Raw genomic sequence first — 144179 nt, forward strand, 5'->3', positions numbered from 1 at the left:
CAAAACATATAGCAGTTTCTCACAAGGCACTGTCTTTTTCATTGTGCTCATTTTGCAGCTTTCACTGTCCAGGAGAGCTCAACACAGATTCAGATTCTGCCTTGGGGTTAACACAGACATGCTAAAACAGATCCTAAGCAGGTATAAATCAGCATAGATGCCGCTAAAGGGAGTGGAATAGTATTTCATGTCAGAGAAGGGTCTGGTCAAAGGTTTTTCTGTTGTTTCTTTTAGAACTGAACCCAAATGTAAATTTGCTAAAAAACATCCAAACACAAAACAAATCCCAACACTTTTTATTCTGCTAGTCAGGATGGATTCAGAAGGAGGGGCTAACAGAACTGTAGACCCATGAATATGGCCTTGTGTTATGCATACTCCACATCTCCAGATGGCGGGAGAAGATGTGCTTCTGAATTGCCAACAGCAATTTTGTGGCTACGTGCAGTCCTGGTAGTAATAAGAAAATTAAAAAGAGAACGGCAGGAATGGCTGTTTTTCTGAAGTTTTTGCAGTGAGACAAATGTCAGTATTTTTAAATCAAGCTGGCAAAACTAAAATGTCTATAAAGTCAAACTATGGAGCTGGTAAGAAAATTTGTTGGCCTCTTCTTCCATGTGTGACTCAAAAGTTAGCAGTACTGAGTCTAATAATAACTCAATAGCACACTTCTCCCAGAGTAGCAACAAAAATGGTTGTTTATTAAACACAATGTTTGAGCTGTAATGCTGTCTGTAGCACTGAGTGAAAGTAAAGGCAGTATTTGCTAAGATATATTCATACTATTGAAAGTACAGCATTATCAAGTTTTGTGTAATCCATGTGGGATTATCATATTACGGATTTACTTTCCTAATAAAATGCAATCATAAAACTAAGAAAATTGTCAGCCTACAATCTACAAAAAAGTAAGTCAGTTCCTCTAGGTGTTTTTTTGTAGGTGGCAAACATTTTTAATAAATGAGAATAAAGTATTTTACAGCTATCCCTTTTTACCATTTTCATCTTTAGCTGAAAATTTCTGATCAAATATTTTCCAGAATTTCCTTTAGTACCTCCAGGGACCTTTGAATCAGACCCTGAACTAGTCCTTTTCAGACAGTGAGGGAGTACACTGTACACTGACATGCTACAGTGTAGGCAGTAGTTATAATTTTTAGAAGGTGTTTACTGTCCCAAATATTTTTCTTTATGTTGATATAAAAAATTATTCTTGCACAAGCTACTAGAGAAACAGATTACTGTCAGCTGGTAAGTTTTTGCTCTCATTGCATTTAGTTAAAGATGACCGTGCTAAGCTAGTTTCATTTCTTGTTAGAACATTTTATCAGGAGGTGAAATAAATGGGATATGGTTTCTGCACACAAGTTTGGTCAATATTAGCTAGATGGGGATAAATTATTGGAATCTGAGTGCACCTCTGAAAGAAAACAGGAAGGTTTGGCCATCAGATCTTAGTTTCTTTTTCTGAAGGACTTTCAGCCCAGCATTTCCAGCAGTTTCAGGTTAGGATGTAGTCTCAATGGGCCACAAAATTAAATGTCCTACTGTTGGTTTCTCTGTACTCTGCCTTTCATTTTATAGGGTTCTTCCCATCACTGATCCTATTTCCAGATCTAGGTATTGTGCATTGGAGCAGAAAATCCTCTGCCTTTGGTGTTGTTTGAAACTTACAGATCCAGAGACAACATGGTAAAAAAATTGGAATTAGATATTTCTGGAGTTATTTCTCAGATGTCTCAAATGAAACCATTTTTAATACAATTATTAATTTGAAATTATTTATAAGTAAGCAAAGACTACAAAGAAGAAAGAATAATTTTATTAGCAAAATTAGAACATCTTGAAATTGTGTTCTAAGATGCAAAGCCTGTACCTCTGAAAAGTCGTTCCTAAAAGTAACTACAGTAAATAAGTGCTTTGTGCCTTTGTGTTCTTTGCGATACATTGCAAGAAACTAAGGGTACCATAATTAAGTGCCACTTGCCAATATTTTCCAGCACTGTGTAAAGTTAACTGCACATATAAAACATATTGTCTCCTGCTGCTGACTTTTTATTGTCCTCTGCCTGTATTAAATGCTGGACTGGTATGCTTAAGGATATAATTTTGTGCAGGAAACCACAATAAGGTCTGGGAATAATTGCAACACAAGATCAAGATTAAATTTTGCAAAAATCATTTGGCACTTTTATCAAAAGGGTTTCTCTAAATACAGTAATTCTAATGATCAGTTCATGTATAAAGAAAATTTTAGTAAGAGTAGCTGACATTTAATGTTGCCACGCACCAAAACAGTTGTATAAGGCTTGATCAAGCCATGACATTACCTTGTCATCTGCTTCAACACTCAGCTTGAAAACCATTTTGTTATAATATTTTACAATCCTTCTAGCCACGAATAGTTTGGCTTTGAAGAGTATATCTTAGATACGGAGTTTGGCTCAGTCTTCCACTGATGCTGGTAAAGCTGTTCTTGAGCACAGTTGCCAGCCCTGGAGATCTATACAAGACATGGCTGAATATAGTCTGCCTTCCATTATAGTTTGTTCTGATGGAGATTTTCTTTCTGAGGTATGAGGTCAGGAGAAAAAAGTTGTTTTATTCAGGTGGCTTCCTCTTCTTTGTTTTATTCAGAGGGCCTCTTGTCCTTGATACAAAGTGGAAGGTTACCCTAGCCTCCCCGACCCTTGCCATTTTGCACAAAATTCCCTTTGAAATATTTTTTCTTTTCTTTGAGAAGGAGAAGAATTGATTTATGGTTCCAATGTTTCACAGACAATTCAAACCAAGTCCACAGCAACAGAACAAGCAATACTGTAATCCATACAGCATGTGCCATCTGTAGAGGATGTAATTGCAATAGTGTTATAACCTCTTCTCTGTGGGCCAAACATGTGGAACATTCTCTAGACGTTATGTTTGGCTGAAAATGTTTAATGTCGTGGTATTTTGAATTGGGACGAACATCCAGTAACAATGTACTGTTCCTAAGCATTGAACAACTGTATCAAGTACAGCATTTGAAGAAGGGCTTGTAAAACACAAGAGCTTATAAACCCCATACAGACCTCCTTGGGTCAGAATGGAGGAGCTGCACTTTAGAGCTTTGGTATGAGATTCATGAATTACGCTTAACTGTGTTTAGTTAAACTAATCTCATCTTGATCTAAGGACTTAATTCATACCAGTGGTTCCAGTTGGACCAAAGAAATAAAAAATGAGCAGCTACTTTCTTCCTGTGGTGGGCAAAGAGTAGAAAATGTCTATTAGTGCTTTTTGCTATTAAAATGCATTGCTTAAAATAATGGATAAACTTAAAGAAGTCATAATTTTTAATAACAACATCTTAATTGCTATTTGTTGCCACAGAAGATCCTATCAAGATTATGGATGTTTTGTGAAAGTGGTACATAAGAAAGACAGTAATTTTCCTGAAGAGATTAAAGTCTTAAGACTATCTGGTCCGCCTTTAACCTTATGAAAGTTAGTATCTAGTCCAAGCTGGATATCTACGCTTCTCTTGTAGCTAATGGGGAGACAGCTGACTTCTCAGGACACACAGACTGAGAGAATTTTCTGCAGATCTTAGTGTTAACCTGTATAAAGGCAACCTCCTGTGAGTTTATTCTTGGGAGCCCTGAAAACATCCCTGCTGCACATGATTCTGTTTGTGGCAGGAAGAAAAGGCTGCAATGTAAGAAAAACAAGTTAATAGGAAAGACTTAAACTTCTTAGAGCTGTGCCCAAGTGTGCAGTTTTAAGAGAAATCTTCACAATTCAGCATTTGATTCTATAAGAAATGTCTTTTTTTTTGATGTGCAGGGCAATAAAACAAAACAGACTTGAATACAGATTTTCTACTTCCTTGACATATGATCTAAACTGTAGTTTAGTCTAAGCAGTAAGTTAATCACCAAAGGGGCCGTAGGTGGGTGAAGGGCATTATAGGATTTTTATACCAGCCAGGGGCGGCTAAGTACTATGAAGTACCAAAAGCAAACATTTACAAACAGTCGTTACTCTTTTAATTTAACCAGTTAAATTGAAAGTATTTAGTTGTTTCCTTAGTAATTGCAACTGCAATGTGGTGGACCTAGATAGGGTGTTTGTCCCACAAGGGTGGATGAATCACTGAAAAGGTCATACTTACCAAAGTTCCGAGGGATAGATAAGGAAAACACCTCTGCCAGTCACTGTGTTGTGGAAGACAGCAGCCATATTTTTTTGTTAATTTGGTTTTGCTGATGTAAGATAGGCTATCTGAATCCTCCCCCCCGTGAGTACCTCACACAGAAGAAAAACATGCTTACAAGGGGGCTTGTAACTGAGATGGTGGATCACAATAAGCAGTACAACACATATAGTGTAGGGAATCTTGATCAAAAAGAGAAAAGTGCCTATGGAATTTAAGCAGCAACAAACTAAAGGTTGTCAGATCACAAATTTTGATGCAAACACCTATCATCTGCCACAGATGTACTTTTGAATCTTTATTTTAGGCATTTTTGTTTATATCTGGCTCTGCATGGCTTGCCAGAGTCATATATAGCCACTCTGGCAGCTGAGATTTGAGGTCAGAATTCCAGTCCAGTGCCTTACCCACAAGATTATCTTTATGCTTAGACACTAGAGACATCTTTTGAAAAGTTTGGTCTGTGGTTAAGATTGCAAACAGATTTCCTGTCTTCTACAGTAAACATTTCAAAGAGGGATAGCTTTTGGTTTGAGGTGACATGAGGATCTAGCACTCAACAGTTGCCCTTCAGAAGTGGAGCATAAGGCTGTAATAATACGTTTAATATGGGTTTTTGCCTGTTCTCCCCAGCTTAGGCTGGAAAGAGAATTTCATTCTGTCAAAGCCAAATAAAATAAAAGTTTCATATTATTTAACCTGCTTTCCTCATGTGAGGTTCCTTAATGCTTCAGTGCTCATATGACTCTAAGAATACGCTGAAAACCAATTGAAAAACATGGTTGTTTGAGGCCCTAAATTCAGATTAAATAATTTCAAAACTAACTGGTCATTTTGTAATTAAAGACACACATTTAAATCACATCAAGGCACCGGCCTCGACGTCTTAGTTTCAGCATCAAACAGGTTTCAGTAAGGCACTGTTTACATTCAGTAACCTGTTCTTAGCATGCACCATAATATCAGAGCCTCTGTAGATTTCTGCTCTGAAAGATAAGCTAGTCTTCATACTGCTCATGTATCACCCAAACACAATCCAATGTGTTTTCAAGATCTGTCTCACTTCCAGTCTGTCCTGACCCCCTGTATCATGAGTATCTTAACCTTTTGTTTTACTGGAACAGTGGCATAGAAAACATCCCAGATGGTGTGTAGTGGAAATGTTAGCACATATATTTACAACATTTTGTAAAATATGGCTTACAAAATTGGAGGCTGCCTTCTTTTTATCTGTAAATTTCACAAAAAGTTAAAGAGCTTGCAGCTGCTGACTTGCTGCTTTTATTCAATAGGTTAACTGAATCTCCCAAGTATTTTTTTACAGTAAAAAAGAATAATCTACCAGTAAACAAAAGAAAATGAAGAAAAAAAAATTTTGTCAGAAATATTATTTCTTTTTTTTGTGTCTGTGAACAGATAATGATGCCCTGACTCTGCATATGTGGGATTGACACTGCAGGGTGCAGGTGTAGAAGTGTATGGGATCTGAGCTTAAAGAAAAGAAAGCTGAGTAATACATTACTTATAAAACTTACCTAGTAACTACATAGTGACCAGTTCTGGAGAATGGCTAAACAAGGCAGTTTCTTGGTACTTAGCATTGCAAGTAGAGTTCAAAACCTGAATGAAGGATATGAGTTCTCTAAAAATTAAGGGGAAGAATTTGCGGTGCACTGGGATTCTTGATGGCCTGCACTTCAGCATGGTTGAGCCCAAGCTGACTCAAAGAAGAGATGTCCTGGATCCCATTGGTCTCCTGGCCATACATACATCTCCTCTGCTGTCAATGTGTGTGTGAGAGTAGGGTTCGCAGTGCAGAACCAGTCCCTTACAGATAGAGTAAGAGTTTGGCTAAAGGCTTTATACCTCAAATGCCATTGACTTTGTGTCTACTTTTTCTTTTAAAACACACCTAGGGAAGAAAATAGCCCCACCAGTCACCTTTAATATAATAATCTGAGGGCATTTACCATCCTCTGGCTCCTAAGAAAGTGACATAACCATCAGTTTAGAAGGTGTGCAGGAGGTGGCCATTGTCCTACCTCTCACCATGAAGATTGCTACTGCAGAGACAAGGGACCAAATTAGTGTGGCTAGGGAGGAAGGAAGCAAGGGGAAACTTGTATGCATTTCAAGGATGAGGATGTGTTCAGGGACAGAAAGAGTCCTAGGTTCTGCTCCTTGGTTCCAGGACATTCTCTACATTAAAAAGCAGCTTGATGTAGGCATAGTAGCCCCTATAAATTGGCTCAGGTTGGACATATCATCACAGGGAGAATGACAGAATGAAATTAAAACTTCTTGCCAACCGTCAAGTCCCTTTTTGAAGCATAGCAGTGCTTGAGTTACTCAGAGTAAGCTGGCGTAATGTCTTTTACAGACAGCATGTCTGTGAAAATGAGGTATGTTTTTGAACAATATTCTTTTTCACTTCTGACATTTGGCTCCTTGTTTACTATGTCTAACAAAAGGTAATTTGCATTTTGATAAAATAAAATTGCAGAAAAAGGTGTTCTCAAATAAAACTATTGGGTGGCATGCAATGATGAAAACTCTTTGCATTTGTCTCCTCTGTTGAGTTCAAGATAAGTATCCCGCAATGTGACACTAATTTTCTATAAACAGGTGTCAGAATCATAGAACCATTTAGGTTGGAAAAGACCTTTAAGATCATCCAGACCAATCGTAAACCTGACACTGCCAAGTCCACCACTAAATCATGTCCCTAAGCACCATGTCTACATGTTTTTTAAATACCACCAGGGATGGTGCCTCAACCACTTCCCTGAGCAGCCAGTTCCAATGCTTGACAACACTTTTGGTGAATAAATTTTTTCCTAATATCTAATCTAAACCTCCCCTGGTGCAACTTGAAGCCATCTCCTCTTGTCCTATTACTTGTTATTTTGGAGAAGATACCAACCCCGACCTCGCTACAACCTCCTTTCAAGTAGTTGTAGAGAGCAATAAGGTCTCCCCTCAGCCTCTTCTCCTAGGCTAAACAACCCCAGTTCCCTCAGCTGCTCCTCATAAGACTTGTGCTCCAGACCCTTCACCAGCTTCATTGCCCTTCTTTGGACACGCTCCAGCACCTCCATGTCCTTCTTGCAGTGAGGGGCCCAAAACTGAACACAGTACTCGAGGTGCGGCCTCACCAGTGCTGAGTACAGGGGCACTCTCACCTCCCTGGTCCTGCTGGCCACGCTATTCCTGATACAAGCCAGGATGCCATTGGCTTTCTTGGCCACCTGGGCACACTGCTGGCTCATGTTCAGGCGGCTGTCAACCAACACCCCCAGGTCCTTTTCTGCCAGGCAGCTCTCCAGCCACTCCTCCCCCAGCCTGTAGCGTTGCATGGGGTTGTTGTGACCCAAGTAAAGGACTCAGCCTTGTTGAACCTCATACAGTTGGCCTCAGCCCGTGGGTCCAGCCTGTGCAGATCCCTCTGTAGGGCCTTCCTACCCTTCAGCAGATCGACACTTCCACCCAACTTGGTGTCATCTGCAAACTTACTGAGGGTGCACTCCATCCCCTCATCCAGATCATTGATAAAGATATTGAACAGGACCAGCCCCAGTACTGAGCCCTGGGGAACACCACTCGTGACCAGTCGCCAACTGGAGTTAACTCCATTCACCACCACTCTTTGTGCCCAGCCATCCAGCCAGGTTTTTACCCAGCAAAAAGTATGCCTGTCCAATCCATGAGCAGCCAGTTTCTCCATGGTGTCAAAGGCCTTACTAAAGTCCAAGTAGACAACATCCACAGCCTTCCCCTCATCCACTAAGCGGGTCACCTTGTCATAGAAGGAGACCAGGTTAGTCAAGCAGGACCTGCCTTTCATAAACCCATGCTGGCCGGACCTGATCACCTGGTTATCCTGTATGTGACATGTGAAAGAAGAACCATGCAAGGCAAATTGATACAACTATACTGGCAAGTAGGACTAGTAGATACAAAGAAAATACAGTAAGAGTGAAAGAGAACAACATGGATACTGTAGATGGAAAGTTGTACCTTTATGAAAAACCTATGAATAATGTGATTTAATTAATGTTCTGTACCTGTGTGATATGATGTACCTGTGTTTCCAAAAAGAAGGACTTTTTTGGTCTGACCGTGTAGAGGTATTTCTTTGCTCTTGTGTTATTTTATTTCATCATGAAATTTCTGTTTCTTTCATGAGATCAGTATGGAATTATTGCTGGAGTTTTGAGTCCTGTGATTTGTGTTTTCTTATTAAACATAAGAACAACCATGGGCATGCTCACAAGCTGTATAGGGTGCATTTCATGGATGTACTTCATCCTGATCACTCCTGTCCTAAGACAGAGAAGCAAAAACTTAAAAAGCTTTCTAGTGCTGACCCTAATTAATTAGCTGCTCATAACCATGACAAATATTCCTGTTTTTTCTGTTTTATATAATATTGGGGGTAATGTTCAGAAAATGGCCTGTTACTAGAGACAGGCTAACTAGTTATTTCCAGATATTTAAAACACCGATATCTGGGATGTGTAGGATTGCTTTAGATTATTATAGATGTAGTTAGCTGTCTGTTAGACACTCAGGCTTGGTGAGTGTTAGCGTAAAGTAAACATATTACACGTGTTACACATTAGAGTAAACTAACTAAAGTAAACACTTGCCTATATGAAGTTTATGTGAAAACCCAGCCAATTTAGCTTAACTCTCACTTTCTGAATCTCAAGAAACAAACCTGTTAACTAAATTGTTAGATCAGGAGCAGACAGGAGGTAGATAGGAGTCTGTAGAAAGTAAGGTTGGAAGGCAGAGAGAGGAGATTCTTAGTTTATACGAATTTTGACTCTGAATGGGAATTATCTGAGTCTGAGTTAATATTTATCTGCATTGGTTGGATGCTTTCCATGCAATCCTCTGTTCCATGACCAAGCAAGTTAGGGACATATCGTCCCAGTGAAACTAATATAAAGTGAGGTCACAGATGGTCAAAAACTATCTTACCTATTGTTCACTGACTACATGAATAGGAAATGGGCAAGGACTGGCTTGGCAAACTCAGGAACAAGCTGGGGACACAGATGCAAGTGAATGTTCATTTATAAAAGAGGCAAATGTCATTACAGAAAGCTATTAAAAGCATGTCACTTGTTAGATTTAGGATGTTCTTATGTCACGCTACCTGGTATTGGTGAGTACTTTTGGGGGAGGGAACAATTTTTCTGAAAGACACAGAAATTGGAGATAACTCATCATAAATAATATGAATGATAAGAAGTTTAGAAAACATGACCTCCAAAGCAAGTATGAAAGAATTTCATTTGTTTAGTCTGAAAAAAGGAAGAATGAAGAAGGGATATGATAGCAGGCTTCAAATACATAAAAGGTTATTGCAAAGAAGATGGTGATCAAGTGTTTTCAACCCTGCAAAAGATACAACTTGAATTAATTGGGTTAATCTGTACCAAGGACCATTTGTGTTAGATATTAAGAAAAACTTTCACATCAAAAGGCCAGTTCAACACCCAACCTGGCTACTTCATGAAGCAGCAGTATTTCCGTAAATAGATATGTTGAAACTGCTGGATGAACTTCTGTCAGGGATTTTCTAGGTAATGGATTGTACCTTAGACAAAAGGTCTGGAATAGAAAATTATCCATTTTATATCTCTAGCTCACTAATAAAAGTAATAAATACTAGGCAAATAGAAAATTAACTGTAAACTTTCAGAGAGATTCAGTAATTCCTTGCTTGGTTGTTTTACTGGATAAGCTGCCAAATTTTGTATGTGACACATTATTAATGACTCATAAGCAACAAAACTAGCATGGATTTTCTTATTTGTTATGTTCCTACAGCAAGCCATTGTCTTAATGATTAGATGAGTAATTTGCAGATTCAATGGAAATGGAGATGTGAACCTATGTTCAACAAATTAGGCATATTGATGATAGGTTTGTTTTTCTTAATCCTTTGGATTGTTTGGGAACTATCTACACAGAGTACATTCAAAATTATTGAATTAAATCAGGTTCCTTATACATAGCATATAAAATTGTAATTATCATCAGAAAGGCTTGTGGAATAACTCAGGGGTATATAAGCCAGCCAGCATTATATAATGTCTGCCACAAGATTTGTGAACCAGAGAATGAAAGCATAGTAATAGCTAATAGGCCTCAAAGGAAATTTAGACCTTATGAAGTAAATTAGATTTTCTTTAGTAAGATAACAAGTCTGATAGATAAAAGTAACTGTGTAGATATACTATGTTCTATAAACTTTGCATTTAGCATCATATCATATTGCAGTTACAAAAATCAACATTATGAAATAGCAGTACAACACATGTTAAATGATATACCAATTGGCAAAAAGCAGCAGTCAGAGAAAAACTGAACAGAGGGTTTAGACAGGAGTTCCAGAAGTGAGCATATTAGGCCTGATGCTCTTCAGGATTTTAATCAATGACCTGGACAAAAATATAAACTTCTTACATACGTGTACAAACTAAGTTCATAAAAAAGCATTCTGCGGCAAAAGGTGAACTAGTCTCATCCTCAGACTTATAAACAGGGGTGATAAAGCCAGAAAGTTTTGGTTTGCTTCTGCATGGTAGGATACTGTAGACACTATAGATGCTGCCACACAAAAAAGAGTGTTAAACATTATCAAAGGAGGAGTGATGTGCCTTGTGCTGAGCAACTGAAAGAATTCTGTCTGTTCAGAAATGTTGAGAGTGACTTATTTCTCGTCCTTCACAGAGAGTAAAACACTGGCTATTACTGCCTTTTAGCTCCAGTGGAAAAAGGTAGAATTGAAACTAAGATTCACATTAAAGCCAGAAAAACAAATATATTAAATAAAGTGTACATAACTGGGACAAAACTGGACTAACTCTCTTTTCAGATATTCCTGTCAAGATAAGATCATTATCAAGAGGATATGCTTTAGTCAAACACAAATTAGGCTGTAGTTGATTGAGCTAAATGTGGCTACTATAGAGAAATTTGTGAAGATGAAATGATATTCCCTTCTAGTTTCATGTTTTTTGGGTATGTGAGAGAAAGATGAACAAGGTAATTATCATGTTTGCAAGAAAAATTACTGAAAAATTCTATATCCGAATATGTGTATAGAACTATTGGTCAAATAATTACTCATGATCAAAGGCACAACAGTTGTGGGAGTGTGGAGGCAGTGGTTCTTTAAACAGTGTCAAGCGGTTGCAGTGAATGATTAGATCGTTTCTTGTACTGATGGAGTTCTCTTGGTCACTGCAGACAGCATGTTAAATTACAGATAATTGCACCAACCCGGGTCTGCCAGCCCACTGTGCAGCCAGCTTTCTGCATTTTCTACTTCAGTGTTTTCCCTCTTTTGTCTTGACTTTATTTTTTGTGATCTTTTCTCTCCTCTTGCATATATTGGTCTTTGTAGGAAGCAATCTTTAGAGCAGAGTGGAGTCCTTACCTGAACATGTCATATAAAACACTGACTACATCAGCTCTATTTGCCCTTTTTCCACTGTGCAAACTACTTCCATTCTTGCTTTACGTTGCCATTCTTCCAAAGAGTGAAGTCTGATGTTGTATGGCAACTGTGAACAGCTGCCAAAGTGAAGAACTTCTTCCCTAATGGATTGTCTAAAGCATGTTCAATGGTAGAGTTCTGGTTTACCATGCATGCTAAACTATCTCCATGTCCCCTGTAGAAACACCTGGGTTGGCACGGGCTCCGTATCACGTGCCTGGGTAAACACAGACTGCTGTGTAGTCCCACAGTCAATGCTGTGGCTCTGTACAGTACTGGCTATATGCATTTGCAGGGAAGAATAAGAGCAAGAGTGCGTTTGTTCAGTTCTACCTAGGTGGCAAGAAATCTGTTGTGGATTTCATGCTCAATAAAAAAAGACAGGAAACAGCACAAGATTTCTATGTATTGCAATAGTACTGCCAGCTGTCCTCTGTTTAATTAGGGCTGTCCTTGTTACATGGTGCTTGTTTTAAATGTGATCTGGCTCAAGTTAAGAAAATTCTCCATATTTACATAAAACACAATAATGTTACCAATAAAATGTTTACAACATGGACAATCTGAGAGGGACTGAAACAAACAAAAATCACATTTAATTTAATAATCAGAACCAAATAGCAACTTGCTTCTAGGACTGGATTTGAAGAAAATTTGAACTTCTGCCTAAGGCTCAGGCACTGCCCCAAACTTAAATTGAACCTTTTCTCTGAGGTTCTGCAAAGTTAATTTAACTCGTTCTTCCCAATACTCCTTATTTCCACTGCTGTGCTTGCTGGTCTAGCGACATTTAAATTCTTTGGTTGCTTTTGTGATATGATGCCTGTCCTTGCCCAGCAGTTTCTTACAGTTATCCCCTATGCATAAAACTCCTTATATCACCTGGCTGCACTTAGGGCGTACCTTCTAAGTAAACACTAAGGCTCTAATTTTGCTCTACAATGCTGATATGATCCCTTTTATTCTCATGTAATATATCTTTGAGCTAACTATTTGTTTAAATATAGGTAAAACATTTTCAATAAAAGTTTCATATTGGCTCTAGATCTATCCACTCCCCCCTTCCTCCAGCTCTTGGTCAACACAGTTGATCCTGCCACTTCTGAACAACACTCAGCTTTTATGTTTGTCATTACAGTGCATTGGCAAGGTTCATCTTATGTTCCTCTGAAATACATGTAGTATTTTCTTCCAAAGCACAACTGTATTTGCATGATTACTATGGTTTTCTCAGTAACTTTGTTTTCTAAATTAAAATAATGAAGTCCTGTTTAGAGACTATATTATTTCAAACAGGTAAATATCAATTTACTTCTAATTCCGTCCTGAAACTATTAAGTGAGAAAGATGTGCCTTGTTCTGAGAAGACCATTATCTCCTATTACTCTTTGGCTCAGATGCCAGCTGTGCTGAGTCCCCTCATTATAAGTATTAAGGACACAGCTGCTACAATCATTCTTCTATCACAGGGCTTGGGACCCTTTCATTGTGTTTCTATTTTTAACCATACTTAAAGAAGAGGGCTCCATTGAGACTTTCCCTGATATACCTTATATGATTTACTGGTCTCATGATACTAGCTGTGATTTTTGCCTCTGCCTTCAGTATGTCTGCAGGGGTTTTGTTCATGTTCCTTCCATTGGACTGAGGAAAAAAAATCCTCCAAAATGAAAATCTGCATAATTTTTTATTTTCTCATGAATCATTCCTTGAATTCCACCTCTTCAGTGAGGACCGTATCCAATCCTCCCTGATATGGATTAAAGGTATATGATACTTCAATGATAACACTCTCATCTATTTATTGTTCTCTGTCATATTCCACCATATCAGATACGAGAGTTCTAATCATACTGGAGCAGTAACGTGTCTTTTCTTACCTTTTATTGTTTGGCATGTAAAAAAACAATGGAGTTTTGATAACAGCAGTAGCTGTAGCTAACAATTGTATTTTCACTCTGAATAGTAAACTGATAGATGCTACATATACAGAGAAATGAGAACACTTGCCTTAATGACTTTGAGGTACAAGGTTTTGTTATATGGATTTGTAAGAGCTGTGAACTTTAGAGATGGGCATTATCTTTGAAGGATACTGATTAAGCTAACTTCCTACCTAAGTTACAGAAGCCACAGCAGGGGATAACATTCGTGCTCCTATGGGGTGAAAAAAATGAAAACAACATAATGAGTTTGGCAGGAAACTGCCAGTGGTAGAAGTCTGTGTGCATGTGTGTGGCATTTATGACCACTGGGTATAAATATCATTACATGTTATATGCATTAACATAAAATTAATTTAAGAAAGTGGAGTTTAGGATATGTAGCATACTATATATTTTATGATATATCCATATCTTGTTAGTGCTACAATTAACTGGAAGAATAATTTTCCCCTCTTCTCCCTGTATTTTAGTTATGCTGAATACTTGTCACGCTTGCAGAGTCTAAGCAGTAACAGAATAGTCATGAACATTGCATATTTTCCCTCTTCTCTAGAATGGTCCTTCTTTTCAGGGCTTATATAAAATGGTGATACAGAGTGTGAGAAGAAGAAACTGTGAGTGGCTGAGCTGTCTCCCGAATAGAGGGCTCTATATAATGCAGAGTCAGTCTGTCATTTGATCAACTACTGCACTTGCTTTAAAAATGAACAAAAGAAAATAAACATAAAATGAGCACTACAAATTATTAAACTGCCATCAGATCAAAAACTTGCATTAAATAGAACAAACTGATTTACTGGTTAATTTATAGTGCTATTAGTGATAGCAGAAATAAGTAAAGGTTCTTGGATAGTATCCATAAGTCAACCGGTATTAGGACATAGCACATTTTGAGGAGGAGTGGGTTAATGGAGAGGTTTATTCACTGTGGCATTATTCTTGCAAGGACCACTGAAAAATACAGCAATTATCTATGAAAATTATCTGTTGCTTTTTGTGCAAGTTACTAAATGTCAAGAGGAGGTGGATACTGACCTTGGCATATCCTAACTGCCTGGGTCAGTCTCGTTTCCTGCAACCAGTGTGCAATGGAAGCTTGAGTCAGACCCAGATTGCATCTCTCTAAAATGGTTAGTGAAAAGGGACCAGATACCATCTTGCTGACGTTTCCTGGAAGAGTTTGTGGTCTGCTGGAAAAACTTACACTTGGGCTGCTTTTAGTCACTGTGATTTCTTTTAGTTAGAAAGATCTCAGCTACTTATGTTTCTTTCCTGTTCAGCACTGCAACACACTTGTGTAAAGTAATTGGGGCAGAGGGGTGGAACTGGATGGCTCTGGGCATTTTTTATTGGGATTTCTACATGTTACTGGCTTGAGTTTGAGCCTATTTGTAATAATTGAAAGTTATGACTGTAGCTGACTGCCTCATGTTTTGTATAGATTCAGTTGATGGTTCATAGAGTCATAGAAAATATTGCTATAAAGGACCTTGGAAGAGAGCTAGTCCATCCTCCTGTCTGTGGCAGAATCAACAAAGTAAACCATTCCTAATAGCTCTTACATGCTTGAAACTGAGAAAGAAAGTTGTACAATTATCCTAATCAATTTACTTCAGAGGCCTTAGTGTTAAGAAGGTTTTTCCAAATATTTAAACTTCAATTTCCCTTACTTCAGTTTGATAATTTTTTCTTTAAACTATCTGTGATGAAAATATGGATACTTTATTTATCAACATAACAGAATAGCCCAACTGGACATGCATCAAAAATCAACACAACCAGTTTTGACTGGTCTCAACATATTTGAAGAACTAATCTAAACTAATGGTTCTGGAAATAGAACAGCTTCCTCAGTAGTAGTAATTCTACCTCAAAGTCAGATGAGGCTAGACATACAGGGTGATACGGAAATGCTGTCATATGATGGTCACAAGCATTGTAGCTTTTGAGAAGAGCTCAGTCTCTAGGATTATCAATCCAGGATTATTTTGCAGAATTTCTTACTGGATATCTTTCATTGCAGTTTGATTTAGTAAACTAATATAAGCATTTTGGGCAGAAATGTTTAAGTATTTCTTACGTAGTGCCATAGTATCTTGATTTTCTTGGACACAAATATTACATGTAGAGTAGAAACTGAGGGTCTGGCTTTCTGGGATATTTTGCATGTATCGTGTCTATGTTCCACAAATGACTGAGGTACATGCAGTCAGTCTGAATGGAGCTGGGCATGCCCAGCTACTGCAGTGCTGTTTATGTGTTGATCTACATAAGAGCAGTGGCTAGGTGGGCCAACTTTTTGGAACCCTAGAAGCCAAAATGGAATTATTGACGTGCCAAATGAAGTATGAGAACAGCCATATTGTGCCAGACTAAAAACTATCCTCTAAAATTTTCTGCCTCCAACAGTGAGCATAAGAGTGTGGCAAGAGGTATGAGTAGAAGAATGGAGCAGTTTTATAGTATTTCCTTAAGCACATTTCCAAAGTCCTGCACTAAGAAGCTCAAGTACTTCATGGGCCAAAACCTGGTGCCTTATACTAATAGTCCTCAGTGGGCAAGCTGAGACAACTGTCTGAAGCTCACTGAAGTCCTTTATGGCAAAATAAATTACAAGTTTTGGGGAAATCTATGTAAGGCTTAACCCCAAGCAGAATATCTGTCACATAAGTGCTGAGTAGTCTGCTCTTACATCCAGTCCTGTGTGTCACAGGGAGTTTTCAGCAATGGTTGCGTTTGCAAGGTGCGACCTGACAGTTTTCACTTGATTTTTTTCACTAGTGAATTTTCATCCTTAGTACTTGGTATACATAAGACACGGTGTTAGAGACCTCATGCTGTATTGCATTTCAAGTGCAATGAGGGAAAACTGTATTTGTGTCAGGACTCAAATAAGAAGTCCAGGGAAAATGTTACAAGAGTGAAGGGAAAGAAACACGATTGCCGCAGTTGACTTGAACTTTGTTGCTGTCACTTTTTGTCTGAATAGAATTTGCCTCGCATTCTACGCCTGTACACATAATCAGGGTCAAGTTTGTTGTGACTTTAATGTGGAGAATGGTTAAGACACTAGAGCAGTCAGGGGAACAAAGGGTCTACTGTTGCTTCTGGATAACTGAATACCTCATTCTGGAGTCTCAGGCATTCATTTACAACCTGATGGTGGCTTTTAGTATGAATACAGGCTGAACCTTGCTGCAGGATTTTTTATTGAAGTATTTTAACTGTCCTGACACTGCAACTTCCCATTGCACCTCCCAATTACCATAGAAATGTAATAATTATGGCTATCAGCAAGGCTTTTCTCTCACACTAAATTGTTTACCTCAGAGCATTTAAGCAGCAATCAGTTAAATAAATGAATGAATTAAATCTTATCTATCTCTGTCAGGCAAAGGATACGGTACTCATTTAATAGGATAAGCAGAGACATATCTCTTTTTCCAAAGCTGGAATCTTTTAGCTTAATCTATATTTAAGTGAGCATAAACTGTATGCTACATCAGTAGCACTCAGTAAGTCAAATTGGCTGACCATAAGGAAGAGAAAAAGGCCACCCTTCTTTTACAAGATTGCTGATATCTCTATTCTATTTCATCACTTAAATAAGATCCAGTCAAAGACCAGTATATGTCATGTATTGGCTACCAATTAAGAAAAGCAATGAAAACTGTAAATAACAATAATAATATCATATTCTTTCCTGCATATCTTGTGCATGGTGGTTGTTATAATAGCCAAGCTATCCTCACAATGCATATTTAACTTTTGCAAAAATTTGCATGTTTACTAGTAAGTATTTAAGTAATTTCAGGGGAGCCAAGGGTTATCAAAGCACTCCAGTATCACTGGATCTCTGTGTCATGTTCTGCATGGAACCAGAAATGAGAGTCTTATGTTTGTGGCATTACTGACAGCGTACTGCAGACATCAGTCATGCAAGCTCTCTCAGTGAACCATTTATGAATCTTGTTGTTTAGGGGCATCACTGCATGTAAAAGAAGAAAGAAATCATAGGAAATTACCATAACTGGACGAGAAATATACTGCACATAGTTAGCAGTATAAGAGTAAACCGAAAACTATATTTTTCAAAAAGATTAAATGAAGAATGTGCTTTTTGAGCTTACATTTTTTTGGTGCAAATTTTAAAATTTAAAGTACCTCATGTGAATACTTATGCTGTGATTTTTTTATTTACATGCAATACCCTCACTTTTTTATTGTGACTTGTTAGAAATGTTGCCTGAAAGGTCCTAGTCTAGTGACCCTAACGTCTAGAAGGTATTGAGTTTTTTACCAAGATTCTGCTGTTCCTCGACTAGTCTTTCTACAAATGAGTATAACATAGTTTTTTCAAGTAGTTAATTGTATCTGAAGCCTAGTCATAGTCATACAGATACTAGAAGACCAAGCTTAAAACATTTTGATTGTGCTGAATGGATTATTTCAGTACAATTTGGAAAAAATGTACAACATTGAATGTAATCTGCTTTTTCAGCTATTTCTAGCTAGAAAAAAAGTGCAGATTCAGGTGTAGACTACTGTTTGGCCTTTTCCCAGGCTTCTGTGAAGACTGTTAGCAAATGAAAGGGTTAAAAGTTCATTGAGCAATTAGTAAAACAATTTCATAATCAAAAAATCATATAACATAATTTAAACCAAGCCACAGAATAGTTTGGATGGTGAATTAGTACATCTGGAGCTTTGATGAATGGCTACACCAAAGTTACACACACTTTACATTTCAGTAGTAATAAAGAACCTGTAATATCTTGATTCTTCATTTACCACATTATCACAAGATAAATACAGTGTCTGAGCTTTGATGTAAATATAGAATCTGTTTTTTCTGCTGTGGTACCTTACCTATATACTATCAGTGACCTAAATATTTTGCACAGAACTATACAGCGGGGTACTTTCTGTGTTTTTTTTCACATATTGTGATTCTCATAGCCTTATATTTGGACAATGGTCTAATAGGACATGTATTTCTGATGTCACCACCAGCATATCCATTTATTCAATTGTATGAGTTATTAGTATTTTGCATTAATGAAATAGTATACAGTGGCACCACTAAAGGTCCTAGTGAGGAATTGCAGGAGTGCAAATTCTCATTTATACTGCAGTAACTTAGAGATCAGTGCTCCCATATCAGTTACTTGAGGCTTAGTCGTGGTTCCTTTATTTTGCCTTTCACAAGAGCATATTTTCTTTACATTGTTGGGGTGGGCAAAGGACATGCTACAATTTTTTTCTGGGATTAGTGCGTGAAAAGACATCAATCAGGTATCTGAGATTCACCATGCTTCATTAGAAAATCCCAAAACTTATTCCGAGAAAGCTCCCATATAGTTAAACATGAGGTTCAAACATTTTGAGGAGGTAAGCATAACTATAAATCATAATCTGATAGGTCCAAAACCAATTTATTTTTCATATTCTATTTTTTGCTTATAATGTGATGGGAAACAACTTTTTTTTTGCATGTGTTTGTTATTTGCAGTTGCACTGAAATTGTTTCAGTCAATGAGCTTTTTCTGAAAAACACCATCAGTAATCACACACTGACTGGCTGCAGCAGAAAATGTGTTTGTGTTGTGTGTTGTACTTTTCTTTCTCCAATTTAACAGGAAATTAAGAGGATGAATTCTGCCCCACAGTCTAACTTGATAGAGTAAAGAATGATACTTGATACTTCAAAAAAGGGGCTGTCTTCATGCATTAGTTTCAAGATCACTCCTTGAAGCAGTTATGAATGATTGTGTGAATAGAGACAATCAGTTTCAGCAGGGGCATGGATTACCAAGTTGTGCTCATACACTGGTATTCTTATATTACTAAAGCTTACTTACCTTTAGTGAACTTCATAACCTGAAATGTCTTGAATGAAGTCTTATATAAAATGTAACTATTTTTCCGTATCTAAAGTTTCCTTTAAAAATGTGAATACATGTTCTTCTTCCTAAACCCCTTCATTCTTTCACCAAATGTGCTTGCTTTAAATTCATTGCTTTTCCCACTATATAAACTAGGTGGATTTGAATACTTACAGGAAGAATCTAAAGCATTTGGTTGTTATTAATATGGAGATAGCTGACTCACACATGCAAAAAATTAAAGAAACTTACAAATGTTCAAGTGATTTTTGTTTTGTTTTGGGGCTACAAACCCCAAAACCAAAGCACCAAACCACATCCTGTAGTACAATGGATCTTTTCCCTTTTTATTTTTATTGTGCAGTATTATTTCAGATTAATAAAACAGACAAGGACAATACTCTTATTGTCTATCCCCATAGTTTATTATTTTTATTTAAATATAACATAACATACATTGTTGCTCAGTGATTTTTGTTTCCCTTTTTTAAATTCCTCCCCATTTTCCTTTTACCCAGGAGTCTCTTATGCTGAGGGTGACAGAAAACAGAGCTTATGGTTGAGGATCTGAGATACTCTAGATAGAGTGTCTGCAGTTTGCTCCCACTGCAGTGGGTATTACAGTATACCAAACACACAGGAATCATTGATTCCTTCAAGGTTTTTTTTAATTTTGGTTAATTTTCAGAAACCACTATTCATGTCACAAATGGCTCCTGACTCACTTCAGAAAAGTGGTATTTCCCAATTTTAGCCTCTGCGCAGCACTGTATTTTGAGTCCTATGATAATATTTATGCATAATCCCTCCCCAGACCAAGTCATCTAGGTAATTCTGTCAACAGAGAATTTCATTTGTACCCTAAGTTTTCTTTAAGTGGTCATCCAATGGTATATTTGCCCAAGCTCACATTGAATGTTCACTGCAGGTGATCCATTATGTCTTGTCAGTTTAATTATTGGTTACAAATTTTAAACAACAGAAACTCACTTTTATCATTGTAGTTAAGTTTTGTTGTGACCTGCAATTACATTTAAAATCTGAAATTCTTATTTCCCTTTCTAGAAAAATCTCATTTGTGAAGAAGCAAGCTGGAGATAAAGTACCATGAAATACAATGTCAGCTATCAGCTAAAATATTGTCTGTCAATGAGCTCCTGGTTTTAAAAGAGTTGACTTAATTTAAGGACAGGAAATACAATCTGATCAGTTTGTATTTTATGGGAAACCTATTATTTTTTGCTTTTTTTAAAAAAACAGCTAATATTTAAATAACAGATTAAGATTGAAGTGCTGGTTAAACATCGACTTAAATAAGTTATAGAAGATTCCAACAACACCAGCCTTTATAGAGGTTAAACATTCTCAAAAAGACACATTAAGCAAGGCTCTCCTTTGTACCAAAATACAGTTTCCAAACAATAAAAATAAAACAAACTTTTTCACAACAAGAAATATTGAAGATAAAACTGCAGCATCAATATAATCTCATAGTTATCACTTAAAGTATTTAGAACAAAATAATATTATACTACTTTTGTTTCTTACTAAAGACACTGCAAAGGCTTATTTATTTAGTGGAATACAATGTGAAGACAGTGGTACAAATTGTTTGATGTACTGTTTTCTATTTATCTGCTCTAACAAAATGAATCTCAATATGGTTACATTGGTGAGCTATCCAGAGCTCTCTAAAATTACAAAGTAAAGCAAAACATAAAACAAACCTAATGTACCTTTAATTGAACAGACTTCATATTATGCTTAACTTTGTTATGCTGCGGTTGCTCAAGTTAAGCCATGGGACTAGTAACACTTCATAAAAATGTGCTGGATATTATGTATTTTGAGCCTTCAGTTACTATGATGGATATGAAAGGCATGCTAAAGCTGGATACCAGCACAGCTTTTTGGTTGGCTCTCATATATAATATACATGTGAGTAATAATCTCTGATAAATGCATGAGCATGATTTTGGATCTCCTGTCCCTCAGTTCTTAGTTAGGTATCGCTCCCACTATATGTCTGTGATTCTACAAGCTGGTAACAAGCACAAACATACTGAATGGGCGTATTAACTGAATAAGGAGTGCAGGACTGTGTTGCCTTCTTACTTACCTTTCAGAGGCCAAATTTTACACTTGGGAATTACACATTGTTTAATTTTAACATTTGCAATCTTAGTGACTTTAACAGGGCTGTCCACATCTAGGTTCCAGCCTCATGCCTGTTGCAGAATATCGCACTGATTGCAATGCATTAGATCTTAGTTCCAAATTGAAATCAAAGTCAGATGAATATACACACAGATGCATTGACACCCAAGTACAGATGTGGCCCCTTCTCTCAATTTCAAAATAGCAGAAAGACCCTTTGGACAAAGTATTTCTTGAAGTTTGTTCTTGAGTGCTGATAAGTAAAAAAATTTCTCCAACATAAAGACACCCAGTATCATAAATCCAAGCACTGCTTGTTTGGTCTTTTTGCTTAAGTGCAAGACAGTTTAGGAAAAAAATGGTTATACACATTAAATTCTGCCTTTAAAGCCTTGTCTAATACCTATTCTCAGAGTACTTCTGAGGTTTTGACATTTTAACCTATCAACCTCTGTGTGAAGTACTGAGAAAAAGGGAAAATAACGAAGAGGCAAATGAGGAAAACATTTCAAATCAAAAAGATATTTAACATCCTATTAAATAAATAACTTAGAGAGAAATAAAAAGAAATGAAGTTAGAACATACAAGCAAACCATACTATTCGTTTTGTTAGAACAGTTTTACACTACTTCGCTTATATTCCTTAATCCTATCCATTCTTCCACAAGGCTTCTCCAGAAATGTCATTATTTGTGCATATGACCCAAGTGCTTCCAGTAAATGCTTGTGTGTCTAACTGTTCATTGGATCATTAGGCTTGAATGAGCAATTAAGGTCTTTGATATGAGTTAGTATTCCATAAATAACTTTCCCCACGAAGATCACTCAACAGATTGTCTCATGTTGCAGAGATAAAAAAAATTGTTCACACTGGCAATAACTTCCATCCCATTTGATCCAGCTTGTATCTTGATTATAAGATATGACACTGAACTAAATAAAAGTATTTCATGTGCCAGCAATGAGTACAAAACCTTCAAAGGCTTCCCCTGCTCTCTTTTCAAACAAGCAGATGTCTGCACTATTTCTTTGCATTTACTCTTCAAGAGGATTACCAAATATTCTTGACATAAGAGCCTTTGGTTCAACTTCATGAATAAAATTATTCCTTCATCTATGACATTACTACCATTGGAAGAAAGTGAGCTGAAGTGTTTTTCCTTCTTGTTTTCTGTCCTCTCTTTGTGGCTCCTCTTCCATTCAGGGCCACAAACATTTGCCTTCCATTGTGCTTCCAATTTAAGGATGCATATGTGTTATACCCATTTTCTTCTATTCTTTCCTTCAATTTGCAATCACTGTTAAATTCCTTCTGTTAAAAAGAAAACAAATACACAAATTCAGAATAAACATAGTTTTCAGAGTTGCAGCATACTGAAGGTAAATAGTTTTTAAAAATGTTTTGGAAGATTTCAGTGTTCTGTATGTGACGTCTTTTTAGTATTCTAGTGTATTTAAGGAAAAGTTTCACTGTGTCCACAGCATTTAAAGCAATATCAGTTAGACTGCAAAAAGTGCAGATGAAGAAGAAATCAACAAAAGACATAATCAATTATTCAGTGCGTAATTATAGCAGTGGAATTATATAATTCACTCACAGCTGAAATTAAACTTCTCTGTGTTGGAGTATGGCAAAAATATTAAATCAAATTCTCAGTTATAAACTTACTTAAAGTATGAGGTAGCAATCTTGGAATCATTCATCATATTATAGTTCTAATAAATACAACCCTTAAATATCTGAAACCAGATTACTGACACCATATGTTAAACAAATATGCATGTCATAGGCCTACTTCGTATTTAAAGTAAGATCCTTTACACCACACTGCCCATGAAAAAGGGCTTTTTTGGATGGGTACAAATCACTGTTATACTGCTGTTGCAACAGAGGTGAGGCCTGTTTACTTTGCTGACCTGAAGAGGGGCCTAGCCTAAAAAAAATCATGTATGATCCAGTATCTTATTGACTAAATAAACTTGAAAGCAATTTTGTGTATGGTACCAGGGATTAAGGCTTTCTATTTTTAAAGGAGAACCAGTTGTCAGTTTGTTAGAAAGAATAAAAAATAGAAGCATGTGGAAGCATGTAGGGGGAGACTATTTTTTTCTATAATGTTAAATGCACTTTTACTGGGATCTCTTTATAATGAAGACAAGAATGCTTTGTTTTCACACACAAGTAACTCCTACATATGAAAACCCCCTAGTTTTATCAAGATACTTAGATTCCATTTAGAAGGCTTTTGAAAGTGGGACATTTACAACATACTTAAATTGCATCCAAAAATCAGCATTTTGTTGTTTCTGCATTTCAGAAAATAAGATGTTATTTCACAGCTCAGGCAGAAGCATGTCAGAATCTCAGAGTATGACATACTAACTACATGTGGTATTTTTAACATGTCTGTGAACAGGACAAGAAATATGTCTGAATAATAAAACAATTTTCATAGTACAGATAAGAATTTCAGGGATGTTTTATCTTTTATTACAATCAAAATCCTTAGCTAGTAAATTCAGCTAGTAAAGATATAGAAAGTATCTACGTTAATAAAAAAGGACATAAGAATATTAAAAAATGTATTTTCCATTCCTATTACTTTAAGTTTGATTTTTTTAAACTAGTTAATGTTCAGTATTTTGATACAGTAAGAATTTTTGTGTCTATAAATAATGTTTTACTTAGTTGCTGCTAAGACCACAGAACACATGCTTACAGAACTGCACATATTCAAATTCAATTTGGCTCCCAAAATGCTCTTTGACTTTGGGATTAGTAGTTAGTTGAGCAATGACTGTTGGGGAAGACACTACCAAGAGAAGATTCTCTACGAAATGACCCTTGATACTTCCTGTATTCACAAAGCTACATACAGATCATTTAATACTTATTTTCTGTAATGTGCCACCTCTGGCTTAAAGGTATTAAGAAGGCAGGTGACCATCAATGACAGTTCTAAATCACAGTAACTTCTCCTATCTGCCAGCAGCTTACTTTATTAAAGAAACCAAATAGTGAGTCTTCTTTTGTTGCCTTATTCTAAACAAAGTCAGTCAAATGGAAACTTATTTGATAAACATAGAAACAGTCTTACTTGACTTGTTTTCCCAGATGCAGAACTGTACTTGAATCCAAACTTTTATCTCCATTCTTAGATAATACAGAGAGAACAGATGATGTTGTGATGTGGTTAAGAAGTTTTCTTGGAAGAGGTCTGAGTCTTAGCCCAGGACTGCTTTGCTCATTTCAAACAAATTTCTGTATAACCCTGCACCAATGTCTATTGTGCACATGCTTAAGAGTGTTTTCACAATTTTTATTGGTTCTGTTTTTCATATCCATCTGCAAGCTGTCACACTGCAGTAATATGAGTCTAACTGCAAGTCTTGGGAGGATGGGAAAAATAATAACAGAAGCATTCTTGAAATCTCTGAAGTATTATGGAATAGGTTTTGATAAGTCATTAAGTTGTGATTTTATGATGTGAATATTGAAAAATTATCTCAGCTGGAATTAAAAAAAAGGCTTTCCACATTCTTATCCTCCTGTCAACACTATTTCTAATACACTATGAATTACTGAATCTTATGGCAGCAGTTTCCACCTATGGTACATGAAAGCTGCTTTGACTTCTTTTGTGTGTATATAGGGTTGGGATGGACTCTCACCACACCAGATGCGGCTAACAACTTGGGTAGGAAAACTTATCTCATGCTTTGGGAGGGATCATCAAAAATGACTAAATTAAATGCTGTAAACTGAGATGTGTGAATTGAAGATGGTGATTTATGCTAACACCTTCACATATGTACAGAAGCATACCCATGATCCATGAGTGTAGCTTAACTGAGAAATGGTAACTTTGTCAGCAACTCAGTATACCCTTATACCTCTCAATGGTGCACGACGGAGTACTGCTTATCCTGTATTTCAGACCAGTGTAATTCTATAAGTTAAAATCCACATTTACAGGAATTTAAGAAATATTTCTCTGTTCTGGTCTTTCCTTAATGCGATTCTCCAACACTGCCCAGGAGTTTAGAAAGTCAGGAGTAACCGTTTGAACCAGGAGTGACTAGCCACAGTGCAGATGAGCGAGGACAGTTTATATAGTTTGTATGAACTAAACCCACTCTGTAGAAATGCTTCCTTAAAAAACAAGGCCAAATGACTTCAAGCCCCTTCAGTCTCAGTTGAAACTGGCATTACTTCATTATTTTCAGCAGAGGTAGGAAGCTTAGGTACATTGCCTGAGGATAAATGCAGCACCAGTACCTATCTGTGACCTGCTCTCTTTAAAGCCTATGGATGTTCTGAATACTGAGCAATCTGAAGATTGGCTCATAACCTTTGCAGATGACTTGAATATGTTTACATTTATGTGGGCTCAAACTCACTGGAACTGGCAAAAAGGTGCAAAATTAATTACAAACCAAACCAGATGTAAAACCAGAAAAATTTGGTGTTTGTGTAACAACGTGGTTGTGTGAGGGTACACTTGAGTTTAGTACTCAGATTTATAGATCATATTGCTTCCTATTAAAAATATTTGGATAGTTACTGGTTTTTTTTTTTGTGGTTTTTTTTTTTTTGTGTGTGTTTTTTTGTGTTTTGTTTTTTTTGTGTGTGTGTTTTGTTTTTTGTTTTGGTTTTTTTTTGTTTGTTTGGTTGGTTTGGCTTGGTTTGGTTTGGTTATTTTTTTTCCCCTGAAAGTATCAGTAGCCCCAAACTTACACAAATACAAATAGAGTGGATGAATAATTTTCAAATGATACTCAAATTCTGCTCAGTCAAAGCTTGTCTATGTGCTGATATGGGTCTATATCTCTCTGTACTGTCCGTAATCTTGTGTATTAATTAATACAGTCAATTTAAAGCTGGCTACTCTAGAAATCTTCTTGGAAGACATAGTTTGATAACTTGGTGTGTCTGCTCCATCAGTTGAAGTTTCCAAGATTTCAGTTACACTTTATCTTCCCCCAGAATCACTGCTAACTGTGACTGTACTGCAGAAAAATGGAAAAACAGCCCTAAAGATTACATTTTGTAAGACCCTCACCATTGGCCACTACTTAATAAGAAATGCGTCTGAAGCAGTAAGCATGATAAACCTCAGTAGCTGCTTTGGTATGATATGAGCTTAACCATCAACAGAGAGCTTGTGGAGAGGGGGGCTGCTGGTTTGCCAGAGGACGAAATTTTGATGAACACCTCATTGCAGCTCTAATTACTAGTAATACAGACAACTGGGGTTTTCAGTAGGTAAGAGAGGGAACTATTCTGACTACTGCAATCCATTTGGAAGGTAAAAAAATACTTACAGAGCCGTAGACTTTTCCTTTCTTGTTCATGGCTAAATAATAGTTGCTCTTAATGGACTTAACTGCCACAACTCCAATTTCTACAGATGTTATCTCCAATATGCCTAAAAAATAAAAATTGAGCTATTTAATCACTTCATTAGAGGATTTTCTCACTACAGAAATGACAATAAACCTGAAAAATACTAAAATAATATTCAGAACAAACAGACCAACAAACTTTAGCAAAATTCTTCTCTAAACCATTGCAACAATATACACAATCATTGTTTCAATTAATGTTTCCTTTGCTAACGCTGAATTTTAAACCCCATAAATGCTGAAACAGCTCCATTCTTCTTAGCATAGATTCTGCTAAAATTTATCAGAAGAGACATCTGAACCACAGCATTAAATTAAATCTATAGCACATGTCAATAGAATGTTAGATTCACCCTCATCTTCAAAAACAGTGGTAAACTATTTATTCCTTGTAGGACATCTAGATAAACTAAATCTCTTGGCTGCACTGAGCTGATAAATCCACTTTTGGCAAGTGTGTTGACATTTTGGGATATAGTAAGACTAACCCCAATGGCCACATTATCTTTGTCTTTCAGATATCAGAAACATTTTTCTCTGTTTGTAATAAATATGATTAATTTTTTTTTCTTTGAAACCAACTCTTTCTGCGATACTGGATGGCTAAAGGGGCCAATAATGGGAGACAGAGCTTTTGATCTCTATGTTTTCTGCCCAAGAACATACTGATTTGGGAGTAGTAGAAGTTACTACAACTTACACAGTGACTTTAGAGATCCCTTTTCAGCTATTACTAGAGTAACTGGATGGCTATGTTGTTTGCGCATCATGTCTTAATACAGGGTAAATATGGCTCCAACCAAATAACTTCTAAATGGTTTATGTGGGTAGTATGCCTGGCTCCAACATTTCTCGTGATATTAAAGTAGATATTACAGTAGCCAGAACAATAGCCCATCTCACTCAGTGGTCACTAAGGGTCTACCAATGGGGAAATTACAGGAGGGACAAAAGTGTTGAGAAATTGTGAAGAACATCCTAGACCAAGCCAACAAATAATGTGATGAATAGATCAGCTGGAAAAACATTGATGAGCTGCTACCTGCTTAAAAAAAAAGAATCTGGAATCATTTCCTCCTAAATATGTTCTATGTTTTTTGTCTGAGCAGGTTAGTACTGGAAAATCCCTATGTTTTTTCATTTACTTAAAAATTCCTTATGGTAACCACACATCAACTGAAGCCAAGAGTGTAACTTGGTATTCAGTGTGTTTTCTGGAAATGCTGATTTTGTGTCCCTGAAAACTGAACGCAGTCTGTTCAGACTGTGGAACCATGTGGACTTTAGTGTGCAAAGGAGGAGGAAGTCCTTTCACTGTAAATTTTTTTGAAAATGGCTGCTTTATATACAATGCAAAAGCCATTCTGTATGGCCATTCAACTGGTCTATGCAACTCAGGACTGAGAGTGTTACTTGTTCTGTCACTAGAAGTAGAGGCTTTGTTGTTAGCTGGGCAGTGGCTGTGAATCAAGCATGAAAAAATAATAGCGGATTTTCATCAGGAAGTAAACTGATGGCATAGTTTATGCATGTGAAGAAGAGAGAGAACATCAAACTAGGCAATTTAAGATGAAAGACCTCCTTTTATTATCAAGAAAGGAGAAGTGGCCTTTCCTGGATGCATTTTTAAATACATATAAAATTCTATACTTTTATAAACTACATACATTTTGCTATGAAGAGATATAAATTCCAGTGCAATTACCAGACGTTTTGTGTTTACTTAGCAAGAAGCATTACGTTGGCCACAGCTACAAGGTCTATAGTCCTTGCATGTGAGAAAGACTTCAGTGAGAACTGCAAGATAAACAACAGTAGGTCTAGGATCTAGTAAAGCTGTTCAGAAAATGGACCATATTAAACCAGAAATAATAATATTAAAAAAAAGGTGTCTCATCCAAATCTATAAAAAGCTGAAAGTGGAGGATTATTTTGTTTAAATATTGATATCAAAATGCAAATGTAAATGTTGACAGACACAAACAATCATGTATTATTAAAAAAACCCAAACATGATAAAGCCTTCTGCTATAAGATTTTCATCGTAAGATTCTTAAATGCAGTATGAAAAATCAGCAGTGCTAAGAATGGCGTTGCACATATAAACTAAGAAAGCTTCACCCGTGCTGCGAAAGATCTGAATAGCCACTGCGCTTCTTACAGCCGTGTGAGAACAATGCTGCACTAATCGCCTCTCAAGCTTGAAACCCAGATTTGAACAGAATGAATACACAGTTACATATGGCACTGCAAGTCTGCTACCTGTGAGGGGATAAAAGCAACGGTTCCCAAATCAACTCACTCCATCATCATCAGTATCCAGCTCAGTAGCAGCAAAGGCCCCTCTGATATCTGGAGCTGCCTAACTACTGTCAAGCAGAAAAGATATAGCCAGTTATTTAAATGAAAACTCTAAACACAACTTCCATTAGTTACTTATATGTAATGTTAGCTTGAGAATTAGCACAAGGTTCTTAGGTGGAAGTAAGAGGAGCTATAACTTAGGGCAACTCTCTAATCTAGGAAGACTGAGAAAATGTGAGGGAAGAGTCAGTTAAGACCCACAACCTACTTTTAAGGCTATCTTGTCTCCTGTTGCAATGAGCCATATATCATTTTCCTTATGTAAGATGAAGGGAATTATACTCTCTAATCTCAAGAAAAGTTGTGAGAGCTCTTTAATTAGGTCTTGATAGTCAGCTCATATGTATCAGTGTCATGCCATTGATACAAGCAGATTAGTGAGTCCATGCTAGCCAAGGCCTATCATGCTTGTATTACTCTTAAATGCTGCTCATTTTCACAGCAAAGAAAAGCTGAAGATGCTTTCTTGATTTTCTGCAAGAGCATTAATACAGAGCAGCGGTCTTTAGTATTTCTCTCCCATGGGACATCTCCTAAAGTCTTTGTGCTCAAAATGGGAGTTAAGTGGAGTGCCTTAAGTGATGTGGATGACAAACTATTAGAGTAACAATGTGATGCGAACACTGCTACAATGCCCACTTCTTTTTACATGAGTGACATGGGTTTTTGTATTTTTGATGCCAAAAAGTGATGAGAAGAATTTAGTTAAGTCTTTTTACAGAAATTAATTGCTGTAACCCGAACTGTGGCACCAGTAAAACTAGGCTGGGTCCGTTTCTGACACCATCAGCAGGAACTAAAAAAAAAAAAAAAAAAAAAAAAGATACTGGCATAACGTGCCATTATTAATTTTTATGTTGAAATGGATTAAACTGAGTTATATTTTGCCATATTATCCTTGTAACAATAACACCATATTAGACCATTTAAATTGGTTATTACACTTGCAGCTGAAGGAGAACAGTGCTTAACTAAGAAACTTGCACTGAATTAACACATTTTAAATGTTTTGCACTTGAATGATGGAGATACACTGCTCTTCAGTACAATATGTAAGTTAAAGTAACAGAAGTATTCATATAATTAATGAAAATAGAGTCATTTTTTCTGGTAAATATGTTTGCAGTCTCACACTTCATTACATTCCTGGTGGGGCAGCTGAAAGGAGGTCACGAGGAGAAATGTTACTACATTTACATCATACTACAGGTTTATGTATTAAAGTCACAGGCCATGACTGGACTTCTATACTACTGCAATAAAAAATAAAATTTCCATGGGCTCTCAAGATTAACTCTAAAATGTCATATTCTTCAAGTGCTACAGGCTTGGAGGTAGGAGCCTATGTGTAGTCATAGACAATATGGCTGAAAAGATGCCAGACCACTGTGGGTACTCCACTGGCCATAATGAGGAAAGGTATTCTTGACAGATGATTGTTCTCAGACACCTTCAAAAAATGAGATTCTATGGCCTCCTGGGTAACCTAGTCCACTATATACATCAGAAAGTTTTCCTAGTATCCAATTTAAATGGCTTTGTTGTAATTTGAGCCCATTAATTCTTGTTTAAACTGTAAACTTACATGAAAAAGATTTTTTTCTTTGCAGAAACCCTTTACATATTCAGGAATTATTATCACACCTACCTATCTACGTAGCAACTTTTGCTCTTCAAACAAGCCCAGTTTTTCAACGCTTTCCTTAAAGCTTTCAGCTTTTTCTAGTCTTTTGAACACTCTTGTTGCTCATGCCCACAGCATGGCCATAATACTGTTACTAAAATCTTACCAGTGTTGATACATGAAGGAACATTTCGTACTTCCGGCAAAGGATATGTGCATACTCATACATTTATGCATGCTTCCTGTTTTTTTTACAGTAATATGATAATACTGATTCATGTTTGACTTGTGATCCACCACCCTCAGATACAAGGAAGAAATGTAAGCAATCATTCCTCATTCTATAGTTGTGAATTTGTTTACTCCTAATTAAAGGTCATGCTTCATACATGCCTCAGTTAAGTGGCCCCTTGTTTATTTCATAATTTCTCTAATTTGTCAATGTTGTTTTGAGTTCTTATTCAGTCCTCCAGAATACTTGCAACTATTCCAAGTTTCATATTGCCTGTAACTTTTATAAACATTTTTTCAATTCCTTCATTCAAGTTATTTATGAATTTTTGATTAGGAGATACCTTGAAGAGACTCTTGTGGAACTTGATGCCTCTATTCAGATTGTCAGTGAAAAACTGCTGATTCCTGAGTATGGCTTTCCATACTGTAAGACTTCCACTTAGATTTTGCTTGCTCATCTTGGTTAAAAGAATATCATTAGACATATTAGTTTCAAAAATCTTTCCCAAATTTATGGTAACTGCTTCTTCTCTCCTATACATGAAGATTTTTATCTCATCACCGTTGAAAATCAGCTTGGTTTGTTATTACTTCTCTTTGATTAATTCTTTGATTAATTCTTTTTGGTTGATAATTTCTTAGGTGTTTACAAACATATATTTAAAAATTACTTTTCCTATATTTTTTCTCAGGAAATGCTGACTTGTCTCTAGGTCTTTTTTCCCTTTTTAAAGACAGGTATTATATTTACTACTTCCTCAGTCATCTGGGGAGTCGTTTTTCTTCTCAGGTTTTCAGAATGAATCTCTAGAGGCTTGGCCAACCTACTCCATAGAGCAAGTAAATTTTATCAAGTGAAAAACAGACAAATCATCCAACTAATTTTAATTTTGTTCTTTTTCTATTCCAACCAACGTTACCTTCTCTTTGGAGTATGTTTCTTGTATCTGATTTTATACCATTGCTTGGGCTCAGGCATTTCCATGCCTTAAAACTTTTCACTCCAAGAAAATGTGTAAAGTAAATAATTTCCATGATATAATGTGACTTGTAATTAGGCTTCATAATAAGCACTACAAAAAATTAATATTCTTGGGGGGGGGAAAATTCTCATTAGTAGTTACTTATTTCTGGTTTTGTGCTTTTTAGGAACTTGGCAAGGAAAATAGAAGAATTAAAAAAAAACAACAACCAAAACCACTGTGGCCTCCATTATGGTTTTAAAACAGATAGCACACTATTACTTTACAGCCATAACTCTGTAAACTTCAACAATTACAACTAATCCCCTTTGACCACATCCACTGTAAAAGCATAGTTTTCAAGACCCAAACCATTTCCAACTCATTATAATTAGAAACATTTTAAATATCAACTTGAGATGTGCCCTGTAGCTATGCATGTACTCTCTTTACAGGTCCCAAAGGCTAGAAACATATTCCCAATAGAAACCAATAATATTTAACTTAAATAAACTGGTTTTTTATAGTTTATAAAAATGATCATTATATAAATGACAAGGCAACAGAAAGCTGACTGGCTGTCTTACTCTGCACAGAGGGACTGTAAAAAACACAAGTGAAAAATTGCACTTAACATAATTCTGTATGCTAATTCCAAATATCCTATGTTTTTATAAAAACGCCGGTAATATGAAGCAAAAAATTTACAAAATATCCTAGAACTTGAGTGAAAAAATGTCAAGCAATTTGTTAGGAAAGACAACTTGACAGAGTATCAGATGTATTATTAAGGCAATACTGCAATGGATCCAAACATACCCTGCAATGAGAATCACTTGATTCTGGGACCAAATTCAACTTCTTTGCAGTGTGAGGCAGTGACCATTTTTATATAACTGTGTCATTTGTGTAATAAGTTCTTAAAACAGTTTAAATTTCTGCAACTCTAGTTGCAGTCCTCTTAATGTAAAGGAACAGGACCACCTTGCATCTTCCTCCGCCTTTCAGAGATTATCCCATATACGTGGCAATCCACAGGCAGTCCCTCCCTCCCTTGACTTTTCTTCTGTCTGCAGAAATATCACAGATGAAGAGTGAGTTCAGCTGGATGGAATGTGATGATGACTGAGAACTTCCGAAACTTTCCAGTTTCCCAAATGGTGACAAGAAGCTCTTGGGCCTGTGAAGGCAGCTGCTCTTCTTGGTAGGTAACTGAAGAGGGCAGACTTTTCAGAACTTTGGCTTGTGCACCCTCCAGGGAGCTTCTCTGAAAGGGTACCTTTGACTGGCATTTGCCTGGGTCACACAAAGTTGGTGATAAAGCACAATGTGAAAGACTTGGTAGTTCAAAAAGCTGCTCTTAGTAGGCAGCTTGAAAAAGGGTGGTTTGAAGAAACGAGAAGACTGGTTGGATGTAGTCATGAAAGAGTGAAGTGCTAAGAAATATGAGGCCAGTGACTCTGTTTCCACTCTGTTTCACCATTTACATCTGTGCAAAGCAAGTTGAAAACATCCCAAATGAGAAGTTATACTGTTATTCCTTTCTTTTATTTGTTTGGCATAAGAATTATTGACAACAGAAAGAAGAAGATGGTGGAGTAGAAGACAAAACAAATCTAGGAAACTGAAGATTGGCTAAGGAAGACTTGCCTTTGGAAGCTTTTTCAATGGAGCAAAGTAGTTCCACTAAAATGTAATCTTACAGACTTCGCGGTTGTCTTTGGAAGGCAGCTTGAGATACAGATCTCACAACCCAAGATGCCACAGTTATGGGCAGAAATCTCAAATAATAACCAACCTGAACCATAACCTGAGCTTTGACTCAAAACTAAAACTTTATTTGAAGTTAAAATCAGTTTGGTGCTTTTTATTATTATTTAATATTTTCTGAGACCTCCAACCTTCCTGCTCTAAATCAGAAGTGAAAGTACTGAAAGACCACAAAGCAAGCTGCTAATGTGTCATATTTAGATCAATTATAACCAAAATGTGAATGTCCCATGAGCTTTCCAGTCCAATTCCCACATGTGATGCATTTGGATAAGCCTGAGATATGTATCCAAACTTCTGGAAGGCTGTGGGAACCGGACCTCTGAGCCTTCCTGCATTAGCACAATATCAGCATATGATGTGAAATCTCCATGGTGCATAAAGACCATGTAAAAGACTAATTATTAGAGCCCTTTCTCAGACACAGAAGGGGATTAAAGGAAAATAAACTGCTTCTCCTTTCCTTGTCTACTGTTTTTATGGCTTTAATTTCAGAGCAGAGCAAGGCCTACTCAACCAACGGTCCTCTGTAGACCAAGTAAATGGAAGGGTGGCAGCAGTAGGGTACATGGAAAGAGAACCTCATCAGTGATGCAATAGTGAGAGCTGTTGGTTACCAAAGGAGGAGTTTAAATTTAGCTACAAGAATGGCAGGAATCAATTTAGCTAGTATACATCCTGACATGTAACAGAAACAATTAGTTAGTCTACGTTTTTCCCTCTTGTCAGCGAAGGAAGGTAACTCCGAAGAACAGTTCTAAACACCAACATTCCTTCTCCTAAATGTCCAAAGTTAGATGGGTTAAACTTAAGCAAAGGAAATGCAGGAAGTCATTTTGAAGACACATCTATGCTGTCAGTTGAGTTCCGATCTGCCCTCATGGAAAACCTTGTCCATTACTGTCATGCAAGCATGTCATCAGATTTAGCCAAAGCGTTGGAACTATCTTGCAGGAGGGAAGATAAACATATTTGCTTCCTTCACACGGATTTAATTCATGCTGTGGAGATGGGATGGCTTCAGGTAGAGCCAACTGTACCTAGCTCTGTTAATGACAGCTCAGATTTCTTGAGCTCCATGCTTTGATCCAAGATAGGAAGACATATAGCCAGCTACATGAATGTTGATGGAAAATATAAGGATCTGAACATCTCAGTGTGCTTGACCCCAACATTGCAAGATTTGCAAACTTGTAGATTAGATACAGACGGTGTCAGAATTCATTATCTGATCTGTTTCTGGGATGGAGGAGTTATAACTGATGACTAACACTGATGAAGGAATGGTAGCAATTCATATGCCAAGAGAAAAAAAGGAAAACAAAACCCCCCCACCCCCACCTAGTATCTATGGTTAGATGCAGGGCTGTAGTTATTTGATTTGTTAGATGTCTTGACAAAGATGGCTTAAGGAGTTTCAGCCCTTCCTTCCCCCAGATACTCTTTCCTGCCTCTGTGCTGAAGTTCACTAGCCCTTCAAATATAACTGTTTGTGGATCAGCACTATAAACAAAATCATTGGAATGATCTGGCTTGGAAATAACTCTCAATAGAAAAGAAATCAATCTAAAAACCTAAGGACTAAACAATCCAAGTTTTTGCAGTCAATCCTAGTAGTATATGTTTTCTAGACCTCCTGTTGCTCTCTTTCTGGTCTCTTTCCAATTGGCTAATTTTTTTGAAGTGAGGTGCCCAACACTGGACTGATGTTCTAACTAAGCCCTGATGGGTACTGAATTGAGCAGAAAGATTACTTCATGTGTTTATAAGGAAACTTGGATCCCTATCCAAATCCTAATCGAAACCTGGCAGTCCATATATGTTTCCATTTAGTAGACAGGACCAGGCACTCAGGATTTCTGCCAAATCTTAAATTTCTAGGTCTCCACAGAAATACACGGGAGAACGCAAAACTTAAGAGAGACTGGTACAGCTCCATAAATTTTCTCAGAGGTGTGTGGAGCTGCCTATTTCAACCTGAGTGGAATCCTGAGCTATATTTCACATGCATGATCATTGTGTTCACCTCCTGCATTTTACCATTTGCATAAGTTTCAATGGGAGTAATTGCAAATTAGAAGAAACTGGACGGAGTTAAGGCTCTTACATTTATTGCCCATCCAAACACACAAGGAAGGGCATAGGCCCATAGGCCACATAGGCAGTGGCACTGCAGAAGAAACAGTCAAAATGCATGGTGACTGCCAGAAGTAGCTGTCCATCACCTGCAATTGCAGGAAAGGCAGGTCTTCACTGCTCAGGCAGTCAGCTGCTGCTCAGTCAGTAGCTTCCATCAGATACAGCACATATATTTGCAAATGGGGCACAAATTATAATTAAATGGATCCAATTGCTACTTAGGCACTGACAGGTATGAGCAGATGGAAATGAGCCTGGGTGCTGAAGTGGTCAGAGTATGTACAAACAGATGAAACAAGGTATCCCTATGAGACACTGTACAGAAGTTGTGAGACTTATGAAACTCAGTGTGCTGCAGATGGCCTCTGCTACTTGTCTGTCAACAATATTTATCCAAATGACAGGTTTGTCTCCTCCTGCCGAGACTGTCTGACACATACTGTAGCTGTTGTTCTAGCTAAGGCTGCTCAGCTGCACATCAAAATGAGACAACAGTTTCTTTTTACAGTTATGTTTAATTTTGGGCCTCAATTTGTTCTTATGATGGATCTCAAATTTGTGCAAGTTGACTCCCCATTGTGCAAGACAACAGGACTGGAAAAATATGGTCTCTCATTTGCTAGTCTCAAATACTTATCTTCTTGTGGAAGGTAGGAGACAGAAGGAAACTCATTGTACCACAAAGCTTGGCAATGTGCACTGCACTGCCTGTGGCAGGTAGGATCCGCTCCTAAATCTGTATGGGCATAACAACCTAGTAATGGGGTAAAACAGAAAAATCACAAAGTTCTACAGGCTCCTCTTTAAGGTACCATGACTAGGTACAGTTCCCAGCAGTATCCTGGTACTGCTATGTTTCTCTAAAAAAAAAAAAAAAAGGATATTTCAGTGTTTCCTTGCAAATCAGAAAGTTGCCAAACAATCCACCACATCAATTAGTTGTTGGTTCTAATGGTTTATGTCTGTCTTTGCTTCACACAGGAAAAAGGAATCCATGGTATTTCAAAATATGGGATCCACATGTTTATAATGCAAGACTACTCCTGGACGGCTATAACGATCACTCTTTTTCACATAATTATCTTTGGTGGCAGTTACTCATCAACACTTTCAGCAGTTTTCTTCTACAATGCCACAAATATTCCTAATATTGCTTTGTCACAATAATCACTTTTTTTAAGGAAACTTTATAATGACTGTGGGAACAGAATGAACATCTGAGAAGCGTAGATTAGGGCAGCTGTATGGTATGGGTGATTAGTATTAAGAAAATGACTGCAAACAGTATTTCAGTATATCTTAACATTCCCAACTGTTGTTTGTCCCTTGTAGCTTTTTTTCCTCCACAAATTCTTTTCTTAACTGACTTGGATGTGATCAAATAAAAGGCAGGTCATAGACCTTAATACTCATATTTACATAGTTTGGGTCAATCTTGTATATGATTTAAAATGACCAGTCATAGATTCTCAGTAGCTCATAACCCTGTGAGTACTTTGCAAACAAACTACTGTCTAAACTTTTTCAGCCAAAATACTTACCGAAAGACATAATTATTGTAACAATTGTTATTGGACAGTCTTGCAGTAGATAAAGAGAAATTAATTGCAGGTTGTTACTATATCAGAAGATGTTAAGGCCAACAATTTAGCAGCTGAAAAGAACTCAATGACCTCTGATCACCAGTTCATTGCTTTGTCCATTCATTTTTTGTTTTCTCTGACATAAATAATTTTGAGTACTTAATTAATCCTAAATTACAATCAATCAAAAGGACACCATTCAATAACAGTATTATTCTTACTATAATGCTATGTGATCAGCTTCTCATTTTTTAATGCTAGATTTGTACTTTGTCTTACATATTCTGTACAATTCTTTCATCATCAAAGGTATGCTGAAACACTAAAGCAAGTAACAAGGTCTGTACTCTTGCACACAGATGTAAACTATTGCCCGCTATAGTGCAAGCACCTGATATATGTCTTTCACAGTGTTTTCATCTTTAATACGTGACTGTCTCCTAACCTGGCCGGACCTGGTATCTTCGGTCTTCTAGTACAAACAGTTTTTTTTCTAAACTTTGATGAGCAGTGATAAGTGCTGTCTTCTTAAACATTCATTCAACACCTCTTCAAAAAGCAGGATGACAAAATCGTCAATCTTGCACAGAAACTTAAAAGGCTGATCTGCAGAGCACAATCACTTCGCACCCTTCTGCTTTCATTATCTTCAAGTCTCCTTCTATATTGTTTCCCATCTTCCCTGCTGACATCCTCAGATAGCAGCTAACAAGCATGTTTTGCACACAGGATTATGTAATCTAATTGCACGTGCTGCGCCTCATGTCTTGTCCATTTATACAAACTCTGATTCCCTAGCCTGAGTTGCTGAAATCTTTTCGGTTTTCCCTTTCCTTGAACTATGTAAGTAAGTCTCTTGCACAAATACTCACAAAACTATGCTTGGGACACTTAATGGACAATACAATTCAGAAGGTTTGATACATTCTTTCCAGCTTTTCTACTCAACCTTCTGTATTTATATTGGGGTTTCTGCTCACTGGAGTCTAACAGCACAAAACCCCACCCAGCCAACCAATCCCAATCAACCACTCAACTGACAGTGAGTGCGATTTCTGCTGTGATCCCAGCAGAATCCTTGTCAGGAGACATGTAGAGGGCAGGCAAAGACCCTCTCATCTTCTCTACGTACTTTTATGTCAGGCTCAGAGATACCTTTGCTTACACTACTGTCTAACATTGCAAAGAGCACCTGGCCCCTAGGTCATTTGGTGAAAACTGGCTGACAATCATATTTGCACCTTCTAGGGTGGTCTGGTGCACCCCTGAGAGTGCTTGGTTCAATTTTCCTCAGACTATTACCTCTAGAGACTTTACCCATAGCCCTCAGACACATCTGTGTTTTTTTTGTTCTGAGTGTCTGACATGTTGTGAAGACTGTGGCAGCCCACCAGTTTGCTGTTTGTTTGTACAGTCTGATGCCAAGGTCATATAGACATCCTCTTGCAGGGCCTGGCATGAGAGTGTATAAAACCAAAGGAACCAAGCCTGCCTTGGTCTTGTCCATATTCCCTTTTAGGAGTGGTCCCTGCAGTGAACTATCCTGAGAATTTTGTGGAGGTTCATCTCAGGGGGAAATAGTTAATGCCAAAAAAAGCTAAGTGTGAACTAACATGTGCAAAGGGAAGGGTCAGGAGTGCTGGATCCAAAAGCCACCCGGGGACTTAGCTTATTTGACAGTGGAGACCTAGCCTTAGTCAGCTATGGAGATGAGTAGCTGAAGAACAAAGCTGCTGTATTTCTGTCTGGGATTTTGCATGTGGAGACAGACATTTCTGAGCAATATCAGAGCAATGGTGTGTGTGCTGCTTGTACAGCCTGGGCACAGACAATAAATATAAAACTGTCTATGATGTACAATGCCTTAATGCTTGTGCATTAACCGACTCCACATTACATTCCAGGAAGTATCAACTTTTCTACATGCATGTTGTGTAGCTGATGTATAGATAACAATAAATAAATAAGTAATGGGTTAAAAATAGGGAATAAAAGTAATCAGTTTTCTCAGGAAAGTAATCTGCAAAGTCCTAGTGCTGTGCTCAACATATCCATTAATGATCCACAGTAATGCCATGACAAACCCTGTTGATTATACTAAACTATTCAGGGTAGTAAATCTGAAGGAACTGGGAGTAACTGCAGAAGAATCTCAGGATCCAAGCTGACAAGGCAATAAAATACCAGATAAAACTGAATGTAGGTGAATGTTGTAGAAAGTGGTGCACACAGGGAAAGTAATTGTAGGTTTATAAACATGGAATGTGTTACAGAATTGCTTATGGCCCAGCTATCACTTCTTAGTCTTATAACAGCAAAACAAAAATTAAGAATGTACAGAACAGGAGTAGGTAATGTTCAGGAAATGAAAAATACAGCAACAAAGTTTAAATCCATCTGAGCTTGCATTTTGAACATGCACGCTACGCTAGTCTCTCATCTCATAAAAGATGGAGCAGAACTGGAAAAAGCTACAGGAGGGCAACATGCATGGTCAGAAATAAGGATCAACTATTGTTTGAGGAATAACTAAAACCTAGGGCTTTGCGGGGTGCAACAGAAACGGCTTGAGGAGGGGGCAACCTTGAGAAAGTGAAGAAGGAACAACTATGCACTGAATCTCAAATGAAATTATTGGCCAGATGTTTAAAACAAAAGAAGGTATTTTTCACACTTGCTAGACTACAGCAGTCATTGGTGGGATGTCATTTTACATGAACTGAAAAGCAACCAGAACAATTAATTTCAAAAATGTGTTCCTAGGACAAGTAAATAGATACCACCACTAGTCTCTGAATTGCATACTGATGGACACTAGGGAAGTATAACAGGCAGTTACCGCTATATGCTTGTTCTTCTCCTCTTCAGGCTTCTGCTACTGCTACTGTCAGAGACAGGAAACCAGACTGACCTTTAGTCTGAAGCAGTCTAATTGCCCTTTAATTCTTACATATACATCCCCTCATATAGAGAAATGGAAGAAAGCAGAGAAACAGCAAACAAAGACCTGTCAAGAGCAAATTCTGTTAAATCTAATTTCATTTTATGACAACGTAACAGGTCATATAATGAAAAGAGTTACACAGTTAGGCTTTTGACACTATCCTATCACATTACCATAAATACACTAGTTTCATTTATAACTGTATTTTAAGTAGGATGAAAAACAGGCTAGAAAACCGTATTTAGAGAATCATTCTCAATGATTCACAGCGCAAATGGAACAAAGTATTCAGGAAATGAAAATACAGGATGAATAAGAACGAGATATCCATTTTGCAGAAAAGCGTCTGGGTGGCTAGTGGTCCACAACCTGGGCTTGAGTGAAAAACATGAAAAGCAAACATCTTCTTAACATGTCTAAACATCAATATAGTGTGTAAAATACAAAAGAAAATCATTGCACATTATCCAGCACTTGGAAGGCTTCATCTGAGCTCTATGCTCATTTCAAGATATGTCTAAGGAAGGCAACCAGCATGGCCATAGGTCTAGAAAATATGATTTGAAATGGCGAATTAAATAAATACATCCTGTTTATCTTAAGAAGAGGAGATTTAAGAAGAGAAAGCATACAAGTAACTTTCAAATAGTTAAAAAAAATTGGGAAAGAGGAGGGGAATATTCCATTCAAGAAGCAACAGAAATAAGGGGCTCAACAGCACAGAAGAGTAAGAGAGGATATTAAAAATAATAAGATTTTAATAAGGGTGGTAAAAGCTTTCTGTATTCATTAAAGATGCTTCAGAGTGTGTGCAGTCCTTAAGGGCAGGTAATAAAAGTGTCCAGCAGAGCTAACAATAGGTATCATCCATAGGAACATTGTGGGACAAGGGGATGTACCACATGATCTCTCGAGATTTCTTCCAAGCCTGTAAAGCTGTGTTTCCACACACAAGAAGTCAATCAGATATTTCTGAAAATGTTGGACTTAGTATGCTACAGAGCAGTATTCTATACAGTATTTGCATAGGAAGTCAAACACTTCCGGAAATGTACAGACTTACAGCGTGCATCGTGTGCAGCTGATGTCCTGAAATATTCAGGATTTTTGGTTACACAGAAACCAGTCAGAACTACTGTATGATATTTCTGATCAATGCATTGAAATTCCAGAAGAAATGCGAAGAATCGTTAAAGGCCCAGGCAGCAGAAGAGGTCAGTTCAGATATGTGGTAGCTCTCAGTGATAGTAGGAGTGTGATTATTTAGATTTTGCTCACAAAAACTTCGGGACCATAAATTGTTTCACAGTGCATCATCTTTACAGATTATGTATAAACTCTGGAGATCTTGCCTCTAAATTGTAAACTTTATGTCCCTCATCCTCATGTTCTTCATTTGCAAGTTTGTGCTTATTGATCCTAATTGATATCTGATCAAATACAACACTAACCATAATTCCTTTTTGTTTTATTAGAAACCACTCAAACACTGTAGTCAGTGGTGTTTGGAAATGAGACACCTATTTATTTCTGTGATGAAAAGCATAATTACGACAACAGTACTAGGCCTGTTGTACTGAAATTGGAAGGGACTTCTACTTAAAAAAAAAAACAAAAAACAAAAACTTGCATACTGGTACATCCTACAGAACTTGGGATTCAGTATCTGAAAGCTGGACTCCCAACTGTAGTTCCTACAAGACTTACAAATTTGTGGGACTCCTTTCACAAATCAGGCTCATAGACAGTAAGTATTCTACAAAGCAAAGAATGAAGATAACAGAACCTCTTCTGAAAATTTGATTCCTAATGTCCATGTTCCTCTGCCACCTCTAGTGAATGATATTGTTTCTATTCATCATCTTCCTGGTGGCTCTTTTTCCCCTCAAGCCCACACTTTAATCTCCTCCTCTTCCCTTGTGGCAGACACTAACAAAAGAACTTGATAGAAAAAGAGTAAGTTGAAACATATGACTAAGAATCACAGTGGCTGCCTTTAAACTGCCAGTCTATTTATTTAATTTATTTATTTTGCTGTTTTGAAATCTGTGTGCCAAGACCACGCTCTGGGAGCTCCTTGCTGTGTATAAACTAACATAATAATCAACAGTTACAAGACACCTCTAAATCTATTGTTATGCATCTGCACAATCATAATTCACTTCCATGCAACTACAAAGCAATTGGACTGACTTACCCCACTCAGTCCCACCAGTTGCATTGTCAGCTGCCTATGAAAAAATGAAAGCCCTCAGAGAAAGCAGAAGATAATAAACCAGCCTCTGGTAGGGAAGATGGAAGACATTTTTGTGTCAGGATAGAAATTATATTGCAAATATTTCCTTTGTTAGGACAATAGAGTAACATCAACATATTACTGACAGTATTTACAGGTGATTTTTAGTTTCTATATCCCATATGTTTCATGTGCATACTGAGCAACAGCTAGTGCTCTGTAAAATCTTTAATAAGACAGAGATGGTGAAACCCCAGTTGGCAAAATACCTTCTCAGTTCTCTAGTATCAAAGTGGAACCGTTCTGGTGCAAGGAGTTCTAGCATGTTCCCTGAAGGATCCCAAAGCTGTCAGTGCCACTGCTGCAAACCTCAGCTGACGAGACCCAGTGCCCACTGACCTCAGCAATCGCTTCTAATTAATCTTAACTCTTTGAATATCAGTCTCTGATTTCCAATGTAACAATTCCACTGCTGTGGGACACATAAAAGGCAGATCTGTGGTCACATTCCCAAATTGAGGCAGACTACCCACAGTCAGGAAGACTGGAATTTTCCAAAGGCTCACCTAAGTTTATGCCAGATCTATCCCTCCTCCTTAAGGAGGAGATGTCAGACAAATTGATAAGTGACCAGTCTGGCACAGTTTCTAGCTGGTTCACCATTATTTGCTCAAAAACATCTAAAGCTCAGAAATTGAAAGATTTTAATAACCAGTATGCTCTAATTTATGAAGCCTTATCTCTTCTTCTTAGTTAATGTATAACACGTAGAGCCAGTGATCAGTACTGTCCTGAAATATACTGTAATCATCGGCTGATACTTCAACAATTCCTTATTTCTGTGCTGCCTCTGACAAAATATACACAGCTCTGAAAACTAACAAAAAACTTTTGCAAATCTGTGGCCTGTGATTGATTAAATCTACCATTTTTCTTAGCATAGAACTAATAATTTGTCACTTATCTGCTTGCCTATTATTTCATAAGAGCTATATCTTTGCTTACATGAAAACTCTGAGCAAACCTGAACATTAACAAACCTGAATGAAAATTCCGAGCAGATGCAAAGGTTATTAGGAGAGGACAACTAGCATGAATACTTAAACCTTACTTAATCAAGAAACCTGTCTGACCTCTTAGTAACAAGTGGGCTAAGGCAAATCACTGATGGATTTGTTATAGGACCACTCTATAACGTCTTCCCACTCTGCCCTCATAAAATATGTTTTATAATGTACATTAAAAACAGGCTATTACCTGTTTACTGTTAACAGACATGCCCCTGAATGCCATTTCCCCTTTATGTACATATTAGTACATATATTACAATACTCAGAAAGAACTGTGACCCTCATTCCAGGATCATTAGGTATCAGAGCCAGGAAGATCAATTTGAGAAGCCAGTAAACTGTTGATTGAGGAGACTGATAGCTTTGCAGCAGACCTGACAGAATAATAGCAAAGCTTGAAATAGGACTCTGCTATCTGAGTTCTATTTTGGTGTTTTATCCAGTGAGGCTATAATATTTAATAAGAGCAAACTTCCCTAATTATTTTAAATGATTTGGATACCAATCTCTGATTCCCATCTTAACAATTCCAGTGCTGTGGGATACAGAAAAGATTTCTAGATGGCTTTTCAATTCATACAATAATTTATGTTGGAAAAGGCCTTTGGAGGTCATCTGGTACAAACCCCAGGGGCCAAATGCAAATTTTTGTTAAGCTATTCTATTTCTTCTTTTTGGTATCTATGTTATCTCTGATGTGGATGTCCTGGAAAAGAGTTAAGTGACTCCCATGACTGTGGATCTTTAGAATCCATCTCTATCAATGATCTCTTCCAAAACTGGATCTGCCATATGCAAACTGAAACCTCAGTGGAAGTCACTGAGGTAGAACTGGCATCAGATTCAGAATCTGGTCCTCATTCCACTGTAAATGAATTAGAAGCATTAAGCTTGGAGATGATCACTGACTTTTGACAAGAAGGTGGCTAATGGAACACTGTAATACATATGCAAGAAGACAGTGACAGCTGATTCTGATTTCTCTTCCAACATGTGGATTATGTTACATCCACCCAAGCGCTAAGCTTTCATCTCAAACAGTTGTGAAGGTGAAGGCTTCTGTGGGTCTCATTCTCTAATTATGCCTGACTTAGAATTCACTTAACTTAGACTAACACAGATAGGAAGTCAAGTTCTGTTAGTTGTTCCACCTTTCACCTTACCACACATCTGGGAAATATTCAGATCAAGATCATAACCTTGCATTTTGGCATTAGCTACCTAAAAAAACATTAAGATATCACCAACAATTTGCCTTTGACTGGGAAAATCAGAAGCATATTTGAGATGTAAACACTGTTGTGGCATTAATATTGCTGGTAATGATTACAGGCTGCTACTTTAACTATAATGGAATAAACCAAAACTGACAGTTTAATCCATGCCCATTTTCAGTGTAAACAAGATAAGGAAATCCCAGTGGTATATCATATTCTGAATGAGAGGGAGAGCTGGGAATATTTAGAGATGAGTATTTTCAATGAGGTCTACAAATGGAAAGCAGTATGCGTAAAGTACTGTAACAAATCTGTGGTTACAAAGCAGAAGTGGGGATAGGACCCAGCTCTTTCTTCTCTAACAGGCTTCTCTACCACTTGAACTTAGGAAGAATTGTCTTTAATTGTAAACAGGCTAGACCTATACATACCCTAGAGTCGATGCAGTAGAGGGAAGTATTCATTAGCCAATTTACTTCATATTAATTAGCCAATTTATTAGATTATCATCACCATCATTATTGTTTTACTTCAAGGAAAAATATCAGAAATCAGAAGCTGGTAATACAGGAGTTTGAGGGGAAGAGCAGGTGGGGCTATCCACATGCAGGAACGGGGAGATCCAAACTCCCTTTCCCCTACTGTTTCCAACTTAAACTTCAGAACTCAAGTCTGAAATTGGGCCTATGTTAGGAAGGATTTACTGTTACAATCATACTGAAAACCTTGCTCACTTCTAGGATTATTTCTGTCTTGAGGTTTCTGGTCATTTAAAACAAACAAACAATGACTGCGTAATGTAAAATACTCAGCGGCTCAGCAGAGATCAAATGGTAGAAGCTGAAGCCAGGAAAATTCATTAAGAATGAAAGCACAACATTTTGATGAAAAATTGTGATCAGGCTTTGGTACCAGTTATCAAAGAAAAAAATGAAGATTCTCTGTATATTGATGTGTCTAAACCAAGACTAATGCCTGTCTGGGATATATGATTAGTCAAATATTAGTTATGCTCTAATGTGGAAGTTACTATTCTCTTTGCAGTGTTAACTGTAAGAAATGCAATAGGCTGGGATATATAAGCAGTCAGTCTAGATGCTAAGGAACTTCCCATATAATTAAGAACTTTAAGAATTGCTGTATACTAGCAATTTATTATCTATTCATTTATTTTTTCTTTGAAGTTGTATTTTAGAATTGTTTTAAAAAATGAGAGTTCCCTCCAGAAACAAGTGTTTCCTACTGTATCAAATTTTCACATCAATAAGCAGCAAAATAGTAATTCTGTCAAATCATGAAGCTGTATATGCTGCTAAAGATGGTGAAATGAGATACAGCACACGTTAACAAAAGCATCTGTCTCACATGTTTAGTTTCTTAAGCCTTTGATGTGTTTCAAATACCAGCAGAGCCTTTTCCTCATCTTCCCCATTGCAGTGCAAGTTCAAAGAAAATATATTATAAAAAATCTGAATTGTACCAAAAGCTTCCTAGCAGCTTCGAACTGCCCCATACAGTTTCAGCATTTATAAGAAACCCTATAATATCTGAGCTAACATATTTTGTTAGTTGGTGACCATTTATCTATCACAGGAAAATTAAATGAGGGTGGTGGAAATAAAGTATAGATGCTTGGGGACATCAAGAATACACAGGGCGTATACTGGCTACAGGATTTATTGTGAAAAATTCAGTTCTATAAATCAAATGTAACAAACAAGTTTAGCCAGAAGAAAGCAGAAAACCCTAAGCATGCAAAAATTTCATTCAAGATAAAAATAATTCTTTTCCCTGGAACCAGATTTGAATATCATTGATCCTCACAAAAGTGATACGCATAGATCACGTATGAAGGAACTACTAAATGTAGGTAACACTGCAGGAAAGGTAAAAACAGATGCAAAAATTTGAAGCCACTGTCCAATACCACCCCACAAAAGGAGGTGGAGGGGGATAGAGAGGACATAATTTGCAGAATCCAAAAGGCAAGGCATTTTCACAGTCTCCTTCCCCAGGTGTACATATTTTTAAGTTAATTAAGTTAATCAATAACTTATTAGATTTATCTAGTCAGTACATGCTTTAATTTTAATATTAAAAATTAATACATTTGCTCCTTTGATATAAAAAGAAAGTGTGCCTAATTCTGCCATCTTTACTCCTTAAGATTCTCCTCCATTCTCCCTCTGTTTCTTTGCCTGAAACCACAGGATAAATCAGTATTGTAAACAAAGCAGCACATCTACAATTACTTCTAGGTACGCAAGGCTAAAATAGTGAATACTGACTTAACACTTAAACTAAAGTAACTTTGGCATTCATTTCCTTCAAACAAGCATTGGTTTCAAATACCATGTTTTGAACATCTGTAACAATACAATTCTAAGTAATACATATGTAAGATGTGCAGAAACAACATGTATCATTGCATGTGTAGGTGCTGGAGGTAGGAGTTTGTCTGTCAGAGAGAAACGAAAATATCACAGTGTAAACTGAAAACAGCTCTTCTGAAATACTTGGAATTCATTAGTATTTGTGACTAGAGAAACTTGGGTAATGTCACTTACCAGAACAATTAAAAAAAACTACAGAGGTTTTGCAACAGTTCAGGCAGTTCAGAGAATTTTTTAAAAGGAAATGTGATTTGTCTGCTTGTTAAGATATCTCAGCATCTGAGAGCAGCCCTGCCTGTGTGACAAACTCCCATGCAGGCTAGGAGCCTGCACTGATTTATTTAAATAATTTGATTTGAATGTAACGCCTTTAGAGGCCTTACACTGTATCTGATAAAAAAATAAAACCCAAGCAAATAATATATTTAATGCCACCACATTGTTCAGAGGAACTGTCTCCTATTTTGTACTTGTACTGTGTTTAGCGTAACGTGATTAGCGCTGTGGATTTCTAGGTGCTCAGCACGCAATGTGTTAGCTCTGCAGAGTGATTCAGCCCAGTGGTTTGACTGCTGCTGATACTCAGGTCAGCTAGTTTAAAGCTAGTTTGAACAGCTCCGTAATACTATGGTGAAGAAATACATTGTCCCTTCTCCAGAATAAGCCTCACCCTTTCTGTTTGACTCATGCTGATTCTCTGTGCTTAGCCATTCTCCTGCATTAGATACTATCTTTCTGTGGACCATTGGTCCAGTTGACCAGTGATGTTTCCACTTTTGTTCCTATCTTATCATGTCTTCAGACAATATTTGTAAACTGGCATCTGGTTGTAAAGGCTAAGTTGTTGTGAACAGTTTTACATGTCCCTTTACTTAAAAGACACCAGAAAAACAGATGACTTTTAAGTTCAGAAACAAAACTGAACTGATAGAGGTCATATCTTTATCTATGCATGTGCAAGTATCTACAGTCGTTTGCAACATTAAACTGCATGTCAGAAAAGGTTTTTTTCACATGTATATTTTTATTATGTACTAAACATATATATCATTGTATATATATGCACCTCACTATGTCTCTTACGTAAATATATATAGATCCAACCATATGAACATTAGCTACTGAAATACTGTTTATGAAGACTTCTTATACATATATTGAGCATTTCACATATAATTTAAAAATGTACTCCTAAACTCTGAAGTACACCTAACTGGATGTGAAATCTCCGGTGTATTTCCCATCACAAGCCAAATTGCTGCATAGCTATCAAATTGTTCATACTCTGAAATTATATTGAACATGTATAAAGTGCACTAACTAGTAATGAATATTTCTTATAGAGAAAATGATGTAGAAAAAGAAAAGTTACAGGATTCTACATGCAAGCAAAACGATAGTGACCTCTTGTAAATACTTCATGTAATCCAAGGGCACAGGGTGAATTTGCTTCTCTTAAAATTTGATATATTTCAGCACAGGCATGAGACACCATTCATCTTCCCTTCTCATATTTCTACCCACAAGACAGATGTCAATGTTGTCTAATGGATTGATCTCGTCTAAGCTATTTCCCATCTGGAGGCAGGCCAAACAAAGGAAATAACAGCTAGAACCAGAGAAGGATGTCTTTCAGAAAGTATTTCAAGCTTTTCAAGCTAATTATGGGTATCTTTTTGGCTCAGCTGTGTTTAGCCAACTTTTAGCAAACATCTATGAAAAACACAATTTGTTTTTGGTGACATCAGATAACACACATGTTCACACTGATATATCCCTAAAGATAATTATATCTACTACTAATAATCTAGTTGATGAATATTAAGCTCATTAATGCATGTGTTTGCATCTCCACACCACAGAAATTGTCTGCCATTTGTCCCAATGCATGATTTTTCAGTATATTATAAATAAGCAGAAACATCATCAAGTGACATAAAAGAGAATAAATACTGAAAACTGAAATTGATTAACTACATTGTAGTATGCACTTCAGCACAGGGCTGAAGTGTATTCACGCAGTGTGCTCACAGGCTAATCACAAATACATCACAAACGCATCATCAAAAATTTTGTCTGTACAGGGACACTTCATTAATAAAGAAGAGATCGCAATGAAACATTTGGCTGGCTTTGCTGAACAGGAATTGTGAAATGTAATTATGAAATTCAGTGTCTGAAAATGGGTGCACAAAATGGCTGGAGTTTATAGTTTTTCCTCCTGTGAGCCATGAGCAGGGCTGGCAAATACAGTGGTGACAGCAGTTTCAGTAGAGATGTGTCAGCTATAGTTAAATCTCAAGTTTGCTCTCTGACTTCTCCACATAAAATACTTTCACTTTACAGCCTGGAAGTCTTGCCAACACTGGAAAAAATCTACTGCTTGAAAAAAGGCTCAGGTCCCTGGAAACATCATGAATAATAAAAATTAGAGTTTAGTGAATATTGCAGAATTAGATATCATAGTACACAAGAACATTTACAGCTCATCATACAACTTCCAAGGCAATATTATTTTGCCTTTTTAATTGCAGTAATATTTTATTGGTGCCAGTAAAGTGGGCAAATAAGACAAATGTACAGTGACATTTAAGATTGGCCTAAATCGAAAAAGTTCATCCTTGTGCTAAATCAGCTTCCACTAAAATCAATGTTGAATTTCTTTCAACCCTTCATCCCTCTTTCCCTTTATATTATTATGCCTCCTCAGTATCTACTGATTGAGCATTTGGCTCTTAGATACATAAACAGATATTACTTTGATTGCAGTGGAAAGTCTGAATACAATATTGTTTTTTGTACTGGTTTTGGCTGGCATGGAGTTAATTTTCTTCACAGTAGCTGGTATGGGGCTATGTTTTGGATTTGTGCTGGAAACAGTGTTGATAACACAGGGATGTTTTGGTTACTGCTGAGCAGTGCTTACACAGAGTCAAGGCCTTTCCTGCCTCTCACCCCACCCCAGCAGCGAGCAGGCTGGGGGTGCACGAGAAGCTGGGAGGGGACACGGCTGGGACAGCTGACCCCGACTGACCAAAGGGCTGTTCCAGACCATATGACGTCATGCGCAGCATATAAAGCTGGGTTGGGGAGGTTGTTTGGCCAGGCCTGCCACTGCTCAGGGACTGGCTGGGCATCAGTTGGTTGGTGGTGAGCAATTGTTTTGTTTTTTTTTTTTTCCATTACCTGTTTTTCTTGGTTTTGTTTATTTTTCTCTTATTGTTGGGGTTTTTTGTTTGTTTGTTTGTTTTTTTAATTATTAAACGGTCTTTATCTCAACCCATGAGTTTTGTCACTTTTACCCTTCTGATTCTCTCCCCCATCCCACTGGGTGGGGGAGTGAGCAAGCAGCTGTGTGGAGCCTGCTGGGGTTAAACCATGACAATTTTGAACCATGGAAATTATTATTTAATTAAATAATTATTATAGGCAATGTTACAGTACTTCCCAGTATTAAACTGTCCACCATTGCTCACTTTTCTATAATTGGAAAAATACAAACCTGTAGCATTAGATTTGTTTTAATTAAAAAAGAATCAATGTTAATTGTTATTTACTTTTAACATTATATTTACTTTTAACATGATATTTACTTATATGGGTTTTTTCATTTAATAAATATTATTTAATGAGAAAGTTCAGCTGTATGACAACATATTAAGACTGACACTAAAGTCATGATATCAAATGAAGTAGTACACTTGCTAATGAAGTTAGGTGTCAAACACTTGAGTAGTAAAGGGCATGGATGAAACACTTTGCATCAGAGTTTTAGCAGAGAAAACAACTTCTTCATTATGATTTATCCAACTCATTCATGCCAGTAGGTCACCCATTCAAAGTTAAGTGATCGGGATTTTGAGACATAGTGAAACTTGTAACAGGAGAGAAATCAATGATTAAAAATAAGGTGTCAGAAGATGAGTTCTACTACTTTTAAAAACACGAAGGAAACAGCAACCAGAAACAGACAGTTTAGTACACTAACTGCATACACTTCTTTTGCTTAATAAATTAGTTCATACTAAATGCAAAGCATGTTTTGACAAATTACTCTTTATGTTTCCAACATAATGTCATTTAATGTAATTTAACTAACAAAACAATGTTAAATTGTCGGTTTTGAGTTTTTTTAGTTACATACTAATTTCTTTCCAAATGTGGCTTGACAAAAGCCATACGTAAATGATTATCTTGTAAATAACTAACTTATCATTCACCATTTTCTAGCAAAACCAAAAAGGAAAAATTATGAATCTGAATAACTGTTCATTAAGCCATATAACTATGCATATACAAATCTGCAAATACTTTGTGGTTAGCAAAGAGAAGTGTTAAACAGTACCAAGCAGTGAGAACCAACAAAATGACTAAAACCAACAAATGCAAAATGATTATTTTTAAATTGAATATTCCTGTTGGATGCTTTAAATCATGGTAGTATAAAGTGGGCTAGTAAAGCTGAGTTAAGTTACTTGTTATATGAAGCAAACGAATCACATAATCCTTTCATAAACTGCTAAACCTTAATTCCTCCTTAGGTTTTTGTTGAAAGAGCATTTTAAAAATCACCTGTATTATACAGTTAAAAAATGCAAATTCCAGCAAAATTTTTAAAGGGTCAGTTTTTACCCATTTTCTTCTGTATCATTAGTCTCTTTTAGTGTAAGCAGTCATCTTGTCTTTCTTTCCATATCTGTAGGGTTACTTCTTTTTATCTTCCTGCTTAGATATATTAACAGAGAAGTCTTACATCTTCTTTCAGCCTTTCTTTTGCTTGGTTAAACAAATAAGTTTTTTTCAGACTCCCTGGTAAAACTGCACCTCTCCATTGCAGAGCCATCCACAGATTCGTGTCTGCTTCAGCTCCCATTTCCATTTTTTTCTTGACTAGAATCAGGCATTTTATTTTTGATGAGCTCTTAACAGTGCTAGAATGGAACCACAATTACTCCACCTCTACAGGAACTCTCTAATGCAGAACACTAGAGGCTTGTGGTTATATTTTTCATGGCTGCATAACATTAGAAATTCTTTTTCATTCTGTGATGAAGCTGTATGCTGAAATCCTGCTTTCATGTTATCAATAGTTGCCTATAATAATATATTCTTTTTACTAGCCCATAATGGTATGTCTTGCTCTTTAAACTATCAAATTTCCTCCCACCCCTCCACTCACCAATCTCATCAAATACTTCTTATACACTACTACTGCTTTATATTTTTGAGATTTCTCAATGTCACACCACTGAATTTAATTTGCTTTGTTGTCCCAGTTACTACTGAAAACATTGAAAATGTATCAACTCTCCTGAAGTCCAGCCAGGGAGATGAGATCTCATTGACTGTCTTGTCCAGAAAAAACAATCATCAAAGAAAAATATCAGATTACCCTGACATTATGCCCTTTTGGAGAATCCATGTTAAATTTTATCCTGTATTCTATTTATTTCCATTCATGTAAAGTGAGTATTGAAGAAGAGAATAATTATATCCTATGATTTTTAGATTATATGATTTTTAGTTGAGCAGACAAATCAAAAAGGAAAAATTTGAATGGAATGAACAGAAGAATCTAAGAGCAGCCAGAATTGCTACGAGCAGTCTTCCTTCTCCTGAATCAGCAGTAGATCCCAACTTGAAGCTTCTTTACAATGACAAGAAGAGTTTTCCTAACATGGAAAGTTTGGGCTATGTATGTATGTGCAAGCATAAAAACTATTTCCGTTTAGCTGCAATGGTGCTTGGAAATCTCATGCAGGATCTACCACCCTAATTTGCAGACTTTTGTATTCATACTCATTCTTGAAGTGACCCTGGTCTCAAGAGTTTCCACCCTAAAAAAACTATTGACAAGATACAACAAATAGGGTAAGTGAGCACAAGTTAACATTGTGACAGAGTGGCGAGGTCAATTAGCAACAGTTTTCTGTGTGTTGTGGTATATGAATTGGAAGCAGAGACTGGAAAGGATGGTATAACGATTTTTACAGACTTTTTGAAAGTGTGAGAAAGGTGAGAAGGAACAGACAAGAAATAGGAACAGCATTTGCAAAAGCTGGAGTAAATGGTCAATAAAGACTAACATGGCTAGCAGAAGCCAAACAAAGCTTTCTGAGGGTAAGAATTTTCAGAATTTGTACTGGCAGACTTTGTTCAATGAGTCATAGCTTTGTACTGTTACCATTTCTTTGTGCAGATAAAAATACTCCAAAGATGAATTCTGGGCATAATAACCCCTGTGTGAGAAAAATGAGTTCGAAATTGTTTGAGGGAAGATTGGTGGGAGATGAGAGTGATCACAGTGAGATCATCTCCAGATGTCAGAGACCTGAATCTTTGAGGGCAGCCATGTGTCCAGTAGGGCCCTTTGAGACAAAACTGTGTTCAGAATAAGATGCTGTCAAGGATGAGTTCAAAGTCATGTTGAAATTGCTAACCAGGATCATTTTTCAGGAGGATGCACGCTTGTCTCTAAGGCAAAGCAAGAAATTTGATACTTTGTCATCCATCCCAAGCATACAATAATTTTTATGGATCATTAAAGGTTGGAAACATAGAATGGGAATCTTCTGAGGTACTCTGAGAAACAGTGATATAACGATCTCTGGGCTTTTCAACGTTTTTATCTAAGCTAAAACACATTTTAATTCTTAGCTCTACTTAAAACTAACATTCTGTCAAGAGAGCCATGTTAGAAGTTGATTTATCTGGAACTGAATTTAAACCTAATTTTAAAACTCACATTTAAAAGTTAAGGTAAAGAGTAGCTCTTGAAGACAAGAGGCTTAAAAATAAAGCAAAATAAAAGTCAACTGTATTTTTGAAAGATTTTCCTTCTTCTCACCTCACAAAGAAGTACCTGCTTTTTAACACCACATTTTAATGATGTAGGGACCAATCTCTCTCGTATAAAATAATGATTTACACAGGAGATCTGAAATTCTACTGTTGAAACTAATTGTTTTTATCCTCCAGTTGTGAACCAAAAGTGCTAGGCAGTATGTTTGAGTAATCTAAGAAAATAAGGCACCTTTAATTTGACATAAACTAGGGACCAGATTTAAAGGTCACTGGAGCCAGTGGAAACACTTCCATGAACTTCAGTCTGGATCCTTTAATGGCACATATCTCAGTGAAGTCCATTTCCTCACAACTCAAACTCAACTCTCAATCAGAATAAATATTACTTTATCACAATCTGAAAATATACACACAACACAGAAAATGTCTGTAAAATAAAACATACCAAAATTACGTATTAATGTATGCTGATGATCAGCTATGTCTGTGCCAGATACAGTCAACAGTTGTTTTTTATCAATCTACAGTGAAGGACATATTTTTCTTTAAAAAACAATAATTATAATCACTCTAACAACAACTCTCAGCAAACATATGCAAGGGGGCATTTCCTATTTGACCTCTTAAAGGGAAATATTTGAATACCAAAAACAAAATAGCAAAAATACTATTAAGCCTTTCCTACTCACAAAGACAAACAAAAACTTGTGTAACTCAGTAAAATAAAAAGATCAAACCCTCATCTACTTAATACCAAAGCTGCTCCCTGGAACCAATAGAGTATCCTCTTTTACACCTCAATGAGGTCTTACTCTGTTTATTAATATTATTTGGGTAGCATAAAAAGCCTTTTAATTAGTTTCTTGGATATGAGGTTGGTTAGACTTTGTGAGTGGGATGATATGTAAAGGCACTGGTGGTACATAACAGCCTAATGAAGTTCTTGGTTTCTGGAATTTCAGAATTTCTGGATTTAGTGACTTTCAAATGGGGACATCCAGAGCTTTTGTCACCCACTGGACATTGCTACTAGACCACAAAGAACTAATGCCTAGAAAATGTTTTTCTTTATTTCTATCTGTGACACTAAATCAAGAGGCTACTTAAAAACACAAAAAAGACCTCAGCAATTTCAACAGAGGTAAATAAGCCTGGAGCTAAAGCACCCAAGAATCTGTCTCAAATTGTCAGTTTGCACACTGCTATGCTATTACTGCATAAAATAAAATGCCACTGTAAGATAAAAATGTGAAGGTTTTCCTTGCTGCTAATAAAGTGGTCTCTCTACTAAGATTTGCTATGCACCAAGACCACCCTTGGGAATGCCTCTGTTAGTGACTTCTATCTAGGGCAGCATTTTTTCAATGGAGTATTTCCTATGAGATAAAATCTGCATGGCTCTCTTAACACCTGAAGATTGTGAAAGGTAGTTCAAGGGTTGCTTTAGAAGTGCTATTCTTCAGAAAGTGGTTTACACTCTAGTGAAATGTAAGCCAGTCCTACTCCCAATGAAATCAATGGCAAAAATACTGCTGGTTTGAAGGAGAATAACATCAGGTCCTGCAATTTCAGCTGGTACTTTCTTACTATGGTGTAATACAACAAACAGATGCATAAAATCCGCTGAGGACGTGATACTGACTTTGTCTCTGTCAGAAAACTAACTTTTGCCAACTTAGGAAGGAAAATGAAAGCAATACATTTTCTTACTCTATATCTATCACTGATAAGAGATTGCACCACAGTGTCATAGGAAGATAACTTAGATTTACATTATAAAGAAAACATTTGCCTTGGATTTAAGCAGAAGGTCTTTAGTGTTTTCCACCAAAGAAAAAAGAGGGTAAATCAGAACTACGCAAATTGCTTGAAGTAAAAAAAAAAACACTGTTCTCTTTTAAGGTTTATTCTGAGAGTTTTTACTTCTAAAGAAGAGGCACTAACATGCATTAACTGCTGAAATTTCTGTTTCCCTTGTAGTCAAAGTTGTGGTTTGTAATATACTGCCACTAAGTTACTCAAGCAAATGGAGGGGCAAGGGCCATTTCCAGTGCCTTTCAGCGCTCAGTTCCCTTAGTTCTGTCTAATTCTCTGAGTTTGCACCAAGAACCAGTCTCTTATCCTTTTCACCCAACTCAGCACATGTGCCTGGGGCACAGCTTACTCCAGAGCATGTTGCAGTTGTTCTACTCAATCTTCTACACTAAGCTTATAAATAGAGAAGGAAACCTTTTGTTCTTCCTAAACAAGGAGCACATGCCTCATTTTGTAAGGTTAAGGTCCTACAATTATTACAACGAATCCTGAAATCTGCAGTCTGATGACAGTTCCTGACATGTCCTCTTCCTGCCCCTCTTTTCCTTGCTGCTTCCAAAGACACAAGTGAAAGGCTTCACTTGTGCTGAGACTATCCTTGCTTAAGTGCTCGTACAGTACCTCAGAAAGTGGTCCTTGTGGTCCTAGAATCCAACTTCTTCATACAAAGAAAATTCCCCCCACACCACCAAACAACTAGAAATGAAGAAAGAACAGTCTAATATCTTTCAAGTGTACTTTCAAAAATATTCAGTACTTCTTCTTATGAGAAGAGTAAATCAGGATAACGTTACTCTAGAGGAGAATCTATCTGAAGTCTTTAGCTTGCAAACAACATCATACACAATTTAGGGCAATCTTTATTTCAATTGCAGCAGCAGAAAGTCAAATTCTTTTACTGGCTGTTTTGTTAGGAAAAAGGAAGTTGCATTCACTAGGTTCTTACTTACATGTATGCTTGCAATCAGTTTTAACTCACAACTTTGGTTTTCTAATGGTTGGAAATACAGGGATAACTTACTGACATGAACCAAAATGAAATTAATTATGAATTGCAACTGACTTGCTTTGGTGCACTTTATTAATTGTTCCTATTTACTTCCTGGTTTTGCTTAAACAGTATCAATTAGAGACAGCTGAATGGCAACATCTGAATGGCAGTGTTTAGCACTTCCATACAGACTTTAAACTCAGTCAGTCTTTCCTCCTGTTTTGTTTGTACTTCTATGATGCTAGGCAGTAGCACTTACGAAACAACAAAACATGGTGAGATGATGATGATTATGTAATATTAAGCAGTTGAGGAGAAGAATACTTGGAAAGAAATCTTAAAATTAAAAACAAAAATTCAGACTTGAGCCAGATGATACACATTGGCATGCCATTGTGAGGTTTCTTTATGGACACCCACACCTCTAACAGCTTTTACATTTTATATGAGATCATCATATAATATTGTTAAAAACTACTGTTTTAAAAAGAGTTTTGGCCTGTGGGTATGAAACCTCCCATGAGCTCAATGCAATGAAGAAAAACTCGTAACACAGTGATGCCTACGGTCTACTTAGGCCCCACGAGTATGATGGGAGTGGGATAGTGGTACTCCATGCACCTTACAAGAGAAAGTGAGGTGGTTGCCTGCTGTCTCCAGCCACAATGTTTGCCTTTGGACCAGGCTGCAATGAAAGCCCACAGTGTGCATTAAACGCCTCTTGCACCCTAGGTTTCAATGAGGACAGGATATATCAACCATGCCTTATTCTTTCCCTTTTCTCCCCTTTCTCCTTTTCTCCCCCAATATAATAATAGTATTTCCTCAAAGTAAGAGAATAAGCGGTATTTGCCAGAAGGGCATCTTCTAACTGAGCTAAGATCTGTATCTACTGAACTGGAACCGAAAGACTTCTCAGCCCGTTGGAGCATATTAATAACAAAAGACAGGTATACATCTCAAATTCCTGGATTCAACTCACAAGTTAACAGGGCAAGATATGTGACACTCAATCTGGTTCCACACAATCTTTATATAATGGAAAACATTTTCAAACTGGTATTTATCAATTTCAGGGTGACCCTGTTGCTCTTATACTTTTGTGCCATGAATTTCTGGGAAGTGCTAACTTCAGAGCTGACGAAGATGCCAGAAGTTGACTGCTGTCTGCCCCCTGCTCCGTACACAGAGGACTGCAGCACTCTCATCTACAGGAGTCAGCCAGAGGACTCTGCTTTTGTTGGTTCTTCTCTGCTTTCTGCATGGCTGAGGTTTTCAACCCTCAGTGAGTCACCAATTTGCCCCCAGGCTGGAGTTTGTAATGAAAGTCTTGGTGCCAGGATTTTGTACTTTCTATTTTGCCTCTAGTCAGGATGAGGAAATTTTCAAAATAATTATCCAGTTTTAAAGACCAAAAGTAACAAATGGGTATCCAAGGAGCTGTAAGGTTCAATGCAGCCTATTTCCTCATACAGTTAATATTGGCCTACAAACACCAGGCCTAAGTTTAGCAGTGATTAAGATTGAAAACTCTGCAGAGCAGAAGAGAAATAAATCTGTATTGAGGAAAACTGCTGTGGTGGGAAAGCTGCCCTCTACACATTACCACCCACAAAGCCATATGGGGATTCCATGGATAAATATGTGACTGCTAGTGAGAGCTGGGTGGGAAACCATCTCTCTAGCCCAGGAAACATTTCAAGATTTCAAAAGTGTTCCCATTCTGCACCAAGGAGGTTGACCAAGCCACTGCTACCACTGGAATCAGATAGGTGTGTATTTGTGTCCAAAGTAAAATATGTTATAAAGCAAAACAGATAGTGAAAAGACAGGCTTCAAAATTTACAGAGTTGGAAAAAAAATATCAGACAGCAAAATTAGCACAGGAAAAACCTAACTGGAATCCTGGTAGCCTGGCAAAAATAATGTACAGGACGATGGACAAAGCCCAGAAGAGCTACAGCACACTTCCCCTTTCTCTTTTCAAATGTGAATTCTTCAGTGTGATAGCATCTGGTCATTGGCTAGTTTAAGACTGGGGTGAGAAAATCTTGAATATCATAGGGCAGATCCAGAGCACCATAATCAAGTTGGTGGCCTGTGCCCTGCTGCCTTCTTTCTTGATGGCCCTGTAACAGGGGCCACAACAAAACGTGACTGTTCCTGACATATGGTCTCGATCAAATCATAAATGCAATTCCATTCCCAGGTCAAAGGGATGGTGATGTGAAGTCCCTCAGTGCTTCTCTACTTTTCACTAACTCTAACCCAAAGTTTGCATCATGGATTGACAACTACATTAGCAGACTGCCCATGAAGTATTCAATACTACATACTACAAATGTCCTTGACAGACAAATTCCAGTTCGTATTACTTATAAACAATTAAAATATTTCTCTAACATGAAGACAACATTCAGACTGACAAGAGAAATAAAAAATTTCCATAAGATCTTCACAAGGCTACTAGGTGTGAGAAGCAAATTCCCCTGACATCTGTCATAATCCCATGATTTTTCAGTGATATCAGATAGTCCAAGGAAGTCTGGGAGCAGAACAGGACATAAAATGAGAATGATGCAAACAGCAGTGATGATAACAGGTGAATTTTCTGTATTTTAAACAGATATTGATGGCAAAAGCCTGAAATTTGGAAGACTTCATAGAGAAAAATGATGGCTTCACTTACCACACTATTACTCCAGGTAATATTCCAGACTATTCCTCATGCAGACATGTAAGCTGATTATGTTATCCTGCTACATCACAGTCAAAGCACTACAGGACTTTTATTGCTTCCTGTGCTTCCCGAACATTAATTAGCTCATGTCGCTACAGCTTTGAAAATTTGAAGTACAAATGCTAAATATTATTCTGTTCAACAGGTTGATTAGTATTACATTTAATTTCACAGCTTTGATACTTCAAATAATAAATATCTAAAATTCAGGATGAAGAGGCTTTTTTCGTTGGTAGTGTGTGCTTCCTCTGTATTTCTTTGGCACGCCTTGTACAGAAAAGAAAAAAATGCTTTCTCCAGAGCTTCCTGATCTATAAAAAGGAAGAACAGACTGAAGAGCAGTCTTCTCTAAGGGTAAAAGACACCTTGGAATGCTGTGTTTGAAGGCAATGCTGCAACATCATCTCAACTAAATGTTCCTCCTGTATATATAGGAAAGAAGCCATCAAAGCACACTGATGAACTTGAGTGTCTGATGTACACAACGCAAATATTTTAGTAGCAGTGAAACATTGTCCAGCTGTCTCTTCTAAGCTTTCAATCCAGTTTAGCAGGAGCCAAATGGTCCTAGGCTGTTACATAAATTTGGTGACATCTGAAATAAGTGGTGTGCTCAGTCGGACAGACAGGTTTTGCATGGGAATATGTCGTATTAGGAAAGTTATAAAGCAGCTGGAGATTTAATACAGAATCTGTGATGGATAAAATCCAGGGCTACTGGCTGTGCTACTGCCTGCCCTTAGTCACACCATCTCTACTCAACCAACACATGCAACATATTAACAATGCAATAATTAGTACACATTCCTGTTTGCTACTTAAAACTTCACTCCCAGATGCTGCTTTGGTCTGATCTCAATTTTATTACCTTTGATGATTCCCTGCACTTTGTAATACCAGGCTCCATTGCTATTCATTAGACTCAACAGTGGTTAGGCAGACACTAGCTGAAGCCAGGTTTCTAACAGGAATGCCCTTGATTTTATTTCATGTGGCTAACTTCTGTAAATTACTGTAAATCCTTCCTCCAAATCCCCTGCAATATATGTTCACGCATGTGTGTATCTAGGCAAAACAACTGCAGTCATGAGAACAAAATCAGGCAGCTAGATAACGAGGCAAATGATTAATTAATTAAAAAAAACCCAAACAACAAAAAAGCTGTTTTGCAGTGAACCACCTTGAGTAAGACAAGATTTGTTATTTAATCTGTTCTTTGTACATACACACACAGTCACACTACGCATGTGTACTCTTTTCAATTCTCATGGTTTCTCTACACCCAAAACACTACAAGACACCTAATACTCTCCTACAGCTCGGCAGGCAGACCTGGTCATCTTATATAAATATTCCTGCTAAGAAAATGCTCATGAGACATATGTCAATGATGACATTTTTGTTTATAATTTTAAATAACCAGATCTCTCATCTTTTATCTTATTGTTCTGGGCCTTGTCTCACCTTTCTTATCTACTCCTAACTATTATTATCTTGCAATGTATGTGAGCAGAGTGAAATTATTTGGCATATTTTTCTGGACAACAGCTATAAATGCTTGAATGTGCAAAAAAGTATGCACATTTGGACACTATCAGTGGATACTGAAGGGTTTATCTTCCAGCATCAAAGATTCGAAAGTTCTTTTAATTTAAAATAAATATGAAGGGAAAAATTTCATACAAATACAAGCTGTCAAGGTTTGGCTTGAATTGATCCAAACAAAATAATACTTTAAAACATCTTTACCTGCCTCTTTGCTTATTCCTATAGGCAATTATACTAAGTAAAAGGGAAAAATAAAAAACACAATTACCTAGTTTGCAACCACTGGAAATATTCACAGTAAAGCCAGAAATTGTGAAGCTTAGCAGACGTTGACTTTAATGAACATTTTGGGATTGAGTTGTTGCAAGTGTTTATACAAATCATTCAAAAAAGAACAGGGTTAGTATTTTTGCCTATGTGGAAATCTGTCTAGAACTTGAATTTGCTTTTAACATTTTTATTCAATGAAACCCCAACTAGAAAGCTAGTGCTCAGGAGAAATAGTGTACATCTAGACTGACAGTACAAACCCTTTACAACTGCCGTTGCTAATCTTCAGAGAGCTGTATTTCAAAATGGCTTAAATACATTGCATTTTCAAATTTTGACTTACTTTCTTTTTTCCTGGAAAAGCATTTATTGTCATCTTCAAACTTCAGAGATATTCCTAGCTACAGCTTCAGTCTATCCCTCTCTTCTTCTCATGTGTAATTTAGAAGAGTGTCATCTCTCATTGCACAATCAACATGAATTTAAGAATGGTGCAACAGTTTAATGTCTGTTACCCATAATGAGCAATTTTTCAACACAGACATTTCACATCATGTTCTGTTTCAAGATACGTCTTACACTACGTACTGATGGGATGGAATAAACAAACAAAAACAACACACTACCCAAATTCCTCAGATCGGACAATGACTAATTAAGTGTTAGCATCCAGGAAGGGTGTCAAACCAAACAAGGGACGAATGGAGCTTGTTTGCCACACTCTTAATCAAAAAACTACTTATGAAACATAACTGGTCATCTTGATAATGGAAAAATAAACAACAAACATAACTCCTAAAAGCTGGGGTGTGCAGATTTTGTCCAACTGAAAGTGCCTGGGCAACTTGCAAGCAGACGAAGCTGATCCTGCGAACTCCTCCATCCAAGTGATATTTAACCTCAAGAAAATTATCCACGTGACTACAATAGGGGTTTGATATGAAGAATGAGATCCTTCAAATTGTACCTGTACTCTAATTTACAAAAAATGGAAAAGGCTGCACTCATTTTGAGAACCAAGCTCTCATTTGACAGAAGATAATAAAGTGTGCTAATTCCCACGGGCCAGCTTCTACCACTGAATATTTAACTCTCATTTTTTGACTTGCACTATGAGTTGAAAGACCTTTTCCCCAGTACATCGTTCTCCTGGGACCAGCAACATCTCACCTGTCACCTAGCCAAAAGGCTACACAGACTCTTGTTTACAGGGAATAAACGCTCCACTTTAGACTATTCTGTTCTAAAGCAAACTCTTTCCAAGTTGTCTTCTTAGGAAAACCTACCATCACATAGCAGTTAATTGCTGTTTACAGGCATTATTATATCAACAGCTTAGTCTGTTTCAATTAATATGAAATAGAATTCAACTCTCCTTCCACCCACTCTCCCCAAAACCAATATTAAATATAAACTCAATTTAACACCACTCTGCCAAAATTTAATAATTTCATTAACTGGACTACCTAACGCTCTTTTATTACACAACATACCAGATGATATAAACATAATTTTTGGCACATGTGTATTTTCATTCAAAACCTGAGTTGGACAGCACTATACAACATTTGGCAAATCACAATCTTATCTTGGCTTTTGTAGTAATAACATCTAAACAAAAGTAGACATTTACTGGCAGCAGCAAACAGCAGAACTTGTGTCTTTTCCTTTTCACAATTCACAGTATCATGCTGGCATTTGTTATACATTTCTAAGCACATTTTGACAGCTAAAAATGTCTCACATCATATCTCAATGTAATGGCTGTTTTACATTATATTTTTGTATCTATCTAATCCATTAAAAAAAAAAAAAGATGATCCAATTATTTTTGGTACAAAAGAATTCCTTAGAAATTCTGGTAATTAAATCTAGCAACCTGGAGAATTCCTTGAGTGTCCTATGATTTTTTTTGCTGTGATCTCATATAGGCAAATTCAAGACAGCTCCTATGCAAGCAGTGTCCAAGTCGCTTCAAGCATACGAGTCATATCAAACAGATTTAAAAGATTATTGTGCTGCTGCTCTGAAGAAGCAGGAATGAGGTGAGACAGAAGTGAATTGCCACGCTTTAAGCTCACTGGCTGACCTTCCAACCCTTCCCCAACTTGTTCCTGCACACTCCAAAGCATAAAGCTGCCTCTTTTCTTCAAAAAGAGTAAAGAAAATGGTGTTGGAATGTAAGAAAACATCATAACAAGGGATAGCTGGAAGCAGGTACTTGTACTTTCATTTCTTTGTTTTGCATATGAGATAACCAATTTCACCAGAGTTTGGTTTGAAATAAAATAATCTTAAATGAGACATGATTGTCCTGAGGACTGCTTTTTGTTTGAAAACCTTACACTTTCTGCTTTTAACCTAACACCTACAAGGATTTTGTTAAAAAGAGATCAATGATTTATCAGTATGCTTACACTGCACTCTTGACAACACTTCTGTTTAATCAGTTTTACTATTTTCCCAATGAAAGTTAGTTTCTGGCTCAATATGGAATTTTCATGATAAAACAGTGAAAAAATGTTTTTTAAACTAGAAAAAGGTAATCACAGAATCTCAAAAGTTCTTGACAAGCACAATATATGCAGGTGTTCTACCAGAATTACCTCAAGCTATTATTAAAATAAGAAAGATTAGGTACTCTAAATAAAAAGAAAGCTTTTAGAAAGGACTATATTGGTGTTAAATTTTTGAAGGATAGGTAGGAATCTTTCTCCCTGTAGATATGAAAGAAATACCACACACAGGATGTGCAGCTGACCGACAAACTTATTTGAATGCATAAATGACTCATCCAAAATGCACAACCATGTGTGTAGGCTTCGAAATGCAAGCAGATAGTACAGGGGCTGGGCAAGCACAGCTCTCCTGCTTTGCTAATGATAGCTTCTCCCAGGTTGTTTATGTAGTGAGCTGAGAGTGTCAACTGATGTGGATAGTACTGGAAACTTTCAGGCATAAAAGGCTTTCTGTAGCCTCTTAGCGCAGTTTCACCTATAATCCACAGGTCCATATCAGAGAAGAGCAAAGAATTTGTTCAGGCCCAATTGCAACATTTCACAGAGAAGTCACTGATTAAAGCCAGATGTACAGACAGTAAAAGAAAAGGAAAACAGAAAAAAAAAATTGTCATGTGGTGCCCATTATCTCCATATATCAGCTGCAATGGTCCACACTTCTTCTATGACATCTTGAGGCATCGGGGGAGTGCTAAGAATAGCTTTGGTTGATATATCTATCTTAGAATGGCAGGAACAAGTGAAATTATACCTAAAGGCTTCAGGAAATACTATATTGAAAAGATCTGTCACAATCTGAAAAAAAAGTTGTCAACACATTCTTTTCACCCCTCCTCAACACAGAAGCAAGAGACCTGTATGGATTACATCAAATGCAAATACACAACCACATAAAACACTGTTTCCTAAATTGCTTTTCTAAATACAAATGTGTGTTTAGCATAAAAAAGATACAGCTTCATGAAAAAAGTCCTGGTTGCTCAGCTTGCACTGTATCTGAGCAAATGGCAGTTGTCTTGCTACTCCTGGAAAAAGTCAGGGGAAGCAATGCTTTGCTTGGGGAGCAGAAAAAAAAGATATTTCCTAATGTTTACGCCAAACCCATTGATAACACTGCGGAATGAAGCCAAGGAAGTAAAGGCAGAATTCTGCCTGTTCCCTTCTACATGTGGGACAGAGAGATAATGACCCATGGGCAGATTTCCATGGGCAGGTTTCTGCATGGAAAGCAACAGTTCTGTGCGCAGTGTTAAGCCATTATGAGTATTCACCCTAATTCTCTAGTATTTCTAATTCAATAATTCAATACCTCTTAGGTACTGAAGCCACCTAAGGACTAGCTGGAACTGGCTATTCCTCCAGTCGCACAGACGTCTGTGCCTTGAGCCTCAAGTATTAACTTAGACATTTTACAGATGGTCAAACTGCTTGCCTGGACCAAGAACTTGGACACAGGCCTGTGCGAAACACAACATAGTCATTCTCTGTGTTTAGCATCATGTCAGTGAAGAGCCTGGTTATTTTGGCAAAGAGTATTACAACTCTCTTCTGAACATTTATTTGCTCACTCTCCAATTCTTTTCCTATTTTAAAATTAGTAAGCTATATATGGAACTTTTATGACCAAACATTACTTCATTTGAAAATATCACTAAATTATAGAATCATAGAATCATAGAATTGTTAAGGTACGTAAGGACCTCTGAGATCATCGAGTCCAACCTGTTAACCTAACTGCCTGGTCCACCTCTAAACCATGTCTTTAAGCACCACATCCACACATTTTTTGAATACTTCCAGGGACTGTGATTGCACCACTTCCCTGGGCAGTCTGTTCCAATGCCTAACCACTCTCTTCATGAAGAAATTTTTCCTAATATCTAATCTAAATCTCCCCTGGCACAACTGGAGGCCGTTTCCTCTTGTCCTATCACTCGTTACTAGGGAGAAGAGACCGACCCCCACCTCACTACAACCTCCTTTCAGGTAGTTGTAGAGAGCAATAAGGTCTCCCCTCAGCCTCCTCTTCTCCAGGCTAAACAACCCCAGCTCCCTCAGCCGCTCCTCATAAGACTTGTGCTCTAGGCCCTTCATCAGCTTTATTGCCCTTCTTTGGACACGCTCCAGCACCTCCATGTCCTTCTTGTAGTGAGGGGACCAAAAGTGAACACAGCATTTGAGGTGCGGCCTCACCAGTGCTGACTACAGGGGCACTATCACCTCCCTGGTCCTGCTGGCCACACTATTTCTGATACAAGCCAGGATGCTATTGGCCCAACACCCGCAGGTCCTTTTCCGCCAGACATCTCTCCAGCCACTCCTCCCCCAGCCTGTAGCGTTGCATGGGGTTGTTGTGACCCAAGTGCAGGACCCGGCACTTGGCCTTGTTGAACCTCATGCAGTTGGCCTTGGCCCATCGATCCAGCCTGTCCAGGTCCTCCGTAGAGCCTTCCTACCCTCCAGCAGATCGACACTTCCACCCAACTTGGTGTCATCTGCAAACTTACTGAGGGTGCACTCCATCCCCTCATCCAGATCATTGATAAAGATATTGAACAGGACCGGCCCCAGTACTGAGCCCTGGGGAACACCACTCGTGACCGGCCGCCAACTGGATTTGATTCCATTCACCACCACTCTCTGCGCTTGGCCATTCAGCCAGTTTTTAACCCAGCGGAGAGCGCACTTACCCAAGCTGTGAGCAGTCAGTTTTTCCAGGAGAATGCTGTGGGAGACAGTGTCAAAGGCTCTACTAAAGTCCAGGTAGAGAAATTCCACAGCCTTCCCCTCATCCAGCAAGTGGGTCACCTTGTCATAGAGGCAGACCAGGTTAGTGAAGCAGGATCTCCCCTTCATAAACCCATGCTGGCTGGGCCTGATCACCTGGTTGTCCTATATGTGCCACATGATGGCACTCAAAATGATCTGCTCCATGACCTTCCCCGGCACTGAGGTCAGGCTGACAGGCCTGTAGTTCCCCAGATCTTTCTGACCCTTCTTGTAGAGGGGCATCACATATGCTAACTTCCAGTCATCTGGGACCTCCCCGGTTGACCAGGACTGCTGGTAAATGATGGAAAGTGGCTTGGCAAGCTCCTCCACCAGCTCCCTCAGTATCCTTGGGTGGACCCAATCTGGCCCCATAGACTTGTGGGCATCCAAGTGGAGTAGCAGGTTGTTAACTGTTACCTCTTCAATTAGTGGGGCGTCATTCTGCTTCCTATCTCCATCTCCCAGCTCAGGAGCCTGAAAACCCCAAGGATGACCAGTCTGACTATTAAAGACTGAGGCAAAGAAGGCATTAAGTACCTCAGCCTTCTCCTCATCCTTTGTGGCAATGTTAATTAATTTAAAAATTAATTTTAAATTAATTTAATTTCCCACAGAAATAATGGGCTTCAACCAAATTTTCAATTCAACTTTCTAAAAATGATACAATTCATTTTTTATACTTTTAAAAGAAAAAGAGAAACATCTTGTTAAGCTTACTGTAGTAAAAAAAATAGTTCAATTTGGAGATGTTTTCATTATATATTTCTAATTCCCACAAAATGTCATGCTTCATCTAAACTGACGTTATTTTGGACTTCGATTTTGTAGGAAAGTCTGTTTGAATATTTGATATTCACTCTAGTTGGAAAATGCTTTGGCATTTCAACATCTTTAAGAAAGTGCGGAAAATAAGTTCCTTCCTCAAAACACGCATAAACCAATATTCTTTCAAATGTCAAGACAAGTCTTATATGCAAATCAATGAGAATAAACCATTATGTGATAAATTGTTTCAATTCACCTTTGTCCACATCAGCTGTGTTCTGACCGGCACTCTTAACAGAGTACTTCCACCTTTCCAACACTCTGCCCTGTCAAACACACTGTAAACCAGGCCCATTTCTATAGTCCACATTTCTTTTACTAATTGGGCAGAGGGCAGCCTTTGCCAAGTGGCAGATGTGAGGTCTGTTTGGGCGGTTTGTTAGTTTTGGCAGTCTTGGAATTCTTCTTTTAGGTCTGGGACATGGTGCGCAGTTCTGGTTTAAGACCAGACACATAGAAGCACTTCAAGAAAGGCAGGAGAATGAAAGCATTATCATACAGGAAAAGAGAATGTCTACACAGAACAACCAGAAGAACCACAAGAAATACTTCAAATTAAACTGCCCCAGAAAAGCTATTAACCTTGGGTTTGGAAAGCAAGACAGCTACGTTTCCAGGGTGTCACACAGGAATTAAAATGCTCCACCAAGACATATAGCTTATTAGCCTATGTGGATGTAGCTACGTTGCTTCTCATTCAGAACCAGCATGAAGATGGTGGGCTACGTCTCAGCACACTGTTCTCTGTTTAGCAATGAACTTGGCATATTAAGTTTAGCAGATGAAGAAAAAAAAGGAGAGAATATAACTGCCTCCTACGTGTACATTGAGGTGGTGAACTCTAAAGAAGAAAAGCTGTGTAGCAGTGAAGGGTGCTACTGGGGCAAAAGAGTGGGAAGAGTAGCACTGATTATGTAGGTATTTTCACTGAAAATAAGAATTATTTGTAGCCTTTAGAGGAGTGAGATTGTGGAACAGTCTTCAGCTAAGGAGTACAGTGAGCAAACCTACCCGGTGTTAATTGAACTTGATAAGCTTCTGAACAAATTTATACGACAAGCACTGGTGATAACAGAGGCTATATTAGGGTTCCCAGGAGGTTTGCCTTGGTCCTGCTTTTCTGTGACTTGACACATTTTTAATTAATTGGCACACACTGACCAAGTGTAACAAATGCCCATGGCAAGGCTGTGCACTCAGCAGAGCTCCTCAGTCATCATAAGCCACACAGCAATGCTGGCTGCTTCCTGATCCTAGGACACAAGGCCTGTCTGACCACTTTGAATCCACTGAAAGTTGATGTTAAAAGAGGAAGCCAGAGAAAGATGAGTAGAGACTTTTTTTTTTTGGTACGGTAAGTTCACCGGTTACATATTACATGGCTTTGCAGAACTTCCCTGTTCTAGGCCAAGAGCCACAAACCACTCCCCACCTACCTACAGCTCTCAAACTGCTGCAGACAGGATGTCTGTAGGTGGGAGAGGCCATCTGGAAGTGCCCATCTTGTGGATGAGGGAGCGTTCTGGAAGTGCAGTAAAGATGCTATTGATACCGTGCATAGACTGCTGTTCCACAGAAACTGTCTGCTGAAGCTATCCAGTAGGAATGGTTCTAATATTAGCGTTTCACCTTTGAAATTTATGCAGATAAGGAGAAGACAGAGTTTCTAAGGTAGTTGCAGGGCACAAAAGATGAGGAGCTTATGGTGTGAATTCAGAGTGCTCCTGTCTCCCCACTGCAGCTTGTATCACAAAGAATTCCTTTTTAATTTCCTTTTCCTCTTTATCCCACAACTGACCTTTTCCTTTGGCTATTTCAGCCTTCTGTAAAGCTGACATCTGCAACTTTTTCCAGGATTGGTACAACCCATAAAATCAACTGGTATTTTCTCCTGGACTAGGTTCTAAGGTGGTATTATTACTTTTATAAGCTGCTGAAATGGTACTTTTGATAGAAATTGAAATCACAGTGTGAATAAAGTGGCTACTTTATATTGCCAATTTCAGAGAAATATGAAGAATGCATAACTGAGATCCTGGACTGCTGCATTTAGGTACAGGGTCAAAACTCCATCCTCTCTGTTCAAAGTCTAAATGATTTTGGTGATTTTATATCAAATGTCACTCCTTTTAACAATCCCTTTATTTTTTGTCCTTCTAAAACATCCTGCATCCCTGTTATGAATCATGACTAAAGGAAAAAAAAAAATCTATACCAGTCAGTCTTTATGTGATTTCCCCAGATGGAGCTTAGCTGCTCCCCAAACACTCCAGTGTACACTTGCTTTAGATATCAGCCAGGATGGCTGAAGTCTTGTGTTTAAGCTAGTAAAGCTCAGATGTGTGATTTTGCATGGGCGAAATTATGGATGCTAACATGAGTTCGTGAGATTTAGTAACCTGCAGCAGAGGAGTTAGAACAAGTTGCTGGAGGGCTTCTCCTTTACTCACTCACTTCTGGTAGTGATTCCCTGATACCAATAGTCTCTTCATTTTTTCAATGTCAGACCTGTTTCTCCTGCTTTTCTGTAGACAATTTTCTTTTGTTCCCAGGTGAGTACCTTTCCTTCAGTTAAAGCTCTCCTAAACACTAACTCATCCATAAAAGCTTAACAGTATGAGAAGGAAGCAATTAAAATTATGAACTTAGAATCTATATGCAAAATCTGCTGGTTTTCAGACTGTGCACTTCCAAAAGGACAGACTCTCTCCAGCCGGTATCTGCAGTGAATACATTAACAGCACTGAAAACATTTATCTTTCATGGTAAAAGAAACTCAGTTCCCAAACTCTTCTAAAGGATAGCTTATAGGTTACCAGCAGCTCCTAGCTTTGCTCATTAAGAACAACTCATTTTCAAACACTACCGATTTTCTCGACTCCACTGGCTGATAGGCATTTTTACCAAGAGAAGACACTCTCCAATACCTCTGTCTTTAGACAGAATTGCCTATGGTCTTTCTTCAATCACTTCTGTAGACTTTTGTTCTTCTTTCTGTATCCTTAACTACTGTTAAAGTTGTCATTTATTCTGTCATACATGTACATCTATGTTGAAGACTTACTCTGCTGTATAAAACAAACAGTATTACACTTCACCCTTCAATACCCATTTTTATTAAGAACATGAATATCATCCTTTGACTTCTGAACACAAAATAAGGAACAGAGTAGAATCATCAGTCCAGGATTTATGATGGAATAAGCTTGAATAAAGATAAAAGAGAGAAAAACCTGGTCTTTAAACTCTCTGTGTTGGTCCCTGTCTCTGAAGAAGAGGAAAATAACACAGCCATATTTCAAGATTTCGTTAGCTAACATCTGTAGAGATGAAAAAGTCTAACACTGAATAGCAAACCTGAGATCTGCAGCATATTTCTAGAGTTTAACACATGAGAATTTTAACTGCTTTTTACTTTCATTTTTGCTGCAACTCAACAAAATTTCTATCACTACTTATCAAAAGTAAACATGGAGTTATTGTTCTGAGTACAGCTATGTCACTACAGTAAAACAGTCTGTTGGCCTAACACAGCACTCTGTAATACTGTCTTTTTCTAAAGAGCTCTTATCTAGTTGAAAAGTTCACCTTACCATATCAGTTATTTTTGTTTAGAGATATTTTAACTTTTTGTTCCTAATGGAAGCTGATTAGAAAAATGAGGGCAAGAGGTTAAAAATACATCTGGTCTCCCTATTTAACATGGAGGTTTATCTTTTGCATGTTGCTGATGATAATTTAGAAGGGCGGCCACAACGGAAAAGAAAAACTTCCCTGCCCTAACACTTGTATATTTTTCTGTTATGAAAACAGCAGCCTCCATTTCTCATTTGACACATGAAATAGCTCTACCATAAAAACCTGTATTTTTCAGCTTTGTGTTTAATTGTTGGAGCCAAGAAAAGGAGGTGAAGAAATAAGACAGATCTTACTTGGGCTGACACTGTTTAAAAAGTAGGCTATGGCAAGCATGGCTCTCATTATATTTAAGTGAATTAGTCTGTTTCCTTTAAAAAAAGGAGGGGGAAAAAAAAAGGAGAGATTAACAAGCCACCAAGGGCCTGCTGTAAGATTTTGACGCTTTTAGTGGCTTGTGACATATGACTTGTGAGTATCAGCTCTCCTTCAAAATCAGAAAACAAATCTACCATTTGGATAAGGAATGGAAAAAAAAAAAAAAAGGCAACAGCAAAAAACTCTGCTACAGGCTCATGTTAACTAGGATTCATTAGCAAGGTATTTATTGAAACAGGTGACTGAGATAAGTTCTTCAACTGACTAAACTCTGAAATTATTACTAGATATCTAGAAGTCTCTAGCATTTGTCATCCTTTGCTAGGTAAAGCATATGCTATGGTCCTCCTGAAGACATTAATCTAATCTCTCCAAATACTGCAATAATGGCACAGATTTCTACTTATTCTCAAGATGTTTCACATCATGAGAACTTTTACATCATAAACTTGATAGAGCGAGCTCTCAGACGAGCTCGCAGCAACAGCTGCACAAGGATTACACCTGAAAATGTAAGTATGCTCTTCAGTTAGGGCCCATAGAGATTCTTTGGAAACTTCATCTTATGCGGTACATAAGTTGCATCATCATGCAATCTACTCTTGTGTTATCAGTATGTCTGTGAGCACGTAACAGAGAGTTTTGCATGTAGAACTTCCATAGCTTGGCAGACAAACCACATCTATAAATGAAGAGCTTATATATACATTTATGACTGGCTACTGTGAAAAGCAGAAAGATTCTGAAATTACCATGAAAAAATATTTAGTTGAAAAACCAACAATAAGAATATTAGAAAATGCCAGACTGAAGCTTACTCAAACACTAAAATTATGTTCCCATCCCCATTACAGACTTAATGAGAAGTGTCTGGTAACCTTAGCTATAACTTCTTGTATTAAGTGCAAAGTAACAGAAAGTAGTTAGATGTTTTTACCTACTGGTTTTCCTGCTCATCATTACAGATACCTCGAGTCTGCATTGGTGTGTGAGCACAGGTACTCGTACTCCTCACATCCGTGGCTCCCTTTTTAAGGATTTTAAACTCTGATTAAAGTTTGGAGGTCTCTGGATAACAGAGCTGACTAATACTTCCTCCATCCACACCATGGCAATTTTTTTTGTAGCATTATTGAATTTAATAGTTCAAACAGCACTAAAGAGCTTCCTGAATATAAGCACTATGGTTTTCTTTTTTTTTTATTTCATTTTGGACACAGGAGTTACTATAATTCCGTCTGTACTGGAAAGCTACACCAGTCTTCGTTATGCCCTGAGTACAGCTGAAAGCAAAAAGGTTACATCTCGCTGACCTTTATGGTCTACTGTGTACATTTATAAAATCAGCAAAACCAAAAAGGGAAGAGTTCCACAGAAAAAATTATTATAGATATTTTACAATAGTGTTTGTCTCCAAATCCTCATCTTTGCAGAATGTTTCCTGTTTCATAAGCAGAATCAGATGCATGCAGAGTCCACAAATGCATGTGTGGCAGAACTGAAGGCATAAAGCAAGCATGGTGAATTTTGAGCAAATCTGGATAATGCTTTGAGGAATTATTTGGTGTGTGGTCTGAGGCAAGAAGCCACAGAGAGGCGGAAGTTAATCTTATGTACTCCCCAGCTGCAGATATGTCTTTTTGAGAGCAGACTGCAGCAGGAGACACAGAAGAAATGACCAAGAGACCAGATTAATACCACATGAGCCAAGTGTCAGCCTCATTATATGTGTTTTTCCTAAAGTTGAAAAGACTTTAACTTGGATGGCTGTCATTTCAAAGAGAAGTTGTGACATGTGAAAGTAACTGTAATAAATTAAACTGAAAGAATAATGTCTGTGACACTAAAGTGGAAGTATCAATAATAAAAAAAGGTAGGAAAAGAAATTAAAATTGAACAAATAATTCCAGTAGCTTAACTTCAACACATAGACAGCATTTCAGGGAAATTAAGGCAGTCCCAAAAATATATAATAAGGCCAAATACAATATATATTAGGTGGAGATCATGCTCAAATTTCTTTGACTGATAGGCCTGACCGTAAAGAGAAGAGAATGAAATTGCAATTATATTTTAAATGTTTAATGATGGAAATTATATAGATCCTTGAGCTGAAACATCCTAATGTTCATACCTTTAAACCAAAATAAATTTTGACATTGCTTATGCCTATAATGCTGATGCAGCACAACCAGATCTAGAGCTCAGGTTGACAGAAGGAGAGATTCAATTTGTGTCTATGCCCATGCTGTTTGGTTAGGAGCTATTTTGCCATAAACTTTTGTATTATGCTATGCAACAAATTTGTTGAGTAATCTTGACAGAATACTTGCAAGAGAGGCTATAGAATAATTTTTTTCCTAGGGAATCTTAAGTTTTTCTAGTCAAAAGACAAACACCTAAGTCTGCTAGAGTTAAGAAGTAGCCTGCTCTTTCCTGTTCCATAAGAGGACAAAACTGCCCTTGTTATTCCTTATATCCAAACCCTTCTATAAAAAGAGAATGATTACCATCCGGGTTTTTTTTTTCTTCCCTGGCACTCGTCACAGTGTTACTGGTGTGTTTCACAAATAATTTGTTTTCATAACACCCTTGCTCATGTAGGAAGTATTACTATCCTCATTTTATAGGCAGCAAAGAGGCAAAAAGAGATTAGAGTCAAATACATTTATAAATTTCATGGTACAATGGATAACAAACATATATAGGACCTGAGATTTTATAATGCCTAACACTTTATGGCACTCCCTATACTCAAAGTTTAGCTCCTGCAGACTATCCTTGTGCCAAATTGTTCAGTCTTCTTCCCTCTTTCTTTAAGTAGATTCCTCCTCTATGTTGCTTGACCATCAGCAGGAGGAGTACAGGGAACTCAGAAGAGTCCCCCAGCTCTCTTTATGCCCAGGGTATCTTCACAGCACATGGTGAAGGACATGACCCTTTAGTTTCCCACAATCCTACATCATTATTTCAGCCCTTATGCATTTCAGCCTTGTTTTGGTAAAGAAATCCATCATGGTCATTAAGAATCTTTCTGAAGTTCAAAAAAACCCACAAACTCTTCTACAAGGAAAGCTTGTGTTGGACCTTTTCCTTCCCAACCAATTTAGTTGCAACCTTAGTGGAGTAGATGTTCTGTGAGGTATACCAGCCAGCTGGTGTGCATTTCCTCATCCAAACCCCTATAGCAAGGTATTTCACACACTGCATTTACTAATCATAATCTTTCTATGTCTTCCATAAATTGATCTCAAAATGTTTTTAGCAATGTCAGTGGGTTCAGTCTTGTAGATCCTTAACACACAATTGTCACCAGCTTTGAAGCAACCTGCAGTCACTGTTCTTGACTTATTTATGCCATATGAGAAATGGAAATACCAATGAATAACTAAGTAATATATACCTGTTGCATAGTCTAAATGTCATGGGATGTACAGACTGGGTTCCAATTACCACTCCTCAGGTTATTCAGGCATGTGAAACTGTGAGAGAAATGGTCCATTTCTCCACATAGTACTTCTAGCAGAGATTTTTGTTAGTATTGTCCCCCTCCCCCTGTCCTGCAGTATCTCCCACCGTATGTTGGCAATAGGAAACATTGCCATTACCAAGAGGGACAGAATTGCCAGTCTGCATTATCTCAGCACCTCACTCCAACCTCGTTGGCCTAGGACTAGGACTGCCCACAAAGCAAAACCCAAGGGAAGCAGTGAAACTGCTTGAATTAAGTCCACTTCTGGGCCTCAGAAAGGGCATAATTTGCACCTCCCAGTGTTAATCTTAGTAAATTTGGGTTTAGCCGCTTAAGTGGTTTAAACTATTCATTGCCCTAAGTAAGTCATAGCTTGTGTGTGCTCATGGGTGTTTGGAAGCAGAGGTGGTGCTGGTCTATGAATAAAAGCTAACAGACACAACAGTAAATGTTACTGTTAGTAATAATCGGCATATTTGCACAACACGTGTCTTCCCCTGTAAGAAGCTGAAACAATGAAACATTAAAGTCTGGTTGTACCCCAGAACACCCGGTGAAACTCAGCTCATACTAACTTTCTCCTCCAGTTTAGACATGGTGGTGCCTTACCCAGCCCTTTGGCCAAACTACCTACTGCTGACCGCAGTAAGGGCAGCACCAAAATCACACATGTATCTTTTATGGGAGGAGGTTCTCTTTTCAGCACCTGAAGAGCTAGCTGAGCAACCAGGCCTAGACCCTGAAGCAGACTAAGAAAAAGTGGCCACAGCTCAGCTCACGTGGTTAGCTCTAGACTCTTTCTGCTGCTTCTTTTCATGTTACCATTAGTTTTGCAGTTACAGATCCTCAGTGAGCACACAATTTATGTATTGCAGTTATTAGCACTAGTGTTTTGACAAAGGAAAGGTGGCCTGTCATCAGAATGTGGGCCATGTGCACCACTGCTTCCCCCGGAGAGAGGAGAGAAGGACACAGCTAAGGTTACAGTTCAGGGGAAGGACTTCATTAGCTTCCTTGCCTCCAAGGATAGGTGCCACTAAGATACTTCAGGCAGATGAGAGAGGTACTTCCAGATTGATGTGGTTTACACTTTTAATGTTTACCTCCAGGAAAACCATAAGGAAAAAATAAGTATCTGGGACATACACAAAGAACAAACTTTTGTTCTGTTGAAATCAAAAGACTGTTTCAGCGAACATCAGGAGCTTTAGCATCTCCTAAAATGTCATAAAAATGTATGAAAAGAAGCACTAAAACTGCAGTCTTATAAAATCCACTTCATATTAAATAGTAATCCCGTATCCCAGTGAGCACATATTCCCTTGCTCACTGTAGTAACAAAGTTACTGAATATATGAACTTGTAACTATGTAACTACTTCAAATCTTAAAGATAAGCTTACAAAATATGACATACTTGATAACACTAAAAATATCAGTCATAAAAATACCCTATTCCACCCTCAGAAGATTAAACCACTTAGAAGTTTAGGATATCTTGATGTCCTTCAGGTGTGTGTTTCTCATAACAAACATAGTGGATAGTACTAGCATAGTGAAAAATTGAAGAAAAACCAATCAAACAAAACCCCAACTTTTTTCTTCTTTAATACAGGTTTGCTTGTGGCTGCTTTAAATAGCTTATTACTTCCAAGGGCAAGTTTGCCCACCTTTCTGTTTGCAAGTAGTCCGTACTGACTTTGACATTGGGAATAAAGCAGGTTATTAATCCTCTTGAAAAGGGTAATGTAAAGAAGAGAATCCCAGAGCATGTACCAAGTAGTATCTAGTATCTATACAGTAGGGTCAGAGAGGACACAATGAAATTGGAAGTGGGAAGAGTTTATATCCCAACACTGATTACACACTTTTAGACGAATTCAACACGCACCTTAATGGCTTCATAGGTTCAGTCTGTGAGCAAACTGATGACAGAGTGAGATGAGACAGGACAATTCAACATCACTGACAGTTCACAGCTGCCAAAAAAGGGTAAGCCACACTCCCCCTTTCCCCACTTCTCTCCCACCCATGACACATGCTGCCCCTATTTCTTTCTTGTCATTCTTTCTAGTGTTGCCCTGGCACTCGTCACACTTCCCATCCCTTTCTTCTAATGCAGGCATGATATCATTGATTTACACCCCTCCACTTAGCAATGTGCCTTAATTCCAATTAAACAACATCCTGAATGCTTCCAAAATGCTTCAGTGTTTCCCCCCCAACTCACACACACACTGACTACAGCTGCACAGATGTGCATCAGGAACCTGAAAAAACCTTCTATTTCCTTATTTCTATGCAATTTCTATGTTTGAACATTTCTATGGTTGAACCTCTAATATCAGTGGCAGAAGAAGGAGGAACAACTGGACTTCTCTGGCCCCCCATTCTCACCTCTGCTCCCCATGCAGGAAGAGGAGTTAGGAACTACAAAACCCAACTAAGTTTATTATGCTTCACATATGTTTTCCACCATGAAAGGAGTAGGCATCATATTGCTTTACTAAATCAAGGTTTATGAAAGATCTGATCTTTGTTTTTATATAAAATTCATGAGCATTCATGTTTCTAGTATCTGTCGACTTCTCCTCTCTTGCACAACACCAGAAATTACGGAAGGGAGGAGGGAGAAAAGGAATGAAACTTTTTGGTCTAGTTTCAACATTTCCTTTTTCTTGAAAGTCAGCTTCGATGCATGTGAAAATTCCTCTTTAACTGTAGAAGATATACACTACTGACAGATTATTTAGAGGTAAATGTGAAAGGGGACAGGCTAATAATTCTTTAGACTAACTATAAAATAGGGGAATGCTTTACAGTTGACACTGTGAGTATATCAACCCAGTAATTGGATGCACGTGTTAGTAGCAGTAAAAAGGCACTGTCCAGTTGTCCACCTTACATGGGAATCTACTTTGAGTGTATTCTTTGATTTATTGTTGCAATTAGAACTGAATGTTCAAAGAAAGAACACAAGTGACCTAATTTAAAAGCACAGAGTGCCTTTAAAGCCATTATTTAATGTGTGACCTGGCTCACTTGTAACCATTTCTTTCCCCTGCAACTTCCACTTGTTGCACTGTACTCATGAAGTAGCATAATCAGTTTTAATAATCCACTCAGAGAATTAATTCAGTTTTAATATCCATTCAGTGATTAAGGATTAAGCCGCTTCCTTCTCACTCCTACCCTTGAAGATTTTAATTTTCTTCATAAACATAGAGAATTTTCCCAGGCTGACTTTTCAAAACTTCATATAACAGTGTTTCCTGTCTCCTTTTTACTATGTTGTAACTAACAGAGATGTTCTACAACAAATCGGCACTAGAAACAGAAGTAATTAATACAGCTAGGAAACGATCTTTCTATTTAATAGAACTAATGGTTGCCAGTACCATTGACTGCTTTTTTTTGTTCAAAGCATCCGAACAATGAAAGGCTGCAAGATGTTAAAATATTGCATCAAAATGAGTTGTCAAAGCAAAAGAAGGAGAATTTGTTTCATAAGTACAATTAGACTAGCGGTACTAGTATACCTACTGACCGAGAAACATACGTGTGCTAACGTTAACTAAATGCATCCTCCATTTCTTATCTGATAACTTGGTTTTCATAGCCCAAAGCAAGCAAAAGTTATTTTTCCATGCAGTCTCATTAAGCTGATGGTGGTTGCTAATGCTGATAAATGTTCAAACTATTTGTGCTGTTCAAAGTGGCAAAGAGGTCATTATATGATAAACCCCAGAATATAAGGTAGTTCAGTGTCTTACGGCAACTGCAAGTAATGGTAGCAAGTGTTCAAAATATGCAAACTGAAATTTCAACTTGGTGCTATTTTGGGGAAGAAGGGACTGTAAGAGCTTGATTCAGAAACCTCTTCAGACAACTGAGAATAATAAACAAAAACAGGCCATGAAGAGAATGTTATAACAAATCCCAAGTTGAACAAATAATTTGTCTGCTTTGCTGACACTATTTCTAGCATCCTAAATATCAAGCTTAAGAATAGAAATACAATATTGTTTACAAAGATTTTTTTTTCCAATTTAGAAACTTCTTGTGCGATTATATTACTTGCTCAGAGGAAAAGTCAGGAATCCACTGTGACAGGAGATGCTGCCCTATGTCCCTACAGGTACCTGCTATTTTTAACTTAAGACACACAGGTTAACAAGATTTGCTCATAGAAAGTTTTTTCCTTTTCCAAAATGAAAGGCTTTACAGAATAAATGAAAACTCCCCTATTGCAGGATCCGATCTGACTCCCATTCGAAGTAAAAAGGCCCCTATTCACATACACAGCTCAAAGACATCTGAAAGTCATCTTAAAATGCCTTATTTCAAAACAGAGGATCTTATCCTATGAGTGAATGCATCCAAGATGTTTCAGAAGTGTAAGCAGATTCTATAGTGCTCACTCAGCTAACGCCATCTTCAAGGGAAGCTTTGACCGAGCCACTACCTGAGAACCCTCTCATTAAAACAGCAGCACAGCATCTATAAGCCTGTATGCCCCTGGTTTCTTTCTTCTGAGGTTTTAAGAAGAACAAATTTCCAATTGCTCCTAACTCTTTCTTTTTTTTGCAAGTGGCTATAAGTTAGATTTATGAAGACAAAAAGACTTCTTACAACTGTATATTTTGAACAGATTTATGACACGGCTACAGTATCAGCATGGAGGGTCCACAAGGCAGGAATGCAGTAAGGGTAACAGGAAAGTGTCATGTAGACGTTAAATAGTACAATTCTTTCCACATTCATAAATCCTAAGTGCCTAAGGTTGTATACTGCTGGTTATAAATTATGTAACTGAGTTCTGCAGAGGGGGAAGAAAAAAAAAAAAGACTTAAAGTGAGAAATCATCTCCATAAGAACTCATACATTTCATAGTAAAGAACCTAAGATTCAAATTACTTTACTAAAACAGTATTATTTCCTATTTTAAGTCTTTTTGACTGGTAAAAAAATAAACCAGATCTCTATGGAGAGTAAAACAACAAAACACATAGGCCTACTAATCAGCCTTCAGAAAAACAGAGAAAAGTTCTCACATTAATTGACAAACATCAGCTCATGAGTAGCTGATAACCCCAAAGACTTAAAAAATATTCAGTAACAAAAGAACATATTTTACCAAGTATTCTAATCTGGTTTGAGTTTTACAGCTGAGGTACCTGAGGTATAATTAAAAAACTGAGTACCAAACTGAATATACTTAATCAAAACAGTTTAATGCTATTTTTATGTATTTAACCTGATATATAGTATAAATCTGTATTTATATGTCATGTACATGCACACACTTAAAACTCTCGGTGTTAATGTTCAGCATTTTTAGTAATTAGAGTGGTTGTTTACAATCTTTTGGGCTACAGAATGAGGCTCAAAACTTTCTGGCTATTAATCACTATGTTGCTAATCTGATCCCACACTAACTAAAGCAAAACTAAAGACTAACAGGGCCTTCAGCAGATCCTAAAGCTATGTATACAAGATAATTGCATACTCAAGGGAAAAGCCTGGAATAGGTTAGCTCATGAGAAGTAGCTAACTATTTCATGCTAGCTCCCCCCCGTGAACTCTCTTACTCTACAATTGCAGTGCCTTTGCACTGTTTGGATTAATCCATTTTGGATGCTCAGAAGGCCAATTAATAGAATCTCAGCTGGTGTAAGCCCTTTTAGCTTTGCTTAAGCTAAATTAACTCATACAGCTGAGGATCCAGCCCCTTTTTGTTCACCTACTTCGAGAAGAGGTGACATCAGACAGTGGCTGTGCCGCCATCTACCGTGGGTTTTGCATAGCACTGCTTGGTCCAAAGCCCGCAGGAATCGCTCCAGCAGTTCTTCCCATTAATATCCAGGCTCAATGACACAACACTCCACTCCCTAAACACGTACCTAAATAATGGCCTGATCCTGCAATCCTGGCTCCGGCAGAACTCCCTCCACAGACTGCAGGTTAGCTGCTGCTAATTAAGCATCACATATTGTGTTACTGTTCTTCAGCCACTAAGATCTGTCCTGTAAATTTTAAGTCTGTGTGCTTCATAGCACTATTAACAGTTGACTTAGAAGTCAGTTGAAAATAGTATAACACTCGAAAATATGGTCAAGTTTTCCTGAACCAGCTTATCATATATCATGTAGCCCAATGCATGCCATACATTAAACCCAAACACTTTTGCCATCTTCCAGAAAGCTTTCTGGGTGCAAGTAAGGTCAGAATCTGCACACATGCAGTTATCTCTCCATTTTAATATATAGCTTAAGCTTCTCTTGGTCATCCCAGATCTCAAGTTATAGTGAAAGGTTTTGTAATTGCTCTTTGGAGGCTTTTTGGCTTTGTTTTCTCCCCAACAAGTACTTAAAGTCACCAGAAAACAGTACAGCTCTCCTTATTCATGCATGCAAATGGCTCTATCAAGAACATGGGCAAGGAACTTCAGAGTTGTGCTGCTGTGGGACGAGCTAATAGTTGCAGTTTGAGGACAAACTTCCAGATCTAAGGAACAATAAAACAAAACGTAAAAAGTGTCCTACTTCTATCTAGTGACAGACACCCTCCAGCTATGCCAAATGCTGAAGTTCCCCCAGCCTCCCCAGACATAGCGGTCAGAAGCCACCTCTGTTCCCACTACCCTATAGGTATAGAAAGACTGATGGAATAGTCCCAAGCAATCAAGTTGGAAAACATCTGCCAGAGTAAACTTTAATTTAGCACACTCTACACAATATTTATAGAGCAAATCTATGAATGCCGCTTGAGCCATTTAAAGGCTGGAGACTAAATTCTGTTTTCTGAATGTTTATTCTGACTTTCTTCAACTGTTCTTGTTTCTTGACAGTGCTTAATTGGCAGTCAGCCATGAAAGCTGTTGTCTAATTACACAACATATCATGATCTTACAGCCCTACAGATAAGGCTTTACTGCAGCATAAATAGATTTTAAACATCAGCATATGAGACAAAGAAAATTAGCCTCCAAATTAGAATATTTCAAAGTCGTGTGTGTGAATAGTCACTATTATTTTTTTAGGAAAGCAATGGTTTTGAGAGAGGAACTAATATTAGAGATTAAATAGCCTTTACTGTTAAACAGGCTACAATTTAGTGGGCTGGCTGGCTGGCTAACCCCCATGCATAGCATGGCAGAAATCTATGCACATGTAGCTACATACTTTATCTTAAAGATACCATAGACTTGCATGGAATCAGTCCAGCTAGGGATTATGGCAGCATTATGATGGCACAGCTACTTGTGAGGTTCTGAAAAGCATAGATTTTGTGAATCACTTGCAACATTTTGCTACACAGACACCCTTGAAATACAGGCAAGTACAGTAAATACATTCTTAAATGATCTCAGACCATGTACTTCTACAGAAAACACAATTTCACACTGCAAATGATAGTGACTATTACAGAGTAACACAATTATTTGACTTATCTTCTGCTAACAAGATCTTAATTGTTTTGTATTTAAAGGTGTTGTATACTAGGTCTGACTTTGTGATATAAGTTAGCAAGTTGTAAGTTTGAAGATGATGGGAGTCCTTTCTTCACTGCACATAAACTTGAGGGACAGGATACAAGTCTGTATAATAAAGACATTGTTTTGCTTTTATATGAAACAAATTACATTCTCCTCTCTTTCAGTAGATACTCTGCAGATGTGACAATAACCATGACATTACCAAGAATGCCAATTCTCTTTCTGATGTACTGACTGGAAAACCAGGAAAAAAAGAATCACACTCCATAGTTGCAGGCGCTTGTTCTTGCGTGTAGACTGAAAGAGCAGAAAGACGTATATGTGCCTTTCAGTGTATTCTACCTCTTCTTGGCATGATCTCACAGAAGCTCATGCATGTGTGCAACTTTACTCACTGAGAAGTTTTGCTGGCTAAGTGCAACTGCTCAGAAGAGCAGTTACTTCTCTGAGTACACTGTTGTCAGACTGGGCCCCTTATCACCTTTTTGGCAGCAATGTTCTACACAGAGTGGCTGGTGTGCTCAGAGATGCACACAAAGCTTTCAGAATCCCATTTTAGGGGAATGATGCTGTGCTCCTCCACAAACGAAAGTAATCTAAGAAATACAGTGCTAGGACCTCATTCCACACAAATTCATCAAAGTGAAGCCTTCATCATAGCTATGTTTTTGAATAATCTGTCTTTCTACAAAATACAGAAAGAGAGGTGGTAAGATTCAGCTGCTTTGACATCTAAAGCTTTTACAAACATTAAGTGCATGATAAAGTATGAAGTTGCAAGGTGGAGCAAGTGAAGTAGTGACATATGATACAGCAGCCCTCTCCTCTCTCTTTGTAAGCCTGTATTATGGGTATTTAATAGAAATACAGCTGAATTAACAGTAATGTCTATCATACAGCATGGCAACCTGCTTAAGTACTCCATACTTTACACATTACCTAAGAAGGGATCTACTTAAGTCACCCTAAGTTGTTTTAATTTAACAGAAGATTTATCCCTAGATTTATCTGCATTTATGTAAAACAACCCAAGAACCAAAATGTGTTTCTCCACCAGCGAAGCAAGTCAGAGAGTTTCCTCCAACACTTGCATAACAGAGCTTACTTTCTCAGCATGCTACTATAGTGGGATGCAGTCACTTAAGAGTTACAACGCAATATATCGTGATTTACTACAGTTACTTCAATTTGAGATTGCACAGGCAGGAAAGCCGAATAAAGGTTACATTTCTAGCACTGACAGCCAAAAATACATTACCAGAAGCATGTTGTTATTAAAAGCCTAATTAGTACTACAGAAAAGCTCGAAGCTTCAGCCACGGGAACAGCCATACGACTTTTACTTTGAAATAATTTCTTTAGGAAAAAAAAAAAAAAATGACAATGAAACGCGTGTGAGGTCTGTGCGAGCCCAGCCCCAGATGTTTACCAGGGAGCGCGTAGCGGTACAGCGGCGCTGCCGCCCGGGAGCGGCGGGGCGCCGGCCAGCGACCAGCCCCGGCACCGCCTCACCGGCTGCCCGCGCCCGCCGGGCACCCCCGCGGCAGGCGGCAACGCCAGCAAAATCCCAGCCCGGGGGGGGACAAAAAACCCAGCCCCCGTTCTGGGCTCGGGGAGCAGACAGCGCTTGTGCGGTTGGGGAGGAGAGTGCGTGCGTGTGTGTGTGCGCGGGGGATACCGATGCATTGTTTCAATACAGCGTTCTCGTCAAGGCACTTTAATGACAAGGCGCTTTAATGATTTTCAGATTCGGGAGACAATGCCCCCCCCCCCCCCCCCCAACACACACTCCGCGCTACATCCTTGCAAATCTTTCGCTCTTCTGCCAGGCAAAGAAACAAACTGCTCGGCGAAGCCATTTGCAAAACAAATGTAACCGGGAGGACCTGCAGATAGGGGCTGGCGGGGAGCGGCGTCCCGCAGGAGCCCCCTGCACCCCACCTCTGCCCGGCGCCCCCTCCTGCCCCTTCCCTTCCCTTCCCTTCCCTTCCCTTCCCTTCCCTTCCCTTCCCTTCCCCTCCCTCCCCAGCGCCGGGGCCGGGGCTGCCGCTGCCGGGGCGCTGGGGGGCCGGCAGCCGCTGCCCGGCGGCGCGGCGGCAGAGCGGTACTTACTGAAGGGGCAGTTCTCCTTCTTGGTGCCGCTGACCTTGCCGTTCTTCTCGATCTTGAGAAAGTACTTGTTGTAAGAGTAGAGCTTCCTCTTGCGCACGTCTCCTTGGAGGTGATTGTAGCTCCGCACGTGTCTCCCCGCACTGGAAGGAGAGGAGAAGGACGAGGGGAAGGAGGAGGATGATGAAGAAGAAGAGTTGGTGGCCTCCGGGGACAGCATGTCCTGGCCGAGGTCATGGCAGGTGACAGGCACAGAAGACACCAAGAAGAGCAGCAGCAAGCAGCAACAAGGCAGGTGGGAAAAGGCTGAGGCACCATTTGTCAGTATCCATTTGCACATTGTACTGAAACTCTGGGCGCTGGAAAATGTCTTATCAAATGAAACATACTGGAAGGGTAAAACCTGGTAAAAGGCAAGTGGAGAGCCGGTGGTTGCTGCTTCTGGTTAGATCCCTCTGAGCTCTGATCTGGCCTGAAGTAAGTGCACCAACATCCATAACTCAGGGGACAAATCGCCTCAGAAGTTGCTGCCTTTTAATCCTTCGAGTCCTCCCTCAGAAAAAAGAGCTGTTGGTTTTTTTGGGGGGGTTGCTGTGGTTAATCCTCTTTCCTTTTTCTCTTCCCCACCCCACCCCCCCCACATACACACACACTCCCCAACCTGGTTTGAGACTTCCCAGTAGTTATTTTGTTCTCTTCCTCACTCCTTTCTTCACCATCTTAGATGCAGAAAGGTCTGAAAAATAGATGACAGCAAAGTGAACAACAGCAACAACAAAAATAAATAATAACCAGCGGAAAGGGTGCTGGAAGGGATTTTTCACACATACCCCTTTACACACACACACGCACTCACACTTTGTGGCTTTGCACCTTCTTCTGATCCCCACCCCCTTGTCTTTTTGCAAATCCCAAACCAGTTGCACAACTCGTCCTTTCTCACTGACAACCCCAGAGGAGGCAGTTTCTTTGTTTTGCTTTGAATTCTCCAGAACAGTATTAAAAAAAAAAAAAAATCCAGAGAGAGAGAGAGGGAAAGAGAGAGAGGGAAAAATCCCAACTTGTCTCCCCCCCCCTTCCCTTCCTTTCCCTCCCCCTTTGGTTGTAAACAGGTTGGAAGCTGTAGCCTAAATGTCAGCGATTACAAGTCAGAGGTGGGACGTGCCTCTGGTGGTCAACCCTTATTTGCAGGGGGTCAAGCAGCGGTGGGACATCTGAAACCCTTTTGCAGTTGCAGCGAGCGGTGCCTGCTGCGGAGGGAGCCCCGGGAGCTGCCCTCGCTTCCTCCCGGGCTGCGGCGGCAGCGGCAGCCGCCGCCTTCGGCTCGCTGCTAATTGCTCCTAAAGCGTTCTCCTCCTCGGAGCGCCGGCCACCAGCATGGCTTGGAGACTCATGCTTTACTAATTTCCCTGTCTCACAGGCTGAACCAATGCCCTCTAGCGAGCCTTCCCCCCCCCCCCCCCCCAAGAAACTTGTTTTCTAGCCGAGGATTTTATTTTATTTTTTTGGCAGTGGAGTGCTTGAGAAAGCCACCTGGAGCTTGTTGCCTGCTAGATCTCCCCCTCCCCCCGCTGGAGGAGGGGTTGGGTGGAGAGGTTGGAAAGAAGTATATACTACAGGCAGACCCTGGAAAAGCAGATTATATACTGGTCAGAGAGAGTAAAAAGGGAAGAGACATAATTAGCTCCTTTTCCTCCTTCTTTGCCAGCTTCCATGGAGGTCTTTCTCCCTCCTTTAATGAATCACTGATTTCTCGCTTCCGTTGCTGAAATAAAAAGTTCACACTTTAGCCTGCTCTTCCTTTTAAGCCTCTCAAGATTTATTGTGTCTCTTTCCCCACCCTCACCCTCCTTGTCTCAAAAGAAATCAAGGCCCTAAATGACCATTTTTCTAATTGCTAACATGAGTCATTTACTGAATCACGTGTCTGACTTCAAAGCAAAAGGGACTTTATTGGGATTGCAAAGGTTTCCCCATAAAATCTGTCTGAATATTTTGCTGTTTTTTTTTTTTTTTTTAACTAATGCAGTTTCCTTTCCCAGAAAGAAACAAATTTTCCATTTTCAAGGCTATTTTAAAGTGATTTTTCAAGCTATTATTTTCCTGGGGGGGCATACGTTGTTGGTTTGATTCCATCTCTCCTAATGGATTTGTCATTTCATGTGCTGAATGTTATGACAGATTCATGTTTCTGGCCTGTCACTGAACTATCAACTTTCCCAGTAATTAACAGGCATCTTCCATAAGATGTACTATCTTTTAACACCCGAATAAGGGATCAGAGACTGACAGGATATGGGCAGCATGCAAGACGTTAAATTTTGGTTCAGTATTTAGTATTGTAAAATAACTGTTTTGGAATGCGAGTAGGTGGAATATTCACTAAGACAATGGAGTAGCAGAGAAGTGAAGTGGTACAGAAACACAGTGAGTAGCTCAATACGTAAACCCAGAACTTTTTTGAAATAGAGTCAGTTTAATAACACAGATCAGTGGAATGCAATGGAAAACTGCCTATGCAATCACATTTGGCATTTGGAGTAGATCTTAATTTAAACAACAGAAAATGCAGAAAAGAACAAATAGTTCTAAAATTAGACTGATTCATTAGATTAGGATGTTAAATATACTGTTAACTTCACAACAGAAATTAGAAATTATTTTCTCCAATTATGGTGTTTATTCTGGAGAATGTCGGCTCCTAAATTTATGTGTTCAGCTTCTGGGGGTGACATTTAAACAGCCTTAAAAATGAAACCATTTAATGTTAGAATCAATATGTTTTATGATGTTGTTTATGGTACTTCAGAGTATTTATTCGGCTTGTATTTGCACTGAGTGCAAAGCTTTCAGATTTTTTTTGTGAAACTGATTTAGGCTTTCCTTTTGTGGCAACTAATAAAAAAAAAGAAATAAAACCAAAATGAAAAGCAAAAGCCTACTTTTCAGTGAATGCCTGACAGCTTACATGTATGTCTACAAAGCTGATGTCAATGTTTGCTTGCTGTCTAGGTCATGAAGGGGAAAACAGGTTATTTCTAAAATTGAAGTTTTCTTGATTCCATCAGCTTAAATCATAAATAATTACTATAACATCTTAAAATTATACATTTAAAGAAACCTTTCATTTTTTTCTCCTTTCCTTGTCAAATCCTGGAAAATACAATGAATCGGCCTTTTAGGATCTCTGGTGGAGAAAATGGCGGTTTGGGGGTCAAATAGATATATTAAACCCCTACTCATTAAAAAAATAGGTACTGTCATGATTTTACTCAAGAAGAGTTCTGCTTAGACCTATTTGTAGCTTGCTATTGGGTGTATGTTGGTTGTAAGATCTTGTGGTTAAGAACAAAACCCACATAGCCAGAATTTCATATTAAATCTGCTTCTGGCTGGTGCAATATTCAGTGCAGTACTTAAAACTACTGCAACGCAGAGAGTCCGTTTCTATCCCGTGTGATGACAGGGAGGGCATTTACAAAACAGAGTCCAAATGAAAAGCTGACATAACTTTTTAGATTATATCTCATTCTTTTTTCTACTTTCTGTATAGCCTTTCTTTTATAGCACAGTTGAATCCCTAAATACCCCACTACTTTGTATTGTCAGGTCACCTCTTAGGTTAGCCTGAGAAAGCCTGAGAAAAGTTCCACAGGAAAGATGCACTATTTAACGGAATTCAATCTGTCCCAATAGATTCGAATCACTAACATAAATGTATGAATGTAGATTATATCTCTGTAATGAGGCCTGAATCATTCTCAGTTACTTCAAAGGACTGAAATTCAACCTTCCTTTTTAGCAGCAACAATCAGCCCTTAATGGGTTCCTTTATTAATTGTTCCATTGCTAAGCTTGAAAAGCAGCTACCTTCAGTACAGGTCTTACACTAGAAACGGTACCTGCTGCTTCTAAAACAGTGTTTCTGTTTTGCCTTTCACCGCTCTCAGATTCTGTGAAAAGTTTCCTGTGCTGCAGCTTTATAAACGCTGGATTACACTGACCCATTCCAGTAAAGAAAACCCTTTCTAAAAAATGTGCAAAAATAGAAAATATAGGTTAAGAATTTTCTTTTGGGGCTGTTTTCTTTCCGAAGAATGTTCAGGGAAATGAATTGCACAGGTGAATTTTAATGAAAAATAGTCTAAACAAAATATTTTTTGATACTTGTAGCAATAGCTTATGTCATGTTTTTGTCTTTTGATCAGCAAGGAGGGATGTTTTGAGTTTTTTTATTTGTGGTTTTTTTTTTTTTTCCCTTGTTAAGTAGATGACTTGAATCAGAGAAGGAATATTTTAAGGTAGTTGGAATAGGTTTTGCCTTGTATGGTTTCCCTTAGGCAAGGTGTTATCTTTTCTGGTGTTGTAAATAAGTTCTGTCTATGCCTTTGACTGTTAAAATAATCAACTTATGCTCAAATGTCACCAGCCCCTCAGTTTGGATTGCTAGATAACAATCACGAACATTTGCTGCTTACAGTATGATGAGAGAGGCACATGCATCTTCTGGTCATGGGACCCAATTCTGTTCTTATTCAAGGTGTTGGGAAATTTGCCAGTGATTTCATTGAGAGAGATTTGGGCCAGGAATGTCACTGCCAGAGAGACAACTCTGCCAGAAATGAGGTGAGGAATGCCAAATGCCAGTGCCAGGTCAGATGCCTCCGTCTATATGTCAATTCCAAACTGCAGAACTTGGCAGTGTTGTAAAACACTAATCTTGGTTATAAAGAAAAGGCAGTGGCACATAGTGTCCACAATCACCAACCAGCAATGAGACAAGCTGTTTGGTTTGAGATGCAATGCTACTTGCTGAAATCTTTACACTGTGGAGTTCATGTCCGTGAACAACAGGGACGGAGGGCTGTTGCATTTTATCTGAATAAGGTGTCTCTTAAAGCTTGAGAAAAAAAATCATCATTACAGTTATTTTGTTCTGAGGAATCTGCAAAATCACCATTGTTGTACTTATCTCTATTTTTCACTATTTCATGTACCTCCATGTCATTTAAAAGTGTCAAAATACTAACATTATTCTAATTTTATGTATAGAATGAAGTATAAAATAAGCCCTTAAGTTGTCAAAGATTAAGACTGAAGGTGGTGTAACTCATCTGTGTGTATGAAGCTGGAATAAGACATGAAATCCGAATACTGTTTGAGCTGCCTGTTGTGGGATTTGGTAGTGTGTGGAGCATACTCCTTGGCTCCTCTGTGCACACTGCTTTCCAACTAAGCATCCAAAACTGGAGAAGAACTCGAGGAGAGTTTAGCAGAGGTTAATAAAATGCTTGTTTCAGCATTTCTTTTTTATTTCAAAATGACTTGCATTTCTAGGTCAGACGTAACAACAGACACATGCGAAATGGGTCCGAAATAACTGAAATGTAGTTCAGCAGGGCTGGTCCCACCCAGCCTACAGTCACTGGTGAGAATGGCCAAGTGCCCTGCCCAGGCTGAGGCTAGTCCTCAGGAGGAGTAAGGTGGTACTCACTCTGTGAGGTTTGGTGGAAGAATGAAGAGTTGGCTAGGCTAGCACTGGCATTGGTGATAAGTAATGATTAGCTGGAATATACCCTGTTTTATGTCTTTCTTTTAAGAAACAGAATCAAAATATGACAGCTCTTAGGACCGCACAGGTTGTCTCTGTGTGAACAGACATATAAATTGTGGGACCAGGCAAGATTTACCCCGTTGCTTAAATTAGTAGTATGTGTTTCTCTCTCATGGATGTATTGGCAAAACTGTCTGAATGCTGCACTTCAAGCAGACAATTAAGAAAATGGTTTATTCTTCTTAAAATGCTAATTATGACTATTCTCTTAGAATATGTTTATAGTTATGCTATATCTGACAAAGAAATTACAAAGAGATGTATGACATTTGAAAATATCTGTATGATTTTTGTTTGATAAATACAGCTATTAAAAAAAGAAGAAATCATTAAAAAAAAGCATTCTGTGGAGGTCAGCTAGAGGAGACTACAGACCTCCAGACATTGAGCTGCAGTGCCATAAATAGCTATGCACATGGGTTGGACACTGACCATGTTTAGTAATGGTCTGCTGGCAGCCAGTTTTGCATACTTTGCGGCACAAACATAATTAAAATGGCAATATTTTCAAGGAGTTACTTTAATCTTAGAGGATTTGTTTTTCTTTCTGATTTCATACAGAACTACCATGAATGCAGGCCACTTAAATACTCCTATAAATATGAATGGTTGAGAACAAAACTCTCAGAAACTGCCAGGAAGAGGCGAATGTCAGTCAGGTCTTTGCAGATTCTTTCTTTTTTGCCCAATCAATCTCATCTGAGCCTACATTTTCCATGGGAAACCTACCAGGACTCTGAGGAAATACGTTGTGCATTCTGATATACCCTCCCTCCACAAAAAGCTATACACCTGTGAGTTTTCCTTGTAATGGATAATGCTGATGATGGTAATGATCCCTGCCCCGTACTGGTTATTCTAACTGTTTAGACAACTTCTTCTACAGATACACTATAAGCATTTTCACTAATCGTTCCCAGGACCCAAACCTTCAGCTGAAACAAGATGTTGGCTTATTATTTGTGACATTGAAGCTCCCGTTCCCTGGAGGAAACTTTCCAGAAATAGAGAAAATTTGGTACTTAAATGTCATCTTTGTATCTTTGAATTGTCTCTATTAATTTACTGGAAAAGGTCTTTGTATGGCATGTAACTGAGACAAAACTGAAGAAGTTATACAAGCTTTTTTTATGAACAGGGGTGTGTACCCTGAAAGGTGCTAAGTATCCAGTACTCTTCCTGGATCCAACCAAGATCCCGTTTAGAAAGGCAACAAAACCAAACCCAAACTCCACAAGTCTGCTAGGCTCCATCTTTCTTGAGCGCAACTGGAAGGGAGCAAAGAAGTCACTTCTAGGCATTGCTTGTGGAGCTATTTGAAACAGAGCTGACAGCTAGGAACATGAGCCCAACAGCTGAACATGCTTGCCTCACCACAGGCAACCAGGGTAGCCAGCTGGGCTCCCTCTGAGCTAGTTAATAGCTCACACATTGCCTCTTCTTTGTCAGTTAATTTGTAGCAGTCACTGGAATTACTTCTGTGAGTAAGCACCTCTCAGCGTGAGGAAGGGTGATGGAAGGGAGCCCTTTGCTAACAGAGAAGTGTGGGGCAGGGATGGAAGCAAGGGACAGCTCCCCATGCCTCCCACTGAGCGGGCAGTGCTGGAGCTGCTGCAAGCCAGGCTGGGCACCTGTCAGCCTTCCTAAGTACGGCATCGTCCGGGAGATATGTAGCACGGTATCTCTTATAGGGTACATTCCACCTGTGTTTCCACAGAAATGCTGTGCAGGGTTGAATGCTACCTTTCCTAAGACCATACCTTTCCACATATATGTGACAAACGTGTCTCATCAAAGATACTGTGAAGACAAAAAACAAATGTGGAGTCAGCTCAAATATACAGGATTTTTTCCTTAGCACTTCATAGGTTAGGACATACTAGTACCCTTAATATTATTAGTAAGAACACCATGACTCAGATATAATTGTCCAGCTAGATACACCCTTCTTATTATTTAGTCCTGGATTTCAGAAAGAACAGCCAGACTCCACTGCTGTGCTAGGCTCTGTATCAACAAACAAGTCTCTCAAAATCAGCTTATTGCTGAGTTGTGATCTTTTAAAAGATGATATTCTTCTGCTATAGGGTACTCTCCAGCTGCTGATTATGGTTTTGGAAATGCAGCTTAATTAGTTCTATATTTATTAGCAGATTGTTTAGCTTTTTATTAAGATCAAAACACAGAGACAAAGAATAACAATATGGTATCTTCTTTCTAGCATTATTTAAAATGTTTACAGCATGTCAAAGATTTAAGCAACTCTGAAGAGCAGTCATCCATTCTGTGAGGCTTAAAGAGATTATTTTTCTTTACAGCCTATGGGTAACAACTGACCACACAGATCCAGATTGTTGCAGATTTTAACCATCATGCCAGTTACTGATGATAATGATTAGCTCCCAGATGCCAGATTCAGTAAACTTGACATCACGTTTCATGTATCCTACATGCAGTTAAAAGCAAGGAACTTTGAACATGGTACACATTGGTTTTTGCATGCCAATAACTGGTAAAACACCTTCCTTGGATATTTTTAAATACTAGAAAAACTGCTGCAGTTTTTTTCAGTGCAACTCAGGGATATGTACCCCCTAAACTAGGCTGGAAGTTGCCAAACCAAGAGACATCACTGATCATAACAAGCAGCAGAAGCCTGTGTATATGGTATAACCTCATTCTGAGCAATTTTCAAAAGTATACAAGGGCTTCTTGTGCCCAAAGAATGGAGAGAGGAAGCCAAAGAAGGAAGGACACCTCCATTTCTTTCTCTTCTACTCTGCTTGTGATGGTGCCCTGCCTCTGGTATTCCTTCCAGCCCTGAATCACCAAGTTATCCTATTCACGTGATTACTGGGAAAAGAATAGCATCTTGGAGCCCTTTCTGTGTATCTGAATGATAGAAATATAAACAAGAGCAAGTTACTCAGTTGTGGCAAATGTTGACTATTGTCTGTGGAAAAGCACTACTTAATACAAAATGCTGTCTAAGCAGAGGAGAGCATATGGAAGGGCTGAATAGATAAGCCAGCCTACAATATCCACAGATGATGCAGGGGTAAAGATATTGCTTAATTTCTGTGGCATTCAACACTAGTGCTTTTAATGTCTTCTGAACTTCTGTGAGTCTGTTGTACAATTTAACAAACCAGTGGTGACCCTTGCTTCAGCCTTCCCCAGGGCAGCTTTGCTTGTTGGTGCTTGTGTCAGGCACACACCAAAAGGCAGAAAACTCTTCAATTAACTAACAATCATATCATTTATTTATTTAGCTAGTTAGTTAGTAAAGTGGCAGGTAAATGCTCCCTTCAAAAAAATCTAGGCATGAGAGACAGCTAGTTAGATTCATGATTACTGAATGGTCATTAGTCAGAAAATTTTTAAAAATTCAGAGCATACAAATTAATTACAAAACAGTCTTTCTGGTCCTGGTTCCCTATGGATATGCATTCAAATTTGTCAACAAATCACATCATCACATAAGCTACCACAAGTCAGCTCTTGTGGAGAGGGGGGTGAGGGAAATAAAGCTCTTTTTTTCTCTACAGTTTGCAGTAAAAGGTGCTCCTCCAGAAGTCTAAGACTGGGTGCTTATGCACAGCTCCACTGGACAAGTTGCTCCCTGGTGGCCTTCAGAAGAAATATCCTTCCATTCTCTTGCAATTGCTTAGTATCCTCAAATGGGAGCTAGGGAGAAGCCATACATCCTCCAAAATGGAAACTTGTCCTTGAAGATCCGTTCAGAAACGCACAGTATTGTGGACCCTGAAAACAGCCTATCCTATTCTCGACATTAAACATCTGCAGAGAAGTGATGGCTGGGATGTCATCTCCCCGGTTTTTTGATTGATGGCTGACACAGGTAGATCTCCTTTCTGAACACTGAATAGAACTGGAAGTAGGGAGTGGCCTGGCACCAAGAATGACTATGTCCAGCCTGGGTTTCTGACAAAAGCAAATCAATCAACATCAGCTAATGTGTAAAAAGTATTGTCTACACCAGGAGCAAAAGTGCAAGTCATATCTACGAAGAGGTAATTACTGAGGTTATTATCTGGGAAACAGATGCAAGTCAATTCACCAAATCATGACATAGAAACCATTATCCATAAATAAGACTCTCTATTAGCAATCTTCAAGCAAAACTGGGCTTGGCCCTGCAGAACTTTGAGTGCTTTGCCAGCCATCTAGACAATTTCTTATGCTTGTGCTTAAGCACTTGCATATTCCAATAAATTTCAGTATGACAGCACATATGTTCAAAGCTACGTCTGTGCTTAAGTAGTCTTAGGGCAGGTTTATTCAGCTTTTCCTACTCAGACTTTCAGCTGGCTTATAAAAAGTCCTCAGGTGTGGAATTCTCCTTGTAGAAATCTGTGTGTCAGGAGTGACATTATCAAGATTTTTAAGGGATTAAGAACTACCCAAAATGTGAGAATAAAAACCTATTTTTGCATAGCACTTTTTCAAGTCTGAAAGATACTAGCATTTTCATAACTGGAAAGAATAGTACCAAAGTAGTTGTTAACATATCCTCTCAGAAGAAGGTCACTATTACGGACACTGTTTGGTGTTTTTGATGAGCATTACAAGGAACCAGTAGGTTGTATGATCTTTTTCATGGGAAGTTTCAAAAGTAAGTTAGAAATAAGTTTATTGGGTTGTTCTAGGTGGACCTGATCTGGTAGGGGATCAGTTTAGATGATTGCTGGATTCTTTTCCTATAGTTTTCGTGATTTTGAAGAAAACAAATAGATCTCAATTAAAAGCTTGACAAAATGCTTGCATTGCTAAGTGACATCTGCGAAACTACAGCATAAGCAAGGACACAGCAAGCTCTCTTATCCTTTCACAATAATTTATTTTCCATTTCTTTTTATGAGGATCCTCTCTCTCTAAAACTCTAATTCGGCATAACTTAGAGAATAAACAGGACTCAAATTTCAGTTGATTCTGGGCAGCTGACTTCAACAGATTCTATGTGGTTTTCCTGCGCTGACCAAACTGCAGAAAATACATCAGGGCGTGGCAATTCTAGAAATTCCCTGAAAATTCCCAGTGTAGACTAAGGAAGAGAGTAATTAATGCTCATTCAGTGTATGCTGATTTTTTTCATTCTTCCTATATTTTTTCCAGTGTAGTGTATTTGTGTCGTGTGTGCACATCCACTAAGAGTTTGATTTAGCAGTTTGTTTTACACAGTGCACTGAATACCGTTCAGACAGTATGGCTATTTTATCACATCTGAGTGAAAAAATCAATAGCATAGCAGCAAAAGGCTTATACTTCTATTTCTAATCCTTGTGGTTTTTTAGCTATACTATACATTCATATAGAGGGTTTGCTTTCTGGTAAAAAAAAAAAAAAAAAAGAGAAAAAAAAGAGAAAAAAGAAAAGAATGCTAACAATCCATTAAATTCTGGGATACAAATTTCCCCTGGATTAAAAATGACATTTGCTTTAAGTACTGTTTTTTTTTCCATAATAATTGCTGGGTGATTTTGATTTAGAAAGACAAGTGAAAAACATTTAAAGTCTTCAAGACTCACTATTGCATTACTGTAACATATGAATAACTTTGCTTGTTAAGTGAACATTTGTAACCAATTAGTCTGAAGAATGCATCCTTACAGCTGAGAAAAAGAGGACCTCTTCAGCTACCCTTGTTCCGCTGTCTTGGGCATTGGTCTGCTGTGGTAAGTAGGAGCTATCTGTGCATGTGCTTGGTGCACCACGGTATTTAGCTGGGGATGGTGGTAGCAGGGAATAGGTAGACTAAGTTCCTTTTACTCCTCTGGTGCTGAATTAGAGGAAGGAATCTTTTGCTGGTGGTATTATCAGCCTTCATGGAAAGGGGGAAAAAAGTCACGAGAGGTATCTGACTCAGAAGGGCTTCTTCTGTCATGATGCTGTTTATTTGTCACTCTTACTCAAGGCTGCATTAACAATCCAGGTCCTGTAAATGGTCCTAGACCAATTCTGCAGCCTGTTTACTTGTAGAGCTCCTGCCAGTTTTAAATTGTATCAAAAATTTAACTGCATAAATACTCCATCAGTTAGAGGTAGTCTTTGTCTTTGTTTTTTATTGAGCCAGATTTTGAGGTATTTTCTGTTTAGATAAAAGATGTGAAGAACAGGGAACTATACCAAAAATCATATCCTCAGATAGTTGGCATTCAAACAAATAATTCAATAATAAAAACTCAGGAAGTCATAATTTATACTGCCACAAATCCTGACTGAATCAACCTCTTCAGTAATGTGTGTGCATACACAAACCCTCACTCCCCACCCTTCCACCCACAGCTTTTTGCAACGTTCTTGAAATTAGCTGTAATAAATATGACAGTGGGTTAAGGTACTAAGGACCTGAACTAGACATAGACAGTGTTTGACTCATGTCAGATTAGTTACTGATTATGCCTTTACGTGACTGTCAGAATGCAATTTCTCACTATTAAGTGCAAGACATCTAAAACATTCTTCCTACATATTTTTATGAGAAAACGTATGAGTTACAAAGTTGGAATCTGAACTGAAACACTGTAAGAACCGCCAAAAATTGCTGGGTGTCTGGAGACATCATCATCATGTCTACAAGTGAGCTCCTGTTTCTGTGCAATATATCTACCATGACAATCTGTTCGTAATAAAGGATTTCGGCACTGTGATGGTGATCATCACAGTCCTTAAGTATCAGATGCTTGGCTCCTCTAGAAGAAGCTACAGCCTGTTTGATCTAGATTGTTGTCTGTATACCTGAGAGACAACATTCTGACCTGGTTACCACTCTGCTGGAGACCTACGTGCTGTTTCTGTGCTAGAGGAAGATGTCTTCTTCTTTGAATTTATAGATGCTTCAGGTAAATCTTCTTTGTTCACATGAAGTAGGAATCAGTACTTTGAAACAGAGATGAAAGAACAAGTGGTGATTGCTTTTCATCTGCAGGTTCTTATGAATGTGATGGGATTTTTTGGTTCAAATCCCTGTGCCTGAAGAATACTGAGGTCCGCATGTCCAGTCCAAAAAAGTGCTTGAGCCATGTTAGATGAAATAATCTCTCTTCTTCTTACTCAGTTCTAATCTCGTTTTCTCGTTTTTCCACTTTACATGCACTTGTTTCCAGAAAAACACCAACTGTGGCCTAGGGTTAAAGCTTTCGTCTTAAAATAAAGATCCAGGTTCCAGTCATTGCTCCATGGTATGTTTAGGCATTTTATGACTGCCTAATGCAAAATAAATAAGCAGCAGTTCAAGCAGACACTGAAATTCAAGTCTCTCTTCTCACAGGTATGATTGTTAACACCCACTGGATTGAATCCCTCATGGAAATAAGCAGATTTAGTTTCAGGATTCCAGCAGGACATGTGCTTACACCGTGATATAAGGTATGCACTAGTGTGCAGAGTTGCTTGGTTCTGTCCAGTTTTAGGTGCTTAGGTGCTTTTTTTTTACACACTAGAAGTGGATCTGTAGGTGCCAATGCACCTTTGTTGAAGCCTGGGGTCCCTATGAACTTTAAACAATCTCTGAGCAAAGGTTTTCAAAAGTTCAGTTGATTAGATGCATAAGTCTGCCTTAAATCCCATTTTGGATACTGCAAATAGCCTGGGGTTAACATTATTTGCCCAAGGGTAGTGCTGTGGGATAAATTATATCCCACATGCCCGAACTATATTTTGCTTTCAAAAAGGATAAGATCACAGTAAAATAGGAAAACAATACAATTTAACTGTGAAAGCATTACCAAGAGATCTCTAAATGTTTTTCATAGGAAATCCACGTTACATACTACGAAATTGAGGTACAAGCTATATAAGTGACTTGCTGAAGGCAATCCAGAAAGCCAGTAGCAGAGGTAAGAGCCAAATGTCCAGAATCTGAGTCTGCTACTCCATCTATGCAGCAAATAAATACTTTCTTCTCATGTAGTGTCCACTTACTTTGGATTGTAAAATAGCTGACAAAATAAGATTTTACTCATCTGCTTATTTGTTCATTTGCTATTTTGCTCATCTGATGGACTTTAAAATTTTAAGAAATAAACCATTGAATTTGCTTCTGTATTTCTCAGTTGCATCTTGGCTTTCATTTTAAATTACTACCAGTTTTGTAGCTCTGCAGCTTTGTACATGGTAGGCTTTCTTTAAAATATGGAATAAAATTTACATCCATTATTGATAAGAATGCTATTTTTTTCATAAACACTAGAACCAGGAATAACTGTTATGCCTATCTGATCCATCTTGCATCCTAATGTATGCTACAGAAAGCTCCTCTTTCCCTTATCTATCTTCCACACAATTCCTGCGGCTAGTACAATAACTTGTGACTAAAAGTATCTTTCCAGAAGCCTCCAACAGTGGATTCTAGTCAACACTGTGAGGAGGAACAAGCTCTGAGTATGACATCTGCTGGCTTATGAACTAGAAATTCATGAACCTATACAATACCCTTACCCCCAAAAAATCAAAATTGAAACAATGAAAACATGTTCGAGTTATATAAAAGTGAAGCAATTGGTGTCTAAGTTCAGGACATTTATTTTTGGATGAAATGTTGAAACTTCTATATTTTATTTTCTGCTTTTACTGTATTTTTGAGATTTTAACATTTTTCATCAGTTAAAAAGAAAAAAACTCAGCTTAATTGTGTTCATAACCAACAGATGCATTCAGAAACAGATTTTCTTTCTTTTCTGTTTGTGCCATGGCAAATTAGCTTTTAGCTCTGATGAAAAAAAAAAAAGCTTTGTGAATCTTATAGAATGCTGTAGTTTTTCTTAATTGAACCTAAAGATAGCCGAACAGATTCTGTTGTAATTTTTGTCTTAGAGTATCAAAGCTGTGGAAAATATTGTCATATAAAATGAGGGCTGACATTTCTACATCACTAGTCTTTGTGTTAGTCAGAACGGAATGGAAGAAGAAGATGTTGCAGTGAATCAGATCTTACAGTGCCAAAACTTTCATATGCCATTTTCTGTAGAAAAACATACTTGCTTCATTTTCATGGAAAAAAAAAAAAAAAAGGAAAGGAAAGAAAAGCAATGGACGTATCTAGGTTTCTGGGTTGTTCTGGAAGTTTGAGATGTTAGACTCGTTTTTTATTTTCTTTTCATGAAAACATTAGAGAGGAGATTACTAAATAGTGAAGACAAGACCAAACAGCCAATTTGTCTTTATTTAAAGTTCCTTGTTGATGTAAGATTAAATGTCAGCAAATATTAGAAATAAACTGAATATTTCAAGGAAAAAAGCACCCTATATTAATACCTTTCTAGTGCTTTTGACTGCCCTATCCCAACATGTGCCAGGTAGATGCTGCTGTCGTAACCTTCATGATTTAAGTTCACACACTGAAAGAAACCCTACTCACATAAACAAGGCCGTTTACAATTCCTGAGCCAAAGGTCTGTCACATCAGCTGGAAAAAGGTCTCCATTAATATCAAGTTTTTTGTGGATCAGTATGTTAATTTGAGGTTGTGTACAAGTCTTTGCAAGACTAGTGACCCGATTGCGGTATCCCAGCCTGTTGTTCATCGTTGCAGTAATGTAACTCTGTTGGCGAGTTTTGACATCTTTCTGTGCCAATCTCAAGATTTCAGAGAGTTTCCACTGTATGGCTGGCCTGCCATCCTGTTGGCCATAGTCCCCTGTAGCTGCAAGAACAGTAGCCACAGAAAAGGCATTGACAGGGAATCTGAAAGATTTGGAAAGGAATTTGTTGTGAAGAATGGCTATTTTTACCCTCCTTCTCTCTTGTGGGTAGTTGATGACAGTTCAACTACCAAGCACTTAGTAGAGGCAAAAAATCTCTTTCTTGCTTGAAGATTGCCCAAGACATTACAATACGCTAAAAACTGCATATCCATATAATAAATGATAGGTCTTGTCCCATAGAGGGACCTACATTTCCTGGGTGGATGACACAAGAAATTGTTATTTAAGTACTATATTCCACCTTCATTAAAAAAAAAGTTACTTGAACTCTAGCAGTCACATTTATCCTTGAACCAATATCATGGTGAAAGGGTCTACTGTGCACATCTTTAATGCAGGACTTTTAAAGAAATCTGAGACTACACTAATGGGCAGCACTTGTAGGACAGCACCTATAAATCTTCGGAGATATTCAAGATACCAAATGTTGGGAAACACCACAGCATGTTCTCTTTCTCTCACTATTGGTTCTGTGCTGACAGCCTGAGAAATATTTTTTTATTGCTGCTTTGAAATACTGCCCAACTCTCATTGCAATGCTGTCACAGTTTGGGTCAGAAGAGCCACACAAGCTTGACTCTTTCATTCTTGGAAGGTCGCAGAGGTAATTGTGCAACTTTGGCTGTGACATTGGTGTCGCTGTTGCCCAAAAGAGTCACTTAAAGCACCTGTTGTAATTGATGGCTATATGTTTTCTTTTATACATCTCTATAGATAACAAGCAGAATCGTTCTATGCTCTGGAGCCTGTTACTGGTTTAAAATATTCTAAATCAATCTCTTTACTAGGTTTGTTTATAACAATATACCTTGAGTTACAAAGTATTCAGTAAAAGTGGATTCATTTAGAAAGGATTGGCTGTATCTGTTTTACAAATACACCTCTAACTGAATGGCTGTTGCTCACCCTACAGGGACTGATTTCCTTTCAAGTTTCTTTTCCTTTAAAATCCAACTTTAACATGAAGGGGCAATTTGCCTTGTTGCAGCCCAAGTGGGATTTCCTATTTAAAGCATCCAAACAAACAAATAACCAGATAGTTCCAACACAAAAGCCAGTTGAAAAACATCACATGTTTGAAACTTACTGAGTGACTATAAGTCTTTTTTGATCTTTCAGCATGGACCTCTGAACCCAACAAAATAAACAACCCAGATTATGTCCTAATTGCTCCTAGTGAGCAGAGCTGCAACACCTGGGCGTGTGGTTTCCCTTTATAAATTAAAAGGTCAAGCTAGCCCCTCCTCCCTTTAGGAAAACATCCTGTGCCTATGCTCTCAGTGGCCTTAGGCAGCTAATCAGTTTTGTAGCAGTGGGTTACTTGTGTGTGTGGGGGTGTAGTTTGAATGTATTCCCCCCCCCCGCCCTGGTATTTCATTCTCAGCTGCTTGTTTCCTTTGGAAACATTCTTACTATTTAAGCATTAAAGGGATGATGCTTAAGAAATGGGAGCACTCTCATATCAAGCCCTGAGCTCTGCAGGGATATGATGAGTCTTCTGAATAAACTGATGGATCTGCATAAATAGCGATACTACTAGTGTATATAAGGTAACTTGCCTCCCTAGGTCTATAAGCAGAGACTCAGCGAGTGGCGATGGATTCCCAATCACACCAGCCTACTGTAACAGAAATAAAATAAGAAGGGAAAATAAAAATTTCTTAATTAAAACACAGCAAAAAGGTAAGATACTAACTTGCATTTAAACAGAAAGTTGAAAAGAGTGTGGAAAAAAACCCAAACATTCTCTGAGTTACCACCTCACAGCATTTCCTTTCTAGTAAGCTTGAAATAAGCAACTCAGGGCAGAAGGGAGCTCTGTAAAACATCTGCCATGTCTTCATTCCCACATTTCCTTTAGACTCCCTTTCAAAGTGCATGCTGTTCTTTTCTGTTGGTAGGTCTAAATTTAGGGTGATTATACTGGAAAACACACGGCATGCTGCCACCATTTGTATATTTTTTTTTACGAAGGTAAAAACATTTTATCAGACTATGGTGTTGACAATTTGCTTTTCCACTTCTCTACGTAAAACCTGCTGGTCTTTTTGAAAGTACTGTGGACGTGTTATATTTTAAAAATAACTATTCTTACAGAGTAGCATTTCTCTCTAGGAAAAAAAGTGTTTTGGAAAAATAAGCAATCCTGACATGGAAAATGAGAGTATCATGCATATGTATTTAGTGTTTGTATCTGACTCAGCTGAATGCTGTGCTGTAGTTGAAGCTCACAAAACCTTATGTAATACCAGTTGTAATAAGTAGGTAATAATAAAGTGAGGCTTTTGACTGACAAAAGGCACTTGTTCCCTGAAAGAACATCACCTAAATAAATATCCAGATATAGCATTTTTCTACTGGTGCTGCTAACACAACAATGGTTTTGATATAGTTACAAGTGACTTTACAGTGGCTGACAAACAGTTACATTGACATAACTTAGTTAATTTTTAACATGTAAGTCAGATGCAGAATGTTATATTAAACTATGTCTTGATAGGTTTGTTTTGTCTGTATTTCTGCGGAAACAAAATTTGCTGGTGGTTTGTCATAGACTGGACACATTGGTTATCTGAGCTGGGTGACTGGGCATCTAGACTCGGTGGGATTAGTTTTGCTCCAGAGGTATTTAAATCTTTGCACTCTATTTTTGTTTCTATCCTGAGAAAACTTAACTAGGGTGGGGGAAGAGTTTTGCTTCATGAACAGCATAAGCTAGGGTATTGCAAGCGGTATCTGAAATTTATAGTTCTAGATCAATGAAGCTTTTCTCAGGGAACATCCACACAAAAATGCACAGGAACAGGGGAAAACAGTGGCAGATGAAATCTGTTTGAAAGCCACCAAGGCATTAATAATTTTTCACAATGTAATGGTTCTTCAGGGGGTTTCAACTGAAAGATTCATAATCTAATTATCTTGTCTGTGATATAATTAATTCCTCTGTTTATGCAATATGGAAATGATTCTTAGCTATTGGGCAAAGGTGTGTGTCTATATCTGTATCTATACACTGTGTTCTACCAAGAGGCTGCTGTGGCTGAGCTTGTAATAATAACTTATCTCACTTCTCTTTCTCTGACCTCCTTAGGCTACAGTGTCTTCCCATCCTTGTTTGCACTCAAGTTCTTTCTAAAGGCTTGCTCCTAACAATGACAATAATTAACGACTGTGTTTCAAGGCTTCCCAGTACATCCTGTCATTTCAGAGCCTGTCTTCTATACTGTAGGCTCTGAGAGGCAGTATTTGTTTTCATGTTTTGTCTTATGCAATGCCAAGCAATTCATTCTGTTCAACAAACAATAAAAGTGGGTGAAATTTCGCTCACTATTATACTTTTGCAAATCTTAAGCCTTTTAACTCCATATAGAGAGTAGCAAATGAATACATTTCATATGCATCGTTATATGTCAATATATACCTGTGCAAAGCAGAAGTCTATTAGATTTCAGAATGGGGAATTCATTTATTAAGCCATGTAAAGCAGATGTTTCTCTTTACTGGCATAAGCAAATATGTTCTTTGGTCATCTAAAGCATTTACATATTTTATATTGCTAAGGAAGAAAACCTCTTGCTGTTCCTTCTTCCCATCTTTATCACAGCTTCACACTATCCATGTATTATAACCCAACATTGCATGAGTAAATGCAGCCCTCTTCTTCCCAGTCTTAGTTCAGCTCTTTCAAAGGCTAAAGGGTTTTGTCTGACACTTTTATTGTCCAGATGGTTTGTGACGTGTACAGATGTTATATTTGGTAATACACTGATTATCAAAACATGTCCTGCTGCTCACTTGAGGGTTACAACTTGATGCATAGATCTATTACAAAGATTGATAGTCTTAATAAATGCTAACCTACCAATTCTGTAACTGCACAGAGATTTTGTTGTTGTTGAGGTTTTTGTTTGAAGATGCTAGATGGCACTGCTAGTCCAGGCTTTATTTTGAACAGCTGGGTTTCATAAAGCTAATTCTGCAAGTTACGAAAAGAGCATGTAAGGTATTACTTAAACTTGACAGCTAATGCATTCTGAGAAATATACACCATGATGCATACAATATTGTTTCCACTGTAAAAGTATTTAGGTTTAGGTCTATAAACTCTAAATTGTTGTACAAATATCCTTGTGTTTGCATTTTGTCCTCTATGTTTCTTCTTCACATGCCACCTCATTTCATAGTTGTTGAGTTATGATAGCATGGAACTTATTACATATTTTAATTTTTTTATTGAAAATGTTGGTCATGGTACTTTAAATGCTTTTTTAAATTTAAGAATTAGAGATCCAACAATGGAAAAAGTATACTTTTTTTTACTGGAATAATTTATTTCATAAACATTATGCCACCCATGTTCAAAGTCATAAAATAATTATTTTGCAGTTCTACAGGATATTTAAGTATCTCTGTAACCATAGTGCTCTCTGTTTTCTTCATTCATTTTAATTTCTATTTAATCTATGGTTTACCTTTCTTTTATAGAAGCTAGAGATTCAGTGCCATTATCTGCCAACAGCTGAGGGTTTCAATTTAGAAAAATACATTTTACACCTAAAAAATGAGGGGAGGGAACAAAAAAAGCAATCTTAGCAGTAAAAGACTCCAGTAACATGCAAAGTTGCTCCTGCTGCATAAAGATTTGTGACTTGAAAAAGTTTATACAATGTTATTGACTATTCATTCTCTGTTTAGTTAGTATCAATTTCCCCTCTTTTGTTTATTGTGCAGTAAGCTTACAAAGAAACTGCAAATTCTCAGCCTTTTGGGCAGACAGTTGGATACCGTGTCTAAGCGTTCGGAGCAACCAAACGGAACCTGCACCGTTCTGACCACTGGCTGGGTCACTGGCTGGGGCGTAAAGACTCACCTGAGTAACTCGAGAAATCCCTTCAATCTCCCCTTTTGATTTGCCTTTCACAGGCCAGTACTTTTTATTTCTTCTCATCTGTCTGCTATCATGTTAACAAGCAAAGAAGAATCTCGGCAGTTCATTGACAGCATAATAAAATGGGATTTAGATTTCAGTATTTGAAGAATGGCTTGCTTTTAGGGTTTTAAGCTTTGGTCTCGTACTTGTATTGCCCCAGTGATCAAAAAAGCCCCAAACCCCACAATGTACATCATTGGCCCTATGAATGGTTCACCTAAGCCATCCAGTCATAACTGGCAGAACATACAGTGTATAACAAACTTCATGCAAAATTTTGCATATTTCTCTGTAATACTGTAATATTAAACAATGAATATTCTGTAGGGCTTTTCTCAGGTAATTACTTTCATCTAAATAAAGCTGAAGATGCAAAGTCTAATTCAACACAGTTGAACAGAGAATAGCCCAAATTCATTCCAGACATGAATTAAGTGAACTGATGAGGTGAATTTGGCCTTGTGTATCTGCATAGGAAAGCTCATACTTCCTCTTGGAAACTCAATGCAAATGTAACCTAAGATTATTGCTTTGAAAATCTGTGCTAAGTGATGCTCTCAGCTGAACGTTGTGCTAAATACTTCATGACTGTTGAGAGATGTTGCTTGACAATGTTGTGTTTAGTTCCTAGATGAAAATAAGCACTGCTTTGTAAAAACAAAGCAGGAGTGAGCATTTGTAGAAGGTTATTTATTGTTGATGGAACAACTATAGTGCACTGCAGTACTGAAACATTTGCAAGTTAATATATTCTAAAATACTGCAAAACTTTTCATTTTTATAAGGATGCATTATTGCTTTTAAACGATGCTTCTGTATATATTTAAGTTAATTCTAATGTATTTTATCTGCACAAAAGAGTAATGAGAATGGTATGGATCTGAATGACAAATGTTGTGGCATCTATGAAAAAACTGCATCTACATATAAAACTGCACGTTTTACTCAAAACTGCAGTTCATCAAGTATGCTGGCAACAAATACAGTGATATCTATTAGGATAAACAGTTATGTGTATTACTTCATCAGCTGTTCCTAATTCTGCATAATTTAGATACTGTGAACTGGAGAGGTGTGCATTATTTATCAATAATGTATGTGTGGATTAGTTTCATGTGAGAGAAAGCTGAGTAAATAAAGCCACTTTAATGTGCTCTATCTATTATTAATCAGTGCAACAGAATAACTCTTAAAATATCGCAGTATGCAATAGGCATTAGTAACAATTTTAAAGATTTGTGACCTATTCTGTACTAAGTTTTTGAAATCCTTGGTTAAATCATTGTGATGTAATGTCTAAAGATACTCTAATGTAGGATTTTTTTTTTTTTTAATAGAAATATTTATTCATGCTGCCTATTCAAATTTTAATGCATGTCAGCAAGAGAGAATTTCAAATTAGGGCCTCCATTCTTCAGAAATGCCTATAACATATTAAGGCACTTCCTGAGTATTTCATTGACTTTCCATATAGATATAGGGTCTAGCTAGGAAGCTTTTAGTGAAAGGTCAGGGCTGAAATTGGTACAGGCTGAGCAAATCTTAAGGAAGCTGTATTCTTCTTATCAAACTGGTGCCTGGAAAATAACCCAGAATTAATATCAATTCGATACAGAGAAAAACCTCAAGATGGAATCCAAACCAGCTGATTAGAGTCACCCAAGCTAGTCTGAGTAAAATGCACTGAACAAAGGTGGGTTTTGTTCTGCTCTTGGATGTTTTATACATTTTATTCAGGATTTCAGAGAGGGATCTCAATTTGGAAACATCATGGGGTGCCAAGTGGGTGGGACACTTGAGCATGACCATCTCATGAGAGGCGGGAATGTGGGTTTGTGCTGAGACATAGGTTTCCTGCAGAAGAGAAACGATGCATTTGCTTGCTTCTGGAGTCTGTCCAGGAAACTGGGGTTTTGCATGCCATGCTGCAAAAAAACGTTGCTCCTCCTTGCTGCCTTCTTCCACCTTGATAAATTTTTTGTTTGTTTGTTTGTTTGTTTAGTGGAACAGCTTCGTCAAGAGGGTCTGAAACCATCAATTCCTTATCTGACATAGTCATCAGACTAGCCAATACCTGGAAGGCTTTGGCACATTTGGGGACAAGAATTCACATGTCCTTGGATAGAAAATTATTCTTGCATAATCTGCATGTGTGCTGTGATCTCTTGATGTAAAAGGGAAGGCAGTTCTTCCAGGCATCTTCTAAATGAAAGGACTTGCTACTGCATTTTCTGCAGATCCTGCTTCAGCTGGTGTTCAGTAGATGTGCTCAGAGAATGAGTGCTTGATAAGAGATATAGGAAGAGTGACCCCAAATGCAGAGCTCTTCTTACCTACCCCTAAGTATCAGTGCCTGAGGTGCTTGTCCTGTTGACGATAGAGTGAGTGGAATCTATACTATAATTCTTCTGAGCAAATCTTGGGAGAAGGTGAGTTGTGTCCCAAACTCTATTAACTACAGTGACTTGCTCTCCCTTGACCATAGAAAGATTCTTGCTGACAACGTAAGAATGGGGCACCAACATTGTAGATCCCACAGTTCGAGGGAAGGGTCTTGGCCCCAGAGCATTGGACCTGGCTCTGGCCATGGGTAAGTGGTAAGTTAAGTAGGGAGCAGTGCAACACTTAAGAAAGAAGCTGTTTAGTCTGTGCCAAACTAGAAAGAGATATTCACAATAATAGAGGCACTGCAAATTTTAGGAAGTTGTTGAAGAAGGATTTTCAGGTCTATTGCTCTGGAATTAAGTGCCTAAATTGCTCTTAAAACTAACATCAGGCACCTAAAGCCTATTTTTTAAAAACCTGAGCCACTATATAGCTATCCTACTTATTTCAAGTTTTAAGTCTAATGCTAAAGGCCTGATCTGCCTGCACTGGAGATGGACTTTTGCCATTACCTTCAACAGAAGCAAAATTGGCTTTCATTTGTGTGCACACATAGTAAATCTGAGGTATCAACAAGCCCTTCCTGACACTACAGTACTTTTTAAAAAAACGTTTCATTTTTAACCAAGTTAATTAGTTTCCAAGTGAGTAGGATGCTTTTATACCCTCTTAATATTCTCTTTGCAGTGTGTTGGTTGCCTGGGGTTGAAGTGTTTTTGATTAACTATATGCGATAATGAAAACCATGAGAATGACCTTATGCAGAAGTTCTCTCTTTCTGATGTTACATATAAAACGGCGGAAGTCTTACAATATTTAACACACAGCTTTTTCTCTTCTCCTGCTCCTTCCCCACCCCCCTCCAAGCCAGAGCTCAAGCTAATTATGGAAGTGTTAGAAATGGTTGCATACCAAGACTTTAGTGTTTTGTAAGGTGTGCCCAAGCAGAGAATTTGACTATTTTTACAGGGAAGAAGGGACAGCACAGTCTGATAAGGACACAAAGCAACTGCAGTGAGAGCTGCTTTGGTTACTATGATGTCCTACAGTGTGATTGAGCATGACACTCAGCTGAGCACATGTATGCTTTGGGCTTGTTAATGAAGCAAGCGGGACGCCCTGCACCACTTGCACATTTGTTATTTTTTCAGCTAAATGTTGTTCACTGTTGGATCTTTCCTACATCCTGAAGCCTATGAAATGGATTATAACTAGCCTGTTGGGACTAAATAAGATGGCCAGATACTAGGGGCTGAGAAAATCTTACTGACTGTCTACTCTGGATTCGGTGTTATGGGCCTCATTTTTCATGTTAATTCCCATTGCAAAAATACTTTTGGATGCAGGAGTTTTGCAATTGCCTTCAATTAGGGAAGGACTGAAATCCTTGAAAGAAGGACACGACCTTAAAAGGCAGGCATATTTTGCTGTCTCACATGGATTTAAGTTTGTATTAACTAGGTGAATTACAATGGCATTCAAATTCACCTTTACAAATATTTTAAGGCTATTAAGTTTGTATCAGACTGAAAATCTCAGCCTCTTTCTCTGTGTCACTAGTGGGAGGAACTCTAGACTGTTGGGGTTGACGGCGATCTCCCAGTCTGCTCTTGACAGATATAATTCCACCTTACTTTTGGGGGGCAGGGTGCAGGGCAAATGTGATGACTAAAGTTCCTTACAATAACACATAAAGGCTTAGAGCATTAGATGTCTAAAAATAATTGTGGCTCTCATGTTGAAATGTATTATGTAGAACATTAAGCTTGCTGGATATTGTTATGTATGGTGTCAAGACGATACAATGCAATGTGGTTTTGTACCCATGGGAATTTTGCTGTAGATTATCACTGAAGCAGGAACTGGAACCCATATATTACGATTTGGCATATGCTACAGAAAAAGATTTGGGCATATGTTGTATTTCCTTGTAATTTTAATTTTTTCACAAGCAGAGCTATGCCCAGAACGGAAAAGAAGAATCAAGTACAATTGAGAATTCATTCATTCTGTTTTATGCTAACAAAATTACCTCCAAACTAAAGCCAGTTTAGATCAAAACAAAACCTGTTGTAGATTGTAGATTTGAGCATTGCAAACTAAAACTGAATGTACTCTATGCGTAAACTGTTTTGAGTGAAAATAATTCCACAGCAATTGAAACTGGTGTGTATAATCCTGCTAGGGCCATGCTATTAGGGCTTTGTAAAATGTTGCTGTTTCGGGCTAAGAACTTCTTATAGCTTGTTATAGTTAGGGGAGCACTTTTGTTGGTACATATTTGTTAATTAATTTCACACCATTTGGCAAACGGGCAAACATTTCAGTGCAGGACTGTATGTAATCATTCTTTCTGTAGCCAGAATCAAGAAGGAATTACATAAAGCTGAAATAGCCTTTGTCAACACCAACAGAAGAACAGTGGGTACTACAATGATTAGACACAACTGGTGCCATCCTTTAAAAAAAAAAAAAAAAGACATCTCCCTATCTCATTAAAATCCTTCCTCGGAAACCGCTTAGTTATCTGTTCCTTTACAAATGCTGTACTACAAAGGTGCTAAATTGCAGGGATCAAATTAACTCTCCATACATTCAGATTAGTGTTTCTCTGAAGTAAACACTGCCTAAATGTTCAAAGTAAGAGCAGTGGCTTTGAAAAGGTGTTTGGGATAACTGTAATATTAGTTTTTACCACAGCAGTATCCTGATGGCAAACAGACACATCACAGCGTGTCACCTTTTGGCAGATAGCTGCTGGGCCGTAGTTTGCATCCCTACTGGCTTTGCTTAGGATTCCGGAGTGTAAATCTGGGTAGACTTTGTCTGGTTGTGTCCAAAGAACATTGCTGTGAAAGTCAGAAGGAAATTCAGCAATAATTTTTACCGTTGGGAGGAAAAGCAGGAGATCATGCCAAATATGACTCAAAGCCAATTCTCAATTCCCATTTAAATATTAGTAGCCTGATACAGCTTAAAATCTTTTATTGCTTTAAAAATCAAAAGTAACACTTTATCAGATGTGAGAAGTATGAGTCAACTTTCTACTGCCTAATTGTAAATGGCACAAACCAATATTTTAAGAACATTTGTGACTAATTTAATGTTACTCATTTGTTTAATTAGATGACCTTTAAATACAAGCCCAAATTATTTTATAAATATTTAGCTTTCCAATAAAGCTATATCCAGATAACAGTCTTTTGATAGGAACCATCTGCAGCATTTGAACTTTCTGCATGTTCAAATTCTTATTTATTCTTTTGCTTTAATTCTGAAAGCAATGCTTTTTTACCAATGTTAACAATGCAGCACCTAAATGAGGTCCCAAGTTTGTGGCATAATACAGGCACACAACTCAGATAATTAAAATCAAGGCCAAGCATGGATAGCAACTTTGAATTAGACAACTGCTAAAATTCCTTGTAGGTCATGCACATTTTGGAAATGCAAGTACTGTAGAAGGGAGACAAAAATCACACGCAATATATTGATTTAGACATAACGGTTTCTTCTGAACTTAAGTTTTATATGGTAAAATCTGTGTATTCCGTGAAAGTTATTTTGAAACCAGATACTTAATCATGTTTATAAGGATAGTAAAACAACCCATAACTAGAAAGGTTCTAGTGATAATAGTTTTTCATCTGTCAATAACCAACGAGACATTTTGCTGGAAGCTACTGGTCTAAAGCAGTAACAAATACATCTTTCAGTCACAATTGTGTTCATTTTATCTTTTGTGCCTTCTGTTGATATTCCCTTTAACTATAGCAATGAATTTAAAAGATAAGCTATTAACTGTTTCTTACTGTTTCACCTGTTCAAGTTAGATTTAATAATCCAAAATATTCCATTACATGAGATGAAAGGTGTATATTTCCTGACAATAATAAATACAGTTCAAAAGGGCTCTTGTGTTTTCTCTGATGTGGTTTGTGTGTGTTGCTGTTAAACTTTAGGATAAACGTCTGTTGTCTGTGTGGATTTTCCTTGATGGTTTGATGTCAGGTGCACAGATTAGGACTTAATCCTGCTAACCTCTGCTCAAAGAAATGCCACCACTGATCAGTGGCTACCCACAAGCCACAATTTTCAGAATAGGGCCCTCTCTGTTTTCTGAATAGAGAATGTAAATTGTTTAGTCTGAATAACTTGTGGCATGCAGTCGCTTCATATATAACTCATGTAAATGATACTTGACACTAAGCAAACTGTTGTCTTTAACATAATTGCTCACATTAGAAATGGAAGAATTTTTTGAAAAGACAAAGCTAAAAAAGCTAACGAGGCACATTGCTTTTTCCCCTCAGATACTTTTGTTATATTTTTCAGCTGTGATGCTGATATTATGTAAAAATACAAAGTCATTTCATTAACCAGTATGGTAATATCTGTATCCATTCATGAAAAACACATTGTTAGTGTAATACACAATATAGAAATAGAAATAATTTTTATGAAGTATGTTTGGAGCTTAATGCATCCTCAGCTTTTTTGCTGTGGTTTGTATTTCCAGAATCTTGACTTTATCAAAGAAACCCCCGTGTCAGCCTCCTTATGCATATGTTTATCATCTCCTGATTTTGCTATTTGTAAAAAGCTTCTGTTTCTCTGATCTTAATGAGCCTATCTGTTTAAAAAGTTGGTGAAGCTGGAGTATCTTTACAGCAGCCTCTCTAAGCTTTATCTTCTCAGAGGAGGTTTACAAATTCTTACTAATGCAAAATTAGGGCACTAATTTCTCCTGTTTTCCCCTTACCCTGAGCACTTGAGTGGGGAGAGGGAACATTATAAAGGGGATGAAAAGCTTTAGCGTACTCACCCTGCAGGGCAGAGGATACGGAAGATCACAGCTGTCTCTACCTCTTGGATCTGGATCTTATTAATGTCATCAAGCAGTGAATCCTCTGTAGCTGTAGGCTGGACTTTTCCTGCTGTTAACAGGCCTCAGAATGAACTGAAGTTCACCAAACTTTCTGCAGCTAAGTAAACTCAGCGTTACTCAAAAGTTTTCTCCAGAGCCTAAGACGACAACAAATGGCATAGTGTTAGTACAACAGCCCCATGGAGCTGTTTGATGTCTGCAAATTGACTGGAGTGTGAAAGTCTATCTCTTGGGGGCTGCCCCTCCTCCCGGCCTTAACCTGCCCCTCTAAAAGTGAGGCGAAGTTGTGCAGGCTGCAGCACTATGGAGGGGAGGCATGGCTCTGCTCCTGCACTGCCCACTAATTCTTCTGCTGCCTTAACCATAACAAGATCTGCCTTTGCTACCTGGCCCATTCTTGTTATCTTTCATGTGAGATGGACAAATTGGAGACCAGGGAAGAGGAAGGCAAAATGCCCTTCTGCAGGATAGAACATATAAGAAAACAATCAAGCTAGAAAGAGAGAGGGGTGGCTGGGAAAAGGACAAAACAAAACTCACTCTACCAGCCCTGGATTTCACTCTGCCCTCCCTTTTTTTCATTTGGCAGTTAATAAAGGGAGAGCTCCTTTCCATGGAAAGTGTTCATGATAAATCTGATACCTTTCTATTGTAGTGTATTATACTATTTATAAAGACAGTCTAAACCTGGGAATGCAGCTTCAACAGATATCCTATTATTATAAGCTGAACCTGAAATGCCTGGGAAAATATAGCTTTAATGTCTACAGAGTTCTATGACTTTCCTATCATGAAAACTGGTTGTCTGTTATTAGAGGATTTTTTCAATAATGTGCAGTATTTAAGAACATCATTGTTAATTAGCCCAATCACATTGCTTGCCTAATGCCAAATGTTTTCAGAATGTCATCAAATTGCCAGTAAGAATGGATGGCAAGAAATAAATGTAAAATAGCTTCTCTTTTATTAGAGGTCCCCAGCATTGCTATTTTTAAAAATCTTGGACTATAGTAAGAAGTTGAGCTAAATGCAAGAGATTGGTAACCCTAAGGGTATTCTGGGGAGACACAGGAATTACAAGTGACTACAGATGGAAGCATCATCTGAAAGTGGCACTACATTAAGTGACAGCAACACCAAGACACAAAAGAAATTTTGGAAGATTACATGATAAAGAAGTGGGATTTTTTCCCCCTCATTTCTGCTTTACATTTTTTGGAAAGCAAATCTGCTTGCCTATATACACTCTGTTTATCTGTGAAATATGGAAGGGATAATAAGAGGCATTTGGATGCCACAGTTTAGTTATGTCTAGACGTCATAAGCATGGAAAAATATTGCCCTATATTTTTTTCTGGGTGAAACTGAGGCACACATATTAAAACTGTCACAGGATGTTAATGGTACATTTGATACTGTAGTCCAAGTTTCTGGCTTTCAGTCCCCTAAAGAAAAAGGTGTCCTGTCTCAGTGAATTCTTGTTCATGGATCCTTGTACAGCAGTGATGCCCACAAAGAAAGAGGAAGAAGGAAGGTGTGAAGGGTATACTGCAAAGAAAGAATCATCCATGTATTCTTACAGCAATCAGCAGATTAGCAAGTAGGGCAGGATGAGTCTGAATTACCTAAAGCACAGGGCAAGAATTTTAAATTTTGTCTCATTAAAATATTCTTCATACAGATTTGGAGCCTTTCTTCTAAAGGATCTCACAGAGTTTTTACAAATGAATACTCTATTGAATGTTTTCAAACGTTTCCTTAACCTTAATGGGACCCTACTTAGAAAGTAAACACCCTTTAAAATATACTTGAAGACCTATATCCTCTCTAACAGCAGCAGTACATGAAGTTTGATGTATGAAACAGCTCATGCCCTGGATTTGCCAAAGAATGGGTTAACGCCACACTTTCATCAAACAATACAGTGGTATTTAGTGATGAAGAGTTATATTTTATTTGGAAAAGAGTCTCTTCACAGAATAGTGCCACCTAGCACCATATTAGGACATCAGTTGTATGGCTGGAGGAAAGAATGTGACCTATCCACCAGCCCTACGCGCCGCAGAATCCTGGCTTGGAAGTCTTCCACCCAAGAGCTGGCTAGACTTAGCTCTAACATCCTTATGAAATGTCAAAGTCAATCTAAAATGGGGGTAGTTTGTGAGTGTTTTTTAATTCCTCCCAGAAAAGCTCTCTATTTGAAGTCTGATTTAGCAAAAAGATGGTCAAGGGGGAAAAAAAGTTTGGCCTTTGTAATGCAAAAGCCTGTTCAAGGTTTCAGTGGGGGGTTTTGTGGGATGTAGTATTTTGGTACAGACTCATTTTTGAGACAGAATTTCTATAAGAAAATTAAATAGGGTTTGGAAGTCTGGGTCAAATTCTGATTTGATATCCCTGAAATCAACCTCAGATACTTCAGTACTTCAGTTTTACTTAGCTAATTTATGATGTTGTTGACTTTTAAGTGCTCTTGGCCGTTTCTGGATCATGAACTTGGAAGTCTTTTAGCCACTAAGTAAAAATTTTCTCCTGGAACTGAAAGCTGCTTTCCTAGGGGGGCTTACTGGAATTGGAAACCAGTTTACTACAGTTTTCCAGACATCCCAGCTGTAAGAAAAAATGAGTTAGAGGGAAAAAAAAAGAAGGTTGTAAAGTATGTTTCTAAAAGAACTATGTTGCACATCTTTTTATTTTAGAAGTCTAGGGTTTGGCTCATAAAGAAATATATTGCTGGTTTTCCATTATGTTTTCTGTATCTATTTTCTGATACCTGTTGGAGTGAAAAGGGCAAGAAAAAGTATATCTGCCACCTATCAGAAGATAAATCTAAAATGTTTATTCAGCAGCAGTTTAAAAGTTCAAATCAGAAGCCTGAAGAGTATTAGGTCAAGATGGTCAAAACTGGGTTAATGAGCTTAGGCTTTTAATTTCACTTGCTTGTGGGAAAGTTCCTGATAAATCCTCAGCTTCCATTTATGTTTTTCATAATTGCTCCTTAATACTTTATCTAGATGACTAAAGAGTTGCTTCTGCTCACTTCACATTGGTATCACCTGTTTTGGGTTTACTTCAGTTTTTTAGCTTGCTTTGTAGATTTGGTCTGCAGGTTGGGGTAGTATGGGATCCACACAGCTGCAAAACAAACACTGCTATAATATCTCATTTGAACAAATCAGAGAATGCTGGAAGGAAGAATTAAACTGGTGATAAAAACTGCTAAGAGAGTGGAGGAGAAGGTTGTGAAGAAAAAATTATCTTTCACATTTTCTATGTGAGAAGCGAACAAGTACTACTGCAGATTATTTCTTCAGCTATTCTATGGCCCTGGGGTGTTATCCTTGTGATTTCTTTCAGGGAAGTCTCTTTGATGTCAGTACAGTTTGGAAGAGTACAAATGAGATGAACAAAGAGCAGAACAAAAGTTGTTGTTATGAAATACCAGCAAAACCAGAAGGCTTGCGTCTTCTTCCTCTATTGAATATTGAACTTGGTAGACACCAATCTCCCCCCATATTCAAAAAGAGGAAGTTTTCCTCTGACATGATACTTTTGTGTCTTTTTTTCCTTTTCCTATGGAAAGCTTTCTGCTTTTTCTTATTACCCTCAAGACAGAAAAGGTAAATAGGAAAAGCAGCAGTCAGGGGACATTGATGCTAAATTTACTCAACACTCTCACAAGCAGTGAGAAGGCACAAGTTGAAGTCGGAATTTTGAACCCTTCTTGTCTATGTTCCTACTAACTAGTTGCTGAATCTCATGATCCAGGCAGCCTTTTTGCAGGCTATCTAGATTTGGGTTTTTTTTTGTTTGGTTGCGTTTTGGTTTTTTTTTTTTCAATTGTTACCTCTCTTGTGGTAATTAAAGTGCTAAAATTTGTTCTAATTAAAGACGTTGCCAGTGACCTGAAGGAGAACTTAAAGGCTTGGATTTATATCCTGAATGAGGTCCCTGGAGGCATAGGGTGAATATAGTTCTCAAGAAGCTAATAAAATTTCCTTAAGCTTACTAATTCTGGAAGCCAAAGTCTAAATATGAAAATATGAATGGCTAACAAGTACATGTATTATAAATGCTGGTCCCATTTATCACTGCATTCTATAAATTTGCCTTCAGAAAGATCCTTGACATCTTTGAAGGTAAAACATTACACAGGCCAAGTGTTAATAGCCACACTAAGACAAATTCATCTTGTAGTTCTACCAGCATAAATACAAAGTTATAGAGTTGCCTTTCAGTAGGCCCTGGGGAGAAACAATGCGCATCCACTGACACTTCAAAATAATTGCTGCTGTTGTTCTTGAAACATTAAAGTGAATGATGAAAATGAGGAAACGAGTGCTGGCAAGAGGTTAGCAAGAGGCAAACAGTGTGCAGCCATGTCCATGCAGCTATCCTGCTTCGCCTCCTTCGCTCATGACCTGCAACGCCCTGAACACTCTAGTCCTGGATCTTTGCGGAGAAGCAGTTGCAAGCTGTGCCAAACTGTGTGATGCTTTTGTGCTCTGAATACATGTCCTCCAGGGGCTAGGATGAAACCACCGCATTCATTTGCACTTGAGTAAAAACTACATTGTTTTTGCAGTCATTTGGCATCATGTTCAAAAAATATAAGGTCAAATCCAGCTCCAGTGTTGCAACTCAAATGATTTCAATGGCATTTTGCCCACCTACATCAGAGCTGGATTTGGCCCATCATCTGGATCTACTTAGCGAATACTGTGCTAAATGTTCAATGCCTTGCACAGGGTTTTAGTTATGTGCTTACCATTGAATTAAATGGGAATTGTGTTCTTAGGATCTTATCCAAATTATGAAACTGTAGGACTGTGAAGGGAACTGTATTTTTGTTAAAGTTTGTGCAGCACCAAGCACACTAGAACTTAAACTGCAGTTGTGGTGCTGGATGCACTGATAATACAGCTATTAAGCATGATAAAATACCTTGCTAGTGCCTCTATGAAGAGAACACAAGGAACAATGAAGAGATTAAACTTTCTAACATGGGATTACTTTGCTTCTGTTTCTGAATAAGTGATGACTTCATACATTAAACAGAGTGAGTGTATAGTTTTCTTAAGTATGATCCTTCTGATTGCTTCAGAGAATATCTGAGGTTTTTCCTCTTGCAAGGCAATGCCCAGAAAAAAGTCTTGCTTTCTTCATGCTTGAGAATTCAATATTGTCCAGTTTATATTTCTACATATTTTTACTTTTTTTTAAAGGAATGTATTTTTAAATTTTGCCTAAATTTCTTAGTTAATGGATATCTGCAAAGTTTTGATGATCAAGGGAGCAACACAGTAAGTCAGAAGCCTTCACAAATAGATTCACTACATGTCACCATGTGTCCAGCCAAAAGTGATCAAGTGGTTTTGGTCATATTTGTTTTTCATAGAAAATTAAATTTTTCATAGAAAATTAAATTTTCAAATGCAGGATTGTTTTTGCAAAAGCATTTCATTTTCTAGGAAAAAAAAAAAGACTTGACTTCCTCTTAGGACTTTGGAAATGCTTTCATTTCTGATGGTCAAAGTGTCTTCCTTTGACAGAGAACACTCTCACTGGCTCTAGCCTACCTAAACCAAATGCTTGACACATACACCTCCAAGTTCTTTTTGAAAACGGTATGCCAATGGAGTATTGGAACAAGATTTTTCTTCCCATTTCTAAGATTCTGATTTCTCTAAGCATGAAAGCTTTCTAGAAGAGAAATTAGCAAAAATTTCAGTTTTAAGAAAGGAATATAAATTTCTTTTTCCGCTCCCACTCTTGGCTGATATTGTTTCAGATTTGATTAAACCAAATAAAAGCAATGATGTGAAATTACCTAGTTAAGACACTTAGTTTTAGATTCATCTGGTGGTTGCTTTCATGTAGTTGCAATTTATCTGTGCTGTCTTGTTCAAAATTAATCAATGGTGTCCATAAATCTTACAATTTGGAATACTCTTTGATGATGTTGTAGCCTTTTTGAAGCTCTAAGTACATGTGAAATACTTGTGCTGACTCTTTTTTCTGCCCTGGCTGGCAGCTTAGTAGCTTATAGGGTGTGTGAGGAATAAAAGAAAACATGGAGTGGGGGAGGAAGGATGTGGTGAACATGTCAGGGGTGAATTCTGCAGCAATTACACATACAGAATACTGCTTAATCGTGGCAAAATGATCCTCTAAGCTCAGTGGAACAACACATGGAAAAGGCCAACTCTACATGAGAAGGTTTCTCAAACCAAAGTAAATGAAGTAGGTTAATGGTTGGACTCAATGATCTTGAAGGTCTTTTCCAACCTAGATGATTCTATGATTCTATGATTCTATTCTAAGTAGAAATGCAAGTACATAAAACTAGCATTGGATCGTGGCAGTGAATGCACTGGCATTTGAAATTAAAATCTTTTCTCTGTAGAGGAGAGCTGTACTCCTGAGGGACTTATGGTTGAGAATACTGAGGCTGACCGAGAATCAGTCAGGCAGAAACCAGACCAAGGATACTGGATTCATTGCAGCTTATGCTGCAAAGTTAATCATAGGAGAACAAGAACTGTGAATCTGCCGTGAGTCAGAGATCTAGAGGATGCCTTGGAAGAGAGAACTGAAAAAGCAGGAAGCAGCAATTGTAACTACAGTTCTCAACATATGCTATTATATTTTCCAAAATAACAGAAAACTTGGGAGATTTGATGTGGTGCATTACTAGCTTAAAGCAGAGTGTGTTATTGATAGAAAGTCACTCTCTAGGATTTTATGGTGTATCACAAGATAAAAGATACTAAATCATAAGCTGATTAGACATCCTTTAGGGCAATAATTTTAAATGTATGACAGAAACTGGAGGACATGTGCTGACCCTGATCCCTAATGCACAAGTAGTTCAAGATAGTTAACAGCTTTCTCCTGTAGCAGACAACGTAAAACATTGGGAGTAAAATATGTAATATATTTTGTTTCTGACTATAATTAAAGTGAGGAAAAACTCAGTATGTAACGCTCTTTGGATTCGCCAGTGGGCAGTAAATGATCTAATCCAGGTTTTGGGAATGGAAGATGTTCTCAAGTACTTAGATTATTTCAGTTGTTTATGTGGAATAGAAGAGAGCTATTTGGTAGGAACTAGAAGGATCCTAAAGCTATCCAAATGCATGTTCCCAGTTTAGAATTCACACCTTAACACACAGGAAGAGAAAGCAAGTTTAAAGTAATGTCATCTGTGCTCCTGCACCTCCAGTTACAGAACTGACCATTAGAAAGGGCTAGGAAATTTCTTCAAGACTGGAAAAAATTCATCAATTTGAAAGTACAGAAGACTTGTATACAGTTTGGATGAGTGGGCAGTGCCATTGTAGTACCAAATAATTGAGTGACTTTTGATGGAGGACCAGCAAAAAGGATTTGAATTGGTGAAGAAAGGTTTTTTATGAACTAGATTGTATTTAAATTTCCAAATTGATCCTAGCCACTTGCGGCTTCTGTATGGGAAATTACTTTTATGCAATGCTAAAAGTTGCTGTGGGATTTGCACTTGAAGAAATTGAGCTTGATTGGTGTAGAGTTTGGAGGCTGCAAATTAAATGCTTAAAGTCTTGGTGAAGACTATAAATGCTAGAATATAAAAATAACATTTGTTGTCTTTGCTAGTGTTCTATTAGCCATTACTTTCCCAGAGCTTATTTTTGCACTTTTTATTTCCTGTGCCTTAACAAAAAGGCACTGATAATTATCAGAGTCCTCTCTAGGTAGCTGTCGTCACGGTGTTGTTATATCTCTGCCTTCAGCACAGTATTCCTGAATATAAGGCAGTTCTGAGCTGCCAGTAAAGACAGTAGAAGCCCAAAAGAAATGAAGAGAATTATGTTCCCATCCAGGGAGCAGAAAATGCTTGGCTCTTGATTAGAAAAAGTAGCCAGGAAAAGAATTCCAAACTTAGTCCCTTTTGGAGAGAGCCTAGCCCAGTAATTAAGAAACTAAACAGTTTATTCTTGTTGATTCCAAACCCAAGAGCTCATTCCTTTGTTGAGAACCTGGTGCAGAGATTTAAGAAACATCCCAGAGGGATGAAGAGGGAATTTGGAACAATCCCAGCAAGTTTTATACTTAATAGTAGATGGCTTGTGGAGGAGAAATTGTTTAGGACTTGAGAGGTCTCCTTGCAGCTGATAGATCTGGCTAAAAGTCGCTGATAATCTCAAAGAAGAAGCAATGCTCTCTTGCAGAAATTTAGCAGAAAACTAACAAAATCTAGTCAGGAGACATGCTGTTTGGATTTCAGGAGTTTGGACAAAAATGAAACTTCTGTAGATAATTTTCTTTAAATGAAAGGGAAGGGTGTTAGAAAATAAGTTGTAATTGAAAGACCGGGTATCAAAATCTACCAGTTTTTACACCAGTTTTACAGTTTTCATAGTATGTCTTTTTTCTGTTCAGATTGGGTAGAAGGAGATTAAAATCTGCTTGTGCTAGTGGGATGCTTACTTGTAATGTCCTAATGAATAATTTCATTTCAATAAGCAAGCGCTATAGTATGGTGCTGTGAGAGTAGAGCAGTTAGGTTTCAGGTGTGGTTATGTAGATGTATTGATTGTCAGGACTCATAAATATGCTAAGAGATAACTTCTGAGGTTATATATATATATACTGCTAGAGCAGTATAATGCTCTAGCTCTAGAATCACTGATTTACTCTCAACAGCTGTTCAAATTGAACACCAATACTATTCTGAGCACTGGGCTAATGGAGGCCTAGCTATACATTTTTCATATATGTTATTAATCTACAAAGCATGCCTGGTTGTTTTATATTGTCTCAAAAAATGCGTCTAAGAAGGATTGAAAGCACAATGAACAATACCAGTGATAACTGGAAGGGAGTATAAACCCATAGGAACTTTTCCACTAAGTAGACAGTGGAATCATACACATTAGGGCCCATAGAGTTGCATTTCCAGAAATCACTTTCAACTTCTGGGCAAAATTTCTTACTGAATTTTTTAGATACTTAATTTGCTACACAAGTGCTTGCACTTACATAACCTGTAATGACAAACTTAGAGTAAAAATTTCTTTGCCAGTGTTGTGGAAGTAAGATTACAGGTTTTCTAGGGCTCTTACCTTTCAGCAGTTTGGGGAACTTTTCAAGCTTTGTTCAGCAAACCAGTTTGGAAACCTCTTCTCCAAAACCTTTGCTTGTGGTAAGGTTTTAATGATTAGCAGCCCATACGGAAGAATACCTTTCAGGTCTATCTAAAGTCAAATGGTTGGATGGTTCAGTGTATGAAAGCCATATTAAGAGCAAGAATAGCTCGTATCATTAACAGACCCATTCATATCAGTACAGTAATATACATGCTTTCTTGAATAATTATTTAATTACTTAGTTTTATTAAGATGGTTCCAAAAACGCTGTGGTGTTTAACTAATAGTATGAGCTTGTAAGTGATTATTTTAGGTAAAGGAGTAGTTAAAGGATATATTCTAACAAATACTGCAGTAATTGATTCATAACTTTAAAAATTTGGAGTGTACTGTTAATACTCATGCTAACACCTAAGTTTTGTGGTCATAAGCACAATTCTTCTTTTCCTAAGTATCTTTTCTACCTACTGGCATGTGTTATACCATAAACACTTAGCTATTTTCTTTTTTTCTGGCCTGAAATTGAATTAGCCTTTTTGCTTCCCATTGTGGCAGGAACACAGGGAAAGTCCTGTTCCTTCCCGTGGAGAGTGATTTCAAAGCTAGATATATCAATTGACATTTCTTAAAATTGCTTTCTCTGTTCAAAAGCAACTTAATTTACAGCTTTCTATATTTACAGTGTTTCATAAAAAGAAATTGTGTTTGGATTTGTTGAATAAAAGCTGAACAGCTTGAAGTGAGGTATTTTCAAAGTAACAAGAATATTGTGCAAATACTTCAGAAAATCAAATAAAATAATTATAATCAAATGTTGCTTAACTGTGTTTGGATACTACAAGCTACACTCTGATCAGACTGTACAAGCAAAATGCTGCAAAAGCTTGCATGAGTTTACTGGTGTTCTCTCCTCTGGGCCAAAAGCTTAGAGATCGGGATTCCAGCTAGAATCATTCCAAGAGCTTTGTGAACAAATTTAATCAAGTCTGCTTTTGATGCTACATTAGTTTTTGTAGGGTTTTGTTTTGGTTTGGTTTTGGTTTTTGGTTTTTTTTTTTTTTAAACAAGGCTTTCATATCTTAGCCTTGGAAAGGTTGAACTGCCTTGCGAGCTTTCATGCATATGATTGCTCAGCTTTGTGCTGCTACTTTATTTTAGGCAGACCTCTTCAGTTAGTTTTATTTTTCATAATGCGGTGCTTCTTATCACTAAGAATCTCTGTCTCTTGAGAAAAATCCAGGGGAAAGAGGAGACCAGTATACTTACTGAAAACTTAACAAGTATCAAAATATTTTGGCATTAGTATTTCTGCTGCAAACTCTATATTGTCAGAAAGAGACTCACTTTTGATGTGTGTTTCTTTGGGAAAACTATGTGTTTGTTCTGTATTCCTATTCTGGCATGGATGTGTTATCTTCAAAGAGCATAATTTTTCATCTTTGCTTTGTCATTGGACTATGATGGTTTTGTGCATGGAGGACACATGATACAGGGAGAGACATTTTTTTCACATCAGTGTTCTTTTTCTTCTTTCTACTTGTTTCTGCTTAGGCCATCATGGAAGTTCCTCTGTGTGCCTGAAGCTTCACCCAAGAACAGGGTATGCCATTTTTGTCAGCATCCTGGACTAGACTAAGGGATAATACAGTCCCATATCTCCTCTGTGTTGCAATAGGTGCTCTTGTTAAAGAGGAGCTTTCAAGTATGAATGCACTGTGAGGGGTGGTCAGAGATCTGCATCCAAGGAGCAGGTGCTGTAAGGGTGGCCTTGGCCCTTCCAGTAACACATCAAAATCTGTAGGACTGAGAGAGGAAGTCTGATGTCTGTTCATGAGGATAACCACTTGCACTCTGCGCCCCCCAGAATGCCCCATTGCTTCCTTCTCTCTGAAAAGCAGGTCAGGTTATATTAGTGAATATAACAAGAAGAGAGGGCAGCAGGTTATTTTGATAGCTCTTCCCCTAGTCTTTATTATGCTGTAAAGGAGTTTCAACATGGAAAGTTATTTTGTTTCAAGGAATTTTGTATTTTTGTTGTTTAGTGGCACTTGTGTCTTGTATATTTTTAATAAAGGATTTAATTTCAATAATCACTTTGACTATTTGATAAAGGATAAGGTAAAGAGGATAATTTCTTTTAAATGATCTTGCTGGACTCAGAATTTATATTAATTTTTAATCTCACAAATGGTTCTTTGTGGTACTAGCTGGAAAAGCCATAGAGTTATAGGATTTATTTAAAATTGCATGTTTTTATCTGGTGTTATAGAGGAAGGGAAAACTTGGAAAATGATACAGTTTGAAAAAAAAGTCCACAAGCTGCTACTAGTCAGAATTGTGTATAATATGAAACCCCCTTAAAGTTATGGGAATGAAACATAAAGTATCCTTAATAACCAATTTTTTTTTCAAATTCCATAGTTTAAGATCAACGTTGGTGTTCACATCTGAATCTTACAATGGCTTCCTCTCCAGTGAGCCACAGTAGCCATGGGTGGAGACCTCACATTATGTGAAGTTTAGACACAGTTAAACCCACTGGAGCCGATCGTCTCCTGGGCGTAACTGTACCTGTAAGACAGCAATGTGTTTTATCTTTCTGAGACTTGATTTTGCATGTGAGTGCAGAGGTGCAGAAAACTAGGAGGATTTTATGACAATGTGGTGACATTGCCTTTGGGACTGGTCTTTGCGCAAACTTCTCTGCTTTGGAGGTCCTCTGTCTCCTAGGATGAAGCTGCCTTAGTTTCCTAACCGTACACTGCTCCTTGGGATGACTGATGGGCGTTTCCATTCAATTTTTGCCATTCTTGGCCCCTCCCACTTCAAATCAGTCAGCTCAAGAAGGAGGCAGGTTAAGATGGGATTCTAAGTAATTGCTTTTGGAAGGATAGCTTTCATGCCTGTCCTAAGAAGAAAGAGCATAGAATATGCAGACAGGAGATGTTCCTCTTCTCTGTAAGCCCTGCATGAACAAAATTACTCCTCTCTTGGTTCACGGACTCCTGTAGGTCTACTTACTTGAGTTAGGAAAGTAGAGTTTTGCCCATATGAAATTTGAGTCTTAGTGATCTCCTTCTGATTCAAAATTATTACAGTCCATCTGAGTGTATTTACAGTTCCAGCTAATTCTTTGCAGGTTCTTTAAACTACATTATCTAATGTGTGTTTTTACTTTTATTGTTTTTCCTGAAACTCTAATGTTCATGTTAATGCTGTTCTGAAAATAAAACATCTATGTAACAAGACTATCATATTTTACATTTTTGGGACAGTTTCAAATATCAAAAGCATGTCAAGGTGAATTGCATAATGGAATGAGGAATGCAGACCTTCCTCATCGTCCTCATGGGAAAATAATAATCATGAATCCTAATCTGAGGCCAGCTGAAGTGACCTTGGAAAGGGAAGGAGAAGCCTTTCCACTGGCTACAGATACATTGTGTTCTATACTTGAACAGTTTCAAAGCTGATTGATTGCTTTCATCAGCATCACTTTGCATTGCTTATTGAAATCTCAGGGTCATCTATGTTATAAATTCACATGTGGGGATGTAAAGTTTCTTTTGGGATGCCACTAAAGTAATTTCTGAGAAAACAAATACTGGTTTTGGAACAGTGTGCCCTGGAGAAAGAGATCTGGAATCCTTGGAATTGCTTAGGGGGTTGACTGAGTGAATTTGAGCTAGGACCCCAGGAAATGCATCGATAATGACATACAGTCAAACTCCAGGAACCAAGTGAATTTTACATAAGATTATTGTGAACTGACAAAATGAATCAGGGCAATGGCCATCCAGTCTTCTATATTTATCTTTGTTATTGGCCATTTCTTCAATGAAAAGAAAAATAAGTTGTTTTTTTGTGCCTGGTTTTCAGCAGTCAGTGCTGAGGGTACCACGGAAAAAGAAAATAAAAAGGAAGAGAATAAGCCAACAACAGCTTGCAGGCGTACATACAAGGTTTCTCCATGGTCAGGAGGACTTATGATTTCCTAGTTAATATTTTGGCCAATTCAGGAAGATAGAACATGTTTTGATATTTGAAGAAACACACAACTTCTATTAAAACCATTGCAATAATCAGAAAACACGAAAATGTCTAAGACTGTTGAAAAAATGATCATTAGATCATCTTACAGATTTTTTTGAATTTCTGTTATCAATGATAAATATGTCCGTGTATAACTAAGATAGAGCTATTTCAACACAGACTTTATAGAAAACCTCCTGGTGAGTATATTGTGTAGTTTTGTCCCCTTTATCCACAGACGATAAGCTGTTGCAGACCCTGACCATAAACTTTGGGCTCTCCACATCCAGCTGCTGCAGTGTGTAATTCAGGATCCCAAGGTCATCTCTCTGGTTGTTTTTTTTTTTGTTCTTGTTTTTTTCATTACTTTTTTAAATATTTAGAGGCTATAGCTGAACATAACAGAGAATGATTAAATACTCGAGTTTAATTATATGTAGAACTCAAACTATTATGTGACTGAGTCTTTGCAAGTGCAAAGAAAATCTGTTTCTCGCCAAAATGTGACTTCTCAAACCTCACTGTGTTGCTTCTCACAGTGTCAGTCAAACCCAGAGTCCTCTGTGATCATTATACAGTGCCTCTGAGTTCAGCCTACTAGCTAGGTCGTACTGGTTATTGAAGTCCTGGGAAGAATATTCTCCATCCAAAGTAGAAGAACAGGCATTCTTCTTTCAAAAATCATCTGTCTCTGCTAGGTCTTTTCAGTGTCTTCTTCCACCCTCTTCCCCACCACTTACCAATTTGGAGTGATAGGCACAAAGGAGTGTCCATAGGAATCTAGAGACTAGGAATTAAATTCAAGGTCCCTTTGAATTCTATCTTATTTCCAGGTCCAGCAGATCGTTCTATTTTTACAAAATCTCTGTACTTGCTTACAGTTCATCCTTTCTTTCTTTAGGCTTTTTCTTCCTAGACATATTGTATTCTGGTTGTGTACGTGGGTGACATAGTGAAGGTAAGACAATAGCATACACTGGTTTCATTTTAATATTTTTAATATTTTTATTAAAATTAAAAATATTTTAATATTTTTAATTTTAAAAATCCTAGCTAGACCCAGTGACAATGAAGCCATGAATATGCAGAAACATTTGAAGTATAGACTGTCGAGGGAATCTGAGTACATGCTTTGATTAGCATATGCTGAAGTTTACACCATTGTTTCTGCTGTCTGAATATACATAAAAGTAATATCCCAGAGTCTATTAAAATTCTTGAATCCATTTCACTTTATCAACATGAACATTTGGATAGCCCTTTTATTGCTTACAGCAAAAATACTAATTGACTTAAAGCCAATTAAAACATATAGTAGTTCTTTTTCTATAAGTGAAAACATACCGTAACACCACAGCAGCCAACTCCTGCCTTCCTGCTCCAGGTAAAAGACTCATCACCTTTAGCAGTGCTTTGTCTGAATAAAGGTTAAGCAAGGTTTGCTGGAAGCACTGCCAAGTAGATTATGTGCAATTTTTTTGTCCTACGTAGTATAGTTTGAGTACAGCTTTCTCTCTGTGCCTTTAAAAGAAAAAGTTCTAAGAAGAAAGACATAGATCTCAATCTCTATTAAAAATAAAGGACTATGATTAAATAATTTCTCAGGAACATTCTGGACTGAAAAATTTCAAATTATATTAGAACTTCAAATATAAGTCAGTCTTTATACAGCGAAGGAGTCACTATAGTGACACTACAGTGGGGAGCTCCTATTTATCCTCTGAATGAGAGGTGTGTGTCTGGATACACCTGCTTGAGAAGCCTGCACAAGAAGACCACAAACAAGTGAATAAATCTGAGATGCCTCATGCAATGCTAGTGCTTTTTGTTGTAAAACTAAGGGAAATCTGAGTCACTGCAATCTTAGAATGTAATGCCAGATAAATGAGAACCAGACCACAAACAATGAAGCCAAGCACATCATTATAGGTTGAGTAATGTGAACAACTTACATAAACTATGGCTGAAACTCAGGATTTAGCAAAAGACCATCACCCTTAATTGCATCAAGGACAATTAAAAGCTCGTTAGTCTGCAAGTTGTCTGTCAGGAATAAGAATCTCATCAATCTAAGTCATAAATATTTAAGGAGGGCAACTTTTCATTTTGATTTAACTATTTTCCTTTATCTTACCTTTCTTCCTATGTTATGAATTGCCTTTCATTTATCCACTCTCTTCCCCAAAATGGGAAAATAATTGCACTTTGTCTTCACCTAGTCTCCATGTCCAGCAAGATTTTTCAGGCCAGGATCTTTAATGAAATCCTCTGTCTCTCTGAAGACCTTTCTTGTTTTACTAACAATGCTCTCTCATGAGATCAGTGTTAGGTTCCTCCTTTTCTGATCCATTGGTTCCACATAACAATAATCCAGGTGATCCTAACACTCTCTTGAAAAAAAATGTGTTATTGGTAGCTGTAAGGTCCATAGGACTTGTGATAACTTTGTTTCTACTCTTCATTTAAAAAAGATAAAAAACACCTATCAACCAGCTCCTGCTAACACTAACTAACATCACCATTAGGCATTTGCTGTCTGCACTGGATGAAGTAATTCACTAAGAAGAACCATTTATAGGATGCACGCCCACATGATGAAATAAACCACAGATTATCAAAGGCTTTAAGGGTTTTAGAAGACTCTGGATGAGACTGTGAAGAGAGGAGGCATCAAACTGAGAACAAAACTTAAGTCCTGCAAGACAATGTTGTAACATCTCCAGTGTGTTGTCACACAGCCACATTAAGAAACTCTCACTTCTCCTTAACTTGCCTCAAAGACCATGGAAATTCTCTGGTGGCAGGAGGTGGCAGACACTGAAGTCCTACTAAGAACAAATGCACCAGGGATTTCTCTAATGTACATTTGAAGTGGTTGGCCATGTGATCTAAGTGTGTGGAGGCAGACTATCCCATAAGACATTTAAGTGTGGTAAACACTCTTGTGGGAGTCAGCTTAAGGGTTATAAAGATTTTCTAGTGATAATCCTAAAAATGTGAAAAGTCCACTGATTTATGAGCTCTTGATGCTCCTAACAACAACAACAAAAAAATGGCAGAAAATGATTTACAGCAGTGTAAGTACATTTGAAACAGCTAGTGTCCATCCAGCCGAAGAAAAGAGAACCCTTTTTTTTTTTTTTTTAAGAAAGAACTACACTAAATTAAATCTGACAATTGTGTGGTGAAAACATTCCTTGGATTTCATAATCATAGGAGAACTCATCATCAGAATTAATGTAGAGAGGAATTTGTTTGCTGCCATCATGGATAATAAGCAGAACAGAACAAACAGTCTCTAAGTAGTAGCTAGTTCAACTTTTTACAGCTCATGTTTTCCAGTTACCATTTTAAATACCTTAAGAAGCAGCAACAAATTTAATCTCACTTCTGAATTGTCTTCCTAACAGAGTTTCTCACAACAGGCACCACAGCATCTGAGTGGCAGACAAGAGATAGGGATTTGTTGACATCTGCCGAAGAGATATTTGGTGGAAGTGATATGTTTTTACAGACTCATTGCAGCAGCTATTTTTCTCTACTGTCCTTGACACCTGCTTTATTGTAGTCTAACTACTTGATTTCAGGTATGAGAAGAGAGTTCAGAACCTGGCTTATTCTTTGATGTAAAGCAGAAGCTCTTACCTAGGTCAGGGAGACTGGAGTCCGACTGGAAGAAAAAGAGTGAGGCTTAAAACCATTTTACTCTAATTGACAGACAGACTGATGATGAGCTTAGAAGCTAAAAGCATATATATGTGCATGATTGCCACTGAGATATTTGTGAAGCCATCTTATCCGGCAGTAGCAGGTCTTCTCCACATTAAATCATCAGATGGATATTAACACTAACTTGGCTGAAGAATACTAGAATGAAAAACTTGTGCTACTCATAAGTAGCTCTTGCTGAAGCATGTTTTGATAAATCCTGCTAGATTAAATAAGCTGCTGAAGGCTTCCGGTCCAGTGAATTTTGACAAACTAGGCATTTGCTCTGCTTCTGCAGCTGGTTCATAATAACAGTATGTTCTCTCTGGGTTCTCACAGAGGGAAGATTTGATGCTATTGATTCATCTCCCTGGGTTCCAGATGTAACACAAACTGAAATATTAGAAAGTAAAAATCTAAACATATCAATTTTTTTAAGTTGAGGTAGCAAAGCATTTTATTTTCTACAATGAGTGTTCCTTGAACTACTTGAAGAGCCAGATGTTCTTTTAAATCTGACAAAAATAAACTTCGAGTTTAAATTAAAATTCCAACATGCATTTCATTATGTCAATTCTGATTTCACTCATTTTCCAAAAATTACAGACCCATAAAATTTTCTGTTTTAATTGCCAGTTGCTGTTCCAGAGGTGGATAACACTGAACTGCTTTTCCAATTCAACTGTAAATGCAATACTGGAAACTAATAACTATGGCAACTTTTTTATCCAATGTCATGAATTTGTCTGGATATTCAACAACCTGCATTTCTGATCCCTTTCAGTGTTTCTTGGCAGCGGAGTGCTGCAAAGAGCTAATGAGAATCAAAACACTTACCAGCGTACCTCTATATCCTGAATAGAAACCAAAGGTTTCTGAATTAGATAAAATGAAAAAGTGAGGCTTGGCTGTACTATCTTAGAGTTGACAATCATATATATCAAGATTTTTTCCCAGAGTTTTGTTTTGGTTTGGTTTGGTTTTTTATTATTTTTATATTGGCTTACGTTATATCTTGTTCTGATCAATTTGTATGTGTCTTTCTGGCATACTACACCTTTACAGCCCAGTTCCTAGAAATATAGGTAGGTTCTAGATCAGGCATGGGCACAGAATCTTGCTGCCAAATCAGCCAAAGCGCATAACTAGGATGTATGCTGGCCTTGTGTTTTTATGCTAGTTGTGGAAAGACAGAGTATTTGGCAAAAACCCCAGAGGTAACAAGTGAATTATGCAATATTTTTGGAATGCACTTGAGGTACTGGGTGATTTTATAATGCAACAACACTTTGTCACTCCCGGCTGCAGGATCATTGATCTAGAACTAGGAGCCTTCAAATTGAATTTCATTGTAACATTCAACAGCAATCAAAACTGTACCTTAAAATGCCCATTACCATGTAAAGATTACATATTTGTAGATTTACAAGTGAATTTTGTAAGTACATCTCATCTAACCTAAAGGATTCACAGAGATTTCCAATATTAATCCCAATTTTGTAAGTACAACATAAACATCAAAACATGGTCACAGCTATATAGACATTGCCAAGTGACAGTGGAAGGTGCTCAGGACTACGTTCAAAATATTTGCCACTCAGCAAATTCCACTAAGTGTCCCAAAATGGGAACTAAATTCATTCCAAAGCCACTTACTGACTCTGAAGGAGGAAAGGAGGGACCGGGACTATCCTTTATCGCCAAGCCAAAATACCTCATAATTCAGTGATCAGAGAACCCCTTCTAATGAACTCATATAATCAACTTCAAATTTGCTCCTACAAAGCAGGGACACAAGTCAAAGTATTGCATATTTTGAAAAGAGCTTTAATACCTGGAGGACTGGGTATACATCGTGCCTCAGCAACATTTTGAATCAAAATGTTTGTTTTATCTCAGTTTTACAATTCTGTGAGGTGGATTACTGTTCCTATTAAATGAGATGTTAAATTCAGTGAATTTTTTGAGTCTATGTGGATTGTGGTCCTTTTCATTCTCATTCCTCTGTTTTGGTTGTGCATTTTTTCTGGTATTCAGCTTCAAAACTTTTACTGGAAACTGAGGGAAAATAGCTGTTTAGTTTTGGTGCTCTTATGCAGACTTTTATTTTATTTTATTATTTATTTTATTTTATTTTATTTTATTTTATTTTATTTTATTTTATTTTATTTATTTTCTATCTTGTGTCATAGCAGTTCTACCCCTCTGTTTTTATTCCCTTTTCATTTACGTAGCTAGGGAACTTCTTATGATTTGTATTGGTCTTCTATAAAGTAGCTTGTAGACTTTTGATATTTCTTGCCTTATCCCTATAATTTCTGAATTTTGTTTTAAACCCATTTCAGGTCTCCTGTATAGTTCCTTATCTTTTTAGTCCATTTGACTTCATTAACTAACTCACAGAGTTTCTTAGTTCACCCATCTGAAAATGAGAGCCTGCATTGCAGATCTGCTTTTGTTTGTCCTTCCATTTAAAGTAAAGCCACTCACGATCACTTGTTCTTTTTTCATGGCCAGCTGTTTTATGATGGCTTTTACTATTTGCTCAAACACAGTCTAAAAGACCCTCATCTCTCACAGATTCAGCTGATTGATTGTCAGCTGAGATCTACCCCATCCAGGGCTAACTAGCCCTATCTTATTCATAGATTGGATATTCGATGTTATAGTCTCCCATAATAACATATATTTGTGGTAGGATTTGTCTCAAATAAAATTATCAAGATCTTTGTTTATCTCCAAATCCAATAAAAAGGATTCACAGAGATTTCCAACATTAATCCCAATCAGCTTGCACCATCATTCTTCATCAGAGAAGGATTTTTTGATGCAATTAGATTTATTTATATTAATTCTTATTCACAGTGTCTGTCATCACTAGTGTGATGATTGCAGTAGGAATAAAATTCAAGTGTTGTTACTCAACATTTTTTCTTTTAGTGCTAATTAGGATTCCTTCAGCTGGGGCTGCACGGCTAGAAGGCGCGTCCCCTGGGTGGTGGATAGGGGATCCCTCTCTGGAGGGTGCTCCGGATAAAATTGAGGAAGGTGCCGCGAACCAACACAGCCTAAGGGAAGGCCACCCTGACAGAGAAACCACTGGCCCTCCAAGTCATGGGGGTTGGGCAGGAGGCCAACTACCTCCTCCTGGAAAAAAAAAAAAAAAAAAAAAAGTTGCAGAAACGACGAGCATCAACTCAGAGATGGAGAAAATCAGTAATGAAGTGAGGAGGAGGAGATGGAACTGGATCGGTTATGTCTTGAGGAAAAAACCAACAGAAGACTGCGCTGTGGCCCTTGGGACTCCAGAGCACGCATCCGCAGACCGATCGAAGTGGAAGAACGATGTTTGCGCCTTGTGTGCCTCCTGGCACTGAGAGAATTCAGAATTCAGAATCAGCTAATTAGGATTAAAGCTGGATTGACAAACAGTTAAGTTTTTGTCCCAAGTCACAAAAAACCTCCAAAATTCTTCTTATCTTTGAAACCAAATTTTTTTTCTTGACAAAATTAAATATAAGTACTGGTCTGTATTTTCTGGGTTAGTGTCCTACAGCAGAAGCAGGAAGCCTGGAACTGTCAGCTCAGCGGCAGCAGGCAAGGCCAGGAAGCTCTGCCATAAAGGGGCTGAATGTGGGACCTTGACTTGCTCTGAGGCTGGTAGCCTCCAAGGCTCTCCACACTCACAGTGCTAGAAGTCTTTAGTTCCTGGTACTTTCCACATCTTCCCCAAAATGATTTGCAAAGTCAGAATCGACCATTTTCATCCTAAGAAGTGCAATTTTTAAAAATGAAAATATAAATTTCTGCTTGGAAAAAAAAAAAATTCTGAAAGAAAATTCCAAAACAGCCCAAATAAAAATGCCCTTCAGAAAGGTCCCTCTCCTATTGGAAGTCTTAAACCTACATTATGTTTGGAAGCAGTTCAAACCCAGCTTGGGAAACAAGGACTATTTAACTTGCATCAGTTGAAGGTTTTAATTCTGATAAGGGCTGAAAGCATTTCCCCTTCCTGGAATGTCTCTCTCTGAGCCATTAACTTCCAGAGGCAACCACCTGCAGCTGGTGAAAATTTGGGTTGCTCACCTCATCTACCCTAAATATCACAGTACAATTAGAGTTTATTTATTTGAATAATTTCCAAGGAGCAATATCTGAAATAGACTTCTAGATCCACAGGAAAAGGAATTGATATGAATGTTCAGCAGGGGTCTCAGCACAGGAAAGACTTAAATATAATTTTGTTGCTGGAATAACATCTATGAAAGTCTGGCTCCAAACTGTGGTACAGTTCTCAAAGGCAATAGTGCTACAACCTGAATCAGCATTATCAAGCTGTGCAAGAAATTATTAGATAGTTAAAGTGATTGTGAAATCCTGACCGCTGGCAATATCTGTCTGAAAGATTTAAAGGCCACATAAATGGTTTAATCGCTGCAGTTTCATAATTAAAATCATATTAATAATTAAAATATTCATTGTAATAAATACAATTACAATTGCTTAAAACGTTACGATGATATTACTTAGATGCTAAGTTACCATTCACTCCTTAGTTGCCAAACAATAGTGTGGTGAAAAACAATTCACAGAATATTTTCAATATTTTCAAAAAAGTTAGGCAGATTTTTGGTTAGAAAAGGTGGAAAACCAGTTCTGCTCTTAACTACAATGAATATGATTAATTCATATTTTAATGTACATGTATTTTTAACAGACATTATTTTAATATCTTAAATAACATCTATTTTAACATATGTGTTTTTAGTGACACTGAATAAATGTAGCAAAGAATTAAAAATGAGGTTCTACCTAGTACAAACTTTTCCAGGAAGGCTCATATTATAAGTAGGAATTCCTAGTGGTGTTGGAAAGACATCCTGTAAATACCTACCTGTGAAATAGCACTCATTTGTTCACCTCCTAAATAAATAATTACTATATGATCAATTTTATATTATATATAATTTTAATAATGATAATTTTAGAATTTTGATATGCTTTTGTAAAATGCATATATATATTATATTTTAAAATATAAATCAGTAAGATATTTATAAACATGACTGTATTTTATTTTTTAAAATAACATTATGGAACCATGACATTAAAATATATTCATTTCCCATAATTCTGTTAATATGCAGTTCTTGTAAACACATACAGAAAAGACACAAAATATATCAGAAAACAGATGAGATGCCAAAGATTTGCCTACACCATCATATATCAATTTTCAATTCCTCAAAAACTTCTCATGGGTAACCTAATATTGGTAGAGCTTGCCAGTCCTAGCACTCAGCAATTAACAGCAGCCTTCTTATGAAAAACACCATACTGACACTTGCATCTACTTGAATTTGTCTTTGACACTGGGCAGATAACTTCAGCAACTACACTGATCACACCAACCATGTGGATTGCAGATTGGACAAAACAGATTAGAAAAGAAGGGCTGCAACTGCTCACCTGATGCTTGCTCAGGGAAGAAATAGGTAGATTGACTCCTCTTCAGCGGGGTGCCCACTGAAGTTGATGACTGGCAATGATCTATAGCTCAGAAAGAAAGCTGAGGAGCTGGCATTGATGTCATTCTTCGCACTTCCTGAGGGGGACAGGGTGCGCTGAAGCCTTCTCTGAGGAACAGCTTATGCTGCAAGTACAGTTCATCCACCATGGGCTGCATTCAACCCCTGAGGAGTATGTAGTTCTTAAATTACAGGAAAGAGCCTTTCCAGAAACAACTGTGTGTTCCTGCAAACACATTTAAAATTAATTTGTTAAAATCTACTCTGAAAAAGCTAAATGATACTCTTCCTGTTTGTTGTTGGTCCTGCTTCTGCTCTTTAGGGACTCCTGATCTAACATCATATTGCTCATGTACCAAGGCCAGCCAACACAGCAATACGAGTCTTTATCTTTTAAGCCAAACATAATGCAAGAATATGGACTGAAAACTCCAACTTTATTAAGAGGTTGGACAAATGAGTGATTATTTTGCTGACAGCCACTCTGGGTCACCGGCCAGGAAAGATGAACCCTGTGGTGAATCTGATATCGGTTTGGGCACTTTTATTTGCCTTCACAATCGTAACAGGTTAGGACAATGTATTAACCAGGAGTTAAAAGGGATTAATCTGTTCCTCGACAGGCATTCCTACGTGTTTAGTTAGATTCAGATTCAGGCAGGGCTTTGGCATAAACAAATGGAAAAGGAAGCACAGAAAAATTCAGGTTAATGACTGAGTTCTCTTGGGTAATCATCCAGTGGTTACAAGATATGCCAGGTTTAGCAATAGGCCATAATTCTGCAAACAAAATACTTTAATATAAGCTTTGTTATATCAGTTTTTCCTGTTTACTAAGGTTCTGGTCTTCAGATAACTCAAATAATGGTACTTGAGACAATTGCTTATGACGAGCCAACTCTGTTGAAATAAAAAGCTTTTGAAATTTCCTCTTGCTTTCTCTAGGGATTTCTGTTGTAAAAAATGGGTTATGATATGACTCTAAGAGGACTTGGTATAGGAGGAGCTTTAAAGGCAAAACATTATTTTTTTTGTCAAAGTAACAATTTGAGAAGGAATTCTGGCAGAGGCAGTTATATTATGAATATTCACAGTATGTCCAGGAGAACCAATTGCATTATTTTACATTATATGTTTTGCTCAGTGATAAAAACTATGGTTTTTGGGATGCAAACTTGGAACTTCCCTAATTCTTTGTTTTCACATGTTCATTGCTTAAAATGTGATGAAACATCCCATGTTAGCGCCTCAGCCAAAGGAAACCTAAAGGCGATTTATCACTTTTCCATTCAGATATAAAAGGGAGGGGACAAATCCTCCCACTAAAAAAATTGTACTTTTAGTGGAGTTACCAACCCTTTGCTAGATAAACTAAAATACTAAATGCCTAAAGATTATAAACCTGTTTGAATATCTGATCCCAGCTCCTTTGTGATTACAGGAATGGAAAATTTCCACTTTATCTCACCCTGCCTGACACTGCTTGGTGTCTCTGAATTTTCTGGGCTGCTGTAACAGAGTGATTGAAATAAAGTTGAGAAATAATCCTGAATGTCATGGCCATCCATGACAAGTAAAAGCTGATAATGAAAAACACTATTCCCCCTAGCGACAGTAAGGGGCTCTCACTAACATGTCTTTTTCTAACTGTGAAGTGTATCTATGACAGTGTCAGTGAGGGCTTGCTGTACTGACCCTTGAGAAAAGACTTTGCGATGCTCTAGACCCTGCCCACTTCCCTGAATCATGAAATTCAGCGCCTTACTCTAATGCTGTGGCTGAAACAATTTAACATTTTCCTCCTTCTCCTTCTGTCCCCAGCTGCATGTTCCTTCTTCCACTCTTTGTGCTAAATCTAACATATATGGACTGACTCCAAAACCATCAGTAAGTCTCTATTTGCAGCACAGGTTAATTTACTGCAGGAAGCATCATTTTAATTTCCTGACTTAACATTGTCCTGCATTTCATGTTTGGTAGTCTAGTTATGCTATATATGTTATTTGTGTCCTATCTGGAGCCCATCAAAAACTGGTCATTAGAATAGACAGGTTCTCTGCAAGACCCCATTCCTGTAATGTTTTTCTGTTTCTATTGTTATTTTTATCCCTGGGGTAGATGCAAAAATCTCAGATGGAAAAGTGAGTGTGAAACTGGGGCCTTAAGATCTCCCGTGTCTGTGGAAAAAAAAAAAGAAGAGCCACTTCTTTATTAATAAATGTTTAAACTTCTTATTACATAAAATGGTCTGACAAGGGCATACTTTTCAAAAACAAAAGATTGGAGTTTTGGACTTTCACCAATTTTTATTGGAGAGAAAGACTAATGCAGACTGTGTTTCCAAAACACTGGCACTAGGGAGTCCTGAAGCAATTGTATATTTAAAATACTCCCTTTCCTTCTGCCTTCTACTTGCTGTTTTGCTGAACAAGCCAGTTTTAACTTTTCAAGACGTTTCAGAAAACATTACAAAGAATGCAACCTCATTAGTATTGTACAGGAAACCATGATAAGTAGGTGTTAATGGTTCCAAATCAGTTTTCAAAGGGGAATAAAATACAAATTCTTCCTATATGTCTGTTCTGAGTAGACTTAACCCACCGGAGCAGCAAGGTAAATCAGGCCATGCTGCGTAGCTAGACAACGACTCATACCACAGCTGACTAGTTAAAAGAATGGAGTTGGGCATCTCTGTTTTACACTGATTACTCCCTCTGCTGTGGTGATACTGCAGAGAACATTGTAAGTATATATTAAAAATAATAGGAAAAGACCCCATAAAAATAGAATTTGTAATACAGTGGATAACCTGGCAAACAAGATTGGGTAGCAATACGTCTGCTAGGTGCTCTTTGTAGAGACTCCCCTCCTGCCAGAGAAAGCAGTGCTGGAGCAGAGGCAGGATGTGTGTCCTTCCTAGAGGTGTCTGTCTCATCTGCTCTTGCACGATGGTGCTGGAGGCTCCAGGAAATGGATTCTGTTGTGTCCATACACTGAGAAAGCTCTTACTAATGTATAATCTGAAATTCCTTGATGCAGTTTTACTCTGTTGCTCATTTTGGCTACCAGAAACCATGTTTTCCCTCTCCATCACTTTTTATGTGAATCTTATGTCACTATACAGTAGGATTTTTAATTGCAGCTAAAACTATTATTTACTGACAACAAGTGAAACCTGTAATGCAGCTCAGAGGTTACTTGAATATTGCCCAATTAGTTAAATGATCAGTTTGAAATGGATCATAATGAAGTTGGCAGTTAATTTTTTTTTTATGGAGGAAGGAAGCTGCAGTGAACTTCAGGGACTTCAGGTGGCTGCCCCATGTGCAACTCTGGATAAACCTCTGGGCTTCCTGGTGCAGTGTCACCCCCAGACTCCTCAGACACCTCTTCCCAGCCCCAACTTCTGGCCACCACCCTGCAAGGCATGTGCCCAAGGGCTAAGCCCTCAGAGGCTTGAGAACAAATAATTTTCATACAGGTAAGAGGAGGTGGAGCATATATCTAGGTAGGGTGGGAACACCCCCCTTCAGACCAACACCATCTAACACGCACCACACATTGTGGGTTTCAGGGAGCTCTTGCAAAAACCTCTTCAAGGTGTAAAGGTTTGCACAGTCTACGCCCCTTCCCTGAAGATTCTTTCCCTTCTTTGGATCAAAGTCACACAGTATCAGCTATTAACAGCGGGAAACTCTAAATGGAAGTTACCCTATGCTTTCATTTTGTGTGTTGTGCTTTAAAAAAAGGAATGAAAAAGAAATATTTGCACATTTAGAAGTATTTTAGTTTTTCTTATGAGTTTACTTAATATTTTGGGAACATTGCCAGAACATATAGGAAAATAAACATATATGCAAGAAGCATACAGTGTAGTAAATCCACCATACATATTTTCTTCACCAAAACATTATGAAACTTTGTTCAAAATCTCAGCACTTCTGATCTGCCAAAGCCATGCTTAGGAAACTTTAGCGTGTGTAACCAGTGCTTATCCACTAAGATACAAGGACTCTGGCAGGCATGACCACAGATGTATTTTATATGGCTCAGTATTTAGGAATAGAACCACCTGAAAATATCTGCAGAGAGAATTTATGTGAAATGATAATGAAGTTTTGATTTGCATCAGAATGATGTGTTGGTCTGAGAAACGCAAAAGGACAACAAGCTGACAGGTTGTCCAAGGGCCTTTTGATTTTTGTGGTGATCAGAGAAGGAAGTAATTACTGAGAATATTGGTTAGAACAGAAATGAGTAAGGAGAGAAAAAGAATACAAGGTGTTCCTGATTTTTACATAAAATGTGGCAGTTTGCCAGAGGTCTTTGGGGTCCTTTTCCTGCAGCAGGGCAAGATTTGTGTGTTTTGTGTGTCTGTGTACACAGCTGCATTGCTGTAGTCTTTTGCAGGCAGATTTTTGCAGGGATTTTTCTTGTGGCAGCCAGACAAATGTGCATCAATGCAAAGAACCCTGCTGTGCATAAGTCCTGTTTTCAGCAGACCATGTCTTCAGAGCACATGTAGAGGTATAATAAGTCATTCCAGTATTTGGGAATTTGTTTGCAGGCTTTTGGCCTGGAGAGGCTATGAGCACTCGATACTCCTTTCAGAATAGCACCTCTTGGCATGTCCCACCCTTGTTCTAGACATATCCCTAGGTGATCTGAACTCTGACAGAGTGAGAGGCGATAAAATATGTCAAAGAAATAACTAATTTTACTGCAACTCTTGCAACTTTTTTTTTCCAGAGCCAGTTAAAGCTCCAAGTGAACTTTAGTGGTGAATATTTCATAGCTTTGTACAATCTCTGATGTTCATTGCTGCCTCAAACAAATTCCTTTCAGAAATGTAAGTGGTCAGAACTTTAACTCAAGAATTTCAGAGGCAGAAGCATTAACATCTCCAAACTCCCAGTTCACCAGACAACTGGAACTGCCTGGTGCTCTTTCAGTTCTGGGTCTGTAGGAGTAAAGACTTCATCGTTAAATGTGGGCCATGTATATATGGAAATGGCCTTTGGCCTTCAGACAAAATGTCTGAGCAAAGAACTGAGTGACTGAATGTTAGAGCAAATGTCTCAAATTAAAGACACATACTCTGGAACTGGAGAGTCCTCAGGCTGTCGTGAGTCAAACCCCGTGTTCTAATGGAGAAAGACCTGCAGGTGCTGTGGAAGACACCTCTTGTTCACTCCATGTCTCAGAGCAAAAATAGCTAATAACTCTGGCAGCCAGAATGGCTGAAGCTGTATACTTGATTCCTACATGAGGTACTGGACATTGTGGTATAAGTGAAGCTGGTGTAACTTTAAACACCCGCAAGGCCCCTGGAGGCCATCTGGAGTCCAGGTGGGAAAGGACTGGGAAGCTGAAAGATACGTTTCCTTCTAACCACCCTCAGTCCCGCTCTCTGAGAAAAGTACGATGAGTCAAGGTGGGTGTGATAACACCTCTGAGGCCATCATCATAACCATGCCTACTCTGAGTGTCTCAGTTAAAAACTGAGTCCAACCCTTTTTCAGGGATTCTGCAGCTGTTGAAGACTGTTACCTGCATAGGATACTTTACAGTGTACTTACAGTACACCAGACACATCTTGATTTTTCTTATATTATCACGGATCTCAAGAATACGCTCCAAATACTCATCTGCACTTATGCTCGTGTGCACCTATATTGCCCTTTTAAAGTCAGCGCTCTAAATCAGGCAAGAGGTGCACATTCTAGAGACTCCAGCTGAGGCCTAAAAAAGATAATGTTGTTTCATACAAATAAAGAGAGAACTGGAGTTCACCATGGGATTTTTCTGCTATGAGTACCACAAAGGCAGAGCAAATGTTTTTGTCAAAAAGGTAGGCTCTTGGAAAGTACAGTCTTGTATTTTAAATGTAACCAAAGCTCTTGTTTAATTGCACTCGTGCTTCTGTAAATCAGGAACAATTCACTTGCAACTGATGTAATTCACCAAGCCACTTCCCATCATTTACCAGCAGTCCTGGCTAACTGCAGAGGTCCCAGCTGACTGGAGGTTAGCATATGTGATGCCCATCTACAAGAAGGGTCGGAAGGAGGATCTGGGGAACTACAGGCCTGTCAGCCTGACCTCGGTGCTGGGGAAGGTTATGGAGCAGATCATCCTGAGTGCCATCACGTGGCACGTGGGGGACAACCAGGTGATCAGGCCCAGCCAGCATGGGTTTATGAAAGGCAGGTCCTGCTTGACTAACCTAATCTCCTTCTATGACAAGGTGACCCACTTGCTGGATGAGGGAAAGGCTGTGGAATTTGTCTACCTGGACTTTAGTAAAGCCTTTGACACTGTCTCCTACAGCATCCTCCTGGAGAAACTGGCTACTCATGGCTTGGACAGGCATACTCTTTGCTGGGTAACAAACTGGCTGGATGGCTGGGCACAAAGAGTTGTGGTGAATGGAATTAAATCCAGCTGGCCAGTCACAAGTGGTGCTCCCCAGGGCTCAGTACTGGGGCCAGGACTGTTTAATCTCTTTATCAACAATCTGGATGAGGGGATGGAGTGCACCCTCAGTAAGTTTGCAGATGACACCAAGTTGGGTGGAAGTGTCGATCTGCTGGAGGGTAGGAAGGCCCTACAGAGGGACCTGGACAGGCTGGATCGATGGGCCAAGGCCAATTGTATGAGGTTCAACAAGGCCAAGTGCCGGGTCCTGCACTTGGGTCACAACAACCCCATGCAACACTACAGGCTTGGGGAAGAGTGGCTGGAGAGCTGCCTGGCGGAAAAGGACCTGGTGGTGTTGGTCGACAGTCAGCTGACTATAAGCCGGCAGTGTGCCCAGGTGGCCAAGAAGGCCAAGAGCATCCTGGCTTGTATCAGAAATAGTGTGGCCAGCAGGACCAGGGAGGTGAGAGTGCCCCTGTACTCGGCACTGGTGAGGCCGCACCTCGAGTACTGTGTTCAGTTTTGGGCCTCTCACTAAAAGAAGGACATTGAGGTGCTGGAGTGAAGGGTCAAGAGCACAAGTCTTATGATGAAGCTGATGAAGGGTCTGGAGCACAAGTCTTATGAGGAGCGGCTGAGGGAGCTGGGGTTGTTTAGCCTGGAGAAGAGGAGGCTGAGGGGAGACTTTATTGCTGTCTACAACTACCTGACAGGAGGTTGTAGCGAGGTGGGGGTTGGTCTCTTCTCCCAGGTACCAAGTGACAGGACAAGAGGAAATGACCTCAAGCTGCACCAGGGGATGTTTAGGTTGGATACTAGGAAAAACTTCTTCACTGAAAGGGTAGTCAGGCACTGGACCAGGCTGCGCAGGGAAGTGGTTGAGTCCCCGTCCCTGGAGGTGTTTAAAAGACATGTAGATGAGGTGCTTAGGGACATGGTTTAGGGGTGGACTTGTCAGCGCTAGGTTAATGATTGAGCTTGATGATCTTAATGGTCTTTTCCAACCTAAATGATTCTATGATTCTATGATGTAGTAGTTCTGGTGTGATTTCATGCTAGACAGATCATTATCAGATGCAATTAACTATACACTCTCTTGTTTAAATGTGGGTATCTCAAGAAGCACAATTTCTCTCAGTACAGGATGTTTTTTCTTAACCTTCTCACTCCTTTTCCAGCACATTGTAATTTTTTCAAATTAATTACTTTGGTGGTAAAATTTTTCATTGTTGCTTTTCAACCTAAATACACTAAAATTTGAAAACAAAACCACCAAACCATTGGAGCTGAGTTATACTAGTATAAGAATATATCTAATGCCATAGTTTCATATCTGAGAAGGAGTCAAGTCACATCATTTGATCCAGATGTGGGTCTAAAACATCCTCCATCCAGACTCAGGAAACACTAAAATTTAAGACTGTTTCCACAGTGTTTACTTGGCCAAGTTGTACACATGTGTTATTTTCTATTCCTGGTTTCCTTATTAAATGGAAACCTTAATGTATCATTTTGTTATTTATGGTCTACCATAAAAACTACAGGATATACAATGTGAAGAGTTAAAGCTGAGGAAGTTAAAGCTTAGCATTTGGCTTTCCTGACTTTTGAGTGCATGTTGCTTTATTCATGTTAGCTAGCCAGTATTTTCTTAAGTAAATTTACTTGCTTTATGGAAATTGTAAGAGCTGTGAGGCCACTTTTGGCTCTCCCAAAGCTGTTACTCTGTTACCTCCTTGTTCTTTAGAAGTGATTTCATGTGTGTTTAGGGCACACCCCAGATTTGAATTCTGACCAAATGGTTAAATAAACAGCGATTATTCTAATTGACTAGTATGAAACCTGCTATAAGTGCAAGGGGGAAGCTGTTACTCAGTTTAAGCCATTGCTTGCTTTAAGTCTCAGTTTCGATGTTGTAATTAATAGACGGGAAAGGACTTCTGCAGGCAGCCCGGCTCCCGCCACGCGCGTTACCCCCGCGCCGCGCTCGGAGAGGGCGGTGCCAGGGCGCGGGAGCAGCGCCGCGCGCTCCCTCCGCTGGCGGCCGCGCTCCGCCCGGGCGGCGGCCGGGTCCCCGTCCCCACCCTCCCGCCGCCTCGCTCCCCGGCTCCTCTGGCACCGGCGCTGCCTCTCACCCCTCACCGCCGAGGTCGTTCGGGCAGAGGAGAGGAAGGGAGAGCGAAGGAGGAAGAGGGGAGGAAGGAGCAAAGGATGGAAAGAAGGAAAAGGACAAGAGGGGGCAGGGGGGGAGGAGGAGAGGAAGGGCGGGATGGAGGAAGAGAGAGAAAGAACAAGAGAAAGGAAGAAAGAGAGAAAAAGAGAAAGAAAAAGAAAGGAAAAAGAAAAAGGAAGGAAGAGAAAAAAAACCTTTTTCTCTCTCGTGCAAAGGGGGGTGGAGGGGTGCGAATAAATAGCTGGTGGGAGAAAAGGGGAAGCAAGATTGCTTCTTCTGGCAGCAGTTTATGGTTAGATCAGTTTAGTTGTAACATCAAGCTGCATCCTTAGATAAAAACAGGACAGTTTAAGTTTAGCTGCATGTTAACCTTATAAAAAAGGGTGAAGAGTTACTTGTCAGAAGGAAACTAACAATGTGTAGGGAAATGCTAATTTCCAGTTACTAAAAGAATCACTAGCAGTAATTCATATACAGATATGAAGTATATCTTGGAGAGTGTTAGAAAAGAACCATATCTTTAGTGTCCGTGATTGGAAGTGACTTTTGTGTGACCAAACTGCAAATGAAACGTCTGCTTTAGATATTTAGTCATTTAATTCATTCATTCCTGTTTTTTTCCTGCTCCATGTA

At 38.1% G+C, this 144179-nt stretch overlaps 1 protein-coding gene across 1 annotated transcript; it reads right to left on the bottom strand.

Annotated features, from left to right (window-relative positions):
- Positions 1-22299: 22299 nt before the first annotated feature.
- Positions 22300-85358, bottom strand: FGF10 (fibroblast growth factor 10; the record flags this gene model as incomplete). Its single annotated transcript, XM_082335455.1, has 3 exons — positions 22300-23012; positions 27026-27129; positions 85022-85358. The coding sequence occupies 3 exons, from the start codon at positions 85356-85358 to the stop codon at positions 22815-22817; spliced, it is 639 nt and encodes a 212-aa protein (XP_082191581.1). The 3' UTR covers positions 22300-22814.
- Between the last annotated feature and the right edge of the window lie 58821 nt (positions 85359-144179).

Source organism: Platalea leucorodia (assembly GCF_965183815.1).
Source record: "Platalea leucorodia genome assembly, chromosome: Z".
NCBI classification, from domain to species: Eukaryota; Metazoa; Chordata; class Aves; order Pelecaniformes; family Threskiornithidae; genus Platalea; species Platalea leucorodia.